General features: G+C 38.6%; 2 protein-coding genes across 4 annotated transcripts; both read right to left on the reverse strand.

Annotated features, from left to right (window-relative positions):
* Positions 1–40,879: 40,879 nt before the first annotated feature.
* ALDH8A1 (aldehyde dehydrogenase 8 family member A1) lies at positions 40,880–52,289 on the reverse strand. The gene is made up of 7 exons (XM_056487564.1): positions 51,861–52,289; positions 47,796–47,943; positions 47,269–47,424; positions 45,412–45,561; positions 44,518–44,774; positions 43,579–43,740; positions 40,880–42,163 (listed from the first exon to the last, which is right to left on the reverse strand). The coding sequence occupies exons 1-7, from the start codon at positions 51,996–51,998 to the stop codon at positions 41,711–41,713; spliced, it is 1,464 nt and encodes a 487-aa protein (XP_056343539.1). The 5' UTR covers positions 51,999–52,289; the 3' UTR covers positions 40,880–41,710.
* Positions 52,290–54,444: 2,155 nt separating this feature from the next.
* Positions 54,445–112,319, reverse strand: HBS1L (HBS1 like translational GTPase). 3 transcript variants are annotated; one of them, XM_056486608.1, is made up of 18 exons: positions 112,137–112,319; positions 109,465–109,530; positions 107,559–107,696; positions 105,264–105,458; positions 79,453–79,561; positions 71,362–71,618; positions 70,737–70,902; positions 69,592–69,709; positions 66,852–66,998; positions 66,128–66,202; positions 65,257–65,374; positions 65,006–65,074; positions 61,701–61,805; positions 59,600–59,690; positions 57,820–57,928; positions 57,126–57,226; positions 56,072–56,216; positions 54,445–55,107 (listed from the first exon to the last, which is right to left on the reverse strand). In XM_056486608.1, exons 1-18 carry the CDS (start codon positions 112,177–112,179, stop codon positions 55,096–55,098), a joined length of 2,064 nt encoding a protein of 687 aa, XP_056342583.1. In that variant the 5' UTR covers positions 112,180–112,319; the 3' UTR covers positions 54,445–55,095. The 3 variants fall into 3 exon arrangements, with proteins under 3 accessions (XP_056342583.1, XP_056342586.1, XP_056342585.1); XM_056486611.1 differs by lacking the exons at positions 105,264–105,458; positions 107,559–107,696; positions 109,465–109,530; positions 112,137–112,319 and adding an exon at positions 104,610–104,628; XM_056486610.1 differs by lacking the exons at positions 54,445–55,107; positions 56,072–56,216; positions 57,126–57,226; ... (9 more) ...; positions 71,362–71,618; positions 79,453–79,561 and adding an exon at positions 101,638–104,604 and having other exon boundaries at positions 112,137–112,287.
* Positions 112,320–144,179: the final 31,860 nt, after the last annotated feature.

Genomic DNA, 144,179 nt, shown 5'->3' on the forward strand with positions numbered 1-144,179 from the left:
TACAAACTTGTGATGAAGGAAATGCAGCTGTAGCCCTCCAGCCCCACAGGCAACAGTACATCAGACAGGGAATGACACAGATGTGGTTTTACATGCCCTGTGGAACTGGCTTGCATATTCCATTTGGAGACTAAGGACCGGAATGGGAGCCTGCCACTCTTTATGGTATGGATGTGATGTTTCCTATGGTTATCAAATTAAGAGTGTCATGGAGTATGGAAATGACCTTTGATGCCAAAGTTCAGACTGACACAAGAAGATCTGGGAACAGCATTAGAAGGTAAAAAGGAGGAGGGAGATATGCCGAAAATTGCAAATTAACAGTTATTTATAGGAATTTTCTGTTGATAAGAAATGAATTGTGGTTGATGAGAAATGAACTGTGGGGAAGATACACACACTGTCAGATTTTATCAGGTTCATAAATCCTCCCCTTTTGACTAACAACCTTAGCTAATAAGCAAAAGTCTTAGAGGCGTGTGCACAGTTGGAAAATGAGCTTTTCAATGCACAAACCCCAGAGGAAACAGCCCCATGTGGGACTGGGACAGGGGCTCAAGAGGATACACTGGACCTTATGGTGCTCCCTGGAGATGGGAATCTGAGAAGTCCAAGCCAGAAGAGACCTACAGCTGCCAGCTGAATCTGAAAGAGACTTCCACAGATAAGACTTGAAATACTCCCACTTTAGAAGGGCAGAGACAGCTGACCTGACTGCAGGCTCAGAGGGAAATTATAATACTTGTGAAGCTGAGTTCATCTCTAAATTCAGGCATGCTGGTCATGAAGCAGTAACAGAGACTTTCTGCATATCTCAGTGAAGAATTTACTTTGATGTAGACATTTGTTATTTAAAAAACAACTCATGCTATTTCACCTTTACAGACAACTATACCAGGACATGATTTTCCCAGGTATTGGGATTTGGGCTTGGGATATATGATTTGTGAAATATGTAAGATAGATAGATATGAAGTATATATAGCCAGTGATTATGGGCCAGAAAAGCAACCCTCCAATTCCATTTGTAGTACAAATCTGCCACAGTAATCAATAAAGGCTTGTTAAATACTAATGAAGAGTGAACAAATGGGGAAGTAGCATAATAGAAAGATACCACTTAGATTTCAATTAGCTATCAAAACCTTTCTCGTTTTAACCTATGGCCTCCAGCAATTCAGCATTGTTTGGCATTATCATTTGTCTCCTTTGCTTACACACTCACTCTTTGAATGCCTGCAGCAGTCTGATGGGAAACATCAGTGGAAAAAGACATTTCTGAAAGGACTTTGTTGTGTTTGGAAGAATCCAATTCAATAGAGCTGACAAGAAAATGTGATTCAAGAGGGCCACATACATGCTTGCATTTTTATTTTTTATCACAGAAACAGAAGGGGAACTTTAAAAAGGTTTGGAGTGTTGCTTTTTTCTTTTTTTTTTTTTTGCAAGGAGAATTTTAGTGGAAAAGTGGGAAAAACTGACTGAAACTGGTTAAAAACCGTGTATCTCACCAGTATTGTCTTCTTGTTACTTCGGTTTCCCTCTTCTGAATATTTTTCTAGCTTTAGCACATGCCCAGGCTACAGAGCACAGCGTAGCAGTGAATGCCTCCAGCTTTGAACAAGCTCCCTCAGGCAGCCCAGCAAGCAGACTGTGCTGCACCTCTTGCTCCCACTCTGGAGAGGTCAGGCTCACCAGCAGTGGGTGTCAATACCAGCAGCAAGATGGTTGCTCACAGCCTGAAGCTGTCCACAGTGATGCCCCAAGCCTGGCAGTCCCCAGAGCATGGGTACTGTCCCCACATGACACCAACGAGGTAAACAAGTGTTATAGTCCTCCCAAAATTCAAGATCTTTTGAAGAATTCAACCAGCCTGACAAAATGCCTCTCTTCTCAGACAGATCCTCTGTTATAGAGGAGAGAGCAATTTTTCAAGAAGGAATATTCTCCATTCAGTGGGTCTCTGTGTTAATGGTCTCTAACCATTAACATGATGAGGAGATGAAGCCACTGAGGGTGGTGCAGCCATGTACCGCTGCTCATTAACTACAAACAGCAATGCAAACCAAAGCCTTGCTGGCAGCTTTTAAAAATCTTGATAATTTGACATTTAACAGCTCGGAAATATACCCTCAGGAAAAGGATTGGCCAGTCAGAGTGGTCACCAGGGAGCAGGATACTAAAAAAGAAAAACAAGCCATGATTCATAAGCTGCTCTAGTGCCACTGAATGTAGCAGAGCTCTACTGGTCCGTGTCAGCTCAGGCTCTGTCTGACAGGACCAGATCCTGTCAGGTCTCTACAACAAATAAGTGGGCCCCACTGCCCACATGCTAATTCCTCATGCTGTCCCACAGATTTTCCCAGTCTATCCACCCCTGCACGCTCCTTTGGCAGTGCAGTTTTGCAGCATAAATATTCACATGAAATACTGCTCACTGCTGATAAAGGATCACACTGTCATTTTCCCCCAGGACAGGTGCCAGGGAGTAACTGTTCAGTCTAAGTGGGGAAGTAATATATGCTTCAAGGAAAGAAATCATGAGCAGTAAATTAAACACACTGAAAGTCTCCTTGAAGAGTCATCTGCCAGCCCTTGTGCTTATCCAATGCTGTCTACACAATGAAAAGCTCATTTGATTAGGAAAAAAGGCTGACAAATCCATGTGACTAAGAAAAACACGTCCTGAGGAGGCTGTCTCTGCTGCAGTACAAGAAAGCACATTGTGAAACCACCGTGATGTGGGTGGGAGAAGCAAATTCCAGAATTGCAGATGGTATGTGGCAGCATATTGATCACCCTGACAGGACTGTCCCAGCTCTGCACAGGCAGTTTGCTTGAGGGAGATGGAAAACAGAGAAGCAAATACTCCTGCAACACAAGAACTATTCCAAACTGTCAGTTCATCATCTGCATGAAATTGTCCACCATGGCTAGACCTGTTTAATTTCTTTAAAAAATCTTCATACTCCCAGGGTTTGGGGTTTGAGGCTACAGAAACTGTGAAAAGGACTTTTCAAATCAGCTGTTAAACTGCAAAATATTTGCTTTAGCTCATTATATAAAAGTAAATGTTCTCTTTTTATAATAATGTAGATTCCTTTGTTTTTCTAAAGCCCTGTGCAAACGTTTAGCTATGTAGCACTAAACTTTAGAAGACCTGACCTTGTTCTTCATTACAAAACCATGTGGTAGGGAACCTCTAAGATGAAAGGCCTGCATTTCAACCTGTGCACCATGATCAGCTGTAAAAACAGTCCTCACACTCCTCTTGAGAGCTATTGAGCAGGTTTAGCAGTACACTGCCTCAAAAGGAATTGTCTTCATGGCCCAGAGAGCCAGCAGCCCTGTTTTAGCTCATAATGAGGGAGAAATCTGAAGGGGATGCTGCTAAAAGGCCATCACACACTGGTAAGTGGAAATGGGAACAGATTCAAGTACAGAGTTTTTGCTCCTTGTGACTGAGGAGCATGAGGATATTTTGCCCACAATTTAGGCTTTGTTTGACCCAAATCTTCCCAAGCCATGCACCTGCAACTCACAGCCTGAGTTCAAACACTTCAGAGATGGCAGCATCTCCTGAGCCCAAGAAAGCAAATGACATCTGGAAATGATTGCCATGGCTTCTGGGAGACCTGGGCCTGCCTCTGATAATCTAGACTGCCCAAACAAGCAGACTCATGTCTGCAACATATCTCCAGTATAATTGGTCCTCTGGATCTCCAGAGACTGGGATAGATTTCAAGTTGTGCAGAGGTAGTGAATGGATCCTTGGTCACACATCCAGAAGTTATTAAAAACATGTTTTGCTTCTCCTGCCAAGACTTGTTTTACTTGGTGGTCTTCAGAGCTCCCTGAGGTAAAATAACATCATTTCCTATCACTCCTCACACACCTTTGCAGATAGTCACAGTGGAATTTTCTTGTAAATGAATGTTAGAAATAGGCCTTACTGGAGTGAAAAGCATGCCATGGACAGTGACAGAGAACTTTATGATGAAGAAGCATCTCCAGCTCAAACCAGATTTTCCCAATGCAGATGCAGATTCAGGCTCTGTCAGCCTTTCTCCCAAGCTCTAGCCAAAGCAGGCAGAAACACTATTCTGCTTCAAGCTGGATCAAGCAAACAACCAGCTCACAAACAAACACACAAAGCTCAGCTATTTAATTTTATAATGGACAATTTTGCAAAACAACTATTCCACAGTGATAGAGATGATGTTTTGTACCAATACATCAGCTATATACAGGCACCCTAACACAGTTCTGTAAGGATGAGAGATCAAGCTTTGTGGTAGTCTATTGCTGGTAGGTAATTGGACCAACTGTCAGAATCAGATGCCTTGTAATCTGGGTGCCAAATTTAGGATATATTGACACAGATTTTCAGATTTCAGGCACCAGGCAGTGGCAAGTTGGTGTCAGACCTGTGGAAAATGCAAGTCCTCCACACCTCAGAAAGAATACTGACCTCTATGTTTTAAACCAGTGTTACAGCTATGGACAAAAGATCAGACAGTCTTTCAGGTACACAAGCTTTTGAATGGAATGAAAGGAAACTCACTCTGTTTGCCTGATGCTGTGCACCTGCAGACTGAGTCGCTTCCCAGTGCAGAGGTATTCTTTTACATCATGGCTCAAGGAACTGACAGGCTGTTTGCTTGTTTTATGTGACAGCTACTGATGCCCTATTGATAAACAGAACCACTCTCTTTTAAGCTTCTTTCTTTGCTTTAGTCACTGGATCGTGCTCTCTCAGTGAGGAGTGGGAGGGCTGAAATACAAACACCAAATGGTAGGACGTTTTCTCCAACAGCTCTTTAAAAAAAGTAGAAAGCAATGGTGATTTGAGCCAAATGATAAAATAGAAATACAAATGGGCTACACTGCTAGAACAGTGGCAAAATAAATGAAGACAATCAAGGATTATGGCTGCTCAAAATGCAGTCATGTCCAGGTAAAAATGCACTCATACAGGGCAAGGCACCCTTTTGCTTCCATTACAAATATAGAACCCCATGAGTATAGGACCTCACAGACAAATATTAGCTCTTATTGAAATAAATTTAAATACTTCTAATGATGTATACTGAAAATATCTATGGTCCAACTTAATGATTAGGTGCTAGATAGCTTAATTTTTTTGTTCCAAATCCTGATCACAGGTGGAAATATACAGAAGTGAAAGCATCGCTGTGTTGTTTATGGCTTTCACTGAAGAGCTATGAATCATAAATTGTGCATTCTAGCCATTCTCCCTTCATTTTGAACAAATGAAAATGCTTTCTTGCAAAACTCAATGACTCAGGGAAAGGTTTGTTTGCTCTCCAAGTGATTTGGGAAGGCAGAGGAGAATGCAGTTGGGGAGTTCTTGGCACAAACTTACAGTGCAGAGACAACAGCGTGCAATGGAATTTGGGAAATATTTAGAAAATTAGAAAACAGATTGTGTTATATTGTTCTTGTCTCAAGGGACATGTGGACAGTGTTCACCTGCCAGCAAGAGGGATGGGGGTGAATGTCTGATGAGGGACCAGTGGAATTCATATACTCCAGTCCAATAGCCTGTGCTTTGTTTTGGTACAGGGTAGAATGGAGGGTGAGGAAATGACATTGCTTGTACATTTGAAAAATAAAGAGGTTTTTTAAATGTTAGGAATATATTGTCTTGTATTAATAGTTTATGGGCAAGAGGCAGAAGGGAGAAAAAAGGTAGAGGTAATTTTTATCCCTGAACACATTTAGACAGTCAAAAAATTTTTAATATTAAATTTAATATTAAATTTAATATTAAATTTTGCTACATTTTGCAAAACATGAGCTGTCATTGTTTTGACCGGAAGGAAGGAAGAGGGTAGGATAGGGGAAAAATGTAAAGAAGAGAGGAAAACAAAGCACATGGGAACAGACACATGTAGCACTTCCCAAACAGTCCAGAAAAATATGCATAGCCTAAGAAGAATTACAGCACTTCAGAAAGTTTGGGGTTCGATTAGGGTCACCTGGCAGATTAACCAAAGCAGCCAGTCCATAGTGACCCCTGGTAAACCGCCCCAGAAATTTACAACATTACAAGAGGGCATTTTCAACATGACTGTTTGCCTTCCAATTACAATCAGTGATGCCTTGCTTACGTAAGGTTACCCCTATTACATCAGGTGTAAAGCAGATCAAGGTCTTAGAAAAACCAAAGCTCAGCTGGCTCTGTTTCTAAGCAGAAATCTCATATTTCAAGACCATTGCAGTTCAGGCTTCCAGGACTGCTCAGCTCAGAATGCAATGGGTTGACTGTGGCTGTAGAAAGAAGCCATGTGTTCATCTTCCCTGCCTGCCACTGGCTACAGCAATCACAGACACATGGCAGGAAGGGAACTGCAAGTGCTGCATGTGGTTACACAGCAAATTGTCTTTGCATGGTTTCCACCATCACTATAGGCCATTGCTTAGGGGGAAAGACTGTTTGGCAGTATCTAGGCATCCAGAACTTAAAGTCAAGAAGGAGTCAGATGTGTGCTCCTCAAAGCCCTGTGCCTCACAGCACTTCTACAAAAGCCTTCCTCTCTCCTAGACTGAGAAGGAGCAGACATTTGCCTGCCTAGTCCATGTGCAAGTACTCATCCTACTCAACCAGAGGGACCAGTGCAAGATTTCAATATTCCTATCTCCTACCAAACTTCACTACCTCCATCAGTCCATTTCATTCCACTTACGTGATCTTTGGGAATCATTAAGGGATGTTTGCACAAGCTAGTCTGAAAAAGAAGGTCAGCCAATGCTAATCTGCTGAGAAACTGGCAGCCCTGTGAGCTCACAGCACCAGAGCCCATTTGTTTTCAAAAGCAGCAACGTCAGATGCAAACAATGTCAGGTCAATAACCTCCAGTTTGGGGCCAGTGTACATCGTGGCCAGATTAGAATGGACAGTCTTGCTAAATGTGATAAAGAGCTATATCATATCTACCCTAGCATCTAATTTCCATGTTAACCCATTTCTGAGGTCTGTATCTTCCATCCCTCAACTAACACATATTAATAATATGTTAATAAATATGGAAAGAGTCAGAATTAACATAGCTGGGGAGATGGGAATGTTTCCATGGTAGAGTTACCAGTTCCAGACATTTGTTTACTGCACACAAATTGTGCCACTAATGGTGTCACTAATACTCTAATGTATGTGATACACTGGCTGGTGTCTTTCAATGCATCTTCTCGTGCATTCTTACTGGAAGCAGACAACCAAATTAGGTTACAACATATTCAGAGATGGAGCTTATGCTTACACATGCAAGGGTTTTACATTTTTACCTCACAAAGTCATCACACCAGAGACCTGGTTGCAATCATGCGCTCACATTTGAGTGCAAACGAACAGTGTCTCTTATCCAATCCAAACTTTCAGTCCTGAGCTACTGAGTTTGCATTTTTGCATTCTCAGCTCTGAAAACACAGGGTCAACAAAAGCCAGGAACAAGTTTGTGAAATAATTTAGGTTGATGACGGTAAGTTTGTTCACAGTACATTGCCTCACTGAGCAGTAGGATGCCTTTCTACAGTGATGAGTCAGTGTCTATAGCTGGAACTAGAAGCCTAACAGCAGGTTAATACAAAATCTAACGCAAAGGGATCACCAAGGGCTAAAAATCATGCTAGCACCTTCAACAACAAAAAGTTGCTGCAGGAAAAGGGCACAAATATCCTTAAGCATGCTTTTGTCACATATCCCACAAAAATATTTCTCCAGACTAGCACTGGATGGCTTTCTGAGGGACCTGCTGGCAATCAGGACTCCCAGATGCTTATCTGGGGTTGTCATTACAGGGCTCAGCTCCAGTATTCTCTGAAGTGCTCTCTGAATGGGAGCCACAAAGAATGTCAGTTGCCTTGAACTCTTCCCGTGCAACTGGCACGTGGACATGGTGGCACTCCCTGAAAGCAAAAGGTGATGCAAGCCTGCATCATAATGAGACATCAGATGGCTGGAGGTACATCAGGTTCTGCTAGTGGGTTACTAAACCCTTAAGGAACAAATAGTACATTTATCCTGTACTTCCTGAAAAGATCGGGGAAGCAAAATGATCCAACTTATTTCCTGTGCTCCCTTGCAGGTCTTGCTTTCTAAAGACCCACATTTTTTGGCACAGATGTCTTGGCAAAATTCAATGTTTTTAAATACTTAGTACAGATGCACAGTCACAACATTTTTCATCATACACACAATTGGATACAGATCTCTCTACTTTTCTCTTAAGAATGGATGGTAGGTGTTACATTTGTTTATGGTTTAAAATTTTAAAAACACTCAAGTGCAACATTTGCCACAAGGGGCTCTCCATCTGAATTAACACACAGCTTTGAATGAAGCACTGAGTATTATCATGTTTCACTTGTATGCCAGATGTTTCTGTTGTTTCACCTGCTCAGCTCTTCCATGCTCATCATGGAATACCCATTGACTTATTTTCATTCAGCCCAACTGAGCAAAAAACTTAGCAGGTAGAAACCTGCCTGCTTTACAGTGAAGGCTGAGAGATACTTGTTGGTTGGATGACTTCAAGTATCCAGCTTGAGAATGTTTTCATCTGTCCAGGTTTTGAGCTGAGATAATCATATTTTATTGGCTCTACACCAGAGCAGTTCTCCCAGTTGAAATATGATAGCTAGAACACTCCTCTGCTGAAAAACAGTCCATCTGGAATGATGAATCATCAGCTCTTGTCTGCCAGTACCCACCCATACAAAATGTGTGTGTCAACCATCCTTTGGATTTACTGAAAGTGGATTTACCACACTTGTTTCTAAGGAATCCACTAAATTAAAAGCCCATTCATTAAAGTACAGCTTTAATTCATTTCATGCCCTGTCATGTTATGGATATTCCTATTTCACAACCCAAGCAAGCAAAACAGAACAATCCATCCTTTGATTTGCCGAAGCATTCACGAGTTGATGACAAATATCCATCGTGGAAGAAATAAGAGCTTTCACATGATCCCTAAAAAAAGAAATGTTCAAATGGAGTAACTTCAGTAAACAATTTAAGTTATTTTGAATAAATATTTGTGCACATCAGGAAACAAAACATCCATTTTGTTTTCCAGCTACTCGTTATAAACAACAAAAAATGAAGAACTTATGTGAATTCAAAAGCACCACCAACTCCCTTCTTTCCCTTGATGTTTGTAAATTGTCTGCAGCAATGTCCCACATACACTGAGTAAAACTGCTGATTGCTGTCAAAAATGAGACAAATGGCACTACAGAGAAAAATCTTAGACTGAAGAGGAGGTGATTGACCCTTCCATCATGTACTGTCTGAAAGAAAGCTGCTGTTGACTTGTGAAGAGGCAAAACAAAAGAGCAGGTTTTCCTGATTCTTGGGCCAAAGGGCTTGCAGCACATTTTGTATCTCTACCTTTCACTTAGAATGAAAGGCCAGAGTGTGCTGGGTTTGTTACTCCCAGCTGCCCCTTGAGCAGATTCACTTTACTCTCAGTTGTGGGACTCAAAAAAGCAATATAATCGTTACAGAATACTGGTAAAAAACCAAGGGAATTTTAGAGTCTTTTAAGTGTCTTCTCTCCTCATATATCTTTTTTTTCCCTTTCCTATTTTCCAGATTGGAAGTTCTCTGGTGCTAACAGCTTTTGGTCTTGACTTTTATAACCATGCACAGGATGTTTTAAGCTCTCATATCTAAGTGCACTAGAGCCCTTAAGGAGTTCAACCCTGAGGACATTGACTCTATAAACAGCAGGCAAATTATCCATCTGTTAAGAGGGAATTGTATTGCAAACCATACACAGCAAAATTTTGATTTTGTATACACTCCATGGCTGAGCTGGCACCATTCTCTTTAAAATTTTTTTTTTCTTTCATTTAATTTGATCCACAGTTTGCTCCTCTGCATTCAAAGACTGTTAGTAGAAAAGGAAACTGGAGAATAATTACAATAAACAAATACAAGAACAGCAGAAGTGTCTTGGTACATTTTTGATCCTAATCTTGAAGAAGTTTTACCTTTAGAAGGTCAGCAAGAGGGTACCTACTGACTGGACATCATTACTTAGGCAAAACAACTAATCTTAAATTCATTTTTACTTTGATCCATAATAATTAATATGGAACCTTTTAAATAGACTCCTCTTTCCCTGACTCACTCTTTAAATTGGCAGAAAGCTCAGGGGAAGGGTCTGCTCTCTGACAAGGGGATACACAAGTCAGAGAAGCCAGTCCAGAGGCAGCAAACTACCCTCTTAATTTTTCTCTTAAGGGCATGCCAAGAGTGCTCCCCACCAGAATTTTTTCTGTTGAACTGCTTGCAGAAGATGATGCAGAGGATGCCTGTCTGACACTCTCTGGCAAACATCTGTCTCACAACTTGACAGGTGACTCACCAATACAGGGAAAGTTGTATTATGGGAAAGCAGTCTCACAGTGCGGAAAAAGAGAGTTTGTGGCATAAGTGGGAGGGAAAAAACTTTCTAGCAAGCTCCAGCCCACTAGAACAGGTGGTTTTGGTTTTTCAGCTCAGCTCAGCAGGGATAAAAAGGGAAATTACTCCAGCCCCTTAGTCCATCAATATTGTATTCAACCACCTCAGGTGGGAACCATCAGGCCGCTGAGTCTAGACCACTTAAAGGATGTGGGAAGTATGTATGAGTTACACAGATGGAATAAAGGATTTGAGTTAGCTAGATAGACAGAAAGAAGGATTTAATGCAACAGCATCACTTTTTCTCTCTCAGTTTCTCTGCTCTGCCTCCACTCTTTTCTCACCAAAAAACTGAGGCAAAGCAAGGGTCACTGCCCTCCAGAAACCCAGACAGCTGCAGCCAGCAAAGAGGTAAGAAAAATGCAGTTATGTAACTTTATGAACATTTTGCTTACACAGGAAATTTAATCAGCAAAGACATCATGTACTTTAGGACTTCCTAAATAGCAGTATTATCTATAAAAGGAATGAGTGCTATTACATGAATTCCCCTTCCAGACGCAGAAGTACATTTCATCCCCTTTGCCTCCTTGGCGTGTCTATAAACCCCAAAGTATTTACAGATAGTGTGCTCCAGGGCTACTGAGCACTGAATATTTGATTTGGGCAGCTCTTAAGCTCTTCTGAATACCATATGTTGCATGATTCAAGAGGTGAATTTTAAAAACTCTAGGTTCTTTCATACTAGTGGCTTCCATATCACCCATTGCTCTACAGCTGTGGTAACACAGCTCCTGCCTTGTGATCTATGTGTTTCCAAAAATTTTCTAAAGTCTCTTCTCTTTCGGTGTTACACAACTGAAATTCACATTATAGGTCTTTTGTTCTAAACTGCAACATCCCCAAACATTTTCCAAGCCTCAAATTCCATTTGGTGAAAAGGAAAGAGGAGGCAAAGTCATGTACATATGCTCCTTGGAACGATATAGATCTAGTCAGGGTTTAAGTTCATGCTTCCTTTTTAAACTCTTATGGTCCCAGAAGAGATACCATGAGGGGAAAAAAATAAAAGGTGCAATAAGCTGGCCTATCCTGTCTCATATTCTTCTCTGGGTTTTTTACAAAGCTAGCTTGCTGGAGAGTTCCTTAGGCAGCTCCATGTCTCTGCCATGCAGGAGCTAGGGAGCTTCTATCATGTCTAGCAGCACTCTGCAAGTCCCAGGGGCTTTACTACAAAACTAAAATATTATGAGAAAGATTGCTTATATTATCTCTGTAATATTCCTTAAAACAACATCTCTTATTTCCTGCTTATCAGGGAAGGAAGAAACTAGAAAGAAATAAACTCCATATTAAATCCTTTGAATCTCCCTCTTTTTTTTTTTAGGTGAGGCTTGTTTAGCCCCTCACATTATTAACTGATAGGATTTGTAACAATGACTACAGCTCCTGCTGTGACTGGTACCCAGCTGGGATTTATTTCCATGGGCTCTAGAGCTAGTCAGGAGAGAAAATGTCACTTAATTTAGAAAGCAGATTCTGCAAGGGGACTGTAGTGTTCTTCCACCTGTGTGATCCAAATAAAAGACACATAAAAGATCCCCTAATGTATGTGACAACAGAAGTGAGGAATACAGTGCTGTTACAAGAGCTGAGTTCAGACAGTGACCAAACAGAGAAGTAGAAGAATTCATGGTCAAAACCTATTCTGTCTTCATGCAAAACCTATGCAAACAAAAGCAAAAAAGCAGCAGGAAGGACTGTGAAGGTATTTAGGCAAAATTGTTCAACAGGAGTGCATTTGACAGACTCAGCAAGTCTTTGATAACAACACTCTCACTCTTCAGGCTGTATGTCCAGTGAATGGCAAAGTTCAATGTAGCCTTTTCTAGATGTTCTCAGTCCTTTCATCCACTTGAGCAATGAGTAGCATTACTCATTCATATGCTATCATGTCAATAATTCAGTGTGGGTATTATTACACTTGCTGGGGAATTTCCCAACAAAATAGATTTTTTTGGAGACTATTGACCAGATAAAATCAAGATATTTTAGGCAAATTGTAGTGAAAGACAGAAGCTTGTCCAGATTTTGTCTGCCACTTTTCCTTTGGGGCATCTAACAGTATCAAAGGTTCCAGTATTTCAGCTTCCTGAGCATTTTGCCATCACCAGCACTACCTCACCCACCAGGTCTCAAGTTTTCAGTCTCCTTGAGTCAGTTTTGGATTGTAAGAGCCTCAACCATCAGATCTCTATCAGTTTTTCTTCCTCTGTCTGTTTCCCTTGCATAGTCCTATAAAAAGCTATCCCTGATGATCAGCTTCACTTATTTCACATTTCATTTCACATTGTATTTCAATTTTTCAGGTCTGCATTTCAGTTTTAGGAACAACCTATGCTGCTAAAATAACAGAGACCTTACAATTTGTATAAAGCAAGAAGCTTTCTACCTGAAAACAAATTATCTCCCAAGACTTTGAAGGACAAAAATTGAGAATGCTTCTCATTTCACTTTATGCCAGTGTAATCTTTGTTGCAAATATCTGGAGAGACAATTTCCTCTTCTCAAGATGAACACTAAAACCTGATGGGCAATATTCTGGCCAAAATAAAACCACACAGCCATATTAAGCACTCTAAAGGCAAATGAGCTCTGCTTGTTAGGCATGATGTTGAAAGAACCAGAATGAGAATTGGAAGTGTTTTAAGACATTCCCTCAGGGCTAAAAAGAACAAGCTGAATTGAATTTGACTTGTACCATGAAAAGTACACTGTCTAGAGCCCTAGCAGCAGAAAGTCAGTAAATGAAACCCATGCTATGTTTGGGCACTACAGGAGAAATAGAACAAATGTAGAGCAGATTAATTATGTCTCTGTAATTGATCATTAATCTGAAAAGAGAGAAGTGATGTTCATCATTCATCTACTTCAACAGATGATATTAGAATAAATCAACACTTTCATAAGCTTGACAAATCTGGGGAAGTACATTGGGCTCTCAAACACAGAAAGCCTGCAGATTCTAATCCAACCCATACCACCGAGTGATAGAGGACAAGCACAGGTGTTTGATGCCCTGAGAATTAGAATAAATCAAGGGCACAAGGGGAAAAACAAGGAGGGCTTCAGCATTCTTCACTGTGTTTAGCCTGCAACAGGAGTAAAAAAGAAGTCTGGGTTTTGATCTTAAGGAAAAATTGACAATTTTACCCAACTATGTACTTTGCACTGTTATTTTTTAAAATCATTATTATTAGTAGTTTTATTCCATTCTCTGGTGTTAATATATAACTGAAAGAGAAGAATAGGAAATCAAAGTTTTCATCCTGGAGTCAAGAAAGTTGACTCCAGCTGTCACCACAGTTTACTACACGTACAACTATGACACAGTAAAAATCAATTGCTTGTTAATAGCATCACTGTATAAAACAGAGTGACTACAAGCCTCTTGGTAAATCTTCTGAGGATTGTAGTTCTCCTCATGTAAGTTGTTAAGATGTGAAGCTGAAACACACAAGCCAAAGCTCTTAAGGAGGCTCCTACTAATTTGTCAGGTGGCATCAAATAAACAATCAACACTTCAAATTACTTCCCCATATTCTAAGGGAATATCAGTGTGAAAAAAAACTCAACATTGGATTTTTTTTTCAAATACTGACCAATTCGGACCTCTCCTTGTGTGTGCATGTGCATCCCCAGAAAGAGGGATATTAAAGTTTTAAAATCCCAGCCTTTGAACATAAGCTTGCCATTAAAATTAAAAAAAAAAAAAAAAAAAAAAAAAAACCAACAGTTTCAGCTAGACAGTGCTTGTCTTCCAAAAATGAAAGTTATTTTGATATTTCTATTAGGAAGAGGTGGATACTCTTTTCAAGACATCATCAATATTGCAGTTCTTAAACAGGAGGAGACCTTTTACTGTTCTGCTGCCAGTTTACTGATCCTAACTTCTTCCATAGCCCCCATCACACATCTCTGAGCACTACAAAATCTTTTAATCTATTTATCCTTATGGCACCCCTAAGAAACAGCAAAGCACTGTTATCCCCATCTGCCAGGTGAGCTGATGAAGGGAATCCAATCCCTTGTGAACTCACCATGGGCAGACCAAAGTCCAAGGGCACAGCAATATACTTCCATCAAAGTGGCAGGAGATTTTATCCATGGCTAAGATACCCCACTAGATGAGGAAGATTTTGAGTCTTTGCTCCAAGTTACACAAAGAACTGAATTCTTCTCTTTGTCATCTTGGATATTTTCAATGTAGTCCAGCAGCTATTCACGCATATTGGACCCTCTGTGCTGGTGCCAAAAAACCTTCCAGTGTATTTTGCTCATTGCTGCCTCTACTCAGGAGCTTCTTCTCCTGGCACACAGCATAGGAAACCTGCACTTTCAACTCTGTGCTTGGAGTGGCCCTGAAGGAGTCAGATCTTGCAGCACTGAGGAGAAAACCTGAGTACAGCACCTCTGAGTGGTCTGCCAATTGTAATAGGAAAAAGGTGGTTGAAAATGAGGCAGAGATATAAAATTATGAATTCCTGACTTCACTTGTGAATTCTGGTGTTCCAAACTCTTTACTATCCTCACTGCTGGCCCATATAGATTTTTGAAAGGAGATAAGAAGCATTCCTTCTTTGACCAACCAGGACTATCTTTATCCAGGAATATATTAAAAATCTCTTGACCATCTGTCAACAAGATGAGTACACATGGGGTGGGAACATTAATCCATGACCTTATCTTCCTTCACCTCCTCCAACTGATATCTGGAGTATACAGCTATGTGAGTATGATTTATGTAGAAAGAGTAAAATCATTAAGCACGGCTAATTTGACCAAAAATCTTCTAAGATTGAAGTAGCTGTAAGCATTTGGAAGACATAAAAATTAAGTAAGGAAGTTAACTGGGTAAGTTAATCTGAAGGAGTGGAAATTATTATATATGGTGATGGTTAAGTACTGTCAATTTTTATACTAGATTAATATGAGACTAAAAATTGCAAAAACCCATGTTTTCACTTACAGCTCCCAGTAAGACTTGTACTGCTAGGGTAAAAGTGTGTTGTCTGAGTTTCAGTATCAGGCTCGAAAAGGGCATAAATAAAGGACAAGTGTATGGCAGAGGTGAAGGGATTTGACCTCTGGACCAATGTACTAAAGGCCCAAATTGCTGCCTGCATCTTTTCCACCTAAAGGCAAAATGGGCTGTAGCCATCCCTATGTGAACTTTGCCACATTTCACTGCTCAGTCAGCATAAAACCCACAGTCTTCTGCATTTACATTGAAGCAAACACTTCTGTCTGTCCTACCACAATATTACAGATTTGCTTTCCTCCTTCTTCATTCTGTTCTCTAGTTTCTGTTGTATTTCACAGACTCACAGGCTGGTCAAGGTTGAATGGGAACCCTGGAAATTATTTTGTCCAAGCCTTCTGTTTAAACAGGGTCATCTAGAGTTGGTTGCCAAGGTCTACACCCAGATGTCTTTTGAATAAATTTATTTATATTGTCTAAGATCTTTAATCAGCAGTAAAGTCTAAAACAAATTCAAGCTAGCATGTATTCTAGGAAGTAAATGCTTGATGCTTCTAGGCATAGAGATCATTTAAGTTAGAGATGTCCTTAGAGAGCCCACATATGGAAACTGACTATCTACCTACAGCAAACTTGAATATTGACTGTTACTGACTGTCATCTAAGTTAGATTCCCTTCATGTTCAGTCTAAAACGATATGGTGGATGAACAGAAGATCTGCTCCTGTGAAAGTCATTTGAGATTTCAGGTAATATTGATGGATTGGGCCTGAATCTCTGTCCCAAGATGTTACAGTGTAAACAAAGCTTACAAACATGATAAAGGACAGCCAAGAGATGGAAGAGCACAACAGGCCCCAGGTTTCTATACTACACACACTGCTTGCTTTATAAAAGCTTGACTGGTAAGACAAGTGTGCCTCCTGAGCCAGAGAAGAACATTTGCAGTAAACTTTCTGTGCAAGCACAGGCAGTGGCTATAAAGTGCACACAGATGGAACAGAGTCAACTGGGATCTCACAATCCATGAACTGGTTATGTAAATGTCCTCTGATGGTTTACTTGAGCCATTCTAAGCACAGCCTAAACACAAAGCACGTGGAGTTTTCCAGATGTGAATGAGACTCTACTAAGCATCTAGACACTTTCTTGGGGGTGTTTTTCTCCAGTGCATTTGACTTTCTCAAACCAGTCTAAGTTAAAGGTGCAATTGCCACTGGAATGAGGAGCCAGCTAGTTGGTATCCTTTAGAAACACTGATCTTCTTCAAATATGTCAGAAAGGAAAAACAAATGCATTGTGAAGCTTGGAGGGTAGGTATCATAAATCTTGATGCTGAAAGTGATCATTTCAAGCTACAGATTCATTCATGCACCTCTAAAAGGTTACAATGGTTTTGTTTGGTGTTTGTTGTTGTTGTTGTTTTTGGTGAGGTTTTTTTGTGGTCCCAGACAATTAGTTTTAAATGGAGAATCGTGCTTCATAGATAAAGTTAATATAATGCTGGAAATTCTGAGGCACAACTACAATACTATGGATGCCTAGTTCACCTTCCTGCAACTTATGTACAAACCCTCCTTCCCATCTCTCTAACCAAGCATATATTCTTTTTCAGCATATGCAGGCATTCCACAGCATGTACCTGTCCCAGTTAAAGCCCCAGTCCTCCAGTATTCCTGGCACTCCCACATAACAGATGTCAGGGTCTGAGCTTTGCCATCCATGGTCTGCATGCAGCAAGTGGTATTGAAAACTCTTCCATGGTGAATCTGGGGCAGGTGGCAGCAACAGTTCTTGACAGTGGCTGCACAGATATTTCCCCAGGAGCTGCTGGATAAATCCCCCATGTTTCTTACAGAGCAGCTGGGAGTTGAAGCAATTAGCCATCAAAAAAACCATGCCTTTAATGACAATGCAAATGCCAAGAACTTGGTAGAATGAGGTAGGGATCGTTGGATTAGGATGGAAAGAAGGCTAGGTCATATTTACCCCTGAGGTGAAAGAAGAAGAGCAATTAAAAAAGAAGAAGAATGGGATTGGATTCCTCATTTTGGCAGACAGGAAAAGAAGGGAAGAAAGAAGCCAGAGAGTGAACTGCTGCTTAAGGGTGTGTAAAAGGAAGGAAAAAGCTTAAAACTGGGAAGGGAAGATAGGTGGGAGTGAAGTCCTGTTTTGGAAAGCAAGCAGGGGTATGCAGCTTGCCCCAAAAGCTAGCAATGGCTGCTGCCTGGAGTAGTGCTTCCCAGACAGAGTGGGAACTGAATTTCAGGACAAAGGATTTGTGGCAGAGAACCCCCTGCCCAATCTCCCATCCCTTCTCTTTTGTAGGAAGAGGAATCAAGAGAAGGGCTCAGCTTTGGAAACACAGCTCCATTCCCAGTCCAGCTAGTGTCAGGACCAACATCCCAAAGTGCACCCACAGGACTCCAGGGAGCCAGAACAGCTCTGGACACGGTATCTATCCCATATTCCCTCTTAGGTTTGTTGCCTGCTGACATGAGGCTTTTCCATTGAGCCTGAACTACTAAGAGAGTACTGTGGAGCAGCTTCCAGGTGTATGACAGCAGATACCATTTGCACTAAAAAAACCAACCAACCAAAAAAAACACACACAAAAAAAAAATAAAAAAAAAAAAATACAGCAACCAAACAAAAAAAACAACCTCACAACATGTGTACACTGGAAATAATGCCAGGGAATGGCAGTCCTCAATTTTTTTCCTTTATTTTTTCATTGACCAGTAATGCACATTACAAAAATTTTGTAACACTGAAGAAAAACTCTCCCACAAATTTTTAGATGTAATTTGGCCTAGTCAAGCAGGCTGTTCTTAGCCCTGACTTCAACAGAAATCAGTGATTAAACATACCCATAAACATCTGCAGGATCAGACTGTGCCCTTATAGTCAGCTTTTCCCAGTACAATTCATAACATTGCTAGAGAATCATATTCAAGACTCTATTTTAGTATATCCCATCTATTTAGCTGGCAAGTTAAGCATCTCAGAATAGATAATTTCTACAAAATATTGTTGAAGGTTTGCTTTTCTGACTCCCAGTTGTCCTGATAGTCTGCTTTCTTTTTTGTCAAGATGTGATTCATTAAACTGATTTAAATGTACTTTGATTTTTCAATGTTTACATCAATCATGTTTACTGAATTCCATATTTGTATTATTTGTGATATGCATAACGTTTAGAAACACATGAACAATACACCCACTAAGGATAGAAATTACCAGCTCCAAAGGCAAGAAAATTATGTTCATTCCATTTTCTTGATTCACCAACAGAAATCTCAGATGAACTCTATTCTAATACACAGCCAGATAAGCAATCTTCTTATCTCATAATGATTTCTTCTCATTTAGATTTCCATTACTTCTGCCATCTCACTTTTATGTAATTTCCTTCTTACAGATGCTTTTATGTTAAATTTCCCCAAGCAGACAATAGATATTATGTTTTCTTGATATCTATTTCAAAGCCTTTTATGTGCAATGAAAATAAATGTAGAGAAGTTACAGGAAGGTTTTGTGTTCTCCTACACTCACAAACTGTACATATTCCACACTCCAAACTCCTTCTAGATGGAAACCAAACTCCTCCTTTTTAGAAACAGTCCCATTTCCAAAGGTAAGGATTAGGAAGCTAAGTTCCAGGCTTAAAAAACTTTTAATTTGATGTAATATTATTGCTTATAATACTGGGCAAAAAAAAAAAAAAAAAATCCAGAATGTCCCTACAGTTTATCAGCTGAATCATATTCCACAGATCTGATGCAACAATATCATCCTTGAATTCATTACTACCCTCGAGTACAAATTTCTTCCTCTAACAATCTTATGAACCTCACCACATTTGTCTTATCAAGGTACAGGTTCTGGAATCTGTCTCTAAAAGATGGAGGAGTGAAACCAAACCTGAATGAAGTGCAACTTGTCATTGGCAGCTACATATCGACCAGACTAAACTGATAATTTTTCTCTGTGAACTGGCTGAGGCTTCAGTCGATCCCCTCATCCAGACCATCAGTAAAGATGTTAAACAGGGCTGGGCCAAGTACTGAGCCGTGGGGAACCCACACAGGTGATGAGTGCCAGCTGGAGCAGCCCCACTCACCAGCACTCCCTGGGCCCAGCCATCCAGCCAGTTCCTAACCCAGCACAGAGTGCTCCTGCCCAAGGCACGGGCTAACAGCCTCTCCAGGAGAGTGCTGTGGGAGACAGCACTGAATTCCAGGTGGACAGCATCCACAGCCTTTCCTTCGTCCACCAGGTGGGTCACCTGCTCATAAAGGCAGATCAGGTTGGTGAGGAAGGACCTGCTTTCCTAAACTCATGCTGGCTGGGTCTGATCCCCTGGTCATCCTGTATGTGCTGCATGAGAGCACTCAGCCTCTCCCATCACCTTCCCCAGCACCAAGGTCAGGTCACACCCTGTAATTCCTTGGATCCTCCTTCCAGCCCTTCTTGTGGATGGGTGTCACACTGGCCAGATTCCAGCCATCTGGGACCTCCCTGGTCAGCCTGAACTGATCATAAATGATGGATAGTGACTTGGCAAACTCTTCCACCACTTCCCTCAATACCCCCACGTGGATCCCACCCGACCCTGGAGACTTTTGAGTGCCTAAGTGGCCCAGCAGGTCACTGACTACCTCCTCCTGGATCACAGGAGGTCCATTCTGCTCTCCATCTCTGCCTACCAGCTCAGGGGCCAGTTGCCCCAAGGACAATTGGTCTTTCTGTTAAAAACTGAGGCACAGAAGGCATTAAGCACATCAATCTTTTCCTCATCCATGGAGATAATGTCCCACCCCGTGCATCCAATAAAGGATGGAAGTTTTCCTTGGCCCTCCTTTTGTGGTTAATGTATTTATAAAAGCATTTTTATTGTCTTTCATAGAGTGGCTCTGTGATCCAACAACACCTTTGTACTCGTCCTGAGTTGCCCACCCTTTCTTCTAAAGATTAAAAACCCTCTTTTTTTCCCTGAGTTCCTGTGAAAACTCCCTGTTCAACCAGGACAATCTTCCCTGGTGTCTTCTCTTTCAGCACATAGGAATGGGCTGCCTCTGCATGTCTAAGATTTCCCTCTTGAAATATGCCTGGCTTTCCTGCACCATTTCATTATTAAGAGCTGTTTCCTAGGGGACTCTCTGAACCAGTGTCCTGAGCAGGCCAAAATCCACAAATCCAAGATAGAGGTTTTGTTGACCACTTCCTCAATCCATCAAGAACCAAAAAGTCCTAAAGCTTTGTAGGCACTCTGCCTCTTCTTCCTTGCCTGTCCCCTCTAAGAGGGGCACCCCAGTCACCCCTCCACCTTTCCCTACATCACAGCTTTCCTGCTGCACAAGGGCCTCCAGTTCCTCCTGTTGGTTACCTGTATTGCAGGCAGTGGGGTAGATGCAATTGTGGCTGCTCCACTCTCCTCCCAAATCAGCTTCTATGTGTCTAGCATCTGCACCTGAAGGGAGTGGGAAGCATTTGTAACAATGGTCAAATAATCAATGAATAACTCTAAGCACTGCATGCTGCTGAAAAACAAGAGTGTCTATGACTCAGGTAAGTTCATGTACATATTTTGAGATTCAGAAGAAAAGGGGTTTTGAATTAACAGGTTAGAAAAAGGGTATGAAGAACATCCTGAGGGCAAATGATCTAACCATTGTGTCATGTCATGTATTTTGGTAAGAAAAAATATTAACTGCCATGGTGAGCTAAGTGATCATTTAGACATTTGCAGACAAAGGAACCACTGCCCTGCTGAGTTTTTAATGACTTGAGAACAAAAGCATGTTCATTTAGACACCAGAAGCATCTGACCCTCACAACCCACTGTTCCTGTGGTCACTGGGTTGTGCAAATACTGCCCTTCTGGTTCAGTGTTGAAGCAAAACCTAGACTGTCCTAATTCACCATCTGTCAGTTGGATTTGCAGTGTGGTTGTAGCACATTCAAACTAGATTATCCGAGCAAGAAACTCATCCAAAAGCTCTTCTCCATCCACCCACGCACCATATTTGCCCAGTCTGTAATGGAGACAATAAGTGGCTACATCCATGACTTGTCCTTCAAGCCTCAAGCTATGGAATGATCAAGGCTGCTGTGAGAATTAAAAGATATGGTATCAAAACTTGCAGGGACAGGAGACCAGGTTTGAGTTACCCATCCCAGTTTGCACAGGCAGATGTTCAGAAATGTAGATTGCATTTCAGCCTTGGGAATAGTTCTCAGTGTTCCTATTACAGAACTCTAATGGATGTCTCCATCTCATCTGTCTAGTACTACTATAACTTTATAGCTAAACATGTCTGGGTTTTCTCCCCCAACAGTCAGTCTAGAATTACTCTTGCAATAGTGCAAAGCTTGGTCATTTCTGATTCCTGTTCCATCCTGTCCATTTCAGCTGCAGCACTGAATCATGCCAGCTGCAGACCATGTAACTGCTTATCCACATGGAAGGTAAGTAGCCTCACAAACCACATAATGCAGGATCCAAAAGGGGCTGCCTAATGCCAAGGTACCTTTGCACCAAAGTACTAGGACACCCTTCCTTGCTGCTGCTTCTCTGTGTGCCTCTATCCTGTGCTCAATATGACTATTCCTTGCAATTGAGCAAAGCTTGAACTCCTTGTGCCCATAGCTCTCCTTCCTTTCTTGTGCTCAACATGACAGTCTCATCATCATCCATTTTTCCCCTGAATACTTCCCCAGACTGCCTTATCCCAGACTCTCTTGGTTGTGGGTCTGGGACAGCTTGGGACAGGCTCTGCACTGGAAAGGGAAAGCAGCATAATGCACCTGCAGCAATCACAGGGACATAAAGCACAGGTCTCTGCAGCACCAGGTGTCCAACACAGCCTGCACAGCCCCAGGCAGGCTCAAGGTTCAGTGCCCACCGAAAAATCCCTCTTCCATGACAATTCTTGGCTGCAGCCCTAGGAAGTACCATCCATGGGAGCTCCAGGTGAGGATAAAGCAGGGCATTGTGAGGGCAGACTGCTGCAGCTGCCTTCCCACAGCTGCTGTGTGCCAGGCTGCACCCGTGCTTGACCCATTTACAGTTGCCATGGAGAGAATGAAGCATATAGAATCATCACTCCTCCAACTGCAACGAGTTCTCATGGAAATAAATATCTATTTGTGAATTTAAAGGGGAAATACAATAAAATAATTATGAAAATCTGTATCTGGTGACTGCAGACAAACATGCATTATTTGACAAAGCTAATCTATCATCCTTTGTTGTCAGCAGGCTGCAGCTCTAGCCTAACCAGCCCTCTTAACAAGAGAGAAAATTGGGCACAGTTGTGGTACCATTCTTTCAAGACTTTCACATTCAAAACTCAAATACTTTTCATCTTAATGGCCTTGTAACACAAAAATGGATTAAAACAGCATTAAGCCAGGAATCACACTATTGTGTGCAGTGCAATTTCTTGCAAATTCCATGAATAGGTTGGTCTCCCTCCCAACAATTAGATTTCTTCCCTCTGTAATTGTGTTGCAGCTACAGCAGCTACTAAAGAGAACAGCAGAGTGTGACAGATCCTCTGATTGCAAAGAAGAGCTCCTTCCAAGTGCTACTACTCAGCAAGGCTTCTGAAAGAAAGGAACACCACCATATAAAGGTTCATTGAGTTGATAGGAAATGACCAAAAATATTTCATTTAGGCTTCAGTAAACATTTTATACATCTTAATGATTTTTTCATTAGTTTATTCTCTTTTTCTGCTAAACTGTGAGTTTATGAATTTCAAGGATGTATAAAAAGCTGTATGTTAAGCTGTTGCAAGCAACTCTGCAATCATGAGACAGCTCAATTTTGCAAGCTTGGTGGCTGAAGGTAATTTTGGCCAAGCCTCTGGTTAAGAGTATTTGCAGCATTTTTATTGAAACTACAGCTCAGTGAACAATGTTATCTACACTCACATGTCAGTGGATGGCCCTTGATTAGCCATTTTAGCACATGTAGCTAAGCACATTCATTAGTTTTTATTTTCATTTGTTTAAAGAACTTAGAAGACTAGCTGGGGATCAGCATTTCCAAATCAGTCACATTTGGAGGAGATTAATCTTATATTAGAGAATCTGATCCTGCTTTTTTTCACTGGGCCTTCTGATTATTTTACATTTGTGGTAGCAGGGAGAGAAGAAGAAGCTGAAAGAACAGAGTATAAAAATCAAGGCATATAAAGTCTATTATCTATAAAGTCTGTTATTCTACCCAGAATGTCCCACGGGGAAATGATTCAGGGCTAGCAACCCTGAAGACAGAGGAGGGGAAACCATGCTAAAGCACATTTGAGTGACACAGACTCGAGCTGTGGGTTTGTGGGGGTTTGGGTTTGGTATTTTTTCGTTTTGTTTCCTGGTAAAGATTAAAGCAGACAGCTGAAAACTCAGAGGTAGGCAATGTCTTTCATCCATCTTGGAGACAGAGGCAGCTGGCTTGTCCCACGGTAATACAGTGCCATCTACTGATTCCTTTCTTTAGGGAAAAGAAGAGGGAAAAGAAAACCACACACTAAATTATATCTTCATGTTAAAAAAAAAGAAAGCAAACCCACAAAACCAACCTAAATTGCCCCTCTGGCAGGGCAGGTGTAATCAGTGGCTGCAGTGCCAAATGACAGCTGTCCTAAATCTTACCAGGAGCTTTGCAGCACTGCAGCTTACCTGTCTCGACTCCCCATAGTTAACTACAGCTAAGCCCAAAATATTTCACAGGTGTGAAAAACCACAAAAATGGAAAGGGAACTTTTTTTTTTTTTTTTTTTTAAGAAAATAAACCCAGGATTTCTCATCAAGGAAGACTTCATGGCATACAGGGATCTCTGGATGCTGGCAGTCGCTCTAAATCTGATTCATGCCCATCCTGTGAGTTGAGGTTCAGGTGCAGGTGCCTTCCAGAAGCCACACATTCCCATGAGCTAAGTGCTGGGCTACATGCTGGGAAATTCCACATATTTCATTTCTCTCCCATTTGGCCTGAAGAAACCCATCCCTTTGTGCTGCTGTGTAGCTGCCCTTGGCCAGGAGACAGCTGCAGGCTGCACATAAAGGTGAGCATGGGCTGCAGCTGCATGGTCAGGACTTTGGCATTGACCACCATGTGTGTCCACTGCTCCAGTGGGTGCTACATGGGACTGCTACCTTTGCCTCGTCAGCAAATCTATGTTTTATCTTCTTTATTCCTAACTGAGAGGAAGATGAGTGTGGGGAAGACCAGATCACAAGCCTGGGATTTAGAAGTGCCAAATACAGCCCATAGCTTCCCACTGATGGTTTTTTTCCATTTTCTTTCAGTAAGAAGGAGCAATTCCTAATGCAAAACCAAAGAGAAACTTTTGCACATTTTTGATTGAACAAGTTTTTAGGCACTGGTGCAGCATTTACCTTTCCCCCAAAATAACTTTTTTTTCCCTCTTCAACTCAAAATACTTTCCTGAAAACTATTGTTTGCATATTGGGCCATAACAAAACCATGAGCATACAGAGTCTGAGGTGGTGTATTAAAAACATTGCTGAGCAGGCTGCTAGAATAGTAGAAGAACAGATCCTGAGAGCTGTAATAGTTCAAAGCTGATCTATAGTCACCACTAACATGTAATTTTCAACTTACATGGCATGTAGGAAGTAGTCCTTTCACTCTATTTTGCCCTGACAAGCTCTCACTTGGATAGCATAGCCAGAATTTGGTGCCACCTTCACAATGTGTGTGAAGAGAAAGCAGTGAACAATGAGAGATCCAGAAAGCATGGCATGCAAGGAAGGCTTGCAGGAGGTAACATCACCTGAAAATATATCAAAACTACTGAAAAGAGAAGTAATAAAACCTTCCTGCCCATCATGGATAGGAGGAAGATGTAATGACCTTCATTCACAGTTAGGAATGTGAATGCAGGTTGCATTCTAACAAAAAGCACTTCAGCAGCAGAGGTGGAGAAAGGAGAATAGGGTGTCTGAGAGGCTGAGCACTCCCTTTGACCAGAGATCCTTACTGACAACTTTAATAAAAATACAGGTATAATTAGTCTGGCAAAATGCAAAGCCTAGACAAGTTCATGAGGTTCTTCAAACCCTCCTTGCTCCATGAACCTCTGATATTAAAATTCTAGCCTAGTAAAAAAATGAGCTTCCTTCCAACCACTATCACAGGGTCAAAATACAAGTACAGCCTGATTTCACACATACTGGTGTAAATCAGGAGGTACTAAACTAGGGGCAGTGGAATTGTAATGTTGTAAAGCCCAAAAAGATGGCCTCTAAGATCATTAAGCTAGTGGATTTTACTGTAACAAAAGGCAATTTCTAGATTTTTTTTTTTTTTTTGTAGCTATTCTGTTCTTTGTTATGTTCTATTCTGGGTTTTATAACAATAATGATATCATCACCTCATTGCCCTAGGTAGGGTAACAGGTGAAAAAAAATATCAGCCAGGAGAAAGATAAGTTGATTTTATGCCCCTGCACTGTATCTTAAACCCATCAATAGAGAATGGAAATTAATACATTCTTTCTATTAAACTCTACTTAGTAAACCAGATTCCCAGCCTCTGTGGCTAGCAGTTTCACACAACTTTCTTTTTAAGCTGGCTAATTTTGAACAGGAAAAGCCTTAATTAAAAAATAAACCAAAGGGCTTAACTAAATCTTTGATTTTCTCTGTGCCCTAGTTGCTCATCTGTAACAGAGAGATCCAAGTTTTCTCACCCCAGACATCTGCTGTATGATTCATTAAGATTTGTAGGGTGGTTTGCATATTCCCAAGTTTTATAAATAGATCAGAGCAGATAATGCAAACACTATATCAGAAATTAATTCCCCTTTACTGGACTTTTGACAGAATTCAGAAAATGACTGGAAGATCTGTGGGCTTTTTTCCAAGATACACAATCAGCCAGTGTGACTGCCCACGCTGAGCCCAGCAAATAAATCTCTCAGCAGTTTCAGCGGAAATGAGATCATCTCATAATTTCCCCACTTTTTCTACAAGAAGCCTGACACCTTACTGACACAACAAGCACCCTCCAAGAGGTACCTCTACTTCTGCATTTGCATCCTCTCCCAGTGGATCTCCCTTTCTAGCACCTCCCAAAAAGCTGGTCCATGCTTTGACCTGGATAGACAGCTTTTATTGCACACAAGAGTATTTAAATGTCCTTTCTATTTAGCATGAAGAGCAAGCAGTCAGTACAACTTTGGTTTTGAGGTAATTTACTCATTGACAAGGATCAGCCTAATATCACCTATTGCTCAGTGAAATGAGTTCTCTTTGGGGTAAAGGCGATGTTCTTCATGGCTGGCTGCATGAAGAGAATCATCCCTTATAGTTGTGATAACATTTAACTCCCCATGTGTGGACACTTTTATCATGGGAGTAACAAATGCATTTCCATGTTTAATCCACTTCTGAAGATAAATGTTGAGTGTGAGACACCCATGTGCCAGGAGCTGATAAAACCAAATTTATCAGACTCAGCACAAAAAGACACACCTGAAGCTGTGGATATCAAAAGCCCAGGTTCCAGACATGAGAAAATCACTTTAAAACATTTGACCATGCAAGAGTAGCCAGCAAACCAGGAAATAGATATTTGGAAATGTGAGGCAATGGCCACTAACTTGTCAAGGGTATCTGGGACAAAGTGTCCTCACTTTCAACTCTTTCAGCTCTTGATGCCATTGACCCCAGACAGCTTGATTTGTCATGGGTGAGGCTGTTCACTTCCCCATAGCTGAGAGGGTACCAAGCAAGGACAGCTTCCACTGAACACTACAGCAATGCTCTTGCTTAAGCACTGCAGTATCTTTGCTATTTCTCACACTATTTGATAATTGTGTCCTATAGTTTTGGTCTAGCAAAGCTCCTTAGTTTCCACTGTTTCCACATATAATTCTGAAATAAGGAAGCCCTAACTTTGTGTTATTAACTTCGAATGCCAGATTATGATTCCCATTATTTATTGCCACAACAGACTTTTAAAGAGGCATCTCCACCCAGCTAAATGTAAGATTTTGTCTTCAGGCATAATAATATCTCTGGGAGTTGCTCAGCTCTAGTAAGTATTTACATATATATTTAAATTTAAGCATGCAAGTTGTCCTCTGATGTCAGCCAGAATTCTTTTTAAAAGCAAATTTGCGCTTAACTTATTACAGACGTTTTCTTCTTTCACTCATTATAACACAGTTGCTATGGCAGTGATCAGTAGCAGAGCACTTGTGGTGAAAGGCAGAGTGTTTTGATTGTCATGTGAAGATTCACACCTTTAGAATTAAATTCTTTTGCTAGCTGCTGCTGTTCCTCCTGCTGGCTCAACAGACTGCAGTGAATCTTTATTAGCTCTGATAAGCAGCACCAAGACAATGATTGTCCTGCTTGCTCTGAAAGGCCACTTAGCACTGAAGAATTAACAAGGCATTCGTTCCCTGTACAAGCAAACATCCCAAAGATGTTACTCCAGAGCAGGTGTGTAATCTACAAGGAAACTTCCTTTTGTTAGGTAAGGAAATCTTTTAATTAACTTCCTCTATAAAGAACACCTGATGGACTCTATTACGTAAATGCTAATCATGATCAAAGCAGTTACAAGAAGGGATATCCAATCCATGATCATAAATCTATAGTCTTCTTGTGTGTGCAGAGTATATTCGATTTTTATCACAGTTTCATGGAGCAAAAAACAAATATAACACCAACTTGTCCACCAAGATCAGAAAAGTATCCCCAGCTAGTCAGACAGAAAAACAGATATGTGGGAAATAATAAATGAAAAGGTATCAAAGCAGACAGAACAGGAAGACAGAAAGTGGTGGTTAGCCTTGAGGTTACACAGAGGCAATTTCGTAACAATTTCTGAAACTATTTGTTTGCTGAAAAACCTGAGACCTCTTAAAGCACCTGCTTTTAGAAGATGCTCTCAAGGCTGGTCCTGAACAACTTCTTGGGAATTTCAGGAGAAAAACTCAGTTCCTCAACAGTGTCCTCATGACTCAGTTGAAGCACAATTGGGTTTTTCCAGCTATTCCCTCTGCCCTTTCAGCCACCATGCCCAGTATAGAAAAGTCAGATATCTTTCCTTGAGGTCACTGTAGGATAATCAAGGACCTAGTGTCTTGCTACCACCTGCCACAAAGGTGCATGGCCTCTATATGCAATATGAATACAAGCTGCTACAAAAGACAACATCCACACTGAGGTCCCAAGGGTGTCCTGGGATTAAGCAGGCTCTGATGCTCTCTTTCAAAAGCAGAGCACACACAACATCCCTGAAATTCATTGCAAATACTTCTCTGATAGCAAGAAACACACACTAAGCCTTTGAGACTATAGCTGGGGGAAGGCAAGGGGGAAGGCAAGTACTTTCCATAGCATTTTCCTACAGAATCTGTATTTATTCTGACAGCCTTCATGTAAAAGAATGTTCACATGTTAATGTGGGAAAGTAAATAAGTAAAAAGACTGAACAGTGTTAGTAAGAGCTACTTTGCAGTGGATCTGAAAAGCTGCTTTATCTCTGCTTAACTCTGAAATGGAAACACACCAGTGGAAAATTTTTTTGCCTCTGCTACCTATTTTTGGACTTGTCAAAAACATATCACCTAGATTTTTCCAGTTTTCAGCTGATAAAATACTTGTTGCTTTTCCCTATGTACTTTCATAATTCTGTGCCTTTTCATGCATAGTAACTGAGCTTGCCTTACCCCAGCCAAACCCTGTCTTTTAAAGCCTGATGTCTATGATCCATTTCATAATGTTAGTCAGGTCTTACACAGTTCTAAGTGTCCTACACCCTTCCATTTAAAAGCTACTAGTTTAAAGTCTCAGCAGAGAAAGTGGAATCTGAAAGAAAACCCAGCAGAATCTGCCACTAGAAGTGGCTGGACCTTTTCACAGGCACAGGCTGACATCAGTTTCAGGCAAATATCCAAAGATTTGATATTTCAAAGTATATCGCATCTGGATCTAGTCTAGTATCTGAAACCTTAGGCACATGGGTTTGTCACAGGAACAACTTTTCTTCTACCTTTTTAGTGCTCTGTCTTTTTGATGCATTGTACTTCAAAATTGCAGAGGCAAAGGCAAAGCAGTTACTGTAAAAAGATGAGAGCAAAGGGAGGTTTTTAATAATCAGAACAAAATTGAATTTTTAGAAGTTGGTGAGCTTTAGTGACTATTTTTTTTTAAATTCTTACTTATGATTTTGAAATGTTTGAAGTCTTTCACTGTCTTTAACACTGGACATCGACCCCAGTAATAAAGACAAATAAGCTTTGAGTTGGAAACCAATATCTTCTCCTTGTCCAGAAAAATGCCTGAGAACTACTTGCTGGGAAATCATCTGTGACAGGCACATAGGAAAGCCCTGTGAAAATGTTCTTCACAAATGGGTCTCTTACTCAAAAGCAGGGAGGCCCTCCAGCCATACACCTTCCACAGTTTGAAATGAGTATGTGTGACCCAGTATGAGAACTTGATGTTCCTTTTGTTTAAACATTAACCAGCTTTTGCAGAAATAGCAGAGCAGTTTCATTCATTCTCTTTTCAATTTATATAAATATTAGATTTGTAAATACATAAAAAATCACTTTGCCCTTATAAAACTTAAATTACCACAAACCTGAAGTATAGTTTCATCCAGTACTTGAAAAAAAAAAATAACAAAAGCAGGAGGGAAAACCTGAGAATACTTTCCTCTCCTAATATGTACGATCAGTCAGATAAGGTTTCAACACATATCAATAAATTTGCTTCAAGATTTCATTTGCAGTTCAGCAGTATTAAAATGCCTCTAAACTTAGTCCTCCTCACTATGTATTTCCACAGAAGCTTACAACTGTCAGAGTTTTTGCTCAAGCAAAAATCATGAAAATACATATACCGCCACCACTCCCTGCAAATTATTATTTTCATAGAAATTTTGTTGTGCTTAAGGTAAGACATATAAAACCACCTTAATTCTCCAGACTAAATCAAACCATTCCTCCAGTAAAGAGCCACCAGGCAGAAAGGAAAATTCCTTCCTTGGCTCAGAAGTTTGTGAATGCTGAGAAGGAGAGAAGACCTCTGTGAGCAGGGTGGTTCCTCAGCCTCCTCCCATCCCATCCAAATCAATCAGCAGGACAGCTCTACACACCCTTCAGGGCTGGTTTATATTTAGAACTTAATAAAGAATAAAAAATAGCAAACCATACACCCACTCTGCTTTGGGGAAACAACTGTGCTAGTCAAGGAAGATATAAATAATCGCATGATGACACAACGAAACGCCTCATCCGGCAGCTTCAGCACGAGCTGCTGTCCAGGGCCAGCAGAGCTGCTGCATGGACTCCATTCATCTCTTTTGCAAAGTGATGGATTTCTTTTTTGGGAGCAAGCCTAGTTCACCAGGAGTCATTTTTCCCCCATCAGCTGAGATCAGTCACCAGTAAGTCATCACTTCTCATCCAGCCCGTGCTCTTCAGTTGTAGCTGAGACTTTCCAGCAATGATCCCACAGCTGCCTGCAGGAAACACCCCCCAGCTCCCTATTCATAGCCTGGGAAGGGCAGAGGAAGGAGAGAGCAGGCAATCAGATACTGAGCGATAGGAAAAGTGTGACCTTCCTTTCCCTCGATAGGGACACCATTTTCTCCCTCAGCTTTAACCTTTTAAAAACATTCAAGAAGCCATGTGAAAAGTCACAACCTCAATGCAATCTAGACATAATAAATCCAAATTTTAGGATTCAAAAGAAAGTGCTAGGTATAGATACTAGTTCACCAGAGAAGGTGAACGTGACCAACAGCTCCAGGGAAGAGCCATTCTAGGTTATTACTCTACCAACTAGAGGCACTTCTATTAAAAAGTGGGTTTATGTTTCATTAAATAAGTTGGACATGCTGTCCTAGGAGCAAGAAAACAGGAGTTTTGTGTACCTAGCTCTCCCACTGTGACAGTTTACCTTTAGGGCATGTAGGAAACATAAATCTTTATCAGGGACTTCCATGCCCCCTCCTGCCAGCTGCAGGTGAGGCATGAGGCAGAAGCCATGATACTTCTAGACACTCACATGAAAGGATTGAGAACCCTGGAACATTCAGATGCTAAGTGCACAGAGGATGGCAAGTTTATAGGGTGGCTAAGCAGGGTCCTGGGAAATTGCAGTGAAAGTTACTCAGTGTCCTGCCTTGTCCATCCAAAGCTGGCTCTGTAAGTCTAGTCAACTGCACAAGAACTTGCAGACAAATGTGACTGGAGGTGTACAGGACAGAAGAGCAAAAAACTGTGATGGGCTTATAGGGAGGGAGCTGGGATGTTCACTGCTTTCCAGCTGCCTTACAAGAAAAGAGTGTTCCATGGCAGGCTTGTGCTCTCAGGGTGGTCCACAGCAGGGTGTAAAATTGTTGGGGAGTTTATTTACATGCTCAGTCACTCCCTCTGACCTCTAATAGGAGCAAAAGCAGCATGAAATGAGGTCCCAGTGACTGTGAATGATTGCCAGATAATGGGATTTCAGAAGAGTAAACATGTTTATGCACATCCCTCGGCAGTTAACCACTGTATCAAGCAAAAGACATGATTCCACTTCAAGAGTTAAAACAGATTCATAACTAGAAGGGAGGCTACAAGACCCTGGTGCAATCCTGCTGTGCAGGACAAGGAGGAGGGTGGTGAGTGTGTACACACACCTCCTTCTGCTCACAGTAACAATATTTTTATTCACTTTCCCAGATAACAGAATCAAAGAATCATAGAGCAGTTTGGATTGGAAGGAACTTTAGAGGTCATCTAGTCCAACCTCCCTGTCATGAGCAGGGATACCTCCACTTAGATCAGGTTGCTCAGAACCCCTTTCAACCTGGCCTTGAATGTTCCCAGGGACCTTAGAGCAGCTATAAATCACAGAATTGTTGGCTGGGCTGTCACTGCAGTCCTGATTCAAGTTAGTGCTGTAGCTCAAAGCCTGTGCTGCCCAGTGCCTCTTTGAGGAGCAGCACCAAGTGAATGAGTTCGATCCAAGCCTTGGCATTAACACAGCTGCCAGCACCTTTGCTGGCAGTTTCTGGGAACACAGAATGAGTTTCTTCTTCTTGGTCCTAACAGAGCAGAGCTGAGGCACTACTGCAGAAGACATTGTTTGATCTGTCCCCATTTGGGGAGGAATGAATGTCAGTCTCTTGGGCTTTAAATTCTACCAACATTTCTCTGTATTTCACCTATGGTTTTCTCAGAATTAGGTGTGGTGGAGGAAACAACTCTAAATAACCACAATACAAATACTTTACAGTAGAAAGTACCACCCTAAAAATGGCACAGAGCCATCATTTAAAATTACAGAGGGCAAGAGCAATGCCCCTTTGGAAAGTGTCATTTCAAGGTAACAAGAGTGTTGAGGAAAGAGTGTGTGACCCTGCCCATAATTATCCTCACCAGTAGTTGGGGACCTGTCACGAATTCTTGTTACCAGCCCAAGCTACTCCTCATTCCCACATGGCAAGCTTTGCCTTGCCACCAAGGCACAAAGCACAGCTGCCACCACAACTGCTCTGCAGGAGCAGCTCACAGCCAGTTTATCACTGTGAACCTGCAGTGGGGAGCCAGCAGTGCCAAAATACAGGAATAGCAGCACTCCTTTTATCACCCAGGGTTTCACAAGGCACAGTCCGGTGCCGAAAGGTCCATGGATAGGGTGGGGAGATTCCCCACACCTTTTCCCAGGGCTCATCACTTAGTCTTGACATTTACAAGAACTGTAAGAAAAGGTTTCTCATTTCCAGGTGTGGCAACATGACCCTCACCTCTCAGTTCAGGCTCTGGTCTTTACAAAGACTGGACTGCCCGGGATGCATCCTGAGGAAAGGGTGCAGTGCCACTCTGTGTGACTGCTGCCTGAGACATGGACTGCACTACCTTCTGGGGAAAAGGGGGAAAATGAGATACACAGTCACCTTTGAACAATACTTTGGCCACACAGCCTAAAGACTGTCCCTTTACCATTGCTCCATCCCTCTCCAGGGAGAATTGCAGCTCTAAGTGGAAAGTTAAGAGCTGGAACACTGCTTGGCCAGACTTCTATTATGATGACCACAAGCCAAATAATGAGAATAAGCTGAGTCCTCCCAGCTCTGCAGGGCTGCTCTGAGCTCACCCCCATGCTTACCCATCCAGAGTAAAACTGTTCCTAATGGTAAAAAGGCACCCAGTGATGTTGGAAGAACAAAATGCTGTATTCAACATCTTCCCTAGGACTGGAGAGCACTTTCCTCATTCACATTCTTCTATCAACAAAATATGCATCAGTCCTCTGCAGAGAAATACAAGTTATTACCATTCTGATGCTTCAGATACCAAGTGTTCTGCATGGAGATCTACAGGACATCATATCTATTCAAAGCATGGCAAATTGTTCAGGGCTACAGAGAAAAATAAAAACAAACCAAATTTCACATGAGGTTTGTGAAACCCCAGGCAGTTTCCAGTTTAGTTAAGACAACCCTGATTTGGCATGCCTAATGCACCTGCTACTCTGATCATGCCAGGCTTGTCCATGCACAATCACTGCTCTGAGTGTTCACATTTCTTAAGTTTAACTCTGAGGACAGCTAAGTAGCCACATGTGGAAAGAGAAAGAGTGATGTGAATTAATCATAAAAATTACCTGACTTAGCTTGAAGGAACAGAGTTCTTTCAAGAGCACTCAAAATCTGACAGAATCCCAATGACAACTTCATGGAGTAAAACTCCAGCCCTTATTGGCTGTTTCATAAAACCAAAACAAGTTAAGTTCCTATACTACTTCATGGCAGTGAAATCCAAAAGAAAATTGTGAATGGGTCAGAATATTGCCATAGATTTATTATTTTCCTGCGCACAGTTGCTTTTTCTCTCAGTACATGATTTGAATTATCTCAAAGGCAAAAGCCAACACCCTCCATAGTAGTTATTTGATTTTTTTCTTTCCTGAGCTTCACCTGAGTCCAGTCCACATTTATATTCTGCTTCTTTACATCTGCTGTTACTTTAAGTATCTTTATTATTTAGAGGTATATAAATTGATTTACAAGATTCATCTATAGTGAAACAAAAACCAGCCTTCTTGAATTAGTCTGACCTCTCAGTGATGCACACTGAAATCTTCCACACTTCCTACCTCAGCTCTGCTCTAACTCATCCCTACCAGACACCCAGCAGCCAGAGTACACACCAGCTGACACCTTTTTCCTTGAGTTCCAGCAGTTAGTTTTCCAGGTTACCTGAAGACAGCATAAATCCTATTACCAACAAAGAAAGGAACAAGCAGGAAAATTTCAGCCAGGAATATTCTGCCTCTCCCTCACACAGCAACTTTCCTCTCTGGTGAGATCAGTCAAACCATTCAGAACATGACTGCACGAGGGAAAAGTCTACCCTCAACTCACTTTGAAGAAATGTCTTGCAGTCATTACAGTATAGTCTGTCCTTAAATTGCCTCAGCAGCAAGAGGAAAAATGCTTCACATTTCCATATGTAAGATGTGCAAAGAAGGTTAATTAACTAAAGTTCCTATACTGCTTTGAAGGTGGAAAGACCTCTAAAGGAAGGGTTTAGAACAGATAACCAGAATCCATCTTTTCCAACCCCATAAAAAGCAGGTCAATGGTCCACAGAACATGAACAACACAGAAATTGTCCAAATGTAAGATTGTTCATCTAAGTTTTACTTAGAGCCTAAGGTGTTGCTTAGAAACTGCTATTTCCCAGTGGTATTTCAGTCAGAGCTGTGATTTCACTACCTATTTTTGACAGGTAACCCAAATGGGACATTAGAGTAAAACTGCCTGGAACATTATGACATTTTCTTCAGTATTCAGGGCTCATAGTTTTGATGTTTAAAAAGCAGATTTCTGACAGCTCCCTCAAAAAGTAATTTTTTTCCTGTATCTGTCCAAGTACATAACAGCTCAGCTAAAAATGCTGTTTCTGCAGCACAGTATGCCCATTAAATAATTCAGATCACTGACTAACACCAGTGAGAAGTGGTATGTAGTAGCAAAACAAGAAGTGAATCTGAGTACATGACAGCACATTTCTAAATATTAATTAGGAAGGAAAGAATAAGCATATTTAAAAATCAAACCAAAATGTACCTCTTGCTGCATTTTGTCCTTAGACAGAACATTATCATCCTTACATCCAAACTTCATGAACTGCAATAACTTAGCCAAACCTCAGGAAGAACAATAGGAGGAATTACTTTCCTCCCCCAATGGTAAACTGCTACATCTCTGAGGCAGGGAAGCACAATTTTCTTTGGCAAACAAGGTTCTAATTCCACTGTGGAAAAGAGTTATTGGTCAGACCCTGGGAAGAAAAATAAGTCTTAGGCAGGATGACAGCAAAACCAGAACCAAACCATCAGTTGACTATGAAAAGTAGACATTGATTTGTATCAGCTGAGAGGAATGTGACCTCCCCTGAACCCTTGTTCCCAAAATAAGGTAGTTCTATTATTTAGATAAGTGGATGGTGCTTAGCACTACAAATACATAGCATGTTGTGCTATAAAGAGCTCAGGAATCTAAAAAACTTGTTTTCTTTCTGGCTGCTCATGGAAATAAACTGAACAGGAAAGTAAAGTCTCACATCAGAGTGAGATTTTCTTTGGAAGCTCTTGGACCAATACCTCAGCACCACACTATGGAAACTGCATATCTGAACAGTTATGCACATACACATACTTATTTTTTAAACATAAAGCAAAGGTTTCAAAACATATCACCAACAGAGGAAGCAGCCAGAAGTTCCTTGCAGGGGTCAACTGATTAGAAGAATCTCACAGTGCTGTAACAGCAAATTTCTCTCTGAATCACCAACAAACTCTGGTGCATGTGGCTCTTGCAGGATGCTGGTTTCACCCCTGTCCCATATGACTCAAAGCCACAAAGGCCAGGGACACATTTGACCATCCAAAAAAACCTCTCCACACTATGCATTTGAATAGGCAAAACTGACGACTCTGGGAAAAAATGATTAACTGTAGGAATATAATGATGGGCTACAAAAGTATCCTTTCCATCCTCAAAAAGCTTAGTGCAGTTCTGGAAACAAACCAGCACAGGAAGGAGGTAATTTCCTAATCAAACTTCTAAGGCTATCTTATCACACCTGCTCAATGTCCTTTACTTGGAAAACTGGCTACAGTGTCTCCTTGGAAAAGGGTGACTGAAATACAGCCATTCAGCAGGACTGAAATCACCCACCTTCAGCAAATAAGTGCTCATGTGAAAATATGGATATTTCACCACACGAATCCCAGAGAGAGTCCCAGACAGATATTCTGCTGTTTCCACCAACAAACATTTTGGCATTCATCCCGAGGACAAAGGCGTGTATCTTCATCTGTTAAACACAGTCAATTCACTGCAGTGCAGCCAAGTAAATGTAAACAAATCAGGTTTTAAAAATTAAGGCAACATTAGGAAATGTTCCCTTTTTTTATATATTTTTTTATAAGTCAACCCTTGAAAATGCCATTTTACAGCTGCAGAAAATGTAACTTTGTCTGACTTTTTTGTTGGATCAGCCAAACTTGAAGAAAAACATGAAATCTCTCTGTAACCAAGGACAGACCATTACTTTAATAGGCCCTGTTCCCAAAGGAAGAGAAAATCCAATTACTGAAATGGTAGCATAATCTTTTCATTATTATTTCAGGAGCTCAGAGTTAATTGGACAAGTTTAGCACCCTGTGAATGAATGTGTGTCCTCACTTCACAAAAAATAGTCTGTAATTGCTTCCATTTCTGTGAAACCAGGAGATAGCTCTCATTAGCAATACCCTGGAAAAAGCCTTTTGCAGGTTTGGGTAATATTACAAACCCCATCATTATCATATCTGGGCTCCACAGAAGCTCTTACACTCAGGGAAATGTTCCTATTTCATTTTTCATGTAACTGCACAAAGGCCCCACATGCCTACACAGGGGAAGCTGCACAAGAGCTTTTGCCTCAGCCTCCACTGCAACCCAGCATCTGTCTGTCACCTCCTCATGTCCCAGTGGGCTCCCTGGACCAGGCACTGCCTTCATTTGAGCCAAGCTGCAAGGTCCAGCACATCTTCCCAAACCTCAGGACAAAAACAGAGTGAGAAACCTTGGCCTGATCTACCTGACAGGTCACAACTCCATCTTCCTCTTTCCACCTTAAACAACTGCCCATCCAGAACACCTGTGCTCCCTTCTGTGGGATCATCTGCAGTTTCAAGGATATTATTAAGGACACCTGGTGCCAGAGAGAAACTCCATAAGGCAGGCTGTGTTGTGGTTAACTCATCACCCACCAGAGAACATGCCCGTCAGGTGTGCTCCACCACCTCCTGTGTTTTAAGAGACAAAACTTGCTTTTCAACACAGCAACCCAAGAGTGTGCATCTGCCCCTCTGGACTCATCACTGAACCTTGCAACTGTTTCCCTGCATATGAACACACCAGTTGTCTTGGCAAAACAGGCATTTGTGAAGCCAAAAGGTGTTGCAACACATCATCCAAGTCCCACACTAGAAGGACTTTTTTCAGAATTCGGAGTAATTTTCCTCCCTCCAAATCTCTATGTTAAAGAAAACAGAAATAGATGCACAACATGACAGTAATATTACATACAAAGGTGAAAACTATTTGCAGGTTTAGCACAGTTCTCCTTCTCTCCAGGATCATGCTGGCTCTCCTGTTAATTGTGATGATGTAGCAAAGCTCAGGCTGAGCTCTACACTGTTGGGCTGCTTTGGCTGAACTGTTATTCTCACACTGATTGAGCTTTCCCTCATAATCTCTAAATCCATTTCAGCTGCTCATTTTCAGGAGAAAGCACCACACACAGAGTTTCTGGCTGCATAACTAGCCCTCAGCTGCATTAAGATGCATTCTGTTTAACCAGTTATAACACTGCAAGGCTTCCCTCTTTTTCTCATTATACCCCGATCTTCACCTAAATTACACTGTTACCAACAGAGATTTGATGTATTCTAGAAAAAAAACCCTTGTGCATTGTTATCCCTCAAGTACAAACATCACCCAACAGGCACAAAAACAAATGCTTGGAAAGGAGGGGAACAGAATTCAATGAAGAAAATGTCCCAGAATTTCCTGCAACTGTTGTTGGTTTCCTTTATTCATTATATTTAACTTTCTATAGCATATTTAATTACCATCTAGGGTGGAAAGGGAGACCCTGTTCTTACGCTAAGACTAAGAATATTTCATTCCATTTTCATTTTTCACTCTCCCACCACACAGAAAATCCATTAATTTAATAAGAAACTTGAGGACAAGTACTTGGACACTTCAGCCAGCATCCCTTCCAGAGCTGAGATAGGTGTTGAGCTCAAGCTTTAAGTCTGAGCAAAAACTTAAACCTCAGTCCTGAAGACAAGCCTGGAAAGAAACTCCTCAGTTTCCTCCCTCACAATCCCACTGTCGTTTTTTTCCTTTTTCTGTTGTTGTCATTAAGAGGAAAGTCTTAAGTATCTGACTCTACCTGTGAATTTGAATATTAAGGTATAGCTTTCTGAAATTTGGAAAATTCAAAGCTTGAGTTTTAAAACCAGCCTAGCTTACATTCTTGTTCTGCCCATTTAAGTTAGTCACAAAACTTTCTCTGACCCAAAAAGTCAAGTCTGTTTTCATCCCTGAGAGTTTTACAAATATGTCTTGCTTTGCCTAAGTTACAAACACTGTGGGAACATGGACATAGCTTGATTTGAGTATAAACATTAGAGCTGATGTGTCCCCTCTCCAAATACATGGAGAGTCTCCCTAAGCAAAGCTGCTTTCAGGCATTATACAGTAACAGGGTACAGACATAAATAGGCTGAGAAAAGATCTGAAATAGGACAAAAATATCCCTATGCTAATTGAGAGCTGCAAAGGATGGCAAATATATTAATACCTCCCCATGTAATCATCTCACACCAGTGAGATTATCTTCTAGTGTTAAACAGAACTGTACTCGCTCCATCCGTAAGAATTAACAGATGGAGCAACTCTTTGAGATTTATGTAACAGTAATTAAACAAATCCTCACAATGGCCTCATGATTCCATGCACAAGCCAGGGCAGTCTGCAAAAAAAAAGCTTTACTGTCATGTTGGAAAATTCCAGGAGGCGCAGCCTGAAGAGCTCCACAAGAGCTGTCAGCCCCTTACTTGGATCAGCCTGCCTCATCCTCCAGGATATCCTCTATCTGTCCACTTAGAGTGAGAGCAGAAAACTCAGAAACAAAGCAGCTGTAATAGACACCTTCATTGCCTGTAGGAACTCCTTGGACTGCTTCATCTGTAAGATGAGAAAGTTATCCATACATATTGCTACACTGCATAAAAAACTTGGGAAAGACATAGCTCTTGGTATATAGGAAAATTCTGTGTGCCCACAGAGAGCTCCTGGCACAAGCAGGTAACCTATCCCATGGCACCTCCTTCACTGCCACAAGCACCAAAGTTCCTTTTGGGGCTAGGACTGAGGCTGGAGGCAGGCATGGGAAATGCAAGAATTACCCATTACCCCAGCAGGAAATTTCCCCATTACCCCAGCAGGAAACACCCTCACATCTGTACATGCTCACCTCTGAGAAACCTCCATAGCCATGCTGGACACAGAGCTGCCACCTCCACACCCCACACCTGGGGGTCCTGCAGAGGTCTGTCCCCACCCCACCCACTGCTCCACCTCTGGTGTCTTGGGCCAGAATCACATAGATGACACACAGACCACAGTCTCCAGCATGTGAAATACATCTAGAAATCTCCCATCATATCTAATGCAAAGATAAAATCAAGCAAATTCATCTCATTAAACCTGAACTTAGACCAGATCCAGGTGGGGGAAGGTAGCCATCAATTTCTTCTAATTGTGCAATATTCCATCTGCTGTTGTTGAAAATGTCTGCCTCCCCACATCCCCCATCACCTTGCAACTAATGAACTGTTTCACAGCTTTTGGGTTCTTGTGCTCTTCCAAACAGGATGTGTAAATAGAACAGAAATTGGTAGAATGAAACATGCACTGATATGGCTGTTTATTCCCCTCCCAGCTGAGTGACGGGGGATTAAAAACACCAAAGCAGATGTTCTGCTGCCACCCCATGGTCATGAATAGATCTAGGCATTTTTAAAATGAAATGTTCATGCTTCTTCAGAATACATCAATTCACTAAGCCTACCATTTTTTAATGTGTTTCCTTAACATGCCTTAAACTGGGGGTTCTTGTACCAAATAAATCCATCAAATGCCCACAGTTCCAACCCGACTGCTAGGTCTGCCCTGCAACCAGGTGGGATCCAGAGATGTGGAGGTGTACCCAGCTCTATTTCTCTTTTTTTCTGAAAGCAAAAAAGTTTGTGAGATACCCAATTAAAAAATCTCTGCAAATAAATGAGAAATAGTTGGAAGTGGTTTTATATTTTGATGAAAGACATTTGCAACAGTTTGTTTTCTCAGGAATAAATTCTAGGTTTTATTAATGAAGAGTGACACTGTCTGCAATGCAGCCATATTTTTGTGCAGGGATGTAAAAACCACCATCACTGAGGTCTCAAAGTGACAGAAGGCTTTAATTTCAAAATAGTCAGAGAACAGGTATTAGGATGATTCAGCTCTTTGCCATAAAGAAGGTTATAATTAAAACATTTATTATCTCTGTGAATACAAGAGAATGTAATGACCCCATGGTTTAAAACCACTAGTAGGTTAAAGGTAGTTCCTCAGGCTTTCAGTCTAGTGTAGCATCAACCCTTGGCCACTATCAGTGAAGTGCAATATGGGCAGATGTGTGGACCACACTGTTTAGTGTGGAAATGAGCTGATTCCTCTTTACAATATCAGTCTCACCACATGCTTGCTACTTTGTCCTTCAAGGTAATTCACCAACCAGAGCAACTGTTATATATTACTCCTTCTCCAATCTGCCTTAAAGGGACAGATTTTTGAGGCAGGAATATCAAAAATACTTAGGATCTGTAAGACAGGCAAGTCATCTGGCTTGGGATGGGTTGACTGTGGAGTCCACACTGATCTTCTCATTCAACATGAAAACTGACTTTAACATTAGCATTTGGGATGATAATTTTCAGCTGTCATCAATATTACTTGACCAAAGTCCAAGAAAGGAATGGCCACACTAGCAGTCTGTGTTCTAAGGAGCCACTTTTCAAATTGCTCAAATTGTTGTCATTTATTTCACTCTAAAATCTTCCATTGGCATACATCAATGCTTTATTGTGATGGTTTTGACCTCGGTGAAGAACTCGTAGGAATCCTTTGCTCCCTCCCTGCCGATGCCTGAGGCCTTCATCCCACCAAAAGGCAAGTTCAGGTCTCTCACAAGCCAGCAGTTGGTCCACACCAGCCCAGACTGCAGCCTGTGTGCCACCCTGTGAACGCGTCCCACATCGCTGGACCACACCGTGGCTGCCAAGCCGTACTTCACACCGTTGGCTCTTCTGATCACCTCTTCTTCTGTATCAAATGGTACCACACATGTCACAGGACCAAAGATCTCTTCTTGCATGCAGCAGGATTCATCCTTGACTTCAGCAATTACTGTGGGCAACATGAAATAGCCTTTCTGGTTGCCAGGTGGGAGGGCCAAAGGATCCACTCCCTCTCCACACAGGACTCTGGCTCCTTCAGCCTGGGCTTTCTTCACATAGTTCCTTACCTAGGGAAGCAGCAGAAGAACACCATTGCTAAAGGACATCAAATCCCAAGGGTTCTCACACCAGCAGGAGCCCCTGAACATCTCCAGCTGGAACATGCTGCCCTCCTACAACAGAGGGCAGCATTCCCCAACTTTTGGTGTTAGGTTTCTTTGTATGCAAAGCTGTATGCTTCTTGCTGAAAAAAACAATTGTTTTCTCTTTCCTAACACTTACTAGCCTAGCAGGCAACACTGCTGGCCCTTCCCACTAAGTATTGCCAAAAGAGTAGGGCCCTTGATGCAAACACAAGTGGTCCCAGAGCCCCCGTCCCTTCTCCCAGGAGCCTGGGCAGTTTGCCATGTATCTCGTGCCATGGTTCACTCATTTACTCCAAGGCATCAGTAGTATTTTCCTGCCTCGCAGGCAAGGCTTTTAAAATGTTTACATTACACTAGGCTGATGAAGCCATGAATGCTACAGAAAATCTCATCAATAAATGATTAAAGATGTTTCCATAGCTGCAGCTACCATATACTTGCTACCTTGAACACGTAAGATATAGTGTTGATCTGCTTCTGCTGTTCTGCAATTGTTGCCTGGTTTCTCTCCTTACAGAAAGACCACAGGACTTCCTTATCTTTTTCTCCTTTTAGCCACCTTGGCAGGTAAAACTTGGAAGTTCTCTGTGGTGCTACAGACTAAGGATGTCAGGAAGTGTGTGTTTCTACCACTTTACTTCAGAACAAGAGAAGCTGGAGAACCTTCTGAGGCATCAGGAAGCATATCAAAGGTCTGGCTTTCTCTCACTCTGTGGTTTTTCAGTCTGCTTCTTGCGTCACAGAGTTCTGGGATATGAGCATCTGCTCTCCCTGAACTCTGACACCACAACTTTCATTTCATATAAGCCACTAAAACAAACTATGTCTAACTGTGCACCATCTCAGCTGCTCTCCACACACAGACCATTACAAATTACTGCAAGCAGTCCTAGGAAACTGTTTTGTACAAGCCAGAATTTTCCAGAGTGATATAAAAATAAAAATTTTACCTTGTTAACTAACTTATTAGGCAAATTAGTGATCTTAGAAAATGCACCATTAAAATCCAAGAAAATGCTGTTGAATTCTAAGATTTGTGAGTATAATTTCAGGACTTAGAATTATTAGAATTTTCCCATTCAAAGAGGAAGAAATATTCTTTAGTCATTTTAAATTATTTATCCCAGGGAGTTTGATTTTTTTCCAGAGTAATCACATGATCCCAAGCCACAGGCAACAGAAACTTCATTAAAAAGATACCTTATAATGGCTTTGAGTTATCATCCCTCAGAGCTTATACTGGAAATGATAAGAACCTTTCCCACATACTCCTGAAACTACCTTTTGTAGCCCTCTAAAAGATGAGATGAAATCACATAAACTCTATGTAACATCACCTTTTCTAGATGCTCTTTGCTTATTAGTGCTCCCACACTTATTGTAGGATCTGAGGGATTCCCAGTCTTCCACTTCTTGGTCTCTTCCACAAACCTCTTCAAAAACTCACTGTATATTCCCCTCTGAACAAAGATCCTGGAGGTGCAGAGACAGATCTCGCCCTACCAAAAAGAAAGAAACAAGCAAGAAATCAACAATACTGGTTCATATTACATTGCACTATTGACATGTACTAGGAATTAAAACCCAGTTCACTTGTGCCCTTGCGTCCTTGGGAGTGCAAACTACATTAACCAGCACTGCAAAGTGGGATTTGTTTCCAGATAAAAAACAAAAGGAGAAGGAAAAGGCAAAACAGTATCAGTATCATGCAATCATTACCATAAGTAAATTTGATTTTATCGACTACATCTTTTCTTCACCAGCATTTCTCTCTCTTCATTTCCTGATAAGCTCTCTCTGATACCAAGCTATTTTTCTAACATTTACCCAGATACTATTTTCTGGCTTTGGTGCTCTCTCCTGACGGTGGTGATGAGGGAAGAATAATCTTGGTAAAATTTGGGGAAGTCCCCTAATTTAATTCTAACAAACCAACAAGCTTCCCACTTACTTGTGCAGTGGGACTTAAAGCAGTTACTTCACTGAGAGATAAGAAATGTATCTATTTTGAGAGGAATAATAACACCTTGTTATCTTCTGATGGAGTGTGCGAAGAAGAGCCTTTTATTACTTAGTTTCCCTCCTTGGGGAATAAAGAAACTTTTTTCCTATTTTTTTGTTTAGGATTTTCTCAAACAGAATCTTGAAATAGACCCGGACAGCTTGAGATTCAGATCCAAAGGTAGGTGCACGCATGCACCCATGCCCTCAAACCACACTCAGACACGTCCCTCCTGCTGCCAGTGGGGTTTGTGTGTCACAGGGGTGGGAGGCACCTGGTTGGCAAAGCTGGACCTCACGGTGGTGGGGATGCACTGGCCCAGGTCGGCATCGTGGAAGATGATGGCGGGGTTTTTGCCCCCCAGCTCCAGCGAGAGGCGCTTGCAGTGCGGAGCGCTCTTCTCGGTGATGCGCTGGGCGGTCAGCGTGCTGCCCGTGAAGGAGATCAGAGGCACCTCGGGGTGGCACACCAGGGCCTCCCCTGCCTTGGCACCCGTTCCAAACACGACATTCACCACCCCAGGAGGCACCCCTGATGGGAACAAAGGCACACAGTCATCGTACCCTCCTGTGGCTTGGAGGGGGTCACTTCACTTTGTTTTGTCCCTGAAGTTAGAAAGTTACCAGCAGCTCCAGGGTAAAAAATACTAACCCTTAACTTCAGTAGTAGTAGAAATCCACAATGTTACCCAGCTCTATGGGACACGGATTAAATGGTACAACCAGTTCCACTAATCAAGTTGTCTGACGGCATCATCAGAGATGCAGTGTAGAGTCTGTCATTCAGGGAACAAGCAACTGTTCTCCCAGTTTTAATTGATAGTGCACCAAATACAGCTGTGACACAGTTACCAAGAGCCCATTCTCTCTCCTTTATTCTCTCATGGCTCCCTTGCTTGCACCACAGACTTTGGCAATCCATAAGTAGAGTACAGGAATGGCAAAACTTTTCATCAGAAGACTGTGGAAAAAAATGAGCAATAGCTGGACTGGGAAGACAGGATAGTATAAGGGCAGAGAAAGCCATTTGCTCTCCAGTGCAACATTCAGCTACAGCAGTCTTTCCCTAAGCTTTTGAGCACCTTCTGATTTCTGCAGCTAAATAAATCCTGATGCACAGACAACCATTTCCACTCTATTCCTGCTCCATAGCATGCTACAGTACTTACCTGCTTTCTCCAAGAGCTTGCACATCATCCAGGCTGTGACAGATGTCATCTCACTTGGCTTGGCAACCACAGTATTTCCACATGCAATGGCAGGAGCTATTTTCCAAGTCAACAAATAGAGTGGCAAATTCCAAGGACTGATTAAACCAGCTACAAAGCAAAACCACAAAGACAGGAGGTCAGTCTGCTGGGATCCAAAACTCATTTCTCTGACCTCAAGCAGTTATACACCAATTCAGATCTATGAAGGGAATTCAGGCATGGCTTTTATTTCCAGGCAAATGTACAAGAAATGTGCAGCATTTCTCACAATAATAACTTCCTAAAACATCTGTGCAAATGATTCTAAAACTGATCAGCTGAACTCTCATTTTGCTGCTTCTTCAGGGCAGAATCTTATATTCTCAGGAAGTTTTTTAGTGTTTTGCAGGAAGATTAACGCAAGGTTAGCTATAACAATAATTTACAACTGGTCTGTGGAAATATTTTGTGCTGGCAAAAAGCAAGTGAAAGTAATTATGGAATGGTTTGGGTTGAGAGGGTCCTTAAAGATCATCTGGTTCCAACCCTCCAGGGACACCTTTCACAAGACCAGGCTGCTCAAAGCCCCATCCAACCTGGCCTTGAACACTGCCAGGGCTGGGGCACTGTCCATTTCTCCAGGCAACTTATACCAGCATCTCATCACCCTCACACTAAATAATTTCTTCCTAACATCGAATCTAAACCTCCCCTCATTCAGTTTGAAGCCATCACCCCTTGTCCTTGTAAAAAGGCCCTCTTAAGCTCTCTTGTAGGTCTCACAAGAGCTTTCTCTTCTCCAGGCTGAATGTGCCAGCTCAGACCACATTCCTGCTTTCCCTTGCACTTTAAAGCTTTTTCAATTTTAAGATTAAACAAATTCTGTATAACATATAGTACACATTTTCCAGATAAATTTTAGTCCATCTTATGAGTGCCAAAATTTATCACTGTATAAACTGTTGTTCCCATGAATTGCTGAATGACCAGAATTATTTTCAGTAATTGCCTGTAGGAATATTTTCACTTTACATATTAATAGAAAACTACGAAAACCAAAAATTTGTAATTGTCGCATGTGATTCCTTACAAAAACCACATAATTTCTTTCTGTTTGATGGAGCATGTTCAGCAAGGGACTTTTCCTTATGAGAATAATTTTACCAGAAGAAGTCATGTTCTCCACTGCTCAAGAAAAGCTTTAAAGAGGTCCTTTAAGTTAGCCATTTTTATGTTTTAAGTAATTCAAGTGTAAATGTGGAGAACTCACATATATTTAATGTTATATGTTATTTATATTATATATATATATAACATAACCTAATAATGAAATCATTACAACACTGTTACTTGTCAGCTCAGGACAACTGCTTTATTTTCTGAAGCAGCAGCAGCAGCATCTAGTGGCCTAGCTCAGCAATTCCCCAGCCAGAGTGGTTTATTCACCCATGTGCACTCGGGGCACAGACTACTACTGCTTTCCCAAAGGAGAGGGATCCTGCTCTTCCCTCAGCTCTCTGCACACCTCACTGATGCACAGCTGTAACACTCACCCACAGACACACACGGAAAAAAAACAGGAGAGACTGTGAAGGTGAGAACAATAGATTAAGCCTTTTAGGCATGCAATTTTTTTTTTTTTTTTTTTTTTTTTTTTTTGCCATGAAGTAGCATAACTGATTTTACATTGAGTTGCTGATACTTTAGCAGACAAGCCCATCTTTAGCAGACAACTCAGAGACAATAAATACTTAAAAAAAAAAAATCTTTTCTTTGCTGAGCCCCTACTGAGGCAGACATTCAGAAAAGCTTCTCAGCATGTGAGGATCATCATACCAACTCCCACAGGTGCCCTGGAGGTGTAGTGCACACAGCCCATGGATGGCATTTCGGTGCACTCTGTGACATGATGAAGGATGGAAGAGGCAAAGAATCGGAAGTTGTGCACGGCCCGAGGGATGTCCACTGTTCTGGCAAACGTAATAGTTTTTCCTGAAACAAAAACAAACATCATGGAAAGAAACATTGCTTTGTAGTCTGCTCTGAAAGTTGATTTGTTGTCTTTTGGGAAATGTCTTTTGTTCTGTGCCCAAGTCATCCCCAGCACAGTGCAGCCACAGTCAAAGATAACAACTCCCCTCTAGTAATGCATTCCAAATATCTGACAAATGAAGTCAAAGTCAGCAAAGTCAGAAAAGCAAGAATGCCCCAGAAATCCCAAATCCAAAACCTCCTCAAGGTTCATGCACATCAACTCCAATTTTCTCCAACAGTTCATACCATACAAAAAATTTCATCCAAATCCTCCATTTCAATATTCAGCAAGGCACACTATATATGAGATCAACAGTTCCAGTTCATACCCTGATCCTTTGACTCTGCTTGTGCAAATGCTTCCAGGTCATGTTCAATCAGGTCTGCCAATTTGTTCAGTATCTGAGATCTTTCCAATGGACTTTTTGAGGACCAAATTGGGAAGGCTTCTTTGGCAGCTTTGACAGCAGCTTCCACCTAAAAAAGCAAAAGAGGGATGGTGAATGCTAATGAAAGGCTTAAGAAAATATTAAACACTCAGTATTTGAATTAATATTTCAGAGACCAATAATCCAGACCACAGTGCTGGGAAGATGATAACTCCTTAGAGCTTCCCCATTGTTATCAAAACACTACCCCATAGCTCAGGAAGTGTTACAGAAACTTCCACTGGAACTCTAGTTTTTCTCCAAATTATAGGAACTTGTGCGCCACCCTCCAAGCCTGGAAGAAATGCTGGACCAGCAGGTGCCAGTGGCCAAAACAAAACAGAATCTTGTTTCTCATGGAGTAAAGAGCAAGAATCTCCCCAGAGCAAATGCAGCTTTAGTCTAAACATGCACAACCCTTGCAACACAGGACTTCAGCCACACCAGGTAATGGTGAAAGTAAGGGGCTGAGGAAGAAATGGACTGGATGCTTTGCTAGCTCTTGATTTCCACCATTTGGTTCAAGCAAGGACTAATAATATATTTAGGGAATAGACACTCAGAGAAAAAAATTCTCTTATCTGATCATTAATGCCCTCACAGAAAAAAAAAAAAGTTCCTTTTTAAACTCTGGGGGTTTTATCAGTTCTCTTACCAGACACCTAACCAAGCCTACAGATAAGAATCATTATATACATTTATACAGATGCACTCCAATCCTATCAGTATTTTGCTTGAGATGTACATGACTGCTGCATGGTCCTTCAGCCTGACATTTCTGAACAGTGGCAGATTACCAGCACTTTTCTGAAGCAGACTCATCTTCAAAGGATTAAAATTCAGCAGAAGGCTTTCTGTCCCATCAGTCATTTCATCGGGGCTCTTAAATGGAAGTTACCTGCATCATTCACCTGTTGATTTATAAGCAGTTCCTATTTCATGTTTACCAGTCTCACACTAAGATGGTTATCAATATCCTTCCATATTTTAATTGCCCTATTTATCAACTTTTGCTTCCAATGTATCACTTATTCAATACTCCCAATGTCTAATATATGCATCAAAGTGGTGGTTTAGTCAAAGCTGTCTTAGCTGAGTTCCTAAAATTCCTAAAATGCATATGATTTCTTCAGTTTTGGAAATCTGCCAAAATCAATAACTAGGAGGATGCTGATGTAATATTAATCAGATCATTATCAGACCTCCCTGAATGTTGCCATATTGCTAGTTCCCATGAAGTCACTGAAGGCTCCTTTCCACCAATTCCAAATTTATTCCTTCAAATTGTGACGAGTCTTTTAACACCATCACAAAATAATTTACAGGTACTCTAAAGAAATTTTACTAATGAAAGCACAAAAGTTCAAGCAAGCAAAAAAATAAAATCTATCTACCCCTTCTCCTTCCTCCTCCCACACACATCAGAATTTTTGGGCCCCATAAAAATAACACCCAGATTTTGAAAGCCAGAAGAACTCCAGTGCAGAGGGCAAGGTGGGAAATGAACCAGCATGCAGAGGGTCACATGGATCACTGGCCAAGCTCAGAAACCTCGACTCTTCTTGTTCCAGTGTAGCTCAACAACCTCCTGCTCAAGTGCTGATGGCAGCAGGCTGTCAGCCACTGAGGCAGGACCAAACCAGGCCTGGGAAAGGGGAACTGCAGCTTCCTGAGTGAGCCATGCCCTGAAAACGTTCACCCTCTGTGAAACCATACCACTCTCACTAATTAACTTGTTCTTCCACCCTCCCATCCTGTGCTGCTGCTGCTGCTCATCTCTCCTCTCCTCTGTGGCCTTTTCCACGAGGTGTAGCCAGGAAAGGAGATAATTAATACTGTCTGCATTTTTAACACATCCGTGTGTTTAGAAGGAGGACAGAAATACTGGGTTTTTTTTCACAAAACAGCAGAAGAGAAAACTAGCAAATGAAGGAATTAATTGGCAGTAGATTCACCTAAGAAAAAGTAAGAGGAAAAAAGGAGAGAGATTGGTAGAGAAGAACTAAGCTTACAAAGGTTAAACAGTTAGTTATTCTGACTAGCAAAAACCAGCAAAGAAAGTCAAGCCACAAAGAAAACATGCATAAGAATTCAACTATGAACTCCTGTGTCTGAAACACTTCCTTCTGCTTTCCTTTTCTGCACAAGACAGACACAGAGAAGCAACTCACAATCCAGACTCATTATAAGAGGTTGCTATCAAAATATCCTAGGCTGGACTGCCCTGAGGACAAGACGTCTGCTTTTGCAGGGGATGATGTGCCATCACATCAGGAGCCAGGCTCTTTAAAGAGAAGTGTTTTTAAAGTAGATATTCACCAGCACTAATTAGTCCTCACCAGCCTGTCTTTTGGATATACAGGGCACCTGCTCCTCTTGCTGTGGTACCACTATGTGGAACTTCAAATATCTAACTGGGGAACAAACTAACCCCCTAGGAAAAAATACATTCAGTGCTTTTGGCAGAAAGTGGCTAAAACGGCCACAGCAGCTGACCTGGCGTTAAACTGCAGGGTCAGCAACAGATCCACTGTCTCCCCTTGTTTCACCTTCTAACTTACCAGTAAAAATAACCAAGATAATATGCACCTGGACACTGAGCCTTGCTAGAAACCAACCAGTCCTTTGTTGAACTGTGGTCCAGATACTTAGTCTGGTATCTTTAGATAACCTCAAGTAGTATGTGACTGCATTTTCTTCAGCATATTCCATCAGTCACCAGTGGATGCCAGCTCTGTAGAGCACAACCTTCTCGTATAGTTGTCTAAAGGCAGGACTAAAGCACTCACCAAATTTACAGGTTTTTAAACTGGGTTCCCATTGCTACACACAAATACTGACCCAGAAAGCTGAAAGAGAAAAGCATTGCTCTTAGGATATTTGAACTGTATGTCTAGAGTGGCCAGCAGCCTCTGACATTCTCAGATTTCTCTGGTTTTAATGATTTTGCAAACATTTCAGGCATAATTAGGATTGGAATGAACTTACACTGAAGAAATTTCCAAGATATCCAAGAAATCCAACCTGTTACTCTTTAACCCTTGGTCATCAGCTCCTAACAAATATTTACCCAGTTGAAATTACAGTGCAAAGGTTTCTGCTGACAGAAGCTGTCAATAAGAGAAATGCAAGAGAAGGGAACAGCTACACACTGTAGCAGCTTGTTTCAAAACACATTTTTAAAAATGCTGTCCACTATCTGACAATATTTTCCAAGCCCTCTGTGCTATCCAAGCTTTTCCAGTCACTTCCCTCTTCAATAAGTCTGAAACACTATTTTAGACACAGACATGTAGGTCCCCTATAAAGCAGCATCAATGAAACTGCAGCTCCCCTAATGAACATCATTGCCCATCCACACCTGAATATGTACAAGGTTCCAGTAAACATGCACCCCAGCAGAGAGCACAAGACCAGGAAACCCTATGGATGCAGAGGATAGGGTATGCTATAAGGAAACGCATTTATCACAGCCACTCATTATCCAACTGCTAATATCAAAACCAGAGAGGTCTGAAAGCTTTTTACCATCCTCAGAGAAGAGACACCAAGCCAAAAACCCTTTCCAATGAAAACTGCAAATCATCAAGACACTAAGGGAGAGCACAGTTGCATATGATGCCTCTAAATCTATTTACAGAAGAGATCAATAAACACTGTTCTCACTTACAGATTGTTTATATTTACAGCCTGTCTGGGTGTTGTTGTTCCATGCAAGTTACTGAAGCTTTGTTGATTCACACGTTTAGAATCCAGGCCATAACTTTCTAATAGCAAAATGTAAAAAAATGACAGCATTTGCTGCCATGGCACTGGATTATACAATACTACAATATAACCAAGAATTTACTTGTTTAAGAATTGAAGTAATCATTTTTCTGTTCTCTCACCTCCAGCCTCTCTCACTCAAAAGGTTATTGTTACCTGCATTTAACTATTTTCACTTCTTTTGTGGATAGTACTCACCTCTTCTTTGCCACTGTCTGGAACCCTGCAATAGACATCTCCAGTGGATGGATTATAGGAGTCTATGTAGGAGGAACAAGGAACAAATTTGCCACCTATGAAGTTTTCCAGCACTAACAGAGCCTTTGAGTGAGCCATTGTTGGCTGCTTGCTTCACCTGTGATTTTTTCAATGAGGCATCAATTTAGATTAGTATGTCTGTGTGTATTTGCACAGTGAGTCCAAACTCCTCCCCCATCCCTCCGTCTTCCCTGCACCACTTGTTTACAAGTGGGAACAAACCCTAGCAACAACAGCAGGAAGGAGGAAAGGGGAAAAAAAAATTAGTCTTTCTCTGACACTTGGCTCTTTTTTAGGAGTTGAAGCAAGGAGGGAACAACAGCACAGTTGCTGTAAACCAGCTTTTCTCTGTCTGTAGGAAATAAAGTACTGAAAAAAAAAAAAAAGAGAGAAAAAGAATGGTTTGATGGGAATTTCTACCTGTAACAGTTTTGAAGTTACAGTTTGAAGACATTTTGCAACAACTAAACAAAATAATTAAACACTCAAACACCTATCCAGGAACCTGCTTCTAAGTGTCAGAAGACAAAAGGAAAGACACGTAAGACCAGCATGTCTACAGCTGATGTTCACTGTTTTGTCATTATCAATACTTTTCCTTGTATCCCCAAAACCAATGCACCTATCAAACCAAAAGATTTTAAGCACTAAAAAACTTTTCCACCACTTATCCATAAACATCAAACAATACAAGCAGATGAGTGACCCCTCAATTCAAACAGTTGAGAAGCACAATCCTACCTGGTACACTGTTACACGTTGACAGAAATTCATCAGATTCTGCCCTCCCCCCTGAAAAAAAAGAAGCAAGACACTGGCTGTCATGCTTTCCTTTCTATAGATATTCCAGAGGAAGCCACCTTACTACAGAGAAGGCTGTTACTGCAAGTTTTTTATTAACTTTCCAAGAACCCGAACTGCCCAGTAAGAACTGTGTAAAAGACATTTTCTTCAAGACAATGCTGAGGATTATCAAATTGCATTAAGAGTGCATGCCACCTCCTTGTTCTCCAGAGATATTCAAAACACTACACCCATAGAGCAGTATGTTCTCACTAGGAGATTGTGAATATTTCAATCAGCAGTTCAGGAAGGCTTTGCATCCTAGACAGCTGCCAAGCCATCAAGTTTCACTTGGATCAACATGCAATCATATTTTGATTGAAGAAAGGTGATATGCTTCTATTGCACAACAACAGATCATTTATGTTTCAACCAAGTGGCACCTCTGGGCAGAGTTCAAATCTGTGTTGAAAGGTAGTACAGTCACATTGAAACTGGATTATGTAATACCTCTGCTTCTCCCAAGCTGCAAACTGGGAAAGCATGCAAGTAGCTTTTCTGTCATCACAGAAAAGTGATCCTCAAAATTTAATCAGAAATGATTAATGAGAAGCATTATCAGAGGTTTACCCCATATCACACTTCCTTGTCTTTAAACAGTAAGGAATTTATGGAAGTCCTAGAACTGAAGACCGTAACTGTCCCCTGACTTAAGGGCAACCTAAAACATTTTCAAAGTTTGAAGGCAGCTCAAGTGGAACAGGTTAAATGCAGGAGCTTGGCAGTATAAACCTCTGGAATACAACAAGAGCACCTAAACCTTCACAGTGGCATGTTGAAACTGGCAAATATTTAAGTGCAATATTTGTTCTATAAAAAGACGTAAGAAATAGTGGTAATTCATAAACTTGGCAGTAACAGTTTTCCAATATTTCAGATTCATAAGCTTTTACAAAAGTAATTTCCACAATCCATGGATTGTACACAGACAAATATCCATGCAGTCAGCAATACAATTCACCTATGTGGTCAAGTGCAGGTAGTTGCTGAACTGGGCTAAAGCACCTAAGTGCAAAAAAAGTTATCAACAAAAAAGAAATCATGTAGGAAGAGTAGGTACAGACCATACAGGACTGTGAACTAAATAACAAGCAGAGCATTTTTGTGTTCTTCACTAGTCTGGACATAGCTTTACTTCAGTTAACCCCACAGATCAATGCTCTGGAGCGAGTGCTTCAGTTCCTGCCTCCCACTACTAACTCTGGGCAAAGGTGAATTGTCTCCACTCTGCACTCACATACAGGTCCTGAAATACCTGACATCCTCTCAAAATTCCTACTGAAAAAACTTCCAAGTTGTAGTAAAGTGCGTCTGTCCTGGGCTGGAGGTGGCAGAAGGACCCTCCTTTCAGCTGGGAGGTTTAATCTGCCCCTTTACTGAAAAGCAGGAAAGACTTACTGGTGTAATTCAGCACACTTTGTCTTTAGCAGACACCACAAGATTAAACTGCCAGCCTTTGTTTAAAAGAGCACTAAGCCTGGATGAAAGAGATGTCTATGCGCAGTGGCTGCACTGAACAACATGAGAAAAACTGAAATTATTTCTTCAGAAAGCCAAGTTGGATGCCAGTTTCGCATTTTAACTCATAAGTTTACTCTGAAACTTCTCAGTTATGGTAAGTGAAGAATGATTTAACACAATTTAGGAGTGTTTAAATAACAAAAGATGAGGGAGACAAAAATGCTCAGACAAATTTATTTTATTATTCTTACTGTTTAAAAATAAAATTAGCCAAAGTTGGCACAGCTTCCACTACACAGCAAAAGAAAATTTTTCTTTCTTAAATAAATTTTGGGTCAGGGAAAACAATCCCATGATAATACTACATGCCATTTTCCTGAAAACAAGGTAAATAGTTTTTTTTCTCCCTGAAGATGCATTCAACTCAAACCTAAACATATTTTAGACCAATAAAGTTATTTTACTGAATTAATGTGCAGCAAAAAAGAAATCAAAGAAAATATGTAAACAATTTATATCTGGAAGTAAGGAGTTTGTTTCATGATAATTTATCATCTTTTCCTCTAATTCAACTTTCTAATATTTTTCCATCAACTTCTCTAAGGGCTAAATTTCACATGGAGAAACTCATGAGATTCTTGAGATCAAGAAGTGCAACACTTGCAGTTCCTTGTCAGTTGGCCTATTCTTCTGCAGCAGGAGAGACTGATGAAGGGATCCCCAGATGTCTCACACAATTCGACTTTTGTCACCACCATCTTCTCCCCAGTTAATTGCACTTGTTCCTTCAACTGAAATTATTGGATTCTTAAATAGAAGTTTGGATATCTGATAGAGTTTTGCTTGGACGGTGGAAATTCTGTCACCACTGTCATTCTTTAATCTAAAAATATAAGCAAACAGAAAAAACTCTATGGTGAGAAATTAAGTACTGAGTGTAAAATGATCTGTGTTTTTCAGTATTATATAGTTGTCGAAAAAATAATTCCTTTTCCACTTAAATTCTTGGAACAAGAAAACAATACTAAAATAGCAACTCCCAAATAACATACCAAAGAGGTTATTTAGTCCCAATTCCACAAACATTAGTTTAGCTCTAAACATTGCTGATCTAAATAGAATCCCACTCACCTCAACTTAAATTTAATGAAAAATGGGTGCAATCCATCCTATTTCTGGATCTCATTTAAGACCAGACAGATTTTTAGGAGCATTATACATCCATAAGACCTCTGGCTGGCCTAGGACATCATTCTTATGCATACATGGAGAAACCAGAAATGCTCATGCTCTAATTCCAAGTTTTGACATAAAATTACTCAGCTTTGAGTTCTCAGTACCAGAACTTGGTTAATGTGCAAGATTCTTTAAAAGGACAGATAGAGGGACATTCATATTTTTTGCTTCTAGTAGAAGACAAAACATTTATGTTTAGCCCCACAGTCTTTGCTTCCTCTCACAGAGGACCAGGAAATTTTTTTTAGGCATCAGTAAGAATCAAATGTACAATTGTCTTTAATTTTAACAGAAAAATACATTGGACCCAACCTAGACAGTTAAAATGGCCAACACTTCTTATTTACAAACTGCTTCCAGTATTTGCATACAGGCAGATTTCGAAAAGACTGATTTATGTTAACTCAAGGGTAAAGAGGGGAAATCCTAAACAGGGTGATTTTTACTCCTAATAAATTAAACAGAATCACAAGTTTTCTTCACATCTTGCTGAAGCACTGTCTCTTTTTTAGCAGAAAAAATTCACTTTTCAGGCTAGAGGGTGTAAAACAGGTCGTAACCATAACATCATTCCTGTGCAGTACACACAGTCTATTATGAAGATGCCATACCTCTGTAACAACTCCTGCAGCAATAGTGGAGCCACTGTAGCGTAACATAAACCTCCCCAGCTCTTTAAAATCTTTGTACAACTCTAGAGCAACAGGTCTTTGAGTTTGTAGTTCTATTAGAGCATTCTGGCCTTTAGCCAAGAACCTGCAGGTAAAAAAGCAGAAAACTCTATTAGAAATGTATGCATGGATAAATGAAGAAAAGGACACTGAATAAATGGAAAAAATAATTTTGGAAGGCCCAGAGTATAATTATCAAGCTTGATTTCAAGTATAACCCAAGCCATGAGACTGAAAACTCATTTGCCTGGAGTATACATTTTAATGAGGCATCTAAGTTTTCTTCAAAAACTTCTTGGCACTCACCACAGTATTTAATAAATTGCTTTAAATCTAATTATCTCATTAACACTTGTTTTTTTTTTTTACTTTGTCAAGTGGAAATCAAGTCTTGTTTCAATCCCACAACTAAAGAGCCAATTCATTACTTTGCAGAAGTCTGCAATAGTTTCAGCCATGAAATTTCTGGAAAAGGACTATTCTGAAAATGTATCAAATAGCATTTCTAGCCAAATACAGCTTTAAGTAACTAGAGAGATGTTACTGTAGTTGTATGGGAAGACTCCCTAAATTTCTTTTGCACTGACACACTGTCTAGTCAAGTGTGTTTTAGACAGTTAGCCATCTCCAGAATTATATAAGAATCCCATGCTTTAACAGTAAGAGAAGAAACACTTTAAAAAAAAAAAGAAGAAAAGGAAGAGAGAGAAAAAAAAGTCCTTTAAGTGAAGGGCTGCTGATTTAGGGTACATTCCCAATTCTACAAGTGACTTAGGCCTAAGTCATTGTACTTCTCAGGTACTCTGCATTTATCAAGAGGGCAGGAGGTTTTTCGGTTCGTAAAGCACATTGAAATCCAAATATGAAACCAACTAAAACAATAAGAGCATATTCTTATAATATACAATTGATTCATAGTAGAACCTGTTTGATATTTTGTGTATTAAACATCAACCCACTTCTTGAGTAATTATTAACTTTTCATAACACTTACTTAGGTTTTTTCTTTGTCACTTCACCAGTGCTTTTGTGCAGGACACTCAATAGTCTTGTAATAGTAGCAGGTTCACTTACTGTTTGATAGTGTAAAAGCACCTGAAAATATTTTCTGCAGTTATTAAACATCGTACAATAATCAGCAATCCTAGGTGTTAATAGTTGAAAACAGCAGATTAAGACTGATTTTTTTTTAACAAATAGTTATAAAACTTCTCTCACAGGAGTGCCGGCCTCACATCCAGTTACTGTTCTGAGTTCCCAAACTTTGTGATCACAACTGCTATGACATAAAGGCCATATTTTATGTTACTATTTTTCATGCTTTAGTGTTTTGCTTTTACCACCTCGGTGCAGTCCTGTTGCATGAACTAGTATTTTATTTATTTTAAAAGGTATCTTACACTTAACTGCATCATTCTATTTCCACAAGATGTAAGCTTCTAAAGCCTAGCTGTGGTGGAACTTACATTCTCTGAAATGGTTCAGCTATATATTAAAAGCCAGTAAAAATATGCATAAACAGTTGCAGTAGCCCCATCTAACCACTCAAAAATTACAGAAGAATCTTTTTCTTCTGGAGAGACAGAACCACTTCAGGCTTCGGAACGTGTCTCATATTTAGGAGGTCAAACAGTGAGAGAAAAAGCCCTGAGCAACCTGCCATGAACACAGTTTTTACAGAGACTTACAGGAAATCCTTTAGTGATTGGAACCTCAATATTGAAGATGAGAACCCGAGCTCTGAACCGAGTGCAAACTTTAATGGGTTCCTTGGGATCACAAAATACACAGCCCACACTACAAGAGAACAAAAAAAAAAAAAAAAAAAAAAAAAAAAAAAAAAAAAAAAAAAAAAAAAAAAAAAAAAAAAATCAAAGAAACGCAGAAACGCATATCTCTTGACATGGAAGTGTTAATTATCCTTTCCCAATGCAGTGATTAGGACAAGCAAAGGAAAAGCAACACCACTTTAATATAACCTGGGTTGGGGGGGACATAGGTGCATGGGCATCCAGGAACACTATATTAAAATCTGTAACGAAAAGCGTTCCTAGACAATGTCTACCTTATTTTGTGTGTATGCATGAAGGGCTCTGTCTAGTTCAGTGAACAATTACGTCCACTGCTAATCAGTTTCTGAAAATGTCATTGTTTCCTGTGTGTAGATATTTTTAAGAATTAGACTTTCATTCAGAGATTCAGGGTTTCCGTTCAACAGCATAAAATACTGCAGGGTGCCCAAAATTGCAGCACTGCCGCCTGTAGCTCAAATATTTTCTGGATAATAAGGGAATATCATGATCAGGACTCAAAACCCGAGCTTCCAGCAATACTCATTTCCAAAAAATTCTACATGGAGTCACAAGAATGCTGCTTGTTACAAGTTGGTAAGTAGACTAGACACAGCTGTTTCCCAGGGGCTAGTTTTAGCCATCTGAAATGAAAGGAAAATTATTTCCACCCAGGAAAATATGATGGAAGAGAAAAAACATTATATATATGTATACGGATATATAAACATATACATCAAATTTCATCAATATCAAGAGGACTTGAAAATTCATAGCTTTTCTTGACAACTCTAATAGATCTCCAAAGATGAATATCAAGGTAATAAATTGACTCAAGACTTCGTTCAACAACTAGAACGAGACTTCCCTCACCCTTTCACCTCTGTGAATCCCACCCCACTATGAAATGGCAACATAGTATAGCTGTACTTTTCCCTTAAATCAGAGCTTTGAAAAACTATCAATGCAAGGAGATCTCCAAAGAGTACCTTGAAAGTTTGTTGTCTGAAGCCCAAATGGAATGCAAAAAAGGTGAACAAATTGTGGATCCAATTATCTGGCTTGAACAACAACTGATATTTAAAAGCTTGAGGCTAATGCTTAGCATGAATCCTATGGACTGGAAAAGGCACAGAGACTTGCTGTGCCTCAGCACCCCTATCAGAATATCGGATCAACCCTTAGCAAAACACTTAAGAAAATAAATCTTACAAGCAGCTAAATGTGTTGAATAAACAGTTTCCATCAATTTCACTTGTACAGATTTACTTATTAGTACAAAATGGCAGTTGTTTGCATGTGTTTTGTTAGAATGATTGATAATTTGAGAAGTTCTTTAAAAATGTTCTGCTTTATTTTGCAACATGGGTTGAATTTATTTGGCAACTGAAATGTCCAAGGAGTAGTCTAAAAGCAAAGGGCTTGGAAGGTTACTGGTGTCAGCACTAGGGCAAAGGATGAAAACTGACAGTATTTTTTGAGGCTGCCGTTGCACATGCAGCAGATGTTTCCAACGTTTGTACATGCAAGCCAGGTGATATGCATCACTTTGGTTTTAAATATCCTGGTAGCCACATCATTCTTCAAGTAAACGGCTGTAATATAGCCCAGTGTAAGAGTTATACAGCTTTTCATTAAAAACAAACCGTTACTTAGACTGAAACCCAGTTTTGCTCACTTGATTTTGATGATATCCATGCCGGTCAAAGTGAGACTAACGTGATCTCCTGCTGCAGCCCAATCAACTGGCTCATCGTGCAGTGTGATTCCTGGAAATGAGTAAGAACAGAACCTCACAGTGAAGTACCTAGGTTCTGAGCTACAAACAAACAGCTCTGTTTGGGCCATTTGTGCTTCATCAACCATTACTCATCAATTTTCAGTATGAATGGGTTGAGAGTAAAAGCTTTTTAACTGAGAAGACTGAGGAAGCTTTTTTTTCCCCTTGGTGAGGATTCACTATTCTCTCTCACCGCACCCTGCACCATAACATGGCCTTATTCAAGCCAGAGGAGGGGACCTGGTCCTTGTCACCAGCGCAGATGACGCAATCCTGAGAACGCTGCAGTACTAATATCTCCATATCTGCCCCACCCATCCTTTGAGGCACACGCACACCCCAGACCGCATCTTTCATATACTTTAATGGTACTGTGTCAACTTTCATTTACCTTAAGTGGCTTTGCTGACTCTTTCATAAAAAAGCATAACTGAAGCCTTTCAGACGCAACGCCGCGTCTATTAGAAAGCACCTTTACAAGCAATTTAATTCTAATTTTTATGTATTTTAATTCCTTTAAAAGACAACATGGTTGATGGGTGATGACAAGACTAGTTAGCTCTGACTGAACATCCTGACGTTTCTGGTGAACACCAAGAGAGAAAGAAAAAAACTGGTTTTTTAGAAACACTGCATGTATTTATAGGATCTAGTTCTATTTTGCTGCCGATTGCACCTCTTGACTTGCAGATTTGTTCCCAAACCCACTCGCCAAAAACATGCCAGAAAGAATGATTCAACTATAATCATGTTAAGTGCCATTTTTAAGCAGTGCTGATAATTATCTGATATATCTGCCATTATCACAGAAGGAAAGAAATTTAGCCTCTTGAAATGAACAACTTGAATCCTAATGTGCACACCGCCTGAAGTAAATACTGTATGCTGAATTAAATTATCACTTCCTTACATTAAATATAAATGGTATATGCTTAATGAACTTATGTGCCCAACCTACATTCACATTTCAGTCATAGGAGTGGCAGTACAAATGAAAAACCATAGAATGGTGCTGCTGGAGATACTCAGATAAAATACATCTTTTTCCATGGCACTTCCTCCACCCTCCACACAGAGGAGTGACTACAGTGGTCTGCTACCCAAATTCATCCACATTATTGTAACATTCCTATGCATGTGAATAATGTGCATAGAACTGTAGAGGTTGATAGACTGAAGAGCTTCCCAAATTAGCACTGAACAAGCTGGGTTTGGAATAGAACAGACAACCAAACCAACACATGGCTGAATTCAGGCTAAATACTTAAGATACAAAAAGCTATTCATATCTCAAGGACTCAATTTTTTATTTACTGGCCAATGTAAGAAAATCATAATTTTATCTTTCTATTTGCATATGAAACAAAACCAACTCTGCAGTACAAAGACAGCAAGCTTAATCAGGAAACAGCTAAGCACTTAATGTCTAGCTATTCCTTTTCAGAAATCAAATACATTGGAATTTAAATCCAATTTTCTTCTCTTTTCCAGTTGCTCAAGACAACTATATCCTGAAAGTTTGATACTATGAAAGGATCAGTGACAAATCTAACAGTATCAAACAGGAGCAATGACTTAATTCTCAAGCTTTTTCAAAACCAATTCGTAAGATTAATTTCTCAAGGCTGTTCAACATCCTCACACTTCCTAAAAGCAGAAACACTCCACAGTAAAGCTGAATACTAATGATTCCTGTACTGAATATCTTTATAGACATTGCTGGAACTCAAATGCTTTTACAGGCTCTTCATAAAGCAATGTCAAAAGCCACAAGGCTATAACTTTTGGATTATCTGATATGGTAAAAAAAAGCATGGAAGATTTCACATACTCCTCACAGACATATTTATACAGACACAGTCACATCTAAAGAAATTCGTTTTATGCTTTCACAATTTATGTTTGACAGTTAGTATCAGTTTGACAGTCTGTTACCATTTCAGTAACTGTTTCTAGCCCAGTATTGACCTGAAAGTAAACATGCTTCTGAAGACTGTACCTTTTGCAGTGCAAGTTTCATTGGGAGGCATTGCCAGAAGTCGTTCTCCAACCTGAATATAGCCTGCTTCTATTTTACCAGTCACACAAAATCCTGAACCTTGGTCTGTAATAAACACAGCAACAATTTTAAAAAACTTCATAATACAGTCAGAAGTTAGTCCTTCACCAATGCATAGACAAAGTTTTTAACATAATGAAGATCTTTTTCCCTTCTCAGCAGTGTTCAGTACTTGCAAGTTAGCCAGCTGTGCATCATAATGAAAATGAAACTTTGAATTCAAAACCTCTAGATCTTTTGTTTTTCACAACTAAGGAAGAAATATTCTTCTTTAAACAAATGTAGGTACATAAAGAAATATTTTTTAGTTTTTTTCAGTATTAGACTAAGCCCCCTTAATTTCTAGCAATATTATTTAATTCAGCACTTTCTCACTATAATTACAGATAAAAGGAATATGACAGACCTCTCATAATAATTCTAATGCATACAGGTGCAAATTCCTATGCCATTTACTATTTAACTGAGTCAGAATCCTAAGACTCTGTCTGCACATTACATTTTACTCCTGGAAAAGTCAAAGAATTCAGCTTTATTTAATATGAGAAACTGTTATAACAGGAGCTAATTTAACTATTTCTGTATAAAAGACTGGCAAAGTTTTTGTTTTCAATGTCCTAAAAGTCTGTTCATCATTTGAATGATACATCAATTACTTTCCCACATGTGCTACACATGCACATTCATGCACATACACCTTAACAAATGCCTCATCCTCTTAGCATGTGTTTGCAGGTGTGCTTAAAAAGAACTCTCTGAACTGATTCTACAATGTCATTTTCAGTATCCACACAAAGAACAAATAATCTTTTGCTGAACATCAGAATTCAGTGATATAAGCAAGCATCTTAGTATTTTGTGTCTCACATTAAATTAAAAGCTGAATTTAAAGCTGAATTTTAAAGAACAAGTTGATCTCAGATCTTGAGGTCACTTACTACCAACTTGCTTTTTGCATTCATTACAGCTATTGATGAATACTTCTGTGTAATGAAGGCTTCCACCTTTCTGTCTGGAAAAATATTAGCAGTATGCCTGTATGCTAATTTCCCTCTATTTATTCCAGCAAATGAGATGAAACACAGACAATTAACAGATGACATCAAATGTCAAACAGGAAACTGTCAAAGCTGGTACTGGCTAGAAAAAGAATACCCAAGTCATGTTAGAGACACCACCAGAATACAGCACATAAAACCACCTGAAGTTGTCTTTGCAAGCACTTGTGGCAACCAGAAACGTGAACTGATTCCAGATTCTCAACCACTCCCAAGTACAATAAAGCCATTTATCTTTTGTTCACATCATCACCAGGTCTGGCTTGGTAAACCAATGTGGTCTTTGAAGCTTCAACTCCCATGCTGACTGGTTCCTTAAAAGTGTCAAGTTCCTTCAGTTCCCCCTGAAATTAGTGCAACTGCAAAATGGACAATGGGGGACAGAATTAGGGCATAAAAAGCGGCCCCATTTCTGCGCATCTGGTATTTGGGTTCTGCCAGGACATGTTCTTTGTCCTCAGGGTTTGATTTGGAGACAAGGCATTTTAGGGTCAGATCAGTCATACCCTAGACAGAATTATAATATGGTAAATGGGGACTGATGCAGCAGCGAAGGATCAGATCAGGAACAGTTTGCCTGGAGAGAATGAGTATTAGGAGGACAGTGGAGAATAACAGCTAAAAGCTGGCTGAGGCAGCTGAATCATATATGTGAGCAGCCTTAATAGAGAAAGGGGTTTTCCAAATTATGTAGGAGTACACTCAGCACTCTCACTTTTTACATACTTCTATGGACAGCTCTTCCTGAGCATGCACAGGTACTAGAACAGAGCTGAGAACAACTGTTGTTTCGTGTACTTGTATCTGCAGCTACTTCCTCTGGTGGCATCAAAGTTAATTAAGTTTTGAGATCATAATGTAAGAAAAAATAGCCTAAAAAAACACCTAAAAGGCCACATTTAGTGATAAAGCCTCTATATGTAAATTGAGTCCCTTCCAAAGTTTTTTTTTGCATACTTTAGCAAAATAGATGTAGTCAAAATTGCTCATTCTGTGAAACTTTGCTCAACCCAAAAATGATTATTGCTGCTAAAAAGCTGTGATATCATTTTAAAAGATCTCAATCAATAATCCTAACACACTTTCCCACAGCTCATGAAATTAAAAAAAAATAAATACAGAGATGGCATAGATGACAAAACCAGTGGTATTACTCTAGGGTGTATTCCCATGCAAGTTTTCAATATTTAGCATTAGGGCTTCAGTTAAATTAACTATCCAAGGGCATGCACAATATTTACTGTTTTCTCGAAAGCTCACATGAAAATTGCACAAACCTGGTATTTCCAGGTTTATACTATTTACAATCAGAATTTTGATCTGTTTTGTTTTTTGTACTTCCCCTATAAACACCTTATATAGAAAGGAGAATTTGTTAAAATATGAATTTAAATGATCATATTTGATTACAAATATTTACAACAGTTCAAATCATGCTGTCATTTAGTTTGCAACATTTCTCAAGGGACCTACAAAATGTTTCAACATGGAATTAGTCTAGAAGCCTTATTTCTTCTAAGTTGCCTGCAATTGTAAATGACTAAATGGAAAAAAAAAAAAAAAATCTAGTTTACCATAGAAATCTTAGAGGCTCAAGGCACTCTATTTTCACCAGACAATGAAAATAAGAACTGGTTATGGTTCTTGCTGATCCTATCTTTATTGATGCTAGGGAATAGCTCACTTCCTTAAATCCTTGGCTGGTTGTAAGTCTCACCACCACCACAATTTTCTTCCACCTCACCTGCCCAAATTTTTATAAAAATTAAGGAATGTGTCATTATTCACAACTACAACAATGAATAGAAAAGGAAAAAAACAAACTTGTTTAAAATCTAGGACTGGAAAACAAAAGAGCCCAAAGCCACACTCATAAAAATTTTGAGAAATATTGATTTAGTCCAGCAGAACCAGTTTGAGGAAGTCCCACATTCTGTCCCACAGAACCATGAATTCATTACACAGACAAATAACTGGTCATGCAGATTAGTTTCCTCAATTTCTTTTCCAGTGTGTTGCACCTTCAGCAGTACTATTTAAAATTTGGTAAGGTACTTGAAAATGTACTATTCTGGTCCAGGACTACACATGAAGTTCCAACTTTAAGTCTTATTTTGACAGCATTTTTTAACACTTGTGTTAAATATCAGTGAAATGATCGCAGAAATATTATAAAAAACAACCAACCTTTAAAAACATCAGCAACACACAGTCTAAATGGTTTATCCACTGATCTCTGCGGTGGCTTGAAAGAATCTGCAAATAAATTGATAAAATCTTTGAGAATGTCTGTATGTAATAACTATCTCAGCATCTTCTCAGTTATAGAAATTAATTATGTTGCATTCCAATGACTTTGTCTTGTGTTTTCCCCAAAATAAAAGTTTTAACACACAGGACTAAGATGTATTATTTTAAATGAGGAAAACTGCACTTACCAATTTGCTCTAACAAACAGTTTCCCTTATACCATTGTGTGAGGTCACTTGACTGACCCCTCGTGACTAGATTTTCACCACCAAGGCCACTTGTTGGGATATAAGCCACATCTGATTCCTAATAAAGAAAACAAACAGATGTGAAGCATACATTAACAACAGGATTTCCTAGCAGAAGCAAGAGGTGTATTTTTCCAATGTTATGCATCTAAACTTTAAAAAAATAGTTGCCACATTTGCATTTCCCCTGGAGAAGGCAGGTTAGTCAGTGGATCCATTTCCTTTGTGGTGACCTCTTGCCTGATCACTCTGCTCCAACAAAGAGTTGGAGATACTTAAATATGATGGTATCAATGCTGACAACTAGAAACTGAGTTCAGGTAACAAACTCCTCCGTGTTTGACAGGCAAAACTTTGGTTTAAATTGCTGCTTTGTACTTAGGGACTGCAGGAAGATCACAGCTAGTCCAAATGAGTAGTAGTTGCAACTGAGAAAACATGACAGGAGGGTTCTCATGAGCTCATAATCCACACTGCCACCTGCTCCAGTATAGAATTCTCTACTGTCATTCCCGTAATCCTGAACATTAAGATAGACCATTCTTGGTCTCTTCTGCTGTGTAGACAGCAATCCCAAGAAACTACAAGTGCTCTGAGTATCCCAAAGATTCAGCAGACCTAAACAAAGATGATGATACAAAGAGTATTAAAGAACTGACTGCCCTTATGCAGGACTCAGTACCACCCTACCAGGAAGAAAGGAAATGTGCTACATTATGTGCACATAGCAGTAGCAGGAAAAGTGACTGTGGAAAAGCTCATCCCACTCAAATGCTTGAACAAAGCAACAAAGGCCTCTCAAACACATTACCTTAAAGCCAGCTTGCTTGAGAAATTGGCCAAGCTTACTTGTAATTTCCTGAAATCGTTCCTGCTGCCAATTGACCTAAAATAAAGCACAGATCATGATATGATAATAAAATGATAGATCTTTAACTGTGACTTGAACATACAGCTGCATGTCATCAATTCTGTAGTAGAAACAGATGTGTGTTTATAAACTGAGATTTCCAGGTGCATTTATACTTGAATATATAAGAGCGTACACATTAGCAATTACTGATCACAAACAACACACCACTAAAATTGCAAGCCCTTTTAATTTTAACAGTAGCTTTTTTTTTTTAAATTTACACAAAATTCAGATTCAGCAAGATACACTCAACACAGCAGTAATTTCGAATATAAATAGCAATCTTTAACAAACTTTACACATTTAAATAAAACTCTTGAGGTCTTGACCTAAATGACCACGAAAATGATCTTACAGATACCAGTGAGATCAACTGTTATGTGAGATTTCCACAAGTAAAAAAGGGACCCCTGCTCATTTTAGCACCAAAATTAATCTTCTGTGTGCTTTGAAAATACACCCATTTGTAAAAAGAATGGCATCAAAGTCTAAACATAAGTGATAGAGCAGGAAAGCAAAGAAACAATGCTTTCTTATTAGTTTCACAATGCAGATCCTTAAACTTAATATCCACAAATCTAGACAGTAGCCCTTCACTTAAATGAAGAAATTAAATGTGTACCTGATCCATTTTGTTGACTGCAACAGCCAACTGTGTCACTCCAAGAGAGCGTACTAATAATCCATGCTCTCGAGTTTGTCCACCAGTCTCAAATCCTGCCTCAAACTCTCCTCTGCTGGCATCCACAACCAAAATTGCCACATCAGCCTACATTATAAAGAAAAAAAGAAACAAAAGAGGTTAAGAGGTTGAAATAATCTGGGTAAATCCCTCAATCAGTACCATTTCACACAAAATGTACTTTACAGGGAGGAATCCTGATGTGCTCCAAATGGAATTGAAACTGCTCTGTTCCATCTGTATCATCCCCACTTTGGTGAGATATTATGGCATTATGTCATCTTATATCATAAACCAGCACCTCCTGGCTAAACACAGGACAGCTGCTGTTTTGGGGAACCTGTCCCCTTCAATCCCCACTGTGGATGCTGCACAGATCTAAACAAAACAGCCTACGCTCAGAAGCTTTAGAACACAATGTAGGAGTGCAATGTCCAGTTCTCCCTGCCTCAGTCTGTATGCCTTCTTAGTGAGAAGCTGCAAAAATTACAAACAAATCACCACACTATACAACTGGGACTACCAGTATGAATGCTGGATATGAATGCTTCACAGTCCACTCAAGTAACTAGAGCATGCCAAAATCACAAGGTGGCAAAGATGCCTACTTTATCACTTAGACAAACCCTCTGCCAAAGCATTAAGAGCAAATAATCTACAGCACTGCACAAAAATCAGCATGTAAGCACTGGGAAAACCAGATCTTGCTGTTAGCCTCAAATGCTGCTAATATTTCTTGTACTTTTCCTGCTTTGGTAAGTAATTGCCAGTTAGATCATCATCATGTACTAAGTGATGGCAAAAGCTGTGACCAACAAAGGTACTGGTGTCAGCAGGCAGGTGTAAGACAATTTCAGAGGACTGAGGAGATGGGCACACTGGAAAGAGAGAAGAAGAAGTGGCACTTTCTCCCTTTCCTTAAAAGCTTATGCTTCTGAATTCCAGGAAAAGGAACAGAGTCTTGACTCTGAACTCCCCTTGCTTCACCTTAGGCACGAAACCCTCACAGCTCAGAAACAGGGAGAGTGTGAGAATGGGAAAAGCATGACTGATGAATTTCCTCAGAGCTCCCAGCCTGAGAAGTACATTGCAGTGAACTTCTCATTAAAAAAAAAAAAAAAAAAAAAAAAAAAAAAAGACATCCTGCATTTTCTAAATTATAAATTATAAAAACAGTACCTCAGGACTTACGAATGTGTATCAAAGGCCAGATGCTGGCCTTGATAAGGCTGATTTGCATTTTGCATAACAGCAGTTGGGGATTCACCTCCTAACAGCATTCCCCACAATAAAAAGGCACTAAAGCCATTTCCAGCCATTGCTTCAGCACTGAGTCTACTCTAATAAGCAACAGAAAATTGCAAAGTTTCAGTGATTCCTTAACAGGCTCCAGAACAGACCATCCCATCCACCCTGAGAGCTAGAACAGAGATATCAAGCTTTATTCGGTCAGCCCTGTCTTCTGCTGAACTGATACAATTGCTGGGGGATCTGCAACTCTTAATATTTCTGCCTGGTTACCTTTCCCCCCAAAGAAAAAGCTATTTTAACAACAATTGTAAAGAAATACTACATCTGAGTTAACATTTTCCACTGCTCTGAAACTAAAAATTCACTTCTAATTTTAACTCATAAAATTGCTACAACACATATTCTGCCATATAGATGGCTGTATAAGCACTATACCATAATTTGCAAACTTCTGACTACTCTGCAGCCTAACCACTGGGTCACAAGGTCTGAATTCTCACCCAGGCTCTGCTTCAGAGCTAAAGCAGAACTTGGAACAAACCAGTCTTCCTACATTGAAGTTCTCTGTCTAGTAAGATCGTACTAGCAGTACTCATCCAAGTACTCAACAAAGATCTTAAGATATAACCCATATTTCAGAGAGTTATGACACACTCCACAGCTTAGCTTCAGAGAAAAAAATTGATTAAATCTCTACTTCGAAGAATCAATTTAATTGTTTAAAGAAGGGTACCTTTAAGTGAAAAAAAAAAAAAAAATCACTCTTTTTATATCATTTTTTATTTATATCTTTTTATTTATATAATAACCATGTTATTTTTCCTCCACCTCTGAGATACTGTTTCCACAAATAACTTATCTATAGGAGACTGGCAAGTGCCATACTGAATCCAATGGGTAGTGTCCAACGCTTTTGACTTCACCTACTGTTCCTAAAACAAGTGGCATGCAGTCTCTGCAAATATCCTTTTGACAATATGCATGCATTCTGTATGAACTTTATCTGTCTTCTCATCCCCTACAAAATATACTATAAAGCAGAAAAATGTGTTTTGCTTGACCTATAAATCCTTTTTCTTTAAGCTCAAAATCACTTAAGATCAACCTACAACAAGACTTTCACAGAACTACTCACTGAGTAGCCATATACCACATCTGAATAACTTTCAAAGCGCAAATGTGATTTTATCAAATTGCAATTTATTATTAAATTACTTGCATAATAAAACCCTCCTCCCAAATGTTGGCATTAAAAAAAAAAGCAACTACCTTTAATGTTAATCAAACAAATTATTTTTTAAGTTTAAATAGACAGATGTGTTAACACCATCAATGATTCCATTCCATCTTAGATTTTAAAAGAAAATAAACAATTTAAGAAGTTAAAAATAACACCGATACTGAAAAAAGCGTTTTAGACCACATTTACCTGTGCAGCTCCTGTGATCATATTTGGAATGAAGTCTTTGTGGCCCGGAGCATCCATCAGTGTAATTACTTTAGTTGGTGTCTCGAATTTGGTCATACCCACATCCATTGTCACTCCCCTTAAACAAAGCATATATGCAATGCATCATTAAAACTTTGCAGATATATAAAGTAAGCTATTAAAAAGACAACATGAAATCATGCACTTCATATATTTCACATTTAGCCTTCAACACAGGGATTTCTGCATGTTGGAAGAGCAGACCTCTAGAGCTGCCTTTTAGTAAATCCAGGGGTGAAGAAAAATACCCAGAATTCCAGTACTACTATGCACCCACAGACTGTGTCCCAACAAGCACAGCAAGAACATAAAAATTGAACTGCATATTTAAATCACTACTAATTATACTTTTGATATTTAGCTCTTCATAAAAAGGTATCAGACAAACATAGCTGAGTTTAAAAAAAAAAATAGGCAGTATAGGACTGTAGAGATACAGTTACGCATTTGCAAAGATCCACAGGCAGAATTCCTGATTACCAAGGAAGGATTGCAACACACTTGGACTCAGTTCCACATCTCGCTAACCTCCACATGTTCTGCATGACACATAGGATAGGATCCATCTCATCATATGCAAACACCTACCACACACATGTCTGTATCTGGGTTAGTCATCTGCATCTCCCTTTACAGTCAAGACAGACAGGAACTTTCAAGACACAAAACATCTTGTAGCAGCAGATACTTTTAGCATGCTACTTCTAATCACCAAAAAATGCCAACAACAAAAAAAGCCCCCCAAAATCCCAAACATTTACAGATGACTCCAGAAAGTTGTTTTTTTTAAATAAAAAAACTCAGAGCAAAGAGAAAATAGAATCAATCAAAAATAGTAATTCGGAAAACTCACATCAATATAAATTTTTAATTTTATATTTCATATTTCAAATTAATAAAGGCCTTTTATAAAGCATACAAATGCAATTGTTAATTTAATTAATTTGTAGATTTTATTTTAAAAGTAATGTAAGTCACATGTGATGAACTGACATTTCAATGCTTAGTTTATCAGACTAATATTTTCTAACAAATGCTGTTCTTACACAGAAAAAAAGGTAACTCCCATCAAAATGTATTTCTACCTTTCTCTTTCTTCACCAGTTTCATCCAAGACCCATGCATAGGCAAATGAAGCTTTACCAGCCTTTTTAGATTCCTGTTCATATTTGTGCATAGTTCTTTTGTTCACATTTCCCAAAAGGTAGAGCAAATGACCCATTAAAGTACTTTTGCCTGCATCAACATGTCCTGTGGAGGAAAATAAATATTATAGTAATTTTATTCATTTATTCAATTTAGGTATAGCACAAAAAATATACTAAACATACAAACATCACATGCACTGATAATGCTTCAGTAATCCATAGAACCTCATAAACCTGTGAGACAGAGACACAGGAAAAGAGTTTATTGTACCAGCCAGTTAGCACAACAGCCATGGAGCATTCCAAATTCATGGTAAAAAGTGCACTTGCAGCAATGAAACCAAACATGTTGTGTATGTTCAAAGGGATGCTAAGGCAACCTCACCATCCAAGTCAAAGAGATCGGAATGCAATTCCTCCAAAAAAGGCAAATGCAACTGAAAACAGAATGAGATTTCCCTTCCATAGACTGAGGACAGTTTTGCTTCTACATCACTTCCAGATTCAATCAAGGCAGTCTTTAAACTTTATGTTTGTCAGAAATGTAATTTAACAGTATTACCTATTACCACCAAATTCAGCAGTTGCTTTCCTCCTTGTCTCTTCTCCAACTCTGCTTTCACATCTATTTGTGGTTTTGCCTTGCTTGACTTTTTTGCTGGAGTAGGCACCATATTCTGCTCTTCTGAAACCTGCACCACTTGGGGTGAAAGAGTAGATTTTGAGACAGCCTCAAGTACCCCAGAAGCTACAGTGGCATCTTCAGGTAACAGTCCTTTCTGAGGTGTATTAGTGTGGCCATTTTCCTCAGCAATCGCACTAGGGGAAAGAAGAAAACAAAGAATGCAAATGGCAAAGAAGACACAGGAAGAAGTGAGAGAAATTGAGTTTTCCCTTCACTATCATGTAAGCCCCAAGGAATATGTGATAAGCTCATTAAGGTGGAAGCAGCTGGATAAAAACTGCACAGATACCCGCTCTGAACATCTTGTCTGAAAAGCAGCACTGTTTACAAAAGGAAGATAAGAAGAAATCTTGTAAAATACATATAACAGATAAACAAGCTTTCCATAGACCCCCTCTTTAACAGGAAAGGAAAGGAAAGGAAAGGACAATTATGCAGAACTACCACAGAGCAGGTTTCCTCTGAACTAAGAGCCCAAGTCAACTTTGAAGCACAGATCCTGAAACAGTTTCCACATACAGTACCATTACTACAGCTGAACATAGTAATATTTCATTCTGAGAACAGCAATATAACATAAAGAGTTTATATTAAGCACATGTAAGCTGCAATTTAAAGTGCAATGCTTATCTAGAACTGCAACAGATGCGTTAAGATTTATCAATACTGAAAAAAAAATTGTTTTATGCATCAAACAAGGCACCCAGAACTAAAGAGATCTGGATTCTCAAACTCCCCCTTTTCTAACACCCTGTAAACCCACATATCGCCATATTAATCCTAATGGTAAAAATCCTAAATATATTATTTTCTTACACTCTCTCTTTTTATCTGCATTTTGAAATGAATGTATTTTCCTGATTTACACAAGTTTTCTGAGATTATATGATATTATTCATTACCTGTCATAGCAAAGATGATCACTAAAAACAACCACTAAGCAAAATTTTAAAGACAGCAAAAATTTTCTCATTGCCTGACAGAGCTGCATGGTGAAGCATTAATATAAGAAAGAAGATCAATACCATCAATACCATCATGCTGCAGACTGCTTTCTCTGGAACAGGTTCATGTAGGTTCTCAGAGTCAATTATTTCCACATCCACAGTGAAATCTTCACTTTCCACTTTCTGTTTACATGCCACAATTAACTATCCAGTTTTAATCTTTTCAACTTCTACAAACAGATTTGTTTGTTTTGGTACTTTAGAATCCCACATTGTGACATCTCAGCTTTTACTTGACATTACTTCTCATTTTCTGTCCGTGTAGGAGTATTTGCACTGCGTTAGTCCCTTTCCATTACACAGATCTCATGGAACAACAGTCTTAACACGTTAGTCTACTAAATAAAGCTGGTGAAGAGTTATGATCTAAAAAATTGAACATTATAAATGTTCAGATCAAACACAAACTTAAGCCTCTCATTACAGCACTAAGTAACATGGGACATTTTATGGCTTCCCCTTCTTCCCCAAGTTTCAGAACCCACCTGTGTTATCAGTACTGCAGCAGACTGATTGATTTTGACACTTTTTCATAAGTCTCAAAGCCAAGTTTTTCTCTTGATTGTTGAGACCAAAGCAGAAATTCCAACACTCATTTTTTTTGGCTACAGTTCGAAAAACCCAAGGTCATCAGGTTCTTGCCTCAAGGCTGGATACCCAGGCATGCTTCCCAAATTAGCTAAGCAAACAACCTGCTTTGTGCCAGCCATGATGGTTGCAGGGGTATAGATGGTACCTGTGCTTCCGCATAATGGATAGACAATTTTGTACAAAATCTATTTGATATTAAATAAAATATAGATGCATCAAGTCTTATTTATATTTTTGCATTGAAGTCTTTTCTAAAAAGAAGCTACTCTATCAAAATATTCTAAACCACTTGTAGCAGAAGGACAAGTTTCTATCAAATTACTGCCTTGGGTCACACAGTCTTGACATTCTAGAATTCACATTACAAAGTCAACTGTTCTGCATCACCAACTCTTGCTCCAATGTTATAGACAGCATTGCAGCTTGACAAGTTGAATCACCTTGACAACACTTGATTCTCTAAACCAAAACAATAGCTGGTCATCACTGCTTTACATGTAGCCATGAAGAAAGTTGATTACACATGAATTATTCCACAGAGAAAAAAAGTCACTACAACTATTCATGCTTTCTTTTACTGGAAAAGGTTAAGTGCATTTTTGTAAGGCTGAACAGAAACCTCTGCCTTTAAAATTCCCTAAACAGTACATTAAGTTTTAGCTGAAAATCTACTTTGGAACGGCAAACCAATTATTTTCTCCAATGCCTCTGCAGGGAAATTTTACTTCATGAAAACAGACTGGAAACAAGTTGATAGAGGGTAAACATACAGAGAATTTTGGTATTAAAGTTTTCTACATATTTTAATGAAGTATTAAAACCATCTGAATGATGTAAAGTATACCAAATAATTTTGGTTATTTAATCAAATATTATATTAATAATATATCAATCATTTAAGAGAGCCTCATATATTTACAATTAATTTGCATTAGACAATTTTCATCAGGATTAAGACTCTTCCATCTTTTTCCCTTTTTTCATGCAAACTTCAGTTCAGTCTCGGCATAATATCTATCATGTTCACATTGAAGTACCAGAACTAGTGCCAATATGCAAAGGTCACACTGAAATGCAAATATGGTATTTTACATTGGTATCAAGTTTTCTTCCTTGAAAGTCTAATATTTGAAGTTCTGGAGAAAGTTATTTGTATAAGAAGTCCTATCAAAGCACAGCTGGCAATAGTTTTCTCCCCTTTTCAGTGTCTGCATTTCTTCCCAAATCAAATTTTCAAAGTGAAAAAAAATTAAAAAGCAGTTATTCAGATAAAGCTGAAAGTAATGGGACATAACTCTCATATTTTTCTATAGCTTTCCCAAATATATTCAAGCATTGTCACATCAGGAATGTATTTTCAAAGAGAGGTTATTTGTAAGCCTCTAAATTTTATTTTGTTTAACTAGGTAATGATTATTTTTCCAATCCCAGATGCTAAGATCTTCCTGCAGGCCAAACCCTATATCAGTAAGGATTCCCCAAAACAGGATGGATTTTGTGTGGTGGAATTCAAATTGATTATAGCACCTGAAAGAACCATGTTTATTGCCAGAGGCAGTAAGTACTCTCTCACTTCTACATAGCTTTTATTGTAACCACCACTGCTTAAGGCTGACAAATAGCTTTTATTTTGGGTGCTGCAAAGGAAAAGTGCTAGATACAAATGAAATGAGTGAAACAAAGCTCCAGTCATCATTAGGCCTTGCTAATTTTTCAAGGGTACAGTATTTGAACAGTCAGCACATTGCTAGAGTTTAAAACTTTCAGATATTACTGTGTTTTGGAAACCTGGAAACAACTTGTGCCACAGTAAACCCAAACTTGCCATTTCACAGACGAAACATCAGAATGGACAGAGCAAATGATCTACTTACAGAGTATCCCTAGTAACACAATTCAGCTTTTTCAGGGAAAGGGAGAGCAAGTTTATTGCTAGATACCTAAACAGGAAAGTGGGTAGATTAAATTCTAGTCTCATTTCAAGAGAAATGCAACAGTGAGATCCTGAAACCTAGTTATGCTTCATGGCAACTAGATAAGTATTTTATTGAAAGCTTAATAATGGCTAATAAAAATACTAAGGAGCTCAATTTCTGACAAAATGAATGACATTGGAAATGCTCTTCAGCTAGCCTCTTCCCACAAGGTTTTTCAAAATTATTTAATTGAAAATTCCTGTCAGAAGGCAGTAGCTAGTGTGTCACTAGTGCAGGCAGTTGAGAATATAAGTTGAGGTCAACTGCACTAGAAAGCATCTTTGCTAGCAAAGCTTCAGCCTGGTCTGAGCCATGATAACCTCTCATATGAAGGAAAACTTATATTGGAAGAAGACCACTTCCCTAAAATACTGCTTGCATTGTTGCTTGAGAACATGATGGAACTATCAAAAGCAGTCTCAGTTTGCCAACCACTGCTATCTGGTAACATGGAGCCATTGACTGATTATGCAACTCAACTTATTTGAAAGGACAGAACTATCATGAACCTTGCATGCCCGCTGAGATGATGTACTCAAGAAAGCTTGACCCTCAGCAATTCAGGCACAAATGTCGAAACAGCCTGCCACAGCTCCTTTGGAAATCAGCAGACAAACCAAAGCCTGGCAAGGACCAACATTTAGTCAAAACTGCCAGGCCAGAAACTTCCTATACTGTCTTACCAACAAGGACTATAACAAGTAAAATGAATAAAATGTTATGGTTACATTACTGTTTTCTGGGGAATATTAATAAATACAACATATATTGCTGTAAGATGTGTTAGAAGGCATTCAATCTCCCACAAGTACTGAAAGGTTCAAACCACCACACATTCAAAGAGGAACCTGAAAGCTCATCTGCTCAATATTAACTATTCAGAATTTAGCTTTAAAACATTATTTTCAATCTTCTAGTCTGGATGCTGGGTGAATTATTTTTACACAACCGACTCTTTCGGAGTACTTACAGTCATTACAGAAATGTCTACATTTATTTCCCCTTTCAAAATTATTAATTACATTCATTGGTCAGACTAGTTAAAATAATCAACCCTTTTTTGGTCACAACTTCTTCTGGCTTCCTTTATTACTTAACAGAAAGAAAAATCTCAGTAAACAGTTTTGCTAGAGCATCAGTTTACCAGCAAACTCCATTTTCCATTGACAATCCCACTAAGAATACCCAGCAACAAAGGCAATCAATGCCCAAAGCAATTAAGACTGCTAATAATCCATACATTTCAAATAAGATTCACTGATTAATATGAGGTTATACCTCGTAACAAGACTGAATCATAGACTGAATAGTTAGTCAAAGAATAGGGTGTTTTGCTAATGCAAGCTGCTGCTTTTAAAAACATGGTCCAAAAACTACCTTCAAGATCCCATATGCACAACAAAAACTAGTTCATACATACTATACGATTTCCTTCTAATGGTATCTGCACCAGCACCATACAAATATTTTGGGGTAAAAGTAGGGGGCACAGTTACAGATGTTTCAGAATCCATTTAGAATGCTTTGAGTAATTTGTACTGGTGCTTTTGGTCAGTGACATAAACTATGTACTTAAAAACCTGTATTATTATGAACACCCTGCAGTAAATTAACAATGAAACAAGAAGCTAGAGAAGTTATGAAAAGGGTCAAAGGAATAAGTCTTTCTTAGCTGTTAATAAACACAGATTCCTTCTGTTCCTTAGCAGGTTATCCTTATCCTGCCATTAATCCAGAAGGTAACTGCAGAAGAAAAAAAAAAAAACAATCCCAACACTCATTGAATTGAGGTGGAGGTTCATGTTTCGTTTTGTTTTTCAAGTTTAGAAATAGATGATTCTCTGCTTCTATAAGGTCACAGGCCTTGGCAGTGCCTCCACAGCAGTCTACTAGACAAAAGAAGGAAGGAGGCCCTCATCAGACACCTTGAAGAAGGGGTCTTTAAGACATGCAGGTAACTTTACCATTTCACTTGTATCTTCTTCCATTGATTGGCTGTGCTCCAAATCTCATGCTCTTTTACAAATCATTCCACTTCTTACCTATTCCTCTCACTTAAAGCTAAATACCTAATTTATATCCAATTTCTACAGCAAAAAGAAACTTCTTTTCAATTAGTATTTCAGCAGTACCACTAAGTGAGATGAATAAAAACCATCTTCACAATCACAGAATGACAGAATAGTTTAGGTTAGAAGGGGTCTCTAAAGGCCATCTAGTCCAACCCCCCTACAATGAGCAGGGACATCTTCAACTAGATCAGGCTGTTCAAAGCCTGATCCAGGCTGATTTTGAAATTTCCATGGGTGGGGCATCCACCACTTCTTTAGGGAACCTGTTCAAGTATTTTAACACCCTCACTGCAAAAAACTTCTTCCTTACATATGATCTAGACTCTATTCCAGTTTAAAACCATTATACCCTCTGTCATGTCCGAACAAGCCCTCCTAAAATGTCTGTCCCCATCTTTCTTATATACCCCTCTAGGTACTGGAAAGCTGCAATAAGGTCACCCCAAAGCATTCTCTTCTTCAGGTTGAGCAACCCCAGCTTTCTCAGGCTGTCTTAAGAAGAGGTGCTTCATCCCTCCAATAATCTTAGTGGCCTTCTCTAGGCCCACTCCAACAGGTCCATGTCTTTCCTGTGCTGAAAACCCCAGAACTGAATGCAGCACTCCAGATGGGGTCTCACAAGAGCAATATTAGGGATTTATCTAAAGGATGTACTCACAGGTCCTGAAGGCTTAATCTCTTTTTTTTGCCACTGAACTGTAAGCAAGCATGATACAAACTATGTCAGTGTCCATGGAAAGAAGCAGAACGGCTGAGAATCATGTTGGAGACAATCACCTTTCATCAGAGACTGAGTCATCACTAGTCTATCCAAGAATTACTCTAGTCTACAGGAAGCATTCTTCTTATCTTCTCCTTCCCTGAGGAACAGGCACACATGCTAAGTAAGTATGAGGTACATTCTGTATTTGGTCTTTTCTAGAAACAAACACTTTTAAATAGCCATTTTAACAGTTACTTTTTAAAAATCAATCACAACTACTTAAAATTAGCTGGCAGATCTTCCTCACTCACTTAATATTCCTTTCTTTTTCTAAACTTCTTTCCACGTTAAATTACTATAAAAAGTCCCCATGAAAAACTCCAACTTTTAAGAAGTTTAATATGAACATAAGAGATGAAGGTGCCTGGCACTACATGAGTCCAGTTGTAAAACCTTTACATATTGCAAATCTCAAACAGTACGGACAAATATTTTGAAAGTCCCAAAAATTTTACATTTGGAGCTTATTGCATCTAAGGAGATCGAAGGCGATATCTATCAGCAATGGCATTTAGCAGTACAGAGGAATAATGACATTGGCTTCACATCTTGTATTCAATGTGCTTAAGTAGATAAAACTGCTTTCCACTCAGTTATCAAACATGCACAAGATACTGCGAGATAAAGACTGTGCTGCCCCCTTACTCCTCAAAATGCTTCCAGATCAGAGCTACAAACACTGTAAGATAAGTTTGGGATGTTGACACTTACACTTGAGAATTTTTTGACCTCAGGATGAACTACGGAATTTCTTGCCACACATTAGATGGCTGTTACAGGACTGGGTTCAAAAACAGAATAAGGGGGCCTAAGCAAGTAAAATACATAAACCATTTTTAATACAAATAGACAAAACAAAAAAATAAATAAAAATTGTGGGGAGCCACAGAACACTACACAATGATATTTCATGGACCATGTTCCCAACATACATGCCCTGCCCTTATATATTTCTTTAACTATTCGATGCTGGCTATTGCTGTATGTAGACTCTGATTCAGATGTCTGTATTCTTGCTCAACAGTTCCAAGCCAGGATAAAATTAGAACCACTCTAGTTATAGAGCACAAGAAGAACAGAACTCTACAACAGTTGTACCCTGCACACCTGTTAAAGTTAATAAAAGCTGCAGAGGAAGGCAAGGTTTAGCCATAAGTGATTGTCTTCCCCATCAACTATTCTTATATATATAACTTCCTTTGAAGAACAAGCAATTACAGTTAAGATTTATTGATTTCATAATTCCACTTAGAGAACTAAATTTAAAATAAACGAACACCAAGAAAGTTCAGTATTCTATGAAGCGGATGTTTAAATAATCTGACTACCTGATATCTCTATGCACTATTCATAGTGAAAGGATTTGTTAAACTCAAAACGTGAGGTACCATATTCTGAAAGTAATTCTGAGTCAAACAAGAAGCTGAGATGGTTAGTTCTGAAGAGTGACACTAAAACTGCTATGAAAAATAGAAAAAATAAGAAGAAAACTTGCTACAGGTGCATCAGTCTGAAAGAAAAGCTGCTGATGTACCTTGATGTATGAGGGCTTGGCTTACCATGGAACTTCAAATCCCATAGATTGTTTCTTTCCAGACACTGTCATTTTGGTAATTTTTGGCACAATTTCAGATTCCATTCTGGCTGACTGGGAATCCCTTGTTTTTCCTAGTAATAGACAAAAAGTAAGTTTGAACTTAAGTTTGTGACTAACAGGTGTTAAAGTTTAACAAGTCCCATTACTTCTCTCCAACCCAATGATACCAGTCCTTCATGACCAACTCACACATTTCAGTGTCATATGTGTATTATTACATAATTAATCAAAATAATCTACAGTTAGATCTATTGCAAAAATATCACCTCTATCTCCAAGCAGTCACATGACATCTACACTGTGCATTTATTACAGCTTTACTAGAAGCAGCTCTGCAGGACATCAGAAGCATTTCATGCAATGTGAAATAAAGAAATAGTTTGCAGGTGCTCACTAGATGATTGGTTTAATTCCTCTTTAGAGCTTTTCTTTTCCCTTAACATCTTTAACACTGTAAAGCAACAAAATATGTCCACCTCATGGAATGCTAGCAGCAGCACCAGCTATGTGTGGGCTGCAAAGTCTTCCCTAAAACCTGAAAATAGAGTTTTCTCATACTGAATTACATTCAAGAAGTCAAGCAAAACTCCAAAGCTAGCTAATTTGAAGGTTATTTAGAAATAAGCACCTTGAAACTTAATTACTTAAAACATATTAACTTTTACCATAACTTAAATTAAAACAGAATTAAAGTTCATGCTTAATTTTGTGAAAACAGCTGCACAACTAATAGCACTACAGTGCTATCAGTTTCTTATCAAGCTGTAAAAAAAAGATATGGTATTTACTCTGCAGAGGAGGAGTTTATATAAAAGAAGCAAAGTAGCCATTTTCTTTACACAGTTCCCCTGTTATTATGTTAAGATCCCTTCTTCCTTCAAGGGAAAATACTTCCTGCCTCACAGCATTTGTGACAGCTGCTGCACTTTGTGTTCTGAAGGATGTTACACATGTGACAAAGCAAAACAATAGCCCAAATCCAGAATTAAGCTGCAATTTTTAAACACGCTTTACCTAAAAGCGTATCTGAAAACGAAAATTGCCACAACACTTCCAGTATTAGACCAATTTGGATATTCAAGAGTCAAGTGAATACCAAGTTACTCTTTCAAGTGTTTCAGATATCCTACATTTGGATGAACTGCTGGAGCCATTTGGCCCTACTCATTTATGTTAATGCTGAACTTCCTTCTAAAGCACAAGGGCTACACCTTTAAACCACAAGATCATATTGGTTTGCAGGTTACATAAATGGTTGCGGTCAAGGCTGCTGAAGATGTCAGGCAAGGAAACAGAATACCACAGACATGTCTACAACAGCAAACCGAAAAATCAAACAATCACAATACACATGGAGACATTTATCTGATGACTTGGTCTTCATCTTCCTCATTTGTCTTATCTGCTGATACTCATTTATTTACATGCCACCTGCAGATCTGTGGAAGAAGTAGTCTGTATGTGGTTTATTAATAGTTGCATACAAATAAGAAACAAAAGTAAGAGAAATAAAGGCAACAACAGTAAGCATGGCTTACAAGAATCTCAAATCACGTAACAAACAAATATAAATATTTGGAATATAAAATTCTCACTGGACAGGGACTATTAATTATGCACAAAGATTGTGTTTCATCTTCAAGCTCTTAAAGAGATCACCTACAGCATTTTTTGTAATAAGTAAACACTTCAGTTACAGTAAAAATTACATTACTTTTGTTGCCAAATTGGTATGATATTTTCTGCATCAATTCCAACAATTTTCAAGCAGACATAATTTTCAACTGACAGGTAAACATGAATGTTTTGCATGTCATTTCAAAGCTGAATTCTCAGAATATTGAAATCTGGCTATAAGGAACTAATAATTATTAAAGTATAATTAAATTAAAATGAGATTAATTGAAAGAAAAGAAAAATATTAGTATTATTTGACTTAAAAATAACTTGCAATCTATTTGTTCAAAAGTCAAAGGTTTTACAAAATATACCTTCTCTAATCAATTTCAAAATTAAGCTTTACTCTGTACAAACAATGCTACAGCGTTTGACACAGACTCCAAGTTAAACTGTACAAGGAGACTAAATATATTCAACAAATGGAGTATTTGAAAGAGAAAAAAATACCTTAAAACTAGAATTTAGAAACACTACAAGTTGAAAGATACAAAACTAAAATCACAATACGAGAAAGTGAAATAATAGTCCATTAAAGCTGACAGTTTGGATGGTTCTTGTCTTTATTTATATAGGTATTTTAGTTTTATAAGTAACAATAACAATAATTATATAAATAAATAAATGCTAAAAGATAGGTGGAGCAAGGAAGCAGACTGGGACCATATAAAGACAAATCAAACCATAGAAGTAATCCCAGAATGGCGACATTCAAACAGATGAAAAGGCAAGGCAAGAATTATTAGTCACACTACTGATAGAAGCATCAAATACAATTTTCTTACTGCAATGTTTTTATAACCAAGTACAATAAAATCAAGCAGCACATTTGAGATAAGGACCAAGTCTGTCTTTTAAGCATTGCAGGCGCCATTAAAGATTAATAATTATGGCTTCATTACAAAGGACAGAAGGCTGGGAAAGGAGTATACTTTACTATCTAATCTATAGGGAACCGGAGAAAACTACATGATAAATTCTTATCTGCTCTAGCAGGCAAAGCAAAAGCTATTTGGCACTTTAAAGACTGCATGCAAATCCTTAAGTTGCACCTTGGAACTAAAAGGAAGTCAATGCACAAAGCTGATACAATTCTTAAAACACTTCTTAATCTACAAGCAGGGTACCCTATGGCAACTGAAGTGTACTACAAACCCAGAAAAAATGTGGAAACAGTAATCCCAATCTGGTTATGACAAGAGCAGCTGTGGAAAATAAACTTCTGAAGGGAAAGGATTACAAGCATATACAGATTTTTTGACAAGGCCTTCATAAAGTTCTCCATGCCTACTGCCATTTGGACATTCTCAAACACATACCTAGGTAATTCAATGGCAATACATTTCCTAAATCAAGAGTACAGATAAAATAAAAACAGATACATTGTTCACAAACTCCAAAAGAAGTCCCAATACCTCATTATACATTTCACTACTCTAAACACTGCAAGAAGCAAATCTAAGTGTGTATCTCTACAAGTAAATGCACTGATTGACTTGACATCAGGAAAATTTAAAAATTTTCCTTCCACAAAAACATATAATATACATTTATAAATTATAAAAATTAAAACTGAAAATTAAAAAGTAAAACCTTAAAGGCTTATCAGCATGATAGTTCTTGCAATTCAGAATGTTCAGAAACCCACACTTCTAGCCTATTTTAAGCAATGTAGATTCCAGAGAGGTATTTGGTATTTAGACTGCAGTGACATCAGAGTACCTAGGCTAAAGCACACTGCAGCTACAAATCAAACACTACTACAAAACTAAAAGTGTACTGATGAACCTTGTCCCAGTATTAAACTGGGATCAGCCTAACACCAAAGGGAACAGACCTGCACTGCCATTACTCCAATAAAACCTTGGCAAAGTACTCTTCTATTATTCTTGGCTGTGTTTTTACCTTTCCTGTGCCTGCCAGTTGGTCTTCTGACTTAACAGACATTTGACTTAGTCAAAAAGTATTACTAATGACACCTGATATAACTTCAAAATTGTTAGCAGTACAATCCCAAAATCAGATGGCACAATAAAGTACCTGCAGGTTGATACACATAGATGATGATGATGATGACGACGACGTAGACAAATACATATGCAAAAAGGAAGCAAAACATTGGGACTGTCTTTAAAAATTAACACAGTCTCTCTAGATGTTCAAGATGGAATAGCAAAAGTATACAGATTTAGTCAACCACCTCCCTTTACTGTGAGCAACTCCCTCTGGATTTCTTTTCTAAAATTGGTTGTAAGTAGTACCTGTACCACTTACTATTTATTAGATTACTCTTGCTACATTATCAAACATAACAGGCTTGATAAGTCCTTTTTCCACTTTTGGTTCATACACATACTTAACAGTGAAAGCAACTGAAAGATAAAAATTAAGCTTTTCTCTAATTCTGTTGGAGGTATGGAAGGTTTCAGTAAATGGAAGCGTTGACTGACAGTCTAGTCTGTTCACAGGTAGTTTAGAGGTAAATGGAAAGAGGAGTCTGTTAAAAAGCCATTCTCTCAAGAAGGACATGCTGATCCAAATGGATATTGGTATATTTGGAGAAATGCACACTAGCACTGGGTATTTAAATCCACACTGACTTTGTTCAGATGACCATATCTTTCTAACAGCAGTAACAAAATGCCACTGCTTTCAATTCCTATACACAGAAGCTTCTCCTACCAAGTAGTCTTTCACTCACTCTAAACTGGTACTGAAACTTTACAGTGAACTACCCATTGCACAAAGAAGCCTGTTTCTGATACAATGAACCAGAACATTTCATGTGCCTGAATTCAGCTTGAAAAACAAAGACAAATGTCAATTCAGGCATGTCTTGATCCTATGTTTTTTCAGATGGCAATCCCATTCAAATAAATCTATGTCTTACAAACCAACTTACTAATGGTATATAAGCACTAGCAAAGAATCACACCTTCAAGGGAATTATGTTCCAATTAACTGTAGACAGTTTGCATTGAATGCTTTTGCATTTTTATTGGTTATACTGAATCTTCTCTTTTCGAAAAAAGATGTGCACTTGAAAGCAGATGCATACTATTTCAATTTTGAATGGGGCTGAGGATCTTACATTTAAACTGACACTTGAGAGACAGAAAAAAGTTACTTAAGCAGGTCCTCCTAATGCTGCTTAAACCAGCACTGCCATGAAAAAAAACCACACATGCAACACCACGCTTTCTAATCTATAAGATACAGTTTGCATCCCTTCCTCTGCTACAGACTTTCTATATAACCACAAACAAGCCACTTACACCTCTGTCTGCTAATTATACAGCAACAGCCACCAATTACATAAAAAAAACAGGGCACTGGTTTTGAGCACCATGTCATGAGCTTGGTGCACATGCCATGAGAAGACACAGTTCTGTGTGAAAAGCAGAATTAGTAACCGAGGCTCCTCTCAAGATATTACTTCCCTTCCTATATGCTGTGCTATGATTTTAAACTATTTTTAAGACCCTATAACTGTGAAAATATTTCAAATATTGACTACACATGAGTGAGTCAACCAGATGTAGATACCACACAATTTCATGCTCAGAAGCATGTATCACCTGTTTGCCCACATATATCTGGGTTTATATGAATATCTAGTAAATCATGCCACATAACCCACTCAAAAAACTTCTGCAGTCTGCATGTGCGAGAACATCAACTTACAGAATTCCTTCCATATGCAAACTTCAGTATTTAAACTGGTTCAAAATATCCAGTTTTAGAAAACCATGACATTATGCTATGAACCATAATATACAAGTGGATGCTACTGAACATCAACAGCACTTCCAAAACTAATGCAATAGCCCAAAATAACAGAAAAGGCAACTTGCTAAGTCACCACTCAGTGATGAGACACAGCCATTCTAAAGATATTACTGAAAACAATTCTCCAAACAAGAACTCTGAACTTTTTCTTTTTAAAAGAAAGGTTATTTCCTAATAGAAACCACAGTCAGGGGCTTTCCAGGTAACTTGGTCTCGTTGTTATAACTATTACCTTCTCTGCAAAGTTTCAGATTGTGAATATGATTTTTTTCACTAAACTGGGAGTAGGCATTTTCACTGAAAAATGCTGAAAATAAAAATGTTCACTTGCACCTAACTACAAGAATTTTTTTGGTTTGTTCTTAAGGTTTGATACAGCAAGAGAGAAGAGAGAGACAGCAGATTCTTGAGTGGTGGTATTCCTAAGTCTCTCCATCATGGGCCAGTTTTCTGGGATCCACAACACACAAATAGCACAACTTGCCAGCCTAAGACTGAAGTTACAGAAACAGTTTGCTTCACTACATGGAGCTGCAACAACTGGGTGTGCAGCAGCCACAGTCAGAAGGGCTGGCAGCCTGCTACAGCCAGCTGGCACTCCTCACCTCTCTGGCTCTACTTTCAATGTTTGCAGCTTTCAGTAAGTTGACATCTCTAGTCCAAAACTTAATTTGTTCAAGTGAGAGTCCTGTTTTGTTTTTTTTTTTAACTTCCAAACAGGGAGAACAAACAAACTGGAAGATAAAAGATACAGCAGAAGATTTTCTTAAAATGGCACCTAAGGAAAGTATTATTTGCATAAACTAAATCCTTCAAGTGATCTTTCCACATTCTGAAAACTCACTTGATTTTGCCTCAGCAAACAGTTTGCACATGTTCTTATGGCTTAAGTTTTAAAAACTAAATCCCTGAAACACTTCATCAACATTCAGTATGTAGCTGCTGCAACTGTTTTTGTCCAGGGTGCTCACAACTGTGTCACCTGAACACAAATTCTACCTCTCCTGTGGTCTCCATAGTTTCCTATCACATCAACAAAGTGGAGGCATAAATTTGTCCTAGATAAATCATAAAAACAAACAAAACTGGAGGGCAAGAGAAGAAAACAATATAGTGAGAACTGACAAGCAGCAAGACACACAGATTATCAAGGACTAGAAGAATGAAAACCAGTCAAGCAGAGAAAATTAAATGAGAGATAGAGTGACCATAAAAAAAAAAAAAAAAAAAAAAAGACAGTATTAGTGAACAACCTAACTTGGGGAAAAACCATGTATGAGGAGATGGAGAAAGTAAGAGTTCACATACCCAATGACAAGTTACATGCAGATATAAACATGAAGAAAAGAAGAAGAAAATGAGCAGAACTGAAAGTAAATGACAGCTATGACTGGAAAAGAGCAAACATGGAAAATAATAACAGCCAATGATTGGAAAAATAGGTAGGAAACTAGAAATGACTAGATAAAGAGTCTAAAATTATGAAGTAGAAAAATGGAACTGCAATAAAAAAATCTGGAATGACATGAGGAAATGAATACTGTGTTTAGGGCACAAAGACTAATTCAACAAAACTGAGTATGTTAGAGGATTAGAAGGACACAGACACAGATGTTAGATCAGGCTGAAGTGGATGGAGTGGATGTGTTACAACAAGGCAACAACACATTTTCATCCCTGTCTGAAACATAGCCAGAATTTCTGGAGTCTCACCATGTCTCTTGCCATCAATACTACCTCCCTGAATGAAGCCAAATGATACAGAATCCAGCACAGATGCATTCTCTTGCTCTTCTCACCTGAAAGAAACATCTTCCTGTGAGAATTTTCTAGCCATCAGGACTTATTTAAATCACACATGGCCAAGCCTGCAAGCAGCACAAAATTAAGGCTACCTATTAAAACTATTTTTTCCCAGCAACTCCTTACTGCAATCATTCCACTGAATGATGTACGTTTCATTTAGAATATCCGATGTTGCAACAGAAACACGTCTCAGAGAACAGTGTATATTTCTATATAAAAGATTTTACTCACGTCTATTACAAGTGGGAGCATTCAGCATTTTCACAACTTAAAACTTGTATGTCTCAATATTTAGATGCTTAATACAACATTCCAACTTTTATGAAATTATGTTTAAGCAACAAACAACAGCAAAGAAATGCATAGAGCAGTTCTATATGTAGACCATCAGTACAGTCTTTCCAGAAACATGGATAATTAGTCTGGTTTGCATTCATGGTTAACCTGTTAGGAGAAAGACAGGCACTGATGCTGTAGCAAAACTCTTAAGATTTCCAGTTTCACTAAGCCAACACCTCCCCTGCAGAAGAGCGGAGATCTCCTGTACAGAAAGGCGGACTGGGGGGTGGTGCGTGTTTTCTTTTTGAGAGTACCCAAACATCAGCTGTCTCCTTTTGATGCTTCCGATACAGAAAATGCGTAAAGGTCCAATAGGAACTCAGCAATCAAACAGCTACTTTCTCATCCACCAAGTTTTTCAAAAGGATGTCCCTGTGATATTTCTCATACCTACTGCTTATAGTTCAATGGACTAAAATTCAGTCCTTCACACGACTGTAACTCAGCACAACTCATCCTGTAACTACTGAAACCTAATTTGTGGGAGGCGTATTGCTCTGCACTCTAGCAATGCCAATGATACCCATCTCAATCCGTAACTGAACCTAAACTCTCCTATAAAAATAATTTATTAGACATTTGCAGTTGTTCTGTAACAGCAACTTTGCTCTCCCCCAGATACACAACTGTAAGTCGTTGGTGGTGTTTTCTAACTCAACGAATTTTTCCTAAATGACTGTGAATTGTCTTTCACTGAGATTTACAAAAAGCTCAGTCTGGTATTTCTGAAGTGCAACTTCCTACCATAAATGGTCATGCAAAGAGCAGAGTCAGCACTATGGGCAGGATAACCCTAAAAAGATATTCCCTTTAGCCAGTCACTTAATTGAACAGAACTCAGAGACCATGCAAATAACCAGAATTTCTGTTAAACCTTGGCCCAAAATGAGTATGTAAAACTGAAAGTACAATATGTACGTTCTATTAGAATTATATCGAATTTCCAAAAATAACAAATAGCAATTTCAGGTTGAATTCATAACTAATGTTATCATGCCAGAGGATGGTGCTATTTGCCTGTTCATCATCCAGATAATTCAGAAACAACATCATGCCCTATACATGTCAACATTATTTATGCAAGTACATTCCTGTTGATTGTACTGAAGGAGTGCAAGGCACTTTGCAAAAAGAAAGCTTTCCTGATCCACAACTTTTATTTGTGCACCAAAACTACTTCAGTATGAAACAGAAGTTTAAGAACAGCGAACATGAAAAACATAGAAGCAAACTAACAATATTTAAAGAGTAAAATTATCTTACATCTGTTCAACTTTTCCACAACCATTCTGCAAACTTTCTCCAGAAACTTAACAAGGTAGCCCTTTAAAGTTGCAGAAGAAAATGTATTTATCAACCCTACGTGACTGTTAAAACTGCAAATATTTCTAGCATTTTTAAGTTCCAGAAAATTGCAAAAAATTTGTGTGGTAAGAACTTCCAGGTAGACTAGCTAAAGCCTTATCTAAATTTAGGTTCTGTGAATCCTCAATTTTCCCTGCTGGTGACATTACAATCACACTAGATCCTTTCCATGACTTTAGGGATGGCAATGCAGGCAGCATAAGGCAATGCCACAGCACAAGGCACATTTCAGAGTGGAAAACTGGTGGTTTCAGAAGGCCAAATCCTAATCACATATCAAAAATTTATCAGTTACTGAAAAAAGCAGTTCAGGGGCTTATATAAGATGTGATTTTAAAGAAGCAAGTGTTCAACAGGTTGAGTAGAGGTTAAAAAAAAAAAATCAAGGTCCAGCAGTACAACAATTACTCATAATACTGTATATACAAAAACACCCATCCCTTACTGTAAATTGAAATACAAATGCATTTAATAAAAAAACCTAGGAGTTGTTGTTGTGTGCAAGGGAGAAACTCACTGACTGATACTGGCTTTTGTATTTCTGCTTGCAAGGTAATCAAACAGCAAATCTTCAGATGTCCCCTTTCAGTTTGTGGGCTTTTTCCCTTAAAGAGACAAAAATTAGACATATTCTACTTACATATTTTACAAAAAGTCAGCCAAATATTCCCATTTTGAAAGCTTTACCTATAATGAAGATAAAGGAAGAGATAGTATTTACCAGAATTTCCTTAAAGCTAAAGACAGTAGGAGTGGAGGTATAGGATTGCCAGCAGAAATGGAACTGAAAAGATGGAAGTACATTATGAGGAACAGTTTGTATTTCAAGGATTTTTGCTTTGGTTCAATGAAACTTCTTGATCATTCTTGCCATGCCCACCAACTTCTACCCGACATCGATGGAGACTTCTTCCTAAGTCAGTAGTTAGGGTACTTCTCTGGGATCTGGCAAAACTAAGTACAAAGTCTTTACTTTAACTGACAGAAACTGTGAATTATATAGGTATCACCCACAGCACAGTAAATGTTCAGACTCTTGATGTTTTGAGGGGCTCTTTTACTTAGGCAAGAGACAACCCTCCCACTAAAAAGCATTTTACTATAACTACTAACCAGCTTTGGGTGTGAGCCTCAGCTCAAAACCATCTTTGTGTTCAGTATTTGTTCATATACAGAATTCAAAGCAGACCTAAGTTACATTTTTGCTACAAATACTTAAATGCCTCTTGAATTCCACAGTCCATGTCCATAATGGAGATCTGAACTCAAGAAGAATTGCTTCAGGACATTGTTCTGCTTTCACGAAGAAAGAAAACTGCTACAGAAGAAAGAGATACTAAGGAACAAAGATGAACAAAGTTCCAGTACTACTTCTTCTGAAACATACATATAAATAATACTCTAAATAGTCATAATATAAGAAATGAACCCAAGAATATTATGGTTCTCTATAGTGAAAACTACAATTAGATACAAGAACACAAAAAAATCATTGCAAACAAAAAACTTCTCTCTAATACAGTGAAAATAAGTGTGCTATTTTAAATCACAAAATAAAAATCATTAAAATCATTATCTTGACCAAATAAATTAGACACAGTCACTGTGAAAACACTTGACAGTGGATGTTTGGGTTTCTTGATCAAGAGCAATTTTAATAAATTGAGGAAACTGACAAGGAAAAAGCTGACAGTATTAACCAGACTGGAAGTAATTTTGCTGGAAAACAGGCTCCAGTGAAGATAAAACAAGTAAAATGCAAGACTGACATTCTAACAGGCTCGCCTTCAGAAAGAGTTGTGTTCTATGCAAAGCTCAGTGAACTCAAGAACAAGAAGTGAAATAGGAACTAAGATGTTACACCTAATACTTGCTCTCACTTTTTAAAAGCAATCTAGAACAGGGCCTGCCTGTGTGCCCCCATGAAAATGGGAATTTTTTTCAGACACTGCATAAGGTAAATATCTAACTACTGTAAATAGCTCACACGACCAATAATACACATGAATGATGGAAAAGGTACCTCTGACAGGTGACAGGTGCCAATACATAACTCCCAGACCTAGGAGCTGATAGGCACCTAATTACCAGAGGTATAACCAAATATTATAGAGTAGGAGAGATGGTATTTACAATTTTGCAAAACAGATTAGCTCAAAGGTACTGTAACTTGAAAATCCTACCACTTTTGCTATTCCAACTAATATCTTAATACCCAAAACTTAAGCAGCTACTGAAAATGTATAACCTTGTAAAAAGTTAAATAATAGATTAACTGAGTTTACTAAAAAATAAATTGAGTTTATTTTTTAAAATTGAATCTTTAGCAGTAAAATGCATACACTTAAAAGCCACCTGAACAATTACTTTAACGATAAAAATGATAAATGTTCAAATTTATACCGTTCAGAAAGACTAAATGTTAAGAAACAACAACAAATCGGAAACAAAAGGAATTAAAAATACATTGATCTTTGCACATGTAAATTAGGTCAAGTTAAACATTTCACACAATCTGTTCAAAGGAAACATACTGAGCGAACATACCCCCTTCAACAGTGCTTCTTGTATTAGGATTAAATGTAAAATAATGAAGCAAAAACACCTAAGAGAACCAAGAAAAATAATTAACAAGGCGCTGTTTCTCCTTTGCATTTTTCTTCAAATAAGACTAATATTGTTCAACCTACTCTTCCCCACCTTAACTGTTCCAAGATTTCAGATGAAAAGACGATGCTTCATGCTATTGGTTCAATTTTGCATTATTATTCAGCATCAATTAAGTGAGGGGGTTTAAAAAATAACTGCAAGATCACAATTCTTTCCCAGAAATTTCCAAAAAGCAAGTAACGCTTTTTCTTATATCAGATTCAGCCTAAAAGAATTCTATAAATATTAGATTTACAAATTACTTCTATGTAGATGGGACAGTTTAAGTACTCTAGAAGCATTCCATTTTAAAAATAATTGCAGGAGAAAAAACTCAAGATTTCCTCCTTTTAGCCTAATTTTATTTTCAGTGTTCTTACATCATGAAACCAAAGGTTGTAGGTGCAACATCAATACACTACAATATGCTCAAAACCTACAATTTAATACTAGAGATTACATTCACTGCTTTCCCTATTTTTTATTCAATACCACTTTAAATAGCTTTCCGTCTCAATACTATTTTCCATTCATAGAGGAACATCAGAAGAGAAACAAAGGGAAATGAGGCTTAAAGTCCAGCCACACTCATATCTAATAGTTCTTGGTAATTTGTCCATAACATAATGGGATATGTGAAGTTGTGTTATTCCACGTGACTGCTCACAACTGGAAGAGACCTTGACTGCTCTTAATTATGCTGGTGAAGCACTATTTTATTCTACCTTACTACTGCCATTCATAGATCACCATTTCTGTTATAACTAGCTACATCACCACCAGTATCTCTTGCTGGTAGACTTTCCGGATATTCTTGTGTTGTAAAGGATGCTATTTTCTTGTAGGTACCTCCTAAGCTAGAGCAACTCCTACCTTTTGGAAAGAAAGTGCAACCTCAGCTTTGTCCTCACTACTACACAGATGAAAGTTCAATTATCACACACACAAACCTACTCAACAGCAGCTATCTTTAACAAAAGACAAGCAATAACCAAATACATCTACAGGAGAGTATGACCACATTCTCAAAGCTTGAGATAGAAACTCTTAAAGAAGTTTGATGCTACTAAGTCATGCTATACTGTCACATTTTATTCTAGTGCGTTTTTGTGATATTTTCTGTTTGTCTTCACTGTAAGATCAACGGGCTTTATTCAAGAACTACTTTTGCTGCTTCCTTTAATTCTAATGGAAGGCACCCTACTCATTTCCTAAATATACAGAATTAGCTTGCCACACAGTCATCTTGTCCTGTTCATAAATAAGTACATTTGAGGAAGGGCAGAAATGAAAAGGAAGCAATGGCTACTGAAAGTACAAAGGAAAAAAACCAAAACTTTAGAATTCTTTCTTATTTAAGTATCTTACTGGTAATCCAAAGAATATTCGAATGCTAGCTGTGAAATTGCTAAAGATTTCTGAATCTAACTTGCAAAACAAGCTGCATCAATACAGTAGGCTGATCAAAGCTACTTAATTTATCTGCAATCCAGAACCTCCACAGCATCAAAACCAAAATATTCGCAGAAAAAAAATATAACTGAAAAACGTTCACACAACTATTACCACAAATTTAGAAACTAATCTTAAGCTATCTGAAAATCCATTAAGTTTTCCCGGACCATTGCTGTGCAGTTTGTACAAACACCTAGTTACAACAGATTATACACCAGAAAGATATATCTCTTTAAGGAATACATTATGGATGATCCAGCAACAATGGACATTGCTAAGGATTTAGAGAACCTACCATTAATTTGGTGATTTATTTAACAGTAGGCCTTTGAGTGGCCTCTGTTAGAACTTAGTTAGAACTAAGCTCTAACTGTATTTATCAGGGAAAACATTGCTAGGAAGAGCGCAGATACTGGCCAAGCTGCAGTATGCAAGGTACACTCAATGTCAGAAAAATTTCATTTGCCAGCCTGAAGCAGTGCATTTCACTCTATCATGACTTTAAAAGGGAACTCGCATGGACTCAAGCTGATTGCTTTATTTTTTCTCTACTCTTCACTTTTACAGTAGCACCTGTAAGCACACAGATAGCATCTACAGTCTTGTAATAGTTTTTTGGCATACATGTTATCATAAAAATAGCATCAAAAGCATCAAATTTAATTTCTGCTTTGAAAAATGTTTATTTAAGATCTTTGGGTACACTTTTTTTCCTTTTTTTCAACTCAAGAACAGAACTTGGTGTATACACAGTTATGCCATCTTGCCTAGGGGACAAGCAAAATTAGTCATTTTCCTGTTTATGTGGGTCAGCAATAGGGAAGAGGAAAACATTAAAAATAGGAAAATGTGATTCTAAAACCACAAAGTTGCAGCAGGGACTTGAACAAGGAGTACCCAAAATAACTTCAGCTCATATTTTGGAATTATTAGATAGAAAATTTCCACTTAGGGTAAGCTTCTATAAGCAGTAAAAATATAGAAAAAGAACTGAAGCAACAACCAGTCAAAGCTCTTCCATGTCTTTGAAAATATGGCATTACTACTTCTGCAGACACAAGTATCTTCCACAATAAAGTCAGCTAGTTTTCCAAGCTTCTGGCATTTTAAGCATTAATTTCTGACAGCAGACTCATGAGCTTTAATTTTAATGGCCATTTCAATCATCACAAGTATAACAGAAGGAAGGAAACTGATACTTCACATATTTGTAGGTGTCCTCGCTGAAGACCAAAAGGCTGTGAACACAGAAGCTGAAATGACGAAAAATGGGTCATATCTTGTTACCCAAGAAGAAAACAGTTCAAGTGTAACTAGAGGCACTTCTAGTGGCATTTCTGTTGTCTGATATGTATGGGCCATAATACACTAGACTACGCAACTGCAACTACTAATATGCTTTGTAACAATTCCGAATCATCAATACTGCAGAAATACATCCAGAAGACTGGACAGAGATGAAGTTTGCGTTGATGACACGAATTTTCTAGGGAAGGAACAGTATTGGTAATAAAAAACACTTCACATAAACAGACACTGTGAAGTAATTTTGCATTTAAAGCTTGCACTTTTACACCATCCTGGCTTTTACTTTTTAACTTATTTTCTGAATTTTCCCAGGTTTCCTGTTAGCACACAAGCTCCTTTTTACCAGTAGGTAATGTATTTTAATGTTTCTTTTGCTCCCACTATTCTGGATTGGATATGCCACTTCTAGCACTTAGATGACTTATTAGTTTCTAGAGCTGAAATGCACCATTCCATTAGTTTTCAACTGCAAAACACTACCCTGTCAGCATTCCCAATAGCCTTGCTTTAAGTACTCAAGTGCAAACTTCAGGTAGAATTTACAGTCTTTACATTGATACATGATAGCACTAGAGCAGCACTGATTCATGCATCCTTGAGATAGATTTTTAAAAAAAAATCTGACTCCAATAATACCTTCCTGGCAATCCAGCATTTTACCTTCTAAAGACACTGAGAAAACCAAGTGATAGCTGATCTTTACCATGACCTGAATGGACTGAGATAGAAGGACACTGTAAGAACAAGTGGAGCTACAGTTTCCCTTGTTTCTCTGGTTCTTATGGAATCCCAATGTTCTAAAAAGGACACAGTCATTTTTAGTTTCATGCAAGTTCTCTTAGCATCCAAGCAAAACTCTCAATTTTCATACATGATATAGTCATCTGCACAAATGACTGACTTTGTATTGGTTTACACTTTGTCCTAACAAAAGTAAACCAAACTAGTGAGTGTTAGGGGACCATAAAGGAAAACTCAGTAAAAGCCTGGAGTGTCACTTTTTCCAGTGTAGGTGTACAGTATGTATGAGGAGAATCTCAAAAATGTATTTCAAAGGATTTTAAAAAGCTTTTCATTGCTTGTGACACATTTTTCCCTGAAATAAGCCACTTCCTTTCTAAAACCCACACAGTACCTCCGTGTCAAGATTCAGTAACTTCGCAGACTCTGTATATATTTTTCTTACCCAAAACACGGAAGTCTTAAATTCTCCTTTACTTTCCATGATTTAAGATATATCACGCCAGATTTCAAACATTTCCATTGAGAAAAGACATTTTCATTGTCACAAACCGAATGCATAACATATCTGAGTATAATTAAGTACAACAGGCCCTCATCTCTATAGCAGGCATTTGAGAATTGTAATGTTCAGAAGAGTTACCGCAGGCAACTGAAGTTGGGAACAAAAATCTCTTATGAGCTACCAATGCATAAATAATGGATTTTCAAATGAGCAAAATCAAAGCATCAGAGCCTGATATTATAAATGGCAGGCAGTAAAACCTGAGGAACTCTAAATCTAATGGAAATGTATTGCACATTATCATTAAACTTCAGAATGTTTCCTCTTCTTTGGAATTCTCCCTATAAATAATAACCAAAAGTATCAGTTTGTCCGGTTTTGGTTGGGTTTTTTTTGTCACTGAAGGCTCCCAACTTCATTTGTCCATTAACCACAACCAACAGTGATAAAAGTTATCTGTTAAAGAACAATAATCTGCATTCTGAGACATTGCACTAGGAAGTAACTGCTATCACAATGTCCATCAGCAACACAAAAAGAAGACAAGTAAGTATTTGTCCATGGAAAGAGAAACAGCTATCATTCTGAACCAAAGCCAAATCTTGCTGCATTCAACTAAGCAAAAAAACAGCTAATTACATCAAGTCACATAGTGGTGATGTTTGTGCGATTTTTTCATTTTTAACTGCTATTGGTGTAAAGCAAAAATGAAGGAAGATACTTAAACAGGAGATGCAAAAAAAAATAATTCAGAAAATGAAAAGAAACATTAATAAAATGACAGGTAAGCACCTGCCAATTTTATTTGTGCTTTTCTTGAAACTGCCCCCACTGTATTCAGTTACATCAAAATCCTGAGTACATGCTGAATTAATAAAAAGCATAAACCAAAAATACATGCCAGTGAAAAAAATACCTGTTTCTCTATTAACATCTATTAGCTGCTTCTCTATTAGAGAAAGAAAGTAGTAAAGCTCAATATCTACAAACCTAGACTAAAATGTGAGACATGTGCTCTATCCCTAGATTATCTGGCATGTCATGAGTAAAGCTTTTCAGCTTCCTGAGCCTTACTTTTGACTGTGACTCTTTACTGTGAAGTTTGTTTCTTATTAAATATTTACGAAAATAGACCTGTTCTTGGTGCTTTTCTTGAGAAATTACCATAAAGCAAAATAGCCACTGCCACAACAAAGACAGCTCAACTCTAGATTCCTTACTGCCCCTACAACAATCAAACCAAACACTCAGTTTGCAGGACTTTTTATTTCCTGCAAGGACTGTATATTCACAGACATCTGACCTCCTTCTTGCTCAAGCACCACTAAAATAAAAAATCTTAATGTCAGAAATTCCGTTAATGGTGCCTGAAACAGAATAGAACCTTGCTCAATCACCAGTATCTGTTTGTTCTGTAACACTAACACAAGCAAAAAGAAATGAAAATGTGGTTTAGCTAGGAAAAAAAATGTAGAAATGAAATGAAAATGCGAAAACTCATGTTTTTTCACTGAGAGTACCTTTTCACATAAATACTTCTTAGAAATTTGAATTTTAAGGAAGATTTCTCAGAGACCCCATAAATACCAGGTATGTTTCATTTCCTGAAACAAAAATCTTTGCTTGTCTTGACTATAATGAGACTACAAGACTGTGTTTCAAATTGCACTCTCTGGAATATCACTAGAACAAGGACACCTGAGAAATGCGACATGTCAAGAACATATGCCACCAGTCAAAAAAGAGAAATCTGTATTTATCTTTCATTCTTTCATATTATGGATAAAAAGATTCAAAATATCAAAATAGTGTCTGTCTTCACCAACTACTACCTCCATACATTGACAAAATCACAGTATATTCTGAGTTGGAACGGAGCCAGAAGGACCAAGTCCAGCTCCTGGCCCTGCACAGCACCATCCTCAAGAGTTACACCATGTGCCAGAGAGCATTGTCCAAACACCTCCTGAACTCTGTCAGGCTGGTGCTGTGACCCTGGGGAGCCTGTTCCAGTGCCCAAACACCCTCTAAGTAAATAATCTTTTTCTTATATCCAACCTAAACCTCCCCTGAAACAACTTCAGGACATTCTCTTGAGTCTGATTACTGCTCACCATCAGTGCCTGCCCCTGCTCTTCCCCTCACAAAGAAGCTGCAGACTGTGGTTAGGTCTTCTCTCAGTCTCCTCCAGGCTGAACAGACCAAGTGACCTCAGCTGCTCCTCACAGGGCTGCCCCTCAAGGCCCTTCACCATCCTCATGGACCTTCTTTAGATGTTCTCTAATAATTTAATGTTGTCATACTGTGCCATCCAAAATTGTCCCCAGCACTGGAGGTGAGGCTGCCCCAGCTCAGAGCAGAGCAGGACAATCCCCTCCCTTGCCTGGCTGTGATGCTGTCCCTGATGTCTCCCAGGACAGGGATGGCCCTCCTGGCTCCAGGGCACTGCTGACTCATTGCCATGGACCAGGTCCCCCAGATCCCTTTCCATGGCACTGCTCTCCAGCCTCTCATTCCCCAGACTGTCTGTACACCCAGGGTTGTCCCACCCCAATGCAGAATCTGACACTTTCCCTTGTTGACCTTCACTTGGTTGGTGACTGCTCAACCCTCCAATTTATTGAGGTCTCTCTGCAGGGCCTCCCTGCCCTCAAGGGAGTCAGCAGCTCCTCCCAGTTTTCCATCATCTGTGAAATTGCTCAGTATTCCTTCCAGTCCTGCATCTAAGTCATTTATGAAGATGTGGAAGAGCACAGGGCCAAGGATGGAGCCCCACTAGAGATGTCTGATGTCATCACACTCACTATAAACCTCTGTGCCCAATCCATGAGCCAGGGCTCATCTCACGATCTGTTTATCCAGCTGTATGATGGCCATTTTGTGTGGAAGGATCCTGTGAGAGATAGTAATAAAAGCTTTACTGAAATCCAAAAAGATTACATCAACTGGATTCCCTTGGTCAACTACGCAGGTTACCTTGTCATAAAACAATATCAGACAGGACTTTCCTCTCATGAAGCCATACTGGCTGTGACTGCTGACAGTGCTGTCCTTCAGATGTTTTTCAATACTTCCCAGAATAATCTCCTCCATAACTACCAGACACTGAAGTGAGACTGGCAGGCCTGTAATTTCTGGGGTCCTCCGTAATGCCCATCTTGAAAATCATGACAATGCTCACCAGCTTCCAGCCAGCTGGGACCTCAAAGATGACAAGTAAATACTCCACAAGCAACTCTTCTCTAAAATCTCCATAACTGCATTATAAAAAGAGTAAAATAATTTTCACAATGTTTTCATAAGTCTAATTCTTAAGAAATGGTTCAAGGATTCTCTTTCAAATATAATTTTAATCTTTACAGACTACAACCATTTTACAGATTCTAGTCATCTTCTGGTCTTATGGGTTATTTTCTAAAGGAATCCTACCAACACTAAGCATTCTAATCAATTATTTGAGCAACAAACTACTGACATACCTGAGAAGTCACTGACAATTGTTTCTAATAGGCCATTTTTAAGTATGCAATGTAATAAATCCACAAACCAGATAAAGAACACTTCCATGATGCTAGAAGCTGATGAACAACTTCATACAGATTGTTCATCTGAAGAATTACCTAAAATCACAAACTGCAATCAGCTTTTACTTTTTGGTAAAATGGTGTACTTGAATAGACTACACAAAGGAGCAACTGCTGCATAATACAGCAATACTGAAAGACAGACTCATTCCCATTGAACTGCATTGAGATAGCAATTTCGGAAAAGCGTACTTAAATAAATAAAATAAATTCACCATTGGCTTTTTGTTTCCTCATATTGTTCTCCAGTGCAGATAGGTAACTTGGACTAATGGCATTTCTTTATCATCTAATTAGAAGTCTGGATGCAGGAAATGGAACATAATGTTTAGCAGCTGTCTACATTTCAACAAAATGAAACAAACAAAAAAACCCAAATATGTAAGATATCCATAAAAATTCAACTCAATTAAAAAATAAAAATAAAAAAAAAAAAAAGAAGAAAAGAAAAAGAAGAAAAAAAAAACCTAACAACTACCCAAAAAACAGAAGCACTCCTTTTCAGCACTTTAGGAAGTTTACTACATGGATTACAATGTTATGAAATATTTGCTTGAAATATTGATCTATAATCAAACCTAATACAGAAATATTTTAAAAATTTGAGCAGTTGAGAACTTTAGATTTGAAAAAGATGCCACTGTATAACCCTAGCCTACAGCTCTTATATAAAGGTAAACTAGTGCTCTTGCATAATGGCACTCTAATAAACTACATATGCTTCATAAAATGTCAAGCCATATCCTACCTTCATATAATTTTTTTGTCCAGACATTCATTTTTGCAGTAGAGTAGTTGTTCAACTTTTTGTGTAAGTGCAGATTTTCAGAAATTGTTGATTACAGAAAAATGTTTTTGAATGGCACAATAAGGAAATAAGGCAAAACATGGGACTGCAAAGACTATCTCCCTGCACCAGTCTCTTAGAAATAACATTTTGAAATACTACTGTGCAACAGTTCTAGAAATTCAAGCAGCTTGCTGCATGTGAAACTTAAAATCTTGAAAACTGTCCAAACAGATTTACTTTCTCCACAGGAATCTTCTGTGCAAAGAATGCCCATGCAAACCTAGACAAGAACTGAAGTCTGTTTCCACAACAGATACAAACATTATAGAACATTCAACTCTATTTCTATCAGGTAAGTTAACAAGAAATTGTAATTAACTCAGTCCTTTAATAATATGCATTTTATTTACATACATTGAACAACATCCAGAAATCAACTTTGTATTTAAAATAGTCAGCAGCCATTTAAAAATTATGCACAAAACAAATTTGATGTTCTAAATGCCTTAGGAGTATACAGTAGTAGTATGCCTATGCAGTTTAATATTATCTTTTTCTGTTTATATGTAAACACAGACAAGTATTTTGCAATGTTAATATGTGAATTCCAAAACAAGTAACACAATTAACCCATATTAGCCAAAGATAGAGAGTACCTGCAAAACGAGGTGGGGGGGGATTATATACATAAATTAAGGAAATAAGCTCACCATGTCAGGCATAAAACAGGCAGATTTAGTTTACTAGAATTCTAACATTCATTAGGCACAAACCCTTCAGTGCAAAGGCCAAAAAATGTTGTTACATAAAAATGCCAAATACCATATCATGCAGTATTCTAACACAATTAAACATGTCCTTGATACCATAAACCTCATTCTCAGTAAAGAATTAAAGGAATAATTAAGGAAAGTATTAAAATACCTGTTTAATTTAAAAAGCAAATATAGTGACACAATATTTTTTGTTTAGAAAAACAAAACTATAAAATTATCTAGGCATGAAAACAAATCTCTACTGAAAATTAATTGGAATTCAGGTTTATCTGCTGCTTAGGTACCTTCTCCAATGTTGAGCCTGCAGGTCTATATTAATTCAGGGCTCAGTTCAGGATTCAGGATTGCAAAATGAGGAAAAATCCCTCCCCTGCTGTTTACACACTGAACAGCATATACTGCTCCTTCATGACCACTAACACCACAGTCAAATGCCAATGAAAAAGTAATTATATATGAAAATCTAGCTACCTAACAAGATCCAAAGTTGTTTACTAAGGTAACAAACCCACAGAAAGATCCATGATAAACACACAATGCTGATGCTCTTTGGCTTCAGTCACTTGTCCGAGCTTTAATCTGCATGAAAACTATGCCAAAACTGAGCTTCAAGTACTACACATTACTCCCTACTACTTGTTCCAATGGTATTCACAGGACTTATATTTAGTTGTGTGTCCAGTTCATGCTCTAAAATTATTACAAATGCTAAGAAATTTTAGGCAAATAAGGGAAGTCAGGGGAATGGGGAAACAGACCAAAACCAAACAGAAAATATGAGAAGATTTAGATGGGAAAGCAAAGCTATTCAATTTTAAAAGATCCACATATATTAGAAATCTCTACTGACATTAATTAAGTCCTCTGGAGTATCTGAAACACAGGAAGGCAAAACCACCCACAAATGTAACAGGTATGACAACGCCAAACTTTGCACTCATATTTAATGTTTAAAAATGATAATTTCCCTACTAGAAAAATACACACAATTTTGGAAAAAGTGAACTTTAATTACAAACTCTTGCTAATACGACCCTTTGGTCAGTAGGAAAAACAGACTTGGATTTTTAAGCAGGGAGAGGTTAAAGCTTGGACTAGCTGCAGAGAAACAGATCACTGAAAAGCATTTCATATTCCTGACACAGTACAATTTGCTATTATGACTAATCAACAAAACAATCAGTATTACAATCAGTATCCATCAGACTTCTATAGAAAGTCTTCTCAGGAAAACAATTATGCTCCTGCTAATGAACTTATCAATCATACTATGTAGAGTAGATTGTATTATTTAATCCTTTAAAGGAACTCCAAATAGGTTAGGATAGATTAACACGTCAACTGAATATAAACACTGCAGCACTGTCATTATATAAAACTTTTATTGATTAGGGTAAGAAACATTAATTTCATTCACAAGGTCAAAGATCACACTGCTCTTAGTCCTGAATGACAAATGCATCAACTAGACAAACAAGCAAAATATACAGACCATTAAATTTGTACCTGAGAGAACTGGAACATGTTTTGTTTTATTTTATTTAGAAACAAAATCTTAGTGCAACCTGAAGTCAGGAATAAACCCAAAGGTTTTGTCTTCTTTCTGATGTAATATCAACAAGAATTAGATTAAAACTAGATGAAAGTCATTCCTACTGTTTCATACTAGCTGCCAAGTTCAGCGTAAGTGTATGAACATACATTTTTCTAGTTGCAGCAGTATCACTATTGAACTTATTGCTATTTTGAATCTAAAATATTGACAATGACACTGGAAATATATTAGAGGTCATAATGTGCACTAAAAGAAAAGTTAAAACATACATGCAACTACTAATTTGAATAACGGGGCACTATAGTAAGTCCAGAATCTTCCGATTTGGATTTTTCATTTAAAGATTCAAAGTAACAGCAATGGGTGCAAACAGTAGAAGAGAACGTATTTCCATTTCTAAAGAAAGTTTTCTTCAAAAAAGACAAGAGGCAGACACAAATAGCACTTAGGCTTTGCCTGAAATTTTTTTCCATTGAGCAAAGACTCTCATGCTACAGCTGAAATAACTGATACTTCTCTGAAAGACTTGAGAATAAACAATAGAATCCTAGGGAAACCTCTTATGAAATACATGCAGAATGTACATACCTAGAAAATTGCTGGTTTAAAATGCTGGATATCACATTTTGACAGCTAATTTGAGTCAGGGGGGCACAACAGCAATTTAATTGGTTGCTCCCCTACAAATTTGGTCCTATCAAAAACTACAGTATATACTATCACAACCAGAACTGTCAAAACCTGAGGTTCTTGAGGCTTTTAAAAACTAAAGGCATTTCTGCTGTAATAGTGCGGTCAGTATAAAGACAGAATAATGACATTGACTGGAAACATCAATTACAAGACTGGCAGTTTAATAACATACCTTTATCAGAAAATCTAACCTTAAGAACATATAATAAAACAGTTGTAATATAAACTGAGTTACCTGCTCCCCAAACTATACACCATATAGCAAAAGTAAATTACTTTGCAAAATAATAATCCACTGTTCTTCCCAATGAACTGTATCTTCAACAACTAGAGAAACAGTTCAAGAAGTCTAATGGTGTTTACAGAATTTTGTACACATAGTATCTGTACAGTAAAGTTCAAGACCTTCCAAAAGTTAAAAATGTTAAATTGTCAGTGAAAATTATGAAAAAATTAAGATATTCAGTGCAACACTTTAAAAGTTCACGTACAAATTTCTACCTATCAACAAGAACTGCAATATGTCCACTTAAAAAATAATTAAAAAAAAAAAATCACTTCTGGATCATAAATAGGTCCTATATAATTTTTTTTTAATATAATGCAGTATCAACATTTATGCTTTTTTTTTTCTTCATTACTGTCTTGTAAAAGCTTTTCTTTGGTTAGCTTTCACAATATCATCAGGAGATGCTGATTTGAAGTCAAACGGTGTTATGGCTATTGTAGGCCCAGTTTCCTTGGGTTTTACGTCTTGCACTTGTCTACTGTACAGGAAAGTTTTATGTATCCCAACTGTGCACCGCTTATACCCTTTTGGAGGATAACGGAGGCACAAGGTTAAAGCAAAAGCTGAAGGTCTTGCACGCAGTGCCTTTATCCATGAAAGGGACAAATCCTGCCTCTTAAGGCCATGCCCTTTTTTGGGTTTTCTGTTTGTTTTGGCAAAACCAGAACATTTTCCTTGTTTTTCTTTTACAAGTTTTGTTTCAGGACTGAAGATACTTGATTGTCCTATCACACTTTTCTCTGTAGATACATCTGCATTTTTTACAAGGACACTTAAATCAATGTTGGTACCTTGGGAGGGCCTCAATTCAATTACACTGCACAAAGGCAAGTCCATTCTTTCCTGAGTTTTATCTATTTCAATAGTCTCTGCTATCAAATCTGAGAGTGATAAATTCTCAACTTCCTTTACTGGAGAAACTTTAGAAAGAGCTAGAGAAGACAAAGATCCTGTTAACTCTGGCATCCCACTTGAAGCTTGGGGTTGACTTACTAGTTGTGATAATGATGAGGTTCCCAACTTCCTATCAGTGAGACTTGTGGTTGACTGGGTGTAAAGATCAGCCAAAGAGTAACAGTGGCTAGCACTGCTTTCCTGGTGCTCCTGAAGCAAGTCAGCCAATGATGTACTTCCCGATTTTAACACTGGCAAAGCAGCCATGACTGAAGAGGGGCCTTCTTTCTCTCTACTTTGTGCAAGTAAAGAAAAATTTTCAAGAAGTTCATTCTTTTTATTTATAGTATGACTGACTTCATTATCAAGAGCCAAGTTTCCTAAAGCACTTGCTAAACATGGAGGACTATAAAAATTTGCATTACTATTACAATCAGAAGTTTTTGAGGATACAAGAGGAATGCTGCGTTCAGGACTCAGAGAATCACAAACCACATCCTGCACCAGCAAGGATTTCAAGTCCTGTGTTTTCTTGCATTTCAATGGGTTACTTCCTATGCTATAGTAAACATCTTGACCATCAGGAACCAAACTTACTGCATTATCACTTTCTGGCAGTTGCTGCTCTGCCTGTTTGTTCACAAGTTCACAAAATGGTCCTTTACACAAATCATCACTGAACGCAGATGGCAGAGCAAGAGAAGAGGATTGCAATCCTTTCCTTTCACATGAAGGTATATTGGATTTTTCAAAATTTGCAGTTAAAGAATAAAGAGCTGAATCACTTTTGGCTGTCAAGTTTGCAAACCCAGTTTTGTTCATGTTGTCAGCAAAATTGTCTACTGAACAAGAGAAATTGTCTGTATCAACACACATTTCTGGACAACAATGTAAGTCTCCTTACCTTACAATAGCCAATAATTTTCAGATGGAAGTCCAGTCACAATGAAATATCCAATTTTTAAAAGTTGACAGCAGCAACAAAAAAAAATAAAATCAAGAAACATGAAAAGGCATTTAATTACTAAGTGTCATCCAAAGGTAAGGAATGCTCTACAATGAAATTACAGGTATCTACTGAAATACAAAAATGATTTTAAGAATCAGCAAAGAATGTCAGCAAAGACTACAAATATTTAAGTACAAATCAAAATAAGAAAGCTACTGTATAGACACTATCCAAAAAGAGAGCTACTAGGGATAGATGTCAGTTTACTAAATAAATAAAAGAAGCACTAAATATATAAAGATGCTTTCCAAATTTAAGGACATGCATTAATTCAGTTAAGTCTTATATTACAAATCAAAACTCTATCATGAACTGCACATGGTTGCAGCTTAAATTTAAACTGACACTGAGGTGTTATTTTGACTTCTAGCTCAAGAAAAGCTCTTTCCTTTAAATGTTTTAGAATAGACATATAATAAGTCAGTCTTCTTTCATTTTCCAAGAAATTACTATAGCAATGATAAATGTCCTCACAGTTTTCAAAGCCCAAAAAAAAACCACAGATAGAAATTAATCACCTTGAATGTAAACAATTAAATATAAGTATACCTTTTGTAGTCTTTGCTATAATCACAGCATCCTTATTCTTGGTCTTCATATTTTGCTTACTGCCTTGTGAAAGCACAAGATCCAAAGCCTTTTGTACATCAAATTCAGTATCCAGTACTGCTTGCACCATTGCTTGTTCTGGTATGGACTCTGCCAAAACTTCTCTCATTTGATCAAGGCATGAATTAAGACGGGCTGAAAGAAACACATTACGGTTACAAGCTGCCCAAAAATACGTCTTCAATGGCCTAACCATTAGCACCACACTACTGATTAGCAAGCAGAAGAGAAAAATATTACAATAAAGGGTTAAAACCTTTAGAAATTAATTTCAATCTCATTTACTGCTCTGATAGACTTTGTTCCCATACCCTGCAGAATACGTCACCTATTTCAGATGTTGCAATAAAGAACATATTACTGTTTATTAATCTAGAAAGTCTCAGTACTGAAATATTTTGATGTTGTAAAATAACTATCTTCACCGCAGAGAAGAAATATAAATAAGCACCCTATCCAAAGTATTATAGTGAGTCAATGCAGAACCCCACTGAAGAGCACATTTTAAGTGTTTACAGATGGTACAATTAACACCCAAAGTAAAACAGCATTTTCACGATCCTCAGGCCTTTACAACAGAAAACCCGAATCAACATGCCAGGTTTCAAACTACCTATAATCCTTATCTTTTCTAAAACGTATTTTTGGCTGATAAAACTAATTTTCCTTGGAGCATATTTCTGCAACTACTATAAGTCTTTACTAAGATACCTGCTGCACAACAAGAGACTGAAAATTTACAAGGCTGCCACTCACTGGAAGCCATACAAACACTAAAGAGCGGAAGGAAATCTTCATGAAATCCCAGTTTCTGATTCCGATTCTAGAAAACAGGAACTGATGAACAGGAAGACAGCAACACATTTTTATTTGAACACCTCCTGGAAGATGTTTAAAGAAGTTTGCATAAGGGAATTCAACACTACAGAATTCCAGCCTCCACAAGGTAACTTGTATTAGCACCCTTTACCTGTAATTCAAATAGCAAGTGAATCTTCCCTAGACATTTGCCCTGCAGAACTAGTGCAAAGCCTTGCACAATGTGCTGCTTACCATTTTACTAATACTCAACCAGAACAGCCTTGTGAAACTCTTTGCAGCCACCCTGCCTATATCAATAATTTTGTATTTATGGCCAACACTATATACTGTATCAAACACAAGAGGACTTGTGAGACCACTGCTGTTTTTACAGTACAAGTGGATATTTTGAGGTTTCTTTTCCCTCTTTTTGTCAGTCCAAAACGTTACTTTCCTTCCTGCTCCAATACCAGTTCTTAACTGATTGAGTCTGTCAAAAGCATTCTGCAAAGCCAGAGGACTGCACTGGCTAGATCACCTGTACCATTATACTGGCTTATTCTTTCAAATTGCCCTCCACAGCTTTACTTCCTGCTGTAAAAACATGTATATTATGCCCCAATGTACCATATTTAACCATATCTCTAAGCAGTAACTTAACTTCTACCAATTTACTTGACACGGAATCAAAATTCTTTTTAATTCACTGTTCTGAATTTTCTGCAACTTTTTAAAGTACCAAATTTCAACACTTTAGTCTGATCTTTTCAACATTTTAAAAATAACCCTGATTATTTCCAAAACATTAAAAACTATATTAACTATTCATACTTAGGAAAGAGACTTGTGAATCTTTTTCACAAAGCAAGTAATTAGATGATTAGGCAGCAAGTTTAAAAAACAAAAGCAAGTATTTTTCCCCAACTATTCAGCTCAGAACTCAGCAAGACTGAACGGAAACAAAAGTCTTATGAACTCAAAACAGTGTAAGAAAAAGACTGTACAGAATATTGGTTACTCTTTCAAGGAAATGCAAGACTTTGAAAACCTCTTAAATACTGCTAATTGTTGTCATTTGGAATGAAAAACAAAAAGAAATCATTCTAATACTAATACTCAGTTATTAATATTCAGAGTCAAGATTTGAGCTGTCAGTGCAGCTGTTCTAATGTCTCCACATAAAATCTCATTATTTCTAGTAAGAAACTAAGAATATATTTCAATGTATGCAACCAAATTACAAGAATTACAGAAAAGGTTGTTACAAACTTGAAGAATGACCACTGAAGGTAGCTCCCTGAAGGGTATTGTTTTATAACAAGATTCCAAAATTGTCAGCAATGTCAGTCAAATAATAAAAATTAATTTAAGACTATTCTAGTACATCTTTAATTCATGTAAAAGATCATTCTGATAGTTGTTTTCTATAATTACCTCTATCAACTTCAGTCAACTGATGAGTGGGTGTAAAACAATCAGCAGCAGAATCGGTACCTTCACAGCCATATTCTTCTTCTAATGGCTCAGCAAAAGTGGCTGGTTTGTCTCGTCTGGAGTAAATAAATTGGGCTGCTGCATTAGGTAAAAAACAAAGTATTAAAAAAAAAAAGTAAAGTGTTTTTTCCTCCTTTCAATGTAAAACATAACTAAAGGTAAAGTAAGTTAGAATTCTGAATCGTTGCAGGGGTTTCAAGAGGGTGGTGAGACACTACTGTGCAATAACAACTACCTGCGGACTGCAGAGAACATACAACAGCTCATGCTAGACTATAAATAAGTTGCCAACACAGTGAGACTACAGGCTGGACAATATTTTTGTACTCATGGAACACAATAATTCTAAAAAGTTCATCATTACAAAAGACATTACACCCCAGGTTTGAAAAACAGTATTTTCTATACAAATCTATGGCCTAATGTTTTCAGAACCTTACACAACCACTTTTAAATTCAGTTCAAATTTTAAAAAGTTAGCATGAAATTAACATTGCTTTTACATTATGTTAAATTACTGATAAGATTTTAATGGAGTTCAACACATCCTTGCTTTCTTGGAATTTCATTAGAAATACAGCTCATGAGCAAAAATACATATTCACACAAAACTTTAAACAAGTGCGTGGTTTCACACTGGTTTAGCAACATTAAGGCATGTACAGATAAAACTGCTTGCTGAACAAGAGCCCCAGTTATTACACTCTCTCAGAAATGTGCAAAGCATAATACAAACAAATTGCCTTAGGTGATGTAATATTCTCCTTAGCTCTGAAATCCATACTGAAAGCAGGTGTATATGCAGAAGTAGCAACTTCTAGCAACTGTTTCCCAAATGCATACATACCATTTTATATTCAATCACCATAACTTAAGCAACTATTAAGATTGTTATACAATCTTGATCAGATTATTTTATAATAGAAGTTTCCACTCAAAGAGTTCTTAGGAAAATTACTGTGCACAGGCAGGAATTAATTTTGCCATTTATCAGTCTATAGTTGAACAGAAGTGCATACTGCACGTTTTCCTCACTGAAATCAATAGCATGGAAGACGACCAGAGTTTTAAAGACCTATTTATCTCAAGTTCCTGTGGCCAGAGGTCACACTCTACATCACAGTCACAGTGGATCCAAATCAAGTACCTGCAGTAGCACAGCTTCACGTCAACACCAGCTGTGCTATTTCCAGGGCCTATTCAGCTCTAGAAACACTGCCACCAAATCTGGGGAAACCCTCAACTGATAATCTTGCCAGAGACTTGACTGGAGAACACAACCTCATGGTTCTACAGCCAGGCTGAACTCAGCTGGGCTGAGCCACTCCAATTATACCTTACCTGAGCACACAGTCATCACTACTTTTAAACCTACTTTGCAACATTCCAGATGCTGGAAGGCTGATTAGCTCCACGTGATCTTGCATGAGGACCAGCACTGCAACCCATGATGAGACTCCCTGCCCCACATTTACTCAAAGTTTCATAAAAGACATCAACTACCAGGTGCACAATAACAACTGTTAAGGCCAGGTAGATCCTACTAACCATATGAAAAGAGACCAAATGTTTCAAGATTATCAACACACTCTCACAGAGCAGATTTTTACATTACCACGTACATTCCAACCATCTAGGATAATATACATGCAGGATTCAAGATGTGGCCAGCTGTCTAATGGGACTTTCAAAAGTCCAATGCCTAACACTACATAACTGACTGTAACAGAATTATGTCCACTAGGCACTTTACAAAAGTGTCACTGGCTTTTAAAAGTTGTTTAATTTAGAAATAAGTATCAGAACAGGTATCAATGAACAATGCTTGATAATTATTTGAACTAACCTGTTGAAGGAGAAATGCAATAATCATCTTCTACCGACTGGCCATACACATCATCATCTTCAAAGTCTATGAAGCAAAAACAACATGATTAATCTCCACAATTTCTAAATAATGTTACAATTCAAAGCACAGGTTTTACGAAACAATGCATTTCCTGTATTCCAGGAGTACAGTTAGGTTCTGATTACTTACCTAGGTAAGAAGTAACCTTCTAAGTTCCAATAACAGAATTTCATTACAGTAATAGTATTAAGCATTTAATACTCTATTCATTAGGCTGAAAATTTTTAAGAGCTACCATACTTCACACCTCCTCCATCAGCATCTCCTTTGCCTTCACAGACTAAATTCAACTTTCTACAGCTCCACAAATCTTTACCCCTGGCACTCCTCTTGATATTTTTTCTTGACCTCTCAGGCTTTACCCCAAACAGATAGTTCAATTACAATTTCTACTCCAACAACTCAGAATAATTTCTACTCCATTCCTGTGCACTTCTCACCTTTGTTCTCTATTTTATGCTCACATCCAACCTTTCAAATGAAGTTCAGAAAGGCAAAAAAAAAAACAAAAAAACAATTCACAATTCCCTTTGAAAATGCAAAATTTTTTCAGGTAAAAAGAAAGTATCTTATACAGTTATTTAAAAATATTCTTTCATCATGAAAAAAAAGCACTAGGATACAAAGAGTAAGTTATTCACCTTTCCCTCCAAAAACTATGTCGAACTATATGTCAAAATTTAAAAATAGCGTAATTTTCACTAAATAATAATGAAATACACAAGAAAAGTAACGAACTATTTTTAAAGACACTACTACACTTGGCAGTTTCACAAGTAACATCTAGTCTTTATCATTCTGAAAAGACAGACCACATCATGCACTGACCATAAAAATTAGTATTTAAAAATTTCACAGATTACAGAGAGTGGAGTAGAAGCTACTGAAGCATTCCATCTGTATTTCCAAGATATTTGCAGATGGAATATTACATTTGGTTATGATCATAACATCTCAGACAGGAGAGGGGGAAAAAAACAGAACATGGTCAAATAAAGACCAGAAGATCTAAGGCCTCAGAAGTCTTCCTATGAAAGGAAACCAAAAATTACTGCAAATATTTAGTTTAGAAATGTGACTCATATTTGGGCATTACAGAATCACATGCAGCATAAAAAGAACATATTGCATTTACTAGAGAAGACACCAAGTCTATTTCATTTGGGCCATAAATAATTCTGTGTGACTACAGAAGAAACATGGTACAAGGGTAAAGAGCTGACATGTAATCTTAGTCATGTTCCCAAGTGCAATAGCAACTTAATGACTACAGCAAATTACTGGGTATCTCAGCAAACTCATTAGAAGAGACTGATGAGTGTATGAACACTGAAATTAACTCCACAGATGCGCACTCAACTTCTCAAAAGCCAGAGACTCAGCTGAAATCAACATTTCAACCAATCTGTTATGAAAAATTGTCTCTAGAGGACAAAAAGTCAAGCAGTAAAATTCCCTAATTCAAGATTTTCCCTATATTAGGTAAATTTACACTAGCATAAACTGCAAGGTGGGAACACACACCCATCACAACTCACATGAATTTACAACTTCCAAGAAATTCCAAGATCACAGTGCAAAACCCAATTTGCACTACTATCATACATTAAAACAGTGTAGTCTGTTCATTCAACTGGAGACCAGAAGCAGGTTGAAGCATTTCCTGCATTTTTTTAATAACCTGACAAAGTGAAGCAACAGAATTGCTGCTCTCTTACCAAAGGGTTCTTTAAAATATTGGTATGTACTGAAGTGTGTCCATTTCTCCACAGCCCAAGCCAAAAAAATGAAGACTTTGAGGGAGAACAAAAAGACTCTGATTTACAGTTTGCCTAAGTTAATGGGGCCAAGGCACAAAGAAAGCCGCACTACTGTAGGTACAAGCCAAGTTCTTATGGAAGAACTCCTTCATTCCACGCAAGAAGCGCAAGCAAAACGAGACAGGTGCCTGAAAAAGAGATTATTCCCTAAATGCACAACTCCATCTTTAAGAATTACATTTCTTCCTCAAGCAACAGCTGTTGATTCCTATCTATTAACATCAGCAACACTTTGCTGGAGTTTGGCCGTGAACACAAATTTTTAAGTGTTTCAAGACTAAAGATGGATGGATTCATCTGTACTGAGGGTTTTTTCAAGTCAATGCCGCTACTAAAAAGCAGCATCACTTATGGGCAGCTCAAGGCAACGCAGGTAGAAGGCAGCTGTGGCTCGGACCACGAGCTAGGGCACGCTGTCCCCGCGCGGAAGCTCCCGGGAAGCCCCGGCAGCAGCAGGAGCGGCTGGGTGGCGGAGCGGCCACGTGTGCCCGACCCTCCGCACTCGGGCGGGAAACGGGCCGGGAACGGGGCGGGGAGAGGCCTGGCCCGGAGCCCCGGCCAACCCCCGCCGAGGGGAGGTGAGGGGCGGCTTGTCCCCTCCCACCGCCCCCGACAGCCCCCCGGGCCCTCCCCTACCGCCGTGCGGGCCCCGCCACACCCTCTGCCCGCGGCCACCCGGGCGGGAGGCCGGGCAGCGGCTGGGGCACGGGCCGGGGGGAGCGCGGAGGGACGGCAGCTGCGGCGGGCCCCGCAGCTCTGCCACCAGCGCCTGCTCGCCGTAACCGCTACCTTCATCGTAGTTATATCCTCGGACGTTCCTGTGCCGCGACATGACGGCGGCGGCCTCGCTCGCCCGCCCGCGGTGGCGCTGGCGCGGCCGGCCTAGGTCGCCATGTTGAAGTCCGGCGGCGCCTGGCGGGATCCCCTCTTGCGCAGGCGCGCGGGGCGCCGCTTCCGCGCTCGTGCGGCGCCGGGCATGCGCGCGGCCCGTCCCGCCCCGGCTCGCGCCCCGCCCTCGCGCCGGGCCCGGCTGAGGCGCCCGGGGGCCTGAGGGAGCGGGGGGCGCTTAGAGCCCAGGTGTGGCTGGCGTGCTGGGGTCCAGCCCGAGTTTGGTCTCGGTGGTCTCTTCCAGCCTGCATAAACGTTGCTGTGATTCTGCAGGGTCTAGTAACAGTCTATCTGTAGTAGTTGTCTATTTAGTAATGTGAGTTACAAGGAAAAGCTAGGTACGATGTGCACATTTTCTGTCAATGCTGAGTTTGATTCAAGCCAAAAATGGGAAGTTTTACGTGCACGCATGTAAGCAAGTGTTTTAAAGCTTATTCGAAAACAGTTGCATCACTGGTGAAAAGGGAGTATTCTGGATAGGCGTAAATTTCACTGAGGGTATGCTTATTTAAACATACTTGAAGTGTCTGTGAAATGTCTACCACCAGAGAAGCAGGATGTGAAAGACTTTGAAATTAAGTACGAGGCCTTTCTCAATTCTGGATCTGAAACAGCTCCAGCTGACCTGGCTTTTTGGTGAAAGGTCGCCATTACTCGTTCATTACAATCCGGGGACTGACTAGTGCCCAGCTTAAATGAGCTGCTGTAGGTAAATGCAAGCTGTAATAATTAGCATCGCTGTTGGCAGTGTTAGGAAGCAAAATGTCAAAGCATTATGCTCCAAGGAGTCTTGATCTGATTACCTTGGCACATTACTGTGACGCTTTCTAATGCCGAGTTTCAGCCTGCAGCAGCAGTTTCACTGCCGAGGGTTCAGATAACTGAGGAATGTCCCTGCAGCTACTCCTCTTTCTGGAGCAGACAGGGAAGAACAAGCAGACAAGACCTTTAGCTCAGGTGAGAAAGGGAGTTGGGATAGAGATCCCAGTTCACAACCTCCAACTCTGACAGAATCTGTTTCTATACCTGCCAGCCCAGTTGTTCCCCAGATACCTGTATTTGTCTATGGGCTTGGGACCTGCTAGGCAGACGATGTCATTAATATTTCTGAAGTCAGATGTCTTCATCTTTGAGACCTTCAATAATTTATTTACCATCTTTTCATCCAGTCTTGACAATACCAAAAATCGAGCCCCCCTCCAGCCACCTGCATGCTCCAGGTGTCCTCCAATACCTCAGCATACAGCCACACATCTCTATGAACACACATGCACTGCTTCTGTACCTGCCACTTAACTATTGTCTTGTCCTTGACCACATGCCAAAATTGTCACTATCTACCATTCCCCATCCTTCCTGGTCACCACCAGAGGTAGGAAGTATTAACCATAAGCTAGAAGTTTGTTTTCATATATACGTAGCATGCAAAGGTGCATATTGTTTCCTTATGTTATTTGCATATTTCTAACTAAATTCTACAGAGAAGCACATGCAGCTGAACAGGCTTAGGTTCTATATAACGACTTTCATACAGTGCTACGATTAAAGCAGAATTGGAAACAAAGATTTCTGAATAATACTGGTGTCCTGTTCTCCATTAGTGTCCCAAATGTTCTCTGCAGCAGAGGTTTGACAGTAGTTTTTCTAATCCATATCTGTCCCAATCTTTTGACATGAGTCAAAGATACAAAAGTGAAGATTTGCTATGTTCTGTTATTACTATGGCCAGGGTAGCACACTTCTAAATTCAAAACCTGATTCCAGCCTCTGCTTTCTGAGCCTTCAGTGAAGTAACTTGAGACACTGTATCACTACAACTATAGAGCAGCCTGCCAGTCTGCCTCCAACAGCTTTACTTTGGAAAAGTCACACTTTCCAGCCTTAGAAATTACTTCCATCCCATTCTTCAAATATTAAAAACTCCAGTAAATATTAATAATGTAAATTTAGCTTTTTTTTTTTCTTTCAGGTAGTGACAGTTCTCATTTCTCACACCTGACCATTATGTTGCAAAGATATTTCTTTTATCCTTCTTATTGATGCTTTTTACATAAATCACCAGCTGCTTATCAAATAATAAATTTTTCATATTTGAATTTTCTTTATTATGTCTCTTGATTTTCAGTGACTGTGACCTCTGCAGACGTGATGCTTATTTCATTTGCTTGATAGTCAAATGTAACATTGTTTTCAGGATTTCAAAATTAGTTCAAAACAGGAAAATAAATAACAGTTTTAAAAATATAAAGGTGAATATAAGGGTAAGCCAAATGGAGATGATACACTATGTAGTCTTTCCATGGCATTAGCAGTGAACTTGGAAAGTTGTTATTTTTCTTCATTTAAAGTGTAATAGTAAAGTGTAAAGTGTCATACAAGACCTAAGGAAAAAGAACCCAAAGACAACAATTTCTTACAGGAGCATGATTATTTCATATTGTATAATCTCAAAGAGTCATAAATAGACTGTGATTATTCCTTGGTTTTTTTTTAATTCTGAGACCTATATAAATGTCTTAGGGAAAGGTGTTCAGGAAACAATAAGCTTTATTCCTCAAGTCCTAGCTATACCTCAGATGGTGCTACTTGTATGTTAATGCAAGGTTCATAACAAGTATTCATCTGATAGCAAAGCAGTCTATAACTAAACATAGCAACATCAGAGAACCTCGTTAGTCTGGCTTCAGCAGCTCTGACTGAGGAATGACTAACCATGTCACTTCTGGCATTCATTTCCTCCCTGCCCACTGAGATTATATATTACTTTAAGGTGTATGCCTTAAGAAGTGAACTAAGATGACCAGTCTCAATCCAGGTGGCATTATTTCTGGTAATCCTCTTTTTTCCAGCAATTTGCTGGGCACTCCCAGCTCCAGAACTTTTTTTTTTTTTTTTTTTTTTTTTTTTGTGACTGTAAGAATCAGTTAATAAAATATTCAATAATTTCATTTTAGCTAAGTGGAAAGTCTCATATGATGTTATTTCTTTTTAAAGTGAAACTGCCAAGCTTTTTAGTAGTTTAGTAGTCTTAGTTATACAATATTCAGTCTGTTTCAATATTGTATTGTCATTTTAAACCAAAGCAGGTCTGGTCTGGGAAAAAAACCAGCTATTTTACCACACTACCCAGTATGGATGTTAAGCTCTAAAATACAGATATTGTCAATGTCACTAAACACATTTCCAGCTGCTAAATGATCTGACTAGCTCAGAACTGTAGCCAGTAAATATATGTCATTTTTTGTCTAAAATGATGCCATGTAGTCAGCAGCTGATTTAAAAGTTAGAAAACAAAGAGTATTAATAAATTATCATTTTGTGCATATGGTAAATAGCAACTGTCTCCAATGTTCCACAGTATGAATGAGCTTGTTAAATATATTTATTATTTCTTTGGGAATGGATCAGTGCAGAACAACAAGTTTCACATATGAGTGATTTATGTTAAGCATAAGCTATGTTAAGCATAAGTTAAGTCAAGACCTTACACAGTTTCAACAGGATCTATTAACAGCTAAGTTAAATGGCAGCTGATGGCAAATGGTAATGCAAAGGCAACTCAATCTGGAAAAGTGACCTATTTGTGTAGTTTAACATAGAATCATTAAAACTAGGAAAGATTTTAGGATTATGGAGTCCAATCCAACCATAAACCTGATGCTGCCACGTTGACCACATTTGTGTTCCTCACAAGTGTGTAAACTTCCTTATTACAATAAGGAATAAAATATTTTGGTGGCTTCAGGTACAGCTATACTTTCTGAAACACTTTGATTTCAATCCCCAATTCCTCTGTCACTCTGCTGCCTCCCTGCTGGCTCTCAGACTGCTTCTCATCTGCAGTGACCCAAATATTGGCCCAGAAAGGGAAGTTCAGTCTCTGCAAGGAGGGAAACTGCCTTGAACCACACAATTGGGAGAGTAGGAGTTCAAATTTGCGCATGGTTGCCAAGAGCATGGTAGCTAAGGCCAGTGTGAAGCACTCAGTGAAGACCTATTATCGATTGGCTTTACCCCTGAATAAAAACAGTATTTTATTACAACAGAGTAGCATTCACTTCTAGTTGATCTATGAAGTTTATTGTTGATACAGAGAGAGATAAGAGATGAAAATGATCAGAGGTATGGGAAACTTCTTATATGAAGAAAGATGAAAAGGATTAAGAGTTTGTCTTACAGAGATGTATAAAATGGAACATGACCAAAGTTTATACTAGGAGTGCCTCAGAAATAACCATTGGCTTTTTTTTTTCCTCATAGTAACAGCTTTTCTCAATTTCCTTTAAACTGAAAGAAGGCAAATTTTAGACTGATAAAAGTAGACAATTTTCATTCAGCACAGAATTAGATTACAAAGTTCATGAGAAAAATAAAATTATCATGGCTAAAAAAATAAGCAAGATTCAAACTGCTTAGATCCTCGTGTAGATGACAAGAATACTTAAACATGATCACAGTAAATATTTAAAGTCTATATAAAATTCTGCAAGGTATGAAAATTTTCACATTAGATTCCATCTACTTTTCTTGTTAAAGGTGACTGACAGGATAAATTAAGGGAGCTGCAGACCTTAGGAAGAGGCAAAACAGAAGGCTGTCGCTATGACTCAGTTGAGTAAGATGCATGTGTCCACACTAAAGCAGATTATAATGACACATGTATTTATTTATAGTGCATATAGGCAGCATTCCATTGTGGATTTATCAAGCACTTTTAAAAGTTTGTCATGGATCTTGGCTACTGCCATAAACTGTGACTTCATCACTTTGTAATGATTGGACATAGAGATGCAATCAAGCTTTCAGTAAGAGCAGTGAGACCTTTTTCTACTGCATCTGTAGAAAAAAAACCCAAAGGGAACTTACATCCAGGAAAATGTCTTTTGAGAGACATTGCACAAGTATCCATAGCTGCAAATCAAAGCAGGGTATGTATAATTTGAGAAATACATAATTTTTCTGTATAGAGTAATTAATGACACAAATCTGACTGGGACACTATTTTTATTGATATCTTTTTATAGACCTTAAATGAAAAAAAAATGCTGACACATGTATGCTTCTGGGAGACACAATAATACTTACCTTGTTGGGAAGACAGCTTGTTAAAGTCTAAGAATTATGTTAAAATTACTCTGATTTTGTTTTCTGTGTTCTGCACTTTTACATTTTTGGGACCTGCCTCTGACAAACCCATCTACATATTCTGGGCCACTGAGTCAGGGAAACCCCCTGTACTTGCCTCCCTCAGAAATCTACTGCCTCCGTGGTTATTCTGAGTCACATTTCTTCCACATGAGAGTCAGAACTGAATCTTTAAAACTGGGATACCTCAGTTGAAAATATTTATGTGGTGTTATTGAGTGTGTCAGGGAGCATCATTTGATGAATAAGAAACGTGGCTTCATTCAGACTGATACTATACATCAGTCTTTGACTAAAGTCTTTGTTTCCTCTCCCCCAAGAAATTTCACTTTCAAAGGGTGATTCTTCAAGAAATTATCAAGTCTTGCTTCATCTCTCAAACAATTCTTCACTGCACACTGAAGAATCCCATAGCAGGTGTGCTAATTCATCCTGCAGTCAGATGATATAATGAACCTCAGATGCTCTTTTATTTTGCATTTTTTGCTTTGTCATCAGTTTATATTTGGTGTATCCTAGAGTTAAATACAGTCCTGCAGCACAGGGCAGTGACTCCATCAGGGAATGGAAATCTTGTGCAATAATATCCTTTTAGGTCCATTTTTTTCTTTTTATCTGATAACCAGAAACTACTTAACAAGATGCTCATTTACTATCTAGTTTGTTTCACATGTTCAAAGTGTAAAATTCTATCACTTGCTATTAGAAAAACTTCCTATCTTCCATGAGCTAATCTTTTATGGCAGATGCACTGTCTTAAATTTTTAAATCTATTAGAAAACCAATCTGATAAAAATTTATGCCTGCAAAATGATGATTCACTTATATCAATGTACTTGTCACTCAGACCTTAAAAAAAAATACATAATACCACAGAATTGGGTGGGTGCTTAAAATATGCAAGACCTCGATAATAGGAAAACATTAGCCACAAAGTGTAAAGGAGAAACACTTATTAAAAAATAAAATTACCAGTCCAAAGTTTCCAAGTTCGTACACCATATATTATGAACAGCAGCATGTGAGCTTTTGGTCTTAGGATGGTGCAGCAGCTACCTCATGGGTGACAGCATGATTTCAGTTTAACTGGAGATATCTTACTCATCTCCCCAATTTTCATATCTCTGCTTTATAGAAGCAAACATGGCTTAGGCCTTATGAATCAATATTTTAATACTGGTGTCCAAAGCTGAACTGATGTGGCTGTTCTAATTAAACATCATGCAACCTCCAAAAACACCCATCAGAAGAGAATATTGTCTCACTTTCTAAGCTATCTCTGAGGACAGGCAGGTGAACTATATAAATGTTTGCTTAATGTGCTTAAAATTATAATTATTTTATGTGATTTTGTGGCTGATTGCAGATGTCGTTAGCTTTCATCTTTGTATTGAAGTCCACATGTGTTTTATGTTTGTATCCATGGAATGAATTCCCTGAAAGACAACAGCATTGCAGTGCAAGCCAAATTCAGTTAGCATTAAAGTATTCTTTTTTCCCAAACCACGCATGGACACAATGGTTCTTTCTGTCTTTCTGCTATGGATAAAATATTTTCCCACAATACTTCATACTGGTAATTTTGCACCAATCATTCCGGCAGACAATACCTGTCTAGCACCTCTGACTTAAAATATCAACTACATCATTTTTGAATGGAGGGGATCCCTGCAGCAACAAAGTCTTTCTTTGCCCTGCACCCATGAAAATAAAGAATGAACTTAATTTTCCTTCTATGTTAGTAATTTCTATGGAGGCTTTGGCGGTGTGGGGGGAAGGTATGCAAACTTTTATGGAAGCAAAGTTTATGAAAATAACAATTTTCATATATTTAATCGTCATCAATTCAGTGGCAAGACGCAAGAGGGGGACTCAAATTAGTGCTCTCTCTGATGTAAAAACATGTAAAAAAGTGAATGTTGATGCATGTTCACTCTCACACAATGTTACATGCTCTGTGTATATGCAGAGTTTCACAGTGGGCCCAGTGATGGTTAGCAGAGATATGGAGACAATTCTGGTTTCAGCTGTGAAGATTAGTTAGGGGACAACAGATACAATTCAAAAGAATTCTTGTTTCATCCCTTCACTGCATGTGGAATAGCTCTTTTTTTTAACATAAACTATTCCTGCAGTCTAAAGTATTTAATAGAAATCGTCAAAAACTATCCACATTACTTCAATTGATGGTAGGATGGTAGGACTTACTGAAATTACTTCTATTCAGTGTTTAATAATTGACACTCTGCAGAATTTAGAGTGAGTGAATTAAGTCACTATCATCTACTTTGCAAGGTATAATAGTGTATTAAGTGAAATTTAATCAAGAATACATTTTAATCCTGTAGCAATGAATTTAATAATAAAATGTCTACTTTTCACCTTAATCTGGTGAAGCATTATATAGATTCATCAGTAATTTGCTGGATTTCAAAAATTTGAGGTTATGATTTACAGCTATGATGCAATGCCAGCCCTCTGTATTGGTCACATATTTCTGTCAAAGGAAAGTTTAGAATGATTGGAAATGTTACCATCACGATGAGTAAGGGCATCCTTTGTAATGGTGACAGAAAATATTCCTACTTCAGTTTGTCTGTGGTCATGAGGAAGTCCACATTTCACTCCAAATAAAAGCTACAGCAGAATGTTACTAATACTGTCCAGCTACAAGATACTGGTCATCCTTTTGTAAAAATTCATTGGGGCTGGTCCAAACCTTCAGGAAGTCAGTAGAGATAATTGCATTTGTTTTCATGAATCAATTTGACACTAACCAGACCGAAAAAATATATAAATAAGAGGATTTTAGTAGAACAAAAGCACAAAATTTTACATTAAGCTCCAGTGGAGTAAATTGCATTAGACATCCTATTACTGCTACAGAAACCATGAGTTGAGCAACAAAAGATAATAATAGGTATAGCAAATTTCTTATCTGTGGTCTCAGGCAGTGAGAAAATGTCAATGGATTTTATCTGTGGAAAAACAAGATCGTATTAAAAAAACAAAAAGTGAAATATAGCAAAGACGAGGCAAATAACCAAGGGCCCCTTTGAGCCTGAGGAGGTGGGAGAGTAGCACTGGAACCTGCCAGTCCTGAGCTTTTATTTGACCAAAGTGGAAGGCATCAAGTGAGTTCTGCTAAGGACCAAGAAACTCAATTGGGCTTGTGTTTTGCTGCCTGGTAGGTTTGCATTTCAGGTAATGAACTGTGCCTGAGGGAAGGGCCCTAAAGAGGCCTGGGCATGGTACTGGGGTTTTTTTCCTTGGCAGGTGAGGCAGCCAGTTTACAAAAATACAGGGACTTAGTGAGTACTGTGTGCTTGTATGAGCACTTCACCTTACAATAAAGACATGACCATTTCCAGAATTTTAAAGCAGACTTGACATATTATATTTGAGTGCATATCAAGAAAAAATATCACCTGTCAAAACAAAGAGGGAAAAAGGGGTATTTTGTGATCAATTTATTTGAATTTTTTAAGAAAACTTCTTGTTTGTTGAAAAGTCACTACTCTTCAACCAGAAAAAAAAGTTTGTCTCAAACTGTAAGCTGTTTGGAAAAAGGACTATCTGTATTTTTTCCTGTATTTTTACCCTACTGAGAAAGGCATTATTCTTTTCCAGAAGTAACACACAAGAGCAATAGCCATAAAACATTGGTATCTCAAAGATGAAAATAAGCACACATATTTATGAAAATACTGTCCATGTATTGGAAGTATACTTTTAAGTCTTACAGAAGAGTTGCCTTTGTACACATTACATGACTTCTGTAGGCTCCTGAAATAAATTAATGCTGTCCAAATGAGCATCATTGCTTGACTCTGCAGACGCCTTTAATGTGATTACACATTAAGTTTACAGGACTAAAAACTTTCACTTTGTAACCTGTATGCAAGTACCATACCTTTCTGGAAAAAAATCTGTTCAAGTATATACCCAGAGGAGCTGATTTTTCCCTTTTATGTCATGGTGTCCTTCTGAAAAGAATCCTAAGCTATGTGTGAAATGGGATAAAACTGTATTGCTTACCAATGTAAATTAAAGAACCCATAGTTAGTCACACTGGTTCCAAGCTTCCAAGGCACAAAATGAGCTCTTGAAATCTTGTTGAGGTGTTTTTCTATTGTAAATAACCAGGGAGAAATCAATCAATTGAGAATGGAGGAAATAATATAGCCATAATAAAGATATGTACATGAAGAAAGAAAAATAATAATTGAGGAAAGTCAAAATGATTGCATATATTTCCTTCAGCAAGGGCAAAATCTGTAAAACTAGGCCTACATTCAGTTTTACCCAAACAGATTGCTAATTTTTATGCTATTCTGTCTCTCTGGAAGCTAAATTTTTCTCTTACAGTACTTTACATCAGCAAAAAAAGCTAAACACAGACAGACATTCAGTATGGTTTAAATGTAATCTCTGCATCAGCAGTATTGAGGAGAAAGTTTTAGCTGGTGAAAGGGTGAACGCGTTGCTTTGATGTAAAAAGTTTTATTTCATGAGAATGCTCAAACAAACAATCTGTTCTAGTTATAAGCTATGTGACTATTTATAGTCTGAGCCTAATACAGACATAACACACTTGACTTTGTGAACAGTAAATACTTTGTGAGAGTTAGAAAGTGAAAAAAGAGCTGCTTGCAGGCACTGCCACATAGTGTACAGTGTTTGCTGAGAATGACAATGCAACATCTGCAGATTCACACAGGATGTGTAATTCTTGTTATTTCAGGGTCTCATCCAATTTATTTGACATTATGGTAAGATTCACATAAAGATGAATTGATTTTGGTCCTTAGCTTGTCATGTAAAATACTGGCTAAATACAAAGTTTATATTTGGATAAGTGAAATAAAACCTTCCTATTCCCACACCCTGAATAAGCACTTTCACCTTGTTTAAGATCATTCCAAAAATAACAGGAAGCAGGCAGGTAATAGGTACTATCTGGCCTAACATTATAATTGCAGCCCCAGGCAAGAAGGGAATAATGGATTCCTCTATACACATTTTCCCCACAACCAGATCTTCAAGGAAAAGGGGCAATTGTAATAATAAAGAATCCAAATCTTTAAAAATGTTTTAAAAGCAAATTGATTAAATCATTACTTAAAAAAATCAGTCATTTCTACCAGTTCTAGGCAGCACAGAGATAGATGTTTACTATTTACTCTGTTTCCCTTCTTTACTTGAGGGATAAATGTCTAATGAAATTAACTTGTATAACAGGTCAACAGATGAGTGAAGAAAAATAAGCTTGTGCTTAAAAATGGAGATCTCAGTTGTCAGAATGTGTAAATGCTAGATTGTAACTCTTCTTTATTAGGCTTTCTGATGGTAGGACTTAGGGAAGGCATGAGCTGGGGAGGCATGAGCAGCAAGGGAAGCTGTACTGCCATGATTATTCCAGGGATCGTGTTGTACGTTAATCCATCCATCCATCCATCCATCCATCCATCCATCCATCCATCCATCCATCCATCCATCCACCCATCCTCTGCAAGTATAACCAGCCACAGGTACATTTCCATATGTTGCAAAGCTCTTATATTAATGGTGTTTGTGACTTCAGCTGTTGATTTCCTGCTGTTTGTCAGTGACCTTGGCTTCACCCTTAACAACTGCAGTGAGCTCCAGTTCCATGGTACCTGTTTGTACTTCAGAAGCCTCTCATGAACTAAACTTAGCCCAGAAAAGCAAGAAGTGAAGCTCACACTTAGCCTTTCAAGTGGCAAAGTGGTTGGAGGTGGAACAATGTTGACATGACTCAGTGACAGGAGAGGCAGACAGGATCACAGGAAGAAGCAAGTGTGGCCTTCAGGTATCTTTTTGTCAGGGACACACACACACACAAAAATGTGAGTGATCTGAGGCAGCTGTGTAACACCATCACCTTAATGGTGCAATCAGGACAGTCCCTTCTGATAAAGGAGTATAGCTGAGCCACCATTAGTAAATAAAAAAAAAAATTAAGCTGTATGCAATTTTTTTTTCATTTTTGATTCATGGACATGAGAATTCACATAACGATATTTCTCAAAGAGTGCTTTCATTCATTAGTGTAAATTTTTTCTACTGAGCATGAAGTGGTTGGTTATGCAATATTAGTGTGGCAATTCCTGGGGGATTTGTACACCATCAACAATAAGGGCTCTATGCTTATCAAATACATGGCCTGCAGATGATCAGTGTATATGTCTGAGCTCTGAGCTCACACTGTCTTGCTAAACTTGTCTGGGCTGAGGAAACCTGTTTTTGCTCTTTCCTGTGGGCCTCCCACTGTGAAACAAAAATTAGTTGATTTCAGTATTTCCATCTCTGCTCTCAAAACCCCACCTGATTCTGAAAAATCAAAATATCTCCCCTTAAAAAAATCACTAAATGTTACATTGATCTCTGCAGAAACAAGAAAACATTTACAAAAAAAGGTGAATGAAGCCTCCAGCCTGTGTGCAAAAGACAATGAGTAATTACCAAGGATAACGTGTGATTTGTTTAACATGAAATACTGCACTTCCTTATGCTTCTTTCAAGCCAGTGAAGACTAAGGTTTTTCCTGGTATCATCAGTGAGAGCTGGAAGACAATACTTTATGTTCATTTATATCCCACACACAAGTTCCTGCTGATTTACAGCTTAGCTTCAGCATTCAGCAATAATGGAACTACCTTTAACCTTGAGACAGGTTTCATCTTCACAAAAATCACTTACCTGTGCGAGTTTATTGTTCCTTTCTGACAAACAATTTTTCTGTCTTCTCCAGAAATACAGATAATTTTAAAGATTATAAATGAAGAAGCATCTGATGTTATCATACAACCTGGCTTCCTACATAAACTATCTGAAGAAATTAATATTTGAATTGATTCATGGCTTTTAGATGTACTATTTTATCCTGATCTCTTCAGTAAATGCTTGAAAGACAGAAAAAAAAGTTGAGACCTGCAGCCAACAACCCCTGACCACTCTGTTCTGTCTCCCTTTCTAGAACAGGTCTTTTGGACTGCATTTATAGGTAAACCAGACTGGAAACTGTGCATCGACCCAGAAAACACATGCCATGGCTTGAATCGAGATCCAAAAATCCCACCACCCCATCCCAACCAGATTTATTTTATCCAGAACTAATGGGAAAGGTTTGTGTAACATGCTGCCCACTTAGTGATACCCACACATTTTCTGGGGTAGCAGTGCTAGTTGCCAAGGATCAAAGTGTGCTAAAACTGCAGAAATACCAGAAACTGCAGAAGGGTGCACGAGTGTGAGCTCTGACCCTGTTTTACTTGCACATGTAAGAAAAAGCTCTGTGACCTTTATCTAAGATTGCAGCCACTCTCTTAGGTTTCTTCATCTATAGTTTACTTCTCTGTCATTTATGCAACACTCCCTCTCCACACACTCCACTCTTCCCATGTATTTGTCTTGACTCCTGAGTATCTAATAAACACAGCTCGTACACCATAGCCTCAGGATCCCCAAGATGTGTATTCTTGCATTTTCAACCTGCATCCCAGTCCTCGTATATTTTGTTTCCTGTTTATTCTCCCAAGTAAATATGTGGTGTGGTAGCTATCCTTAAAGCAGGCTAACAGCTAGCTGGGCTGACTGTCCTTGCTGAGGAAATGGACAGGTGTTGTCCATCCCAGGGAAAGTGACATCTGAGGAAACATCCACAACTGGTGTAATTAATCATGGGATCACTGAATTGTAATAATACGACAAAGTAGCATTTTGAGAATTGAAAATCCTGAGCATTTACAGGAGAGTATATTATTCTGATCTGAATTATGCTGGTCATAACTCTATGCAGTTGTCTTCTGAAGCTGTATTAGAAGCAAACTTATTTCTGAACTGTGAGGTCAGGGAGTAGCATATCAAGGCCTGCTATGTAGCTGCCTGTTCAGTATGAATTCAAGATTAGTGTTAATTTTTATGGCATTGAATTGTCTTTGCAGGTTCACGTGGACAGAGGTGGCCACTCCTTGTTCCCTTTCATGTGAGGGGACAGTAGAAAGCATTTCCTTAAATAGTCATCCATCTTTTGGTCAGATTTGGTTTTTCATTTCTCATGGCTTGGGGGCCTTTTTGGCAGTACCTTTCTTTCGAAAGGTATCATATCCTCTAGGAGAAAGCAGTGATGTGAAAGACCCAGCCCTTCTATCTGAAATATTTGAACAATGAAAGATACCTACTGGTACCATCCTAGTTTTGTCTGGCTCTTTGGGGAAGAAAGAAGGAGTTTTTGACAGTTGCTGCCCAATCATAAGTCTTCCATGAGGGTGGTGAGTTTTCTTCTCAAGTAGGCAGCAGGTGTCACTTCCTTCTTCACTCATTGTGTCTGATGGCAGGGAATGAGGTCTTAGGAAAGATGACGTTCACAGTACTTGAATAAGGGGCAACTCCAAGCAAAAACACCTTTTGTGTATACAGCTGCTACTGGGATCACAAGGTAGGATGGGAATGCGGTACAGAGTTTGGGGCTGCTGTATTTGGGAAAGAGCTAAGGAGTAGGAGACATGGTATGTGATGATAGGTTAGGGCCTCAAATTATCCTAGTGGAGGTAATTTACTTTAGTGCTTAAAATGTGTTCTTTTTCTTGCTAGTAACTTACTCCTTTATAAAAGCAGCTAATTTTCTTTTCAAATTTCTACACTGGACCTCTGACACTTATACAAAGTCAGACATGATTCATATTACTTTTGATACTACTTCAAATATAGATGCAGGTGGCATCATGATAGTGTTGGATGTCACCCTCTGCAAAATGTGCCCTTCTCAAAACCACAGTCTGCCTTTGCGGTTGTTGTTTTAGAAGCAGCCCTTCAGCTGGTGTTATCACATGATGGCACAAACTGTGGGAAATGAGACACTCAACAGGTGCTAAGAGACCTTGAATACTAGAAACAAGAAAAAAGTGAAAAAAAGACTAAAGTTAGGCCAAGGAGATAAAAAATTACCAGAAATTTTAAGAATTTTTTCAAGGCAGTAACAACCCAAGCAAAGAGAATTATAGGTCATTCTGGCTAGATCAGAGGAACTACTGTGTGAGAGTACTGTATCTATAGCCCATATCATCATGTGATTTTAAGGTTTCCCTACTCTTACATCAGGCTTTCTCTAGGATCAAGTAGAAAAAACCTTTGATTTACTGCTCTCTATTTGGAAGGTTTTGTTTGCAACAGTAATGCCATACAACACTTTGTTGTTTTAGTTGTTGCTTTTTCAGTTGAACTTAGTTTCAGGACATGGATTCCAGGGTAACCGCAGATCTGGGGCAAACTCTGTCATAGAGATACTGAAAGGTTACATAGATATTGTAAGTGAAACGTCATAAATTTTCGTCTTTTTTTTAAATTGAAATCCTAAAGCAATGAGTATTTGATTGTGCATTCGATTGTGTCCAGAGGTCTGTCCAGAGGTCTGTCTGTCCTTTTCATGTCTCCTGCCCCATACCTTCTGATTTCACTAGCCAGTTTCTAGACATTTGAAAATATGGCAAGTATGCCAAAGATAATTATGATTCTAAGTGCTTCTTGGGATTGAACTCCTTAGTGGAATACCATTGTACATTAATACTGCAGAAGAGCAAAAGGAAGAAGAACTCAGCAGTTCAAATAAATATTTGCCTTATTGTCCAATGAACTTGCACCTTCTGGCTGACCACAGAGCACATCAGTCTTGCCAGGTCATACATGAAAAAATTCTTCTTGAGACAGGTCAAAATGGCTAAGGTATAAAAAATTCAAATCTTCAGGAGGCCATCAATTCCTTTGCTTATGGAGCTGCCTATTAATTACAAATACAAAACCTCCCCACAATCAGAAATATTCAGCATGCAGTAAGATATTCAATAGGCATATGCATGAATAAATACCCCATAATATCTTTAAATGCAATTAGGTATGTGTACAAAATAGCTAAGGAATATATTGATATGTATATGCATCAGTTCTAAACATTCAAATGTTTACTTGCATAAACAAATACAATGTACAGTTACAGCACTTGCCATATAGGTACACAGAAAATTTTATTATCATTTCAGTTTGATTAGCATTATCAATTTTCTCTAGACTGCTGACAAAAATCTCAAGTCTAATTAAAAAAGAATAACTGTCACAGAGGCATTTCAATATATTAGTACAAGACCAAAATTGAGCATAATTAGTTGTATGAATATATGTTTCAAAGCAAAGAGTGATAACAAAAGGTATCTTCTGAAACAAAGGCTGAGACAAACTTTTAGTCCAAGACATTGTTTTTTTCATTGCTATCACCAGTGGGGCACATGGCCCATCGTGGCTTCTCTGCCAACTCTTTTTTTTGTGAGTCATCACAGCATCAAAAGCCTGTCAAACAACAGAACAGAGATAACACATCCATAGACCACACTGTTACAAGTCTCCACAGTTTTGTTCTAGCATACCAGAAGAGGCATCTCAAAATGACTGCTTCCTCAAATCCAGCCACTTCTTCAAGTGTTACTCTATCTCAGCTTTGGGAAGTTGAACAAAGTACAAAACTGTAAATGAGACTAGCATTAGCAAGGGCCATGGGAGTCAGCCTGGTCACTGCTGTAGATTAGCCAGTGCTCCTGACTCCTCTTAATTTCTACAGAAATATTCAGAGAAACTCTGGTCCTTTCATTTTATTACATCATCACATCTTCTAAATGTATCTGTAAGGATTAACATTAATATATCACATTTATTTGGTACAATTCTTCACTAATAGTAAAAAAAGGAAAAATTCTGAAGATGGCCATATTATATACAATACAGAAAAGTATTCTAAAACTCAAGCCAAATAGAAAGTTGTCAAAATAAAAAAAATTACCAAATAATTAACAGGTGTTATTGAAAATGGGGTGAAGTGGTTTCAGGTGCATATTCTGAAGGAAGTAGCATGGTACCATACTAAAGAGTGCATTAGAGGAAAATAAAATCCTACCCACCTAGCTGCTTTTGAACCTCTAAGAACTGCCATTGCACAGGTAGTTAGTAAAGCCAGGAGCTAACAAGGAAGTCTGGAGCACAACTGATCCCTCTCCTTAAAAGTGTCTTAGCATTGGTCCAGACAACTAAAATCATCCTGATGATGTTATTGAGGGCACTGTCAAATAACAGTATGGCTGCTACAATCTAAAGGAGCATCCAGGTCCAGAGCTCAGTGAAATCAAACACGAGTGAGCTTCACTGGGCACTGGATTTAGGGCCAGACTGCCGGAGGTGGAGAATCTGCTCTCAGTGCTTGAGCAGAAGCCCACACAACCCATCCCATAGCAATCTGCAAGAGAGTTCTTCTTGTGTACCTACACACTGTAATCCAAAGGCAAGTTGAGCTGTCTTTGACCATCCAAAGCTTACAGTAGCTGAACCAGAACAGGTACAGAACATAGTGTTGCACAGTTAGCTAGTGTGACAGACTGAAGTGAATGTGTTCATAGCATGGACTCATGGAGAAGACTAAAGACAAAGACTGAATAACTGAATATAAACAAAGAAACGTGAGAAGGTATTCTTTGAGAAAAATACCTGTTTGACATATGAAAGTTCTGACCACAATATGAGTCACTGCAAGTGACTTCTGATGATTCACTGCCATTTTTAAAAGTCTGATAACAATCATAACAATCTCTAGTTGTTTCAAAACCTTTTTTTTTTTCTTGTGAATATATAGTTTAGGTAACTTTTCATATTAAAAACTTGTGATTAAGTTTTCTTCTTCTTTTTAAGCCTCTAAACAGCCATACCAGTGGTCTCTACTGGGTAAGATTGCTCACATTACTTGCTCCTCGTATCTTGGAAGGCCATTTCTAGTGCAGAGAATCGATCTTGCCTCCTCCATCTCAGGCTGTAAGTTACTTGGAATTTGGTGGTGATGGTCATCTCTCAGGAAGTGAACCTTGGGAACAGAATCCACGGCAGCAGACCACCAGAATGCCACCACATGATGACTCCTGGTAACTTCCATGGCCTTTGAGTTGTGATTCCTGCCTTACTTACACAGGAAGGTTGAGCCACTCACTTACGCCAGTATCATTGCTCAGATAAAAATAGCTTGAACTTCCTATCAAGTATGAGAAGGTTCTTCCCAGTCAACCATGAATCCATTTCCAAATGAGGTAATACAAACTGAAAACAAAACCAAAAAAAAGCTTTTTCGTATCAGAAAGAGACAGTTGTGGGTCATTTGAGTTTAGCTAAATCAAAGTAATTTGATGCATTTAGCAGTGTCCATGTTTAGCAGTGAAAGACTGGCCTACAATTACTAGTCCTCTTGACTGTTCCCACAGTCTCCTGTCCTAAATGTTTTTCTCCCAGCTGATCTGAATTTAGGTGAGGTAAAAATGTATCCTAGCAGTATCAAGATATACAGACAAATTTTGCAGGTTACACTTTTGAAAATTGACATAATTCAGTTTTGTAATAGCTTTGAATAGTTTTGGAAAGTGATTCAAATTTAATCTGCTTTGCAGAGAAATTATTTGAATAAAATAAACTATACCTTTCCTAGTTTATACCTCAGGAAGAATTTTTTACTCTCTTAATTCTGTACCTTATTACACACAGGGAACATGAAAGTTTTATGTGGGCAGCACCAAAAGTCAGATAATTCTTCAGTAATTTTGCTCTGAATTTTTATTCTTCTTCAAGGCATACATCAATAATTGCAACCACCTGAAAAACACCATCAGGTTTGGGACTATTTGTTGCTTTTATTACTGCTGTCCCTGTGAACACTCCTGGTCCCTTTCAGTGCGATATTGAAGCAGCTAATTACTAACTGAACCAATCTTAGCCAGTCTTGATCTAATCTGTTTGACTTCATAACAGAATGCTTATTTATTTAGTTGCCAAGCTTCACCTGGGAATAGCAGCTAAGAGTAAATTTTTCCCAAATTGTTTGTTAGAAAAATATGGCAGATACAAAATCAGGTCTTAGGAGTGCAAGAGTAGACTGTAAAAGTGTTTGTTCTGGGTGAGACCTAAGACTGATCTAGCTCAGTATTCATCTGCATTGGCCACTAGCAAATGAGGGGGGGTCTCAGTTTGAAACCTCCTGATGAATTCATCCTGTGTTGATTTGACTGATGTCTTTTAATTAATCTACATTTTGATTTCCTTGATGTCCTGTGGCACTGGTTTTGCCACAGTACACTTGGACATCACATGGAAAAAATTCTCCTTCTATTAGGCTTGACCATTTTATGGAGTGGCTCAGGTCCTTATGTTGCAAGAAATAGAAATAAAAACCAAGAAAGACTAAATGTAAAATCATTTTATTGTATTGTATTAAATATATGGGCAGTGCTGTTTATTTATAGATCAGTCTGGATGTCCAAGTCCGTACTGAATTTTCCATTTAGGAAAATGCATGTAGACCTGGCAGTTTATGCCATTTCGGTTACCGTACGGAGATCAACGCTTTTCTGATTCCTATGGGGACATCTGTTCATTAGCACACAGGGTGGCCAATATTGCTTTAGGTAAAGATCAGCTAGTTCCTCTGTTCTACACACTTTGGAAGAATAGCTTTGCTTATAAAATGTAACCAATGTTTCCTGGACTCTAGCCAATATATTTTTGATCCTTTCTTGATCTTCTTTTCACTAATCCTTTTCTTTTTGTATTCTTGCCTTTTGTTGACATGCCAAAATTCTGTCAGTCTTGTTTCCTCTTTCAAAAAACGTATTTTTGTTAAGTTGAATTAAGCATTCTACCCTGTTGCCAAGAGCAAATTAAGTTCCCCCATACTGAAATCAAATTTCGTAAAGTGTCCGGGCAATTAGCTCTAATATGTGGTTGCTGTAACTCTTAATTTTCCCCCTTTAAGGGTTTTCTTTTTTCTCTGTCTTTGTTTCTGAACAGAAGACATGAGATTCTTTCTTTTCCCTCTGGTTGTCGTCTTTTAGTTCCCCAGCATCCAGCAACCATCCAGTGATACTTAGCCAAACCTCACTTTTAATCTGTAACCCAAAGGTATTTAAGTAACAAATTGTTCATTCTTCAACCAGAAAGCCGAGCTGGTGGACCAGCCTCCTGGAACTGGAACAGGAACAAAACTTGAAGAGCAGACTTCTGAAGAGCTCTCCCAAGCACCACATTTAAGCATATCATATGCACAGCCAGAGATTTCCCATGACAATTTAAAACCAGCACGGCTCAGCTACATGACAACAGAAGTCTTTTACATTAGGACTTATCTTCTATACATTTGTTGTCAGGGTTTTGATCCAAGATGTTCACGGACAAAATAAGAGCACATAATTATTCCAAATGGATGGAAAAGGCTCAGTTTCAGAAGGTTCACAACAAAATTATGACTGTTTTTATATGATGGAATGGCTCAGTTCTAGCTGAACCTTCTTGCAAAGCTTTAGCATTCTCACATCTGCATCAGCCTACCATACGCTTTCTTCTCCAGGCTGCCTTCAGCAAAGAGTTTTTTCATATCCTATTCCTCAAACCGTTTGTCTTGATGCACAGGCAGGATGCATAAGGATAAAAGTTCTCTCTGCTTGCCCCACCAAGCACTCTGTGGTGAGGAAGGATGTAATCAGAGCCAAGGAAGCAGTTGTTTCAGTTCCAATAAAAAGTCATCTTATATCAAAAACCCCAAATAATAAAAAAAATCCTGGATGGTTTCCCAATGTCAAGTAGATTAGGATCAGCTAATTTGTTCATGAGAAATTTGACAGTTTGAACATTACTCAGTCAGCCACCATCCCTCTCTTTCCTTTATATCCCCATTTATTTTGGCAGACTTAAATAGTGCACGTGATAAAGCTGTATTATAGCAACAGCCATGGTGCTATTTTAAACATAATCCTAGAAGTCAGAGAAAAGCTGCTTGGATTTCCAAGGAGATATAGATATCTATATATCTATAGATCTATATATCTGTAGATATATCTATAGACCTATTTATAGATAGATCTAGATTAGATATAGATATAGATATAGATATAGATATAGATATAGATATAGATATAGATATAGATATAGATATAGATATATAGATATAGATGTAGATATGTATACACCTATATATCTATATATCTGCAAATTGACTAACCACACTGCAAACATTCTAATGAGGCAAGAACTGATTTCAACACGTGAAACCTGCAATTACATTAAATACTCTTTTGATTAAAAAATTACTTCTATCCACAGAACCACACAAAGTGTTTTCTTACATCCATACTTCCCATGGCAATATAATGGTCCTCTAACCCAAAGACATACGTATGTTCTGCTGTTGCTGTTCTCCCTTTCTTATTCCTGCTCACCCCAGAAAAACTCCTTAGTCTACCTCTTCCCTGATTTAGCTTTCTGTCAGCCCTGTAAGTGATGCAGAAGGGAGATGCAGCTGAGTTAAGTGTCTAGTCCTCACTGATAATCACTGGTGACTAGTCACTAACTCCCCTTCAGTGTTTTGAAAATTCTGTTATGAATAGTAACATGCTAAAAACTCAGTCTCTATTTCAAGTTAATGTGGCCAGAACAGCACCCAAAAATTCATAGCTAGTCTTTGCCCTCAATTGAATGATACCCATCTACTTCAGCCAATTCTATTTCTTCCAGGCCACTTAAAAAAAATTTCCTTGTGGACAAGGCCAAGAAGGTCAGCATGTATCTCCAGAGAACAGGCAGAGGGATACTGACAAGGATGTGGTGACTGGTGGGAGGTGAAGCATCTTTTCCTCCATCTGTAGCACCACTGCTCCATGGAAGGGGAAAGGGTTTGGAGCTAGATGATGAACCTCCTCTCCTTCCACTCTAGGCATCCCTGAACACGCAGGCATTCCAAGCCCAGCACAGGCTCATCTCATGTGATCCCACCACAGCAACCACGTGTGACCTGCTCCCAGTTTCAAGCAGTACAGGAACAGGCACAGCCACCTTTCTCTGTGCCATCCACACCAGAACTGCAGTGCCTGTACTCACAGTGCCTCTCAGAAAAGGCTAGGATGTCTCAAGGCAAGTCTGATAATTTGTGAATTCCCACAAAATTCACCAATTTCTTTCTTCTCTATTTCATGAGCTACTCCCTACTCTTCTCTCCTCATCATTTCGTTTTCCATCTGCCAGACCTGATTCTTGCGCTATTCTGTCCCACATGCTTCGGCTTCTTAATCCTTCTTGATTCTTACTCCTGATAAGACTGACTTCTTTGTTATTAATGTTATCAAAAGGATGAATTAAAATTAATGCAAGACTTGCAATTCAGCTGCATTGTTGAAGTGAAAAGTCAAGCCAGTCAAAACAGCAAATGAAACATGCTCAAAGGCATATCACAGCAGCTTTTAAAAGAAAACACAGACTCTTTATAAAAGCCTAGGCTTCTAAACAGAAGAGAGAAAGGTGCATGACCATACAAGGGACAATATGTACTCAGAGAATTGTGAAGCACATATGATACTTTTCAAAGATTTTAGGTCAGTTACGTGATAAGCACAACACATCTCATGATACAGCTACAGCATCTATATGTCCAACCTAAAATATAATCTTCTGCAGGAAAAAAAAAATAGAGTAATCTTACACTATTTTCCTTATAATGTCAGTCAACTTTTTCCATATTTTCCTGATTTACAAATATTTTATACAATGTATTCGAGTTAGTTCCTAGTGTCATATAATATGCAGCTAATGGTTTTAAGCTTTGAGTGAAAGGAAGAAGTAATTTTCTTTTTGAACAATGACTGCTGCCTGTTTCCCAGTTTCTTCAATTCTCATTCTTTTGGAACTTTATTTTGCAAGCTAAGTACTTAAACTTGTATTTCCTGGCATTTATGTTAGGATTTCCACTTCTACAACAAGCACTCTTGAAAGGCATATTATTTTATAAGCATTATTTCCAAGTATAATTAAGTGGGGGAAAAATCAGAAAAATCTCAGATGGAAAATATATTTAAATTATCATGAGGCATAAAATGCAAGATAAAAAAGTAGCTATGAATGTATTAGAAAGAGGAGGAAAACAATGTCTAGCTCCATTTCATAATGTAGGAAGCAAGCAAGCATGGCTTCACAAACACACAAACATGAAAGATACATTGCAATCAGACATGTGGAAAAAATATATTTTAAGAAGGACAGAAGACAGAGTACCAGACAGAGTACAGAAAATGCAGGTTAAAGAACAAATTTAAATTAATGTTTTAGCCAAAAGAGGTAAATGCAATTTACTGCAGACAAAATGAGAGAAAGTTTGAAGTGGCCAAATTAGCTGATTTTGGAGCTAACCAAGATATTTTCCCAAATACTAGTGATTGCATGTGGGAACCTGGAGGGGGCAAGGGAAGCTCTAGAAAATGAGAAAAGGCAGAAGTCATTTACAGAAGGAGAAAGAAAGATGTGAGGATGCCGAGCATCATAAACTAATCAGTCTGTAAAAATACTGTAATGAATTACTGAACAATCCACGTCAACAGCCTTAAAGGTAATAAAGTGATTAAAGAAAAAGGAACAGGGGTGTGTTGAGAACAGCCCACTTCACACCAAACTAATTTGTTTCTTTGACAGGTAATAGACATGAGAAGCACAGAAGGAAGAAGAAGAAAAGGTCTGTATTTCTGCCATAAAGGCTTGTCATTGTCCACGTGGTGTTCTTGGAGGGAAGCAGAATCTTGATATGGTCACCATCAGGTAGATAAGATTGGCTGAACTGGTTTCAAATCTGCTTATCAGTGACTTCTCACCAAAAAAACCAATATCTCAAGTGGATGTGATTCTGCCTTGGGTCTGCTGAATCCAGCTCTATTTAATGTTTCCATAGTGACAATACAATAGAAATTGCCCAGTACAGCAGAGAGATAACATATCACATGGCTAGGGAAAAAAAATGGGAATACTGGTTTATTCTGGACTGGGGATATTTCTGATGGTGTCTTCACCACCTGTGCTAATACTATGGCCCCCAAAAGCATTCTAGTCACATCTATATTGCATTTTAGATGTATTCTGCTTCTCAGCCCTCTTGCCAAGCCTGGGATCCATTCTGGTTCTCCTGTTAAATCAGAGGTGGAAGGATATTGCTTGTGCAGCATAGTTTTGAAGAGGCATATGGTGAAGTTGACAAATGGATCTGTGGATTTGACTCAAAGACCACTTCAGATAGTGCAAGTGGTAGTGATACGCAGATGGGTGATAAAAGCCTTTTGGATAGATTCTGGAAGACTTTACTCACTTCCCTAGAAGAATGACTGAAGTATTTAAAGATCAGGTTGAACAATAATCTGACAACTGCACTTGCTTTTACTTTAGTGGCAGTAGTCTTCCAGGAGCAGCTCCACACTTCCATCATTAATTTACAGTAGTACTGATCCTCAGTGAGGGAAAATTGGCTGCAGAACTACTTGGAAAAAGTAACTTTTTCTGATATATAAGAAATCATGGATCTCGCTCTACCTGTTCAAATGTTAATATATCCATCCGTGTTGTGTGAATATTGTTCCTGGGAGTGTTAAGGGAATTTATAGGAATTTTAAAAATATATGTACATATACACATTTCTGGTTTATATGGCATATTTTATTGTAAAAAAAAAATAAATCAGTTATTCAATATAATTTGGTTTACTTTTGTTTTTACTGAACATTGGTATATATCATATACTCAGGATTTTATATCAAAGGCCAATAACCACTAAGGTCAAGTTTAGGGGCAGGATGTCTTTTAGTTACTGAATCATACCTATACTTTTTGTTAACTTCAAAGTCAAATCAGCCTTACTTCTCTTTATTTTTTGGTCACAGACTGCCCAGAAAAAAAGGCCAGGCTATTCACAGGCACCAAGACACTAGAAGGTTTTATCAAACATAGCAAACTAAAATTACAAGCAAGAGGTTTCAGAATCAAAGATTCATAAGCCTGCTCAGACAAAATGCCACCTCTCCATCTTAGCTGACTACAGGAACTTCCCAAAAAGAGCAAAAATACTGGCTTAAAATACAAGGGCAGATGAGCTGAACCATAAAAACTGGTCTCATTCTTTTTGACCAAAAGCTTGGGCAACTGAACAAAATAAGTGATCCCAGGTTAGCTTCCAGGTTAGCTGGCTGAGTGTTGTGAAGACTCTGACTGTGAATATTGCTTCAGAAAATGTAATTTCTTTTTCATAGCAACCCTTTTCATAGGTACAAGAACAGGATAAAAGAAAGGAAAAAGAAAGCAATATTTACAGTTGATCTTTTTTTCACTTAGCTCTGACACACAGTTGTGACTCATTTTTACCAATAAAGGAAAGTAAGAGCATACCTTTCATGAGTCATATTCTTTTTTTCTTGTGGATTTCTCAGTTTTCAATGTTTTGTTTATTGATTATCCTTTTAATTCCTTGTGACAGAGATGAGTTTAGCAGTAAAAAGGTCACCACCAGATGTGTTTTCTCCTCATACTACCTTCCTCTGCATCTTTGAACTAAGTTGCAGATCATGTCTTCTTGTTGGCAATAACACTGGAGTGAGAAGTTCAGCTCAGTCTTAAGTGCCTAAAGTTATGGAATCTGAATTTTTGTCTTTGGTCAAGAGATACATCTCATCAAGCAGGCCCTACTGCATAGACAGGTATGCAAGTAGACTGAGGACTTACAGTCTTTACAGTATGAAGATCTTGATCAGCTTTTGGGGGGAAAGCAAACCAAATCAAATCAAAACACCAAACAAAAAAACCTAAACAAAAAAAAACCCAGCAAATTTTATACATAAAAACATAAACTTCACAATTAAGCCCTGATATAACTCATCTGGGCCTCCCAAATCACCGAAATTATTCAGCCATGCAGAGGAAAGGCTGAGAGGGCTCAAAAGTATTCACTGACTTTGCATGCCTCTGTTTACGGTTGTCTGGCTTTAAAGACTTACCAGCAGGTGTCTAATTTAGGCTATCTTAAAAAAAAAGAACTCAAAATGTGGGGGACTTTTTAGAAAATATTTCCCCAAGTGGCTTGTACAAGGATTTTGAGTGAGCTAGTGCTCAATTCAGAAGGGACAGCCAAGGGCCCAAACCAAAACTGACTGAAGGACAGAGTTGGTTTGTATTACTCTTGTGCTCTTGTGCTCCTGAAAGTGGCAATCATAACATACACCAGATTAAGAAGTATGATGCATATGTTATAGGATTCTGAGGCACAGAGGTGATAGTTTTCATACTGAAACTAGATATTGCTTTTGTATGCACCTGGTATGTGCTCCATAGACAAACCTTGTCTTCTCTAAAATGAAGAAGGGAAAAACAGTGAGAGCTGGTTTTGATCCATGTCATTCAGGATCTATGCAACAGTCCTGAAACCAAGGAAAAAACCCAATCTTTAATCTTTCTTATCTAGTCAAGACTGCCCGAGGAACGTACTATAGTTATTTTGACTAGTACATTGAAACTGCACCTAGCTTTTTAAATTTTCTCAAACTTTCTGAAAAATCATTGTCCCTTGGATACCATCTGTTGAAGTATTCTAGACTTCTACTTCAGTTTTCATCTCCTTCAAAGACTGATTGCACAAGATTTAAAAACTCAAAATATTTTAGCCTTTTTTTGTGTGTGTTTCCAGCTCTCATAAAATCATTCACCCCTCCTCACTGGCCAATGGGGCTTAAAAACTGCAGTTCTCTTGTCTTCCTCAAGATTTTGTCAAAGATTAATTAACATGCCTTGCAATGCATCCCTTTACTTAATGAAAGAAAGTCTGTATTTTATTTTTTTTTCAAGTTACCACCAGGAGAGCAATGATATGAAAATAAAAGATTTTAACAATATAGACAGAAAGACAGTTTTGCAGAAGTTAGACTAATCACCTGACACTGGTGGAGTCCAAAGAGAGGGGAGAAAGGAGGTCAAATGTACATCAGTTTCTTACACCTGTGAGAAAGTAGGTGTGGGGAAGAGTTCACTTGAGAAAAAATAGGGAAATGTAGAAGTCTGTAAGACACTGAAAACAGGTTGTTGAACTCCCATCTTTCCCAATCCATTTTGTTAAAATAATACAGGACAGTATTTGTCTGACTTTTAGTAAAGGAAATTGGGGCAGATTAAGAGGTTCTCTGAATCTTCTACAAAGACAGAGGAAGAAAATTCCCAGATTCTTGGTTATTATATGCATTCAACTAAGCACAGGATTTGGCCTAATATTTTTCATTCCAGGAGAGAATTTATTTATATATTATTTTAAAATGAAATTTTTACTCAAGCAAGATAATACCCAACTTAAAGCGAGTGTGAAATCCTCCCTCCTGGGTGGGGATCTGTGCTGCAGAGTCCTGGGAGGTAAGGTACAAGAAGGGTGCCATGGAGCATCTCTGCTCTTAATTCCTTTGGATCTGTGTGAGCAGGCAGGGCAGCCCAACAGGCACGGATACACTGCATGGCACGTTGATGCTGATGATCCAATGTCCACCCACTGGATGTCAGTGGGGTTTCAGTTTGTGAGCAGCTGGAGTCTGGCACCAGGTGCTGAAAGCTCCTGCCAGGCACTCCCAGCTTACTTCCACCTGAGTGAACACCCAGGCTCTGCATTCCCTGGGCACAGGGCAAGTGGGGCAGGATGAGCAGGGTGTTCCCTTAGAGGTGAGGTGCAGTGAAAGCCCCGCGTGTCCCCTCACCTGGGGCACAGTCAGATGGGATGGGAGCAGGGGCATCCACCAGCCTGGCCCTGTCCCAGCAGGAGGAGCAGGTGGAGAAGCACCAAAGCTCTTTGGCCAGGCAAGCTCAGGCATGAGCCAGGACCTGAACTGTTCAGTCATGTCCTCACTGAGGCATTTCTCACACAGGCAGAGAGACGCAGAAGTTTAGGTTACAGCCATCAGTGTTTTCAGGCCTGTGCCTTTTAAAGCATCATTCTGCTGCCTAAGCAACATTTTAGGGACCTGTATACTACTTTGAGTCATTTGCCTGAAGCCACGACAGCCATTTGTGGCAGAACAGGGAAATACACCTTCATCCCCAGAGGCTCTGGCTAACACCGTAACCGCACCGACGTCCTTCCTCTTTTCTCCTTCCTCCCAGCTGTCAGAACCAGCTTGAAATCACACAAGAAGAATAGATTTTGATCACAGAGAGATGGGGCTGTGAGAGGCATTGCAATTAGACAGCTCTCCCTGAAATGGAGACAATTTGATCACAAAAAGCCCATGTGGCACATACCCAGCAGGACTGAGCCCACAGTGCTCTGTCAGAGATGCAATGGCTGCAGCCATATGAAATAAAAGATAGTTGTGGGGATGCAAGAGGAAGAAGGTGGTACTGAGGTGAAGAGAAATGCTGCAAAAGGCATGTATTCAAAAGAAAGTAAAAATCTTAGCTGTCATCCTATTTTTCTCAGCGGCAAAATTTCCACTGATTTCAAGACAAAAGAGTGGCAAACCATGCACAGAATTGCAGAAAGCGGCCACCAGTGTGCAACTCAGTGTCACTCCCTGAGCAGCTTTGAGATACCAACACTTCATTTCATCACAAATCAGCAGGATTTAATTTTTTTTTTTCAAACTGAAACATTCTGTTATATTCTGAAGTATGCTTTGTTTTCAGTATATGACAAGATTTATTTTAGGCCTTGAGGTTTTGGCTAATGCTATGATAGAAAAAGCTGCAATAGTCAGTATAAAATGCCCTGCCAGTTTACAAAATCACAGAATGCTCAGAGTTGGAAGAGACATTCAAGATCATCTAGCTCAGCCATCAACCCAGCACCACCATGATCACACCTAAACCATATCCCCAAGTGCCACGTCCTGACACCTCTTGAACATTTGCAGAGAGACTCCACCACCTCCCTGAGCAATTTATTCCAGTGCCTGACCACTCTTTCAGTGAAAAATTATTTTTCTAATATTTAATCTGAGCATCAGTTTAGTGTATCAGTATATAGAATGTGAAAATTGAAATGACCAACCTTTTTGTAATTTCTTGCCGAAGTATTACAAAATTCAGTAATTCACATTATTCTTTCCTTGTTTAATTGAACAAGAACTTCTAGATTTCCACCCTACTTTCTGTTCTTTACTTTTTACAGGCTGTAAAACTTGTATGAAAAGGAATTTTAATCTCAAAACATTAAGCTTGAATTTTCAAAATGTGCAAAATCTTTCTCCTTCTAGTGAAGGAGACTTGCCAATTAATTTTAATGAAATTGTGATGGTACCTGCTACCTTCCACAAGTTTTGGATGAGACCTTTGTTGAAAATTGTTTAATTATATCTCTCATCACACTAAAAATCTAAAGATATGGAAATTGATCAAAAGTAATGAAGAAACTTCTTTTTCTCAAGGCTTGTGCTAACTTGTTGCTTAATTTGCTCTAGTGAAATATTTAATTTATAACACTTTATTGAGTGCAAAAAACAGTGAAAACGAATAATTATTAAAAATAAAATTAATGGAATATTTCTCTCTATGTATAATAATCTCTTCAACAATTCACATTTTCTAAACTACAGTGCCATTTTATGTTTTCATTGCACATAGAAGTAGTAATGCATATGTGAATTGTTATCAGATATTCTGAGGTGTACATTTTCTTGTGGTAGGTTTGCAAAATGGATACAAGATATATTCATCTTCCATTATGTCCTTTATATTAATAAATCACAAAGAAATTTAAAACACAGCATCTTACTAAAAATATGTGGAATAACATGTGGCCCTGTTTTTTTCCAATTCTCTAGGCTTATCAGGATCCCAGAGTGTGTGTTCCTATAGGAAGGGAAAAATATCTCAGCTCTAGCCCCAGGTGGTTGGGTGAGTGCACAGGGAAGAGGACTAATGTTTGTTTTAAGGCTCTGCAGTCAGGGTGGGAATGAGCATGGACAAGAATATCTGATTTCATATGCACTCCATGAAAACTGAGAAGAGAATGGTGCTGATGATCAGCCTAGTGCCAGGTAATAAAAAAACTGCATTTCCAAATTTGGGGCAAAATGTCAAAATATTGCAATATGCTTTATTTAAAAAAAAAAAAAAAAAAAAAAAAAAATCCAAAAGGTTTCTGGAAAAACATCAAAGCAACTGTATCAAAGGACTATACATTGAAATGGTTCTGCTACATGATGTCAACTCAGAAGCACAAAGTGTTATTTTTCTCTCTAATGTTTAACAGAATATAGACATCATAGTAGCACTAATGTAGAAGTTTTAAAAAACTTTGAAATAAAAAAAAATTAAATAGCACAAGAAAAATAAAATAACATATGAAAGCTGATAATGATCATAAGATTCAAACTACTTAAAAGTTGAGTAAAGTCTTGTGAAATATTTGGTTTTTAGCAGAGTCTTCTGATAATTTTCAATATTTTAAAAGAATCTGACAATCTTAGGGAAATTATACATTTGGGTCATGCTAGTCCTCTTATTTTTCATCATTTTGGTTTTTGAACAATAAATGTGCAAAAATTGTATAAGAATCTAGTTCTGTTTGCATAACGGTGACAGGATATGATAGGATATGGTTTCAAAGGTCTTTTCCCCCATGAATCATCTTTATTTTGAAATAATATAAAACAAATGCTCATCACACCTACAGTCAACACTTCCCTACTGAAATGCAACACCCCATAAGAGGAAAGCAAATTTTGTTGGAAGTACGGGAGCAAGTCCTCAGAGGAAGACCAAACCATAGCAAAGAGCTCAAGCTGGCCCCTGCTCTGCTAAACCCACAGGGCTGCCAGCATCCCTCCAGAACCCCACTGCCAGAGATGCTGTGCAAGCTGATGTGATTTCATCCATTTGCCATAACCTGCAGGGTCTTAATTCCTGTTGCCTTGCTGTGGTTTGAAAGGCAGAAGAAAAGGACAGCAGGTAGGAAGTTGCTTACAGTCATTCTGCTACATTGTATGAGATTAAAAGAGGGGATTTCCCATCGAGGTGAAAGAGAAAGCACACCTGTAAAGACTGAACATCAGCAATAATTTGGCATGATTTCCTTCCTGCTCCAAAACCTGCTGGAACATTTTTCACTTTTTTCAAACTCTCTTTTGTGCTACAGATGAAAAACAATATACAATTTTAAAGCTGCAAAAGCTGTACTTTCCCACCTGTTCACGTCTTAACATGACTGGGCTATTTTTGGTAGAAAAACTGAAGAAAAAACTGCTTTTATACTTTTTCTACATCTTTGCCTTCCAGTCTTGCCCTATGATTTATTTTGTCTCACTCTCCCTTTCTCTCTCATGTGTCATCATGTTGACACTCTTAAAACTTCCACACCCTCTGTACTTCACCACCAGGACAGCCTGGACTTTTCTGGTGCTTGGATCCCTCACTTGGATGTCACTCTGCTGATAGAAGCCCGGAGTGCAGAAGGGAGATAAACCCCATTTCTCCTATGTGAAATAACGGTTGGGCAAGCGCTGACCAAAATACGTCCTGAGAGGGCCTGATCTAATATTCCTGCAATCAATGGAAGGCTTCAACTGACTTCAGCAGGTCTCAGATAAGGACCCACATTAATATTGCCATTATCATTTGTAACGGAGGCTCTGAGCACTGATGTTTTTAAGGGTAGGAAACAACTATGGCACAGCATGTTTGTCTCTGCTGCTTCAAAAGAACATTATTTTCATGCAAATTTTTGTTTGCTTTGTTTTCTTTGCTGTTTTTATGTATCAGATGTGCCCTTGCTAGAGGTCCTCCCCATGTTTCGAAATCTCTCAAGCCTCAATAGAAAGATAAGAATATTAAAAACCAACAAGGAAGTTTTTCTCACAAATAGTTTAGGCATTTGTGGTGATTAAGCTGTAAAAGAAAAAAATTAGTTTGGAATGATCCAGATGAAAGAAGAAGACCCACCATATTTAATCAGTCTCACTTGTATGGGTGACAGTGGTACCATTACCCTTCAATGTTGTGTTGTGTTCCAGAATGAAACAGACCTTAGCATCTAACAGAAGAACCCAGGCTGAACTTTCTCAGGCCAGAGATGTGGAAGACACTAAAAAAAGGCATAAATACTTCTTTCCTTTTAAAAAATTGCTTAAATACTGTGTAATAAAAATCTGTAGATATCAGAAAAATTAATGTCTCTGTTGACTTCCATTGTGTGGAAAAAAATAAATAAGTGAAACAGAAAAAACTGTTTTAAAAGAGGAATATCTCTCAGAGTTCTTTTGCTTCAGTAAATTTCCATTTGATTTACATCACAATCATTTCAGTGACTGTCAAGAACTTTAATGGATTAACTTTTGTAATGTCCTCTAAGGAATGGAGATGTTATTAACCCTTGTAGAAGTGGTTAAGGTGGACCTGCTGAAGATAGATTATGTGTTTAGGATCATGCAGCACATCAATTGCAGCATGCAGTTATGCACTCCTTTTCTCTTAAGCTCTGGCAAGTGAGCTCAGCAGCTCCAAGATTACACTGGAGCTCCTGAGGAAGTTGTACCTGTGTGAATTTCTGCTGGCCATTGTTCTTGCAGTCATTACATCTGGGACTGACCTTCATGTGTTATGTTCTGGGCTTTGTCCTTTTCTCATTTAGATGAATAGAAAAATCCTTTTGACTCTGCCATGAACAGGAGCAGGAATGTGATGTGCAAAGGGCCTGTTCAAGAACCAAATTCAGGGTTGTATCTAAGTCTGAATTCGGTCTAAATTGATTTAAATACTTATATTTGTACATATCTTTTTCTATCAATATCTAACAACCTGTTCCTTAGACTACTATACACTTTTACTTCTCACTTATTTCTTACCCTCACCTTCCATCTTTGCCAGTCTAAGAGAGCTGGCCAAAAACCAGCTTTTTTGTATACCCAAACCTCAGCACAGGAATGAAACAGCTAATCAATA

This window comes from Oenanthe melanoleuca, chromosome 3 (assembly GCF_029582105.1).
Source record: "Oenanthe melanoleuca isolate GR-GAL-2019-014 chromosome 3, OMel1.0, whole genome shotgun sequence".
Lineage (NCBI taxonomy): Eukaryota > Metazoa > Chordata > Aves > Passeriformes > Muscicapidae > Oenanthe > Oenanthe melanoleuca.

Coding starts and splice junctions, on each gene's coding strand:
- ALDH8A1 (XM_056487564.1), bottom strand. CDS start 51,998: ATGGCTCACTCAAAGGCTCTGTTAGTGCTGGAAAACTTCATAGGTGGC. Junction 45,562..47,268: donor CAGGGCACCTGTGGGAGTTG/GTATGATGATCC, acceptor TTTGCTTTGTAG/CTGGTTTAATCAGTCCTTGG. Junction 44,775..45,411: donor CAAGCTCTTGGAGAAAGCAG/GTAAGTACTGTA, acceptor TGTTCCCATCAG/GGGTGCCTCCTGGGGTGGTG.
- HBS1L (XM_056486608.1), bottom strand. CDS start 112,179: ATGTCGCGGCACAGGAACGTCCGAGGATATAACTACGATGAAG. Junction 66,203..66,851: donor CAGTCAACAAAATGGATCAG/GTACACATTTAA, acceptor GCTTTATTTTAG/GTCAATTGGCAGCAGGAACG. Junction 61,806..65,005: donor TGTTGCTGATGTTTTTAAAG/GTTGGTTGTTTT, acceptor TGTTTATTACAG/ACCAAGGTTCAGGATTTTGT.